At 39.5% G+C, this 121,896-nt stretch overlaps 2 protein-coding genes and 1 long non-coding RNA gene across 4 annotated transcripts; 2 read left to right on the top strand and 1 right to left on the bottom strand.

Moving 5' to 3' along the window:
- Positions 1-329: 329 nt before the first annotated feature.
- On the bottom strand, positions 330-33,625 carry WDR26 (WD repeat domain 26). Of its 2 annotated transcripts, XM_074817801.1 has the most exons (15): positions 32,792-33,376; positions 31,080-31,179; positions 30,887-30,943; positions 24,169-24,305; positions 23,523-23,620; positions 22,539-22,695; positions 17,638-17,776; positions 13,435-13,575; positions 11,974-12,093; positions 11,100-11,245; positions 10,519-10,597; positions 9,824-9,953; positions 6,880-7,065; positions 5,853-5,925; positions 330-5,363 (listed from the first exon to the last, which is right to left on the bottom strand). In XM_074817801.1, exons 1-14 carry the CDS (start codon positions 33,145-33,147, stop codon positions 5,894-5,896), a joined length of 1,878 nt encoding a protein of 625 aa, XP_074673902.1. In that variant the 5' UTR covers positions 33,148-33,376; the 3' UTR covers positions 330-5,363; positions 5,853-5,893. The 2 variants fall into 2 exon arrangements, with proteins under 2 accessions (XP_074673902.1, XP_074673903.1); XM_074817802.1 differs by lacking the exon at positions 5,853-5,925 and having other exon boundaries at positions 32,792-33,625.
- A 1,102-nt stretch (positions 33,626-34,727) lies between these two features.
- On the top strand, positions 34,728-39,274 carry LOC141920667 (uncharacterized). Its single transcript, XR_012622414.1, has 2 exons — positions 34,728-34,885; positions 36,982-39,274. It is a non-coding gene; the product is annotated as an uncharacterized LOC141920667 (long non-coding RNA).
- Positions 39,275-70,657: 31,383 nt separating this feature from the next.
- CNIH3 (cornichon family AMPA receptor auxiliary protein 3) lies at positions 70,658-121,245 on the top strand. Its single transcript, XM_074820623.1, has 6 exons — positions 70,658-71,098; positions 97,081-97,149; positions 100,056-100,103; positions 116,319-116,431; positions 118,948-119,091; positions 121,118-121,245. Exons 1-6 carry the CDS (start codon positions 71,018-71,020, stop codon positions 121,143-121,145), a joined length of 483 nt encoding a protein of 160 aa, XP_074676724.1. The 5' UTR covers positions 70,658-71,017; the 3' UTR covers positions 121,146-121,245.
- Positions 121,246-121,896: the final 651 nt, after the last annotated feature.

The following is a 121,896-nucleotide window of genomic DNA, read 5'->3' as shown; positions in this document are numbered from 1 at the left end:
CTGGTATTTAAGCAAGCTCCAGCATTAAGGAGTCAAGGTTTTCATGGAGCCTCAACAGGTCAGATAAGCACAGAATGGGACACAGGCAAGTTGACTGCTAAATTACAGTGAACACACAAGTGTGAGGTAGATTAGAGCCAAACAGCAACAATGGGAAAGCCTGCACTCAACACCGAGTGAATCCATCTTCAGATAAACTGCCACAAATTAATTTTCCTAGTGAGAAAGTGAAATACTACAAATATGGAAGAAATCTATAATTAATGATCAAGAAATTAACATCCAAGTCAGTCATATAAAGTGAAGTTAGGGAAACTAAGAACTATTCATTCCAGTTATTTATTCTGTTTATTGAATTGAAAGAAAGGGAATACAAACATTTCTGTTAAGTGCTGTGCACCAACATGGAAAAAGTGTATTTTTTTTTTAAAAATCCTAATAAAAACAAATCAGAAGTTAATGTAGTTCCAATTGAACAATTTTTAAAGATATGTTTAAAATACTACACATTTATAAAATAAAAAAGTTAAAACGGTGTTCTGTAAATAATTAGTAAAACAAGTGAAAATAAATACGAGACCCAAAGTTCTTATGTTTTTAATGTAATATAGCAAAGAAATTTTTAACTACTTAATATAATCCAAGGAGAGTAACAAAAAAATCCAGAAAGTTTAAGAACGCAATCCTTTGAAACATTTAATATCAGTCCATAGCAAATAGTCATTACATACCAAAAGCTCTAAGTGTTAACTAGTTCCACCACAACTCCATATAAATCTTGACAATTTAGAAATCTTGAGATCAACAATAAAGTTCTTTTCTTGATCTCTACAGCTTGGTTTGTAAGTACATACATGCTTTGAGGATCCATTTTGTCCCATAAGTTTTCAAGGAGCCAATAACTTTTTCCATCTGTGCCTAAAAATGTTAAAGATCCAAATCTAGCACATATACCCTAACAATGAAAAATGTTTAAGAAAAAAGATGGGGCACAATGAATTTCAAATTTATAAAAATATACTGATATTAACCAAAACCTTCTGGTCAAAGGACACTTCACATACACACGACTTAAAGTATGCAATAAAACATGACAAGTACCTAGAACGTTTGGTTCTCTGTCTGATCATGGAACACATGCACACACACATTCATACCAGATGGGAGGAACACTCTCACAGACGTTTTGCTGAATCCAGATTATCTGGATTAATAGACAGAAAACTTGTCTACAGTTTATTTCAACAACTAGAGGCAGCTACTGCAGCAGTAGTTCAACACTGCACACTTCAATTAAGTCCACCCTGTTTAAAAAAAGTGTCAGAGTTAATGTTTTTTTTCTTTCTAAACATTGTTAAAAGTAGCAGTTTTCAAAATAATACGGCAGCTGAAAATGGACTCAAGCCAATGCGGAAAAGACAGGAGGAGGTCGAAAGGAGGATTAGCCATTTATAGGATGGGTGTTCCTCTTAATAGTTGTCTCAAAAAAAATTAGATACAAGTGTATTTTGTAACTAAAAATACGGACAAACTATTGAAAGTGCATTTTTCCTCCTCCCCAATGAGTTACAGTAGTTTGTCTGTTGGTCAGTAAGTCCTGCTTCTTATGTCCATTCTTCTGTCTCTACCTCCCTCCCCATTCGGGTCTACATCTCCCCTCAAAACTACAGCTAATTGAATGAGTCCTGGCTTCCTGCTAAGGAAGCCTTCAAAATTGATTTTGGGTGGGAGTATCACTTAGCAGTGTAAAAGTATACAACTAGACACAAACTCCCAACAACATATTGAGCTTTATTAAACATTACCTGTTTGAAGCCAAGTTGAGAAGTAACTGGCAAGATCTGGATAGATTTCTAGCTTGCATCTTTGCTCTAATCATAAAAAGAAGTTAACTTTAAAGTTGGAGAACTTTAGAAAAGACAGAGGGAATTTAAAACAAATGTATCATTTTCCCCCACTACCCTCCCCTCCGAAACAAGGGCAGATCTAGCATTTTCCCTTTTGTGCTCCATTGTGCCTTGAAAATTACTTACCTGAACAGCTAAAGAACATTAAGATAACAAAATGCTTCAGCATAACTTTTTAAACAATCTGCCTTGACAATAACCTGGGGCTACTGTGAATATTTTAAGCCAACAGCCGACCAGGGACAGTTACAAAAGGAGTACACACTTACAGTATTTTCTTCTCTAAAACCATAGGTCTGTTGACTAGAAATACAGTAATTTATTGCAGGTGTGTACTTGTTCCAGCCTTAAGACTCCAGCCTATGAACATTTTTAAGCACATGGAAATCAACATGTTGCAAATGAGCAAACTTATTTGTTTCCCCCTCCCCATAGTCTCATTTTATAGTCTGTGTACAAAAAGTATTGGTACTTTTCAATTCACATCTTGTGAATACGTGACATGTTAGAAATAGTTTAGGTTCCTCTAACCTGCAGGTTGGAAGGGTAGTCATTGCCGCTAGATCTATAATGTCAGTTTACTGAGGGACCAAGTAGTGTGGTGAAATGAAGATTACTCTCACCTTTCTCTCATCTCTGCTCGTCACCTGCAAGAAGCAGACAGCTACGCAATACGCTGTTAGTGAGACGCCCTGGAAACAGTGCCATCTGCACGGAGCTTGCCTTTACGCTGCATGGGCGCACCACAACACTAAAATGGAGATGTCAGAACATGTGCTTCTCCCTAGTTCTGCTTCTAGATACCTGAAGTGTAGTTTGGAGGTACAAACCAAGTCCAGAAGAGAAACCTCAGAATGAAGGGGCAGTCTTTTGGTAAAAGTATGAAGTTTAAATTTCTAATTATAATGCATTGCAGTGCAAAGCAGGCATGGGCCCATACACACCCCCACACAGCTTGTACCAGGTAAGGAGTCTCACTTTTGTTTAAATATGGCCACCACATTAAAAATGCCTGTTGAAGTGCATAGGAGACTTTAAATTTAAACTTGGGATTTGATCCAGCCTTCACCACCTGCCTAAAACTCCCACTGAAGTCCCATGAGTAGGAGGTAAGCAAGTAGTGCCAGACCATTGTATGAGACATTGTTAAGAGACATCAAAACCAGGATTATTCTCCTTACTCTCCCTAAATGTTTTGTTTGAAAATAAGTTCCAGAGTAAGACAATACTAGGGTAACTTCCAAAGATTCACCTATTGGCATTGCTTATGAATTAGGCTGTGTTTTGAACATACAAAACACTGTTTTTACAGTTTAGATATTCAATTTTTATTTAAAACCCAAAGGTTTAGCTTACTCAGATTTGACCTCAGGAAGTTGTCAGTTTCCCTGCAACACTGATGCCAGAGGAATAAGACTGACTAACCTTACGCTATCTGAACTAGGAAGAGAAACAAACAGCTTCCTCTAGAACTAGCTAATGGAAGAAGGAACTGATTTGTAGTCTTAAGTTTACACATGTATTCCCAGTACTGTGGAACAGTAATTGCTATCAAAGAAATTCACCTTAAGATAAGTGTACTAGATTGAAGATGAGAACGTTAAGTTCCTACTTCATTTTGGAGATACTAAGAGAGGAGTATGTCAGATTCAGGGCTGGTCTCAACCAAAGTATCAGAGTCTTAAATCATGCTTAAGTTTACACACAAGGCAAGAAAAAACCCCACCATCTGATGGCTGGAATCTTAAAAAAAAAAAATATCTAACTGACAAGCTTCTCTGTTTTTCTGGGAAAGAAAAAAGGGCCTGTTTATGTTAAACTCCACATTCCCATTCATCAAAAGTGGCTACACTTCTCTTCCCAGGAACTCTGGCAAACCTTCCCCCACCCTTCTTCCATACATGACTAATAAGGACACTAGATTATTTTCTCATTAAAGGATGAAGTCCACACTTCTGTGCACAACAATTCCTAGTGGCATGCCTTTCCCTGCTCCCTCTTTACTTCACAGCAGTACCAACACTACCTTTCCACCCAAGGTGGCAAAAGGGAATCCAATGCCATCCCATAATGAATTTGTGTAGTGCAGAAGCACAGAGATGCCAGGCCATCTGTTTATGTCAAAAAAAATAAATACTTAAGCTATAAATGTCTTTCTCTTTTCTTAACACGGATTATTAGTGGAACTATTCCTGGATGTGTCAAGATGTTCACAGCACCAGCTTGCAACAAGGTCTGGGAGAGGCATTTAAATCTGCAAACTTAAAAGTATATTCTCAAAAAGAAAATCTATACACCTTTATCAAATAAAGAAAAATTTCCATTGGAATACAAGTGTTTAATTTTGATTTTATGTTAATTACTTTTACAAAACGTTGACTCGGTGAAGAAAGGACTCTCTCAACACATTCTTCCCTCGAGGTGTAGTCTACCTTTTACACCAGCATTGTTGCATATATTTATGTAATTAGAAAAAAAAAAAGACCTTGTCTTGTTTAACTCTTAGTCTGGTGGTGCACTCTGAACACTTTTTCTTCCTCTAAATAATACAGTTTATCTGTTAAGATAGACAGTGAGTTCCTCCTCCTAAAGCAAGCTTCACTGCCCACGTAAAGCTCCTTCCAGCCACTGCTTTTGATTGGGTCTCAAGACACTCCAGAAAAGCATCAGTGATACCATGTTTCACGACACTTCTTGCATTGTTTTAATTCCAAATGTATACAAATGAAGTCATTTTAATCCTATAAATAATTTATTTTAAAAAAATTGTGCTGTTAACCCCTTTGCAGGGCAACGAGCTATGTGAAAAGTACAAAACTTTTTGTCAAATGCGATACTGAGAGTGCTTTCGACATAGTTCATTGGTTTATCATCTCAATTTATATATACTGCGCAACGGGCAAGGCTAGAATCCATGAACCAAGCTGCAAAGATCTCAAGCTAAGTAAGGCGGAGAGAGACTTGAGAAACAAGAGAAGGAAATACTTTCCTATCCAATGTATACTCTTCAGACTAAAGCACTCTTTCTATCAAGCCTTCTAAACTGTTAAATAAAGTGTTCCAAACAAGCATTTAAACTTCATTACACAGAAGAGCAACAAGAACAGTAGCCTGCCAGACAAAAAGGCAGGAGGGAAAAATATATATACTGAGTTCAATGGTTAGCCTGAATGTAGCACAGTTCTCCACAACCGATGGGGGGGTAATTTCAACACGGTGTCCAACAACGTTCTAACGACGTGCTTCATCTCGACTGGTTACTATGAAGCAAGGTGGTAAATGTTTGGCCCCGACCGGGCTTCAGAAATGGTTCTTTTTCATGACGAGCATGTCTGTCCAGCTATCAATCATGTTTGTTTGCACCAAATCCCAAGCCATTTAAAATACGACTAATTAAGTTAAACTGAAGTCGTCTGCTCCAAATTCGCCATCAACTATCCATGCTACTGCATTCCTCTGAGCAAAAACAAAAACATAAGAGAAAGAAATCACATCTTGAAGATCGTATCAATAGTTAATCTTTCTATTTTAAGGTCATTAATACAGTGTATTTACATAAGTTTTACTGAACATGCATTAGTTAATGGATCTTCTACTGTAGCTAAATCCCATGTTAAAAATTACTTATTTTAGGTATCATTATTCATTTTAATTTAGAAATTAATTTAGCATGTTAGGTGTTGGTACACAAAAAGCATCTCTTTCAAAAAGTAACACACATTTACATTCAAGTTCCAGGGGAGTGTGCTAATTACAAAGCTGTCTGTCATCCATTTAAGACTCCTAAGCCTTACACCTACACCTCTTGTGAAAGCACTGCTGTGAGAAATCCATTTTCTATTATTTTGATTTTTATGGCATTTACTGGCTTATTTTCTGGAGGAACTAAGAAAGCGTGAGCAAGCAGCTAGAGAAAACAAACAAAAAACCATGAGTAAAACCAACTGGAGGAGAGGCTCTGAGTCCTTACGGGTACATTCAAGGCGTTACAAACAGAAGATTGGCCAGGCTGGTCCACCTAGTCCAAGACCAGAAGCAGATGTGTCAGAAAGCACAGGAGCAGGGAGAGAAGGTGGTAATTCCTCCTAATATCCTTCCAACTTCCATCCATTTTTACCTAATGGACATTCTGAACTAGAGGTGTTCACTTATCTAGTAGCACTCAATGGATTTCTCTTTGATCACACTGTCCAGGTTCCCCTTGAACTCATGTCCACACCGAGTATCCACGAGGTCCTGTGGCAGTGGGATATACTGTATTTCATTTTAATGTCTACTGTAAATTTTTACCACAAGGTTGAATGTGTAATGATAGAAGCCTATAAACTGCAGAACAATCCCACAGTGGTTATCTTGTTAACAACTGGGGGGGGGCAGGTGTTGGGAACAAGTGTGCATTTTGTCAGCAAAAAAAATTGCACTGTGCCTCTCTCCTGGACACAGATTGCTGCTGGTTAGTAAAGAATCAGTTGTGTACAGATTTTATGGTGGGAAACTTCACTCTCTCCAGACTTTGGAGATTCCTTTTGTAAGCACTGTAATACCATTATTCAATTTGCAGTGTGGTCAGAATGCATTATTTAAATTTTAATAACATTGTGTGTTATTAAACCTCAAAGCATCGGAGACAAGATTTTTAAGAAGTCTATAAATAAGTTAATAGAATCCTGAGGGTCTTAGTGACACTACAGTTTTCTATAGGGCCATGTCACAAATTTTAGTATAATTTTGGAAATACCAGTTGTTTCCTTTTGATTCTAAAAACATAAAACTTAGACAAAAATCAAATGCCATATATTTAAAAAAACATCACTAACTTCTTGTTTTAGTAAAAGTAATGACTAACCCAAGAGTTAAAGGCATTTTTTCTATCCTATTTATGGTAAAGAAAATCCACTGAACCAGCTGCCTTTGATGTAAACTTTTAGTGATTAGAGAACACACACACACACACACACACACTGATTTTTACCTTCAATATCCTGGTTGTCTACGAAAGGTGCTGGTCCCCATATTCTAACAGTGCCGTCATCAGAGGCGCTGGCCATCATGGATGGAATCTGCGGGTTCCAGCTCACACAATTAACAGTACGTGTGTGCCCTGTCAGCTCCGCAATTGGCAGCTCACTACGCTTGTGCCAAATATATACTTTGTGATCTAAATAAAATATGCATTAAAAAAACATAATGAGAAACACTGTTCTGCACAGACCGATTTGTCATATCAAACAGCAATTCCACAGAAGCTCTCAGCACCTAAAAAACCCATTAATATTGCAAAACCCATGTCAGTTGAATATGCAATAGCACTTAAGTTTTTCTTCTACAAGTGATCAAAAGAATATGGGTAGAGCTCTTCCACTAAAAGACACATTCCCTTTTAAGGCTTGCAAATCTACTATGCTTGGCATTTGAAGAAAAACATTTTTGACTACAATGCAAATAATCCAATACATGGCTAAAGAGAGAAACCAAGCTGCTCTTTAATTAAGATATGGAATGGTAATCTTATTCAAAAGGAAGTCTTGCAGATTTTTTTTTTTCTTAAATAAGCATATTTAGATTCGTACATGCACTATAAAGTCATAAGCACTAAGGCAGAATATTTACAGCTACCACCTGTTGATGGGTGCTAGATAAGATCACAGCTCTAGTTTATGAAATACACCTTGATGCTAAAGACCTAAAATATTCCAGTGAAAGTGCAAACAGAACAAGTGAGGGAGAGCAAAGCAGCTTAACATCTCAAATTGTGAGCTATTACCATCTTCGACAATGATTAATTTTTGTGTGGTATTTAAAGATATGAGTTTGTATGTATTAAAGTAGATGCAATAAACAACCTACAGATCTTACTTTGTGATAGGAAGCTTTTAATTACTTCTAGCAACATGCTAGAAATAGAATAGTGAACCAGTCAGACACTCCACAGCAGTTTTTAGAGCAGTGTTACTACTTTATAACCAACTATATTTAAGAAAAAATGACTAAAGGTGTTTTGGTTTGTTTTTTTTTTTCCCCCCGCAACTGTAGACTAGTGGCCTTTAACAAGCCTGTGGGTTGACCTCTCTAGGAACATTTTTGGAATATTCCAAACAGAGCAATACAAACTGAGCAAGTATGTATTACTAGTATTATACAAAAGCCTAGTATTTAGGTCTAGCATACCAAATGAAACTATTTTAATGTATTTGAAAGGTTTTAATGTAGATGTCATTCTGAAGGTTTAGCAATCCAACCAATCTTCCTCTATTCCTCCTCTCAACCCCTTACAAAACAGACTTGCTCTCTACTTGCTAGAATAGCATCATGGAACCATGTGATAACTCAATTGTCTTCTGCTGAATCAGCTCATTTGAGGACACCACCTTTAGATATACTTGTATCGATGCAAATGTTCTGGTTGTGTTTACATTCCACTTACGATTTCAAGAGACTACATATCCACGCTACTCAAAGCACACAATTCACTCTCTGCTTAAACACTGGACATGCAAGCCTCTGCTGTCTGGGAGAACGAAAGCCTAAACACAAACCAGTGTTTCAGTGCTTGTCAGAATGCCTGTATTCTGCTTCAGAAAAAACAAGTTAGCTAGATTAAGGCAGCAGTCAATTTCCCTCTCAGGAAGAGAGCTCCATTTTCTTCCTACTGGTGCAAATGTTAGAAAAAAGCCTACCTAGCTGACAACATACCTTAAGTTTAAGAGGTTATAACAATGTAATCAGTCTATTACTTTTTTAAATAAGGCTACGACAATGCAATCTGTTATTTTTGTTTGCTTGTTTTTTAAAATATAGACTTTCTCAGTAGCCACATTTGAAACGATTCAGGGCAAAGAGACAACAGCTTCAGACAGTCCATAACTAAGTAGAGTGCCATCAGTTTCAATTACTGAACAGTAGTTTTTAGACAACAAAGATAAATAAATAGGGGAAAACAAGGACTAGTGCCCCATAACATCTACACCTACACATGCACATCAGTATGGCTCAACACAACTCCTGAACTTTCGGATACTCGGGTCTCAAAACAAGAACCTTGTTCAACCGTGAAAAGAGGTTCAGACTGGACTGGAGCACTGAAGGTGCTGTCCTTCAGTCATTATATTCCACTGGGTCTGGTCAGAGGGTGAAATCTGGTTTTATTTTAGAGATCCTTGGTATTTTCCAGAAGAGGATAGTAGTAAATGTCTTGGCCAACCCTATTTCCTAACAGCTGTGAGTTACATATTACTAACAATGATTGCATACATATTCCAAGTGTAATTCTTAGTCCTGCATAGGCTTGACTCTTAAGTGACCTCCATGGGAGGTGATGGCACTACATCAGTGACAGAACTGAACCAATTCAAGATATAAACCATTAACTAATTTCTATTCTTGCCACAGACAGTTGAATAAGAACACACCACAAAGCCTTTGATCACCAAGAAGCCCTACCAGACTATGTCAACAACTGCTTAATTTGAGACTACTCTGTTCATAATTAAGATGATGACTCTTCCAAAATTAAAATAACCTCACCACACCTGTATCTTCAACAGGCAAATGAAGCTGTTACTCCCCAGAAGTATTTTTGATTCAAACCATAAGCCTAAGTACCATACCACACAAAGAAAAAGCCTCAGAACACCCCACCCACTTCTAATTAAAACTGTGCAGATGCTTTTGCTTTAGAGGAGCAACACAAAAGAGTCATTAATTCTTCCTACTACTACCATCCTCTCTCAAAAGATTCTTTCTGCTAGCACACAATTATTTCTTGAAGTATGCCACAATCTCAGTGCTCCTCAAACTTATTTAATGAGCCAGATGCTTGCCTTTATAGATGACAGTTGCTAACAACATCATTATATAAGTAAGGTATAGGAAGGATACAATGTTCCAGTTTTCTGCACAAAGGGGAACGATGTTACCTTCGCTGCCACTCGCAATGAAGTCTTCGTTATGACCTCCAAAACATGAGTGAATTGTGTAAAATCCTTGTGTAACACCTTGATACTTTCTCACTAAAACTCTGTCTTGTAAGTCCCATAAGTGAACTCCCTGGGAATAAGTATAAGAATGTTATTTCATCATTAAACATTATTCATTACATTCTTTTGAAACACTAAAAAAATGAAACATGATGAAAGTACATTACTTCAGCCAATTTCAGTACCGCTAGTAGTAAGCGGTAGTCAAGAGAATAAAGATATACCAAAGTACTAGGTTAAACTTTCAGTCTATGGTCCCTTCCATTCTGAAAGCTCCTGTTCCTACCCAAGGTTCCAAAAGTAGAAATAAATAAATACAACCTAATTCTCAGTGCCCCCAGACTTGTCAGCCTGCCACCATTTGTGCTATGCCTCGCTTCTCAATGCAATAGCCAGATAATAACATTTAATAGTATATATTTCATAGCACAAAAAACTCTTGACTATACATCAAAAAAAAAAAATCACTCTCAAGAATGAGATCGCCATGCTATATCTATGAATATTAAGGCCTCCATATTACATGAAATACAACTGGTTAATATTAAACACTCCAATTCACATCAAAATAGTTAAAAACAGTTAGCAGTTGCAAGTAGATTTATTTGCATTTCCATTTATCATCACCAACTCACCTGAGTTGCTACATTTAACAAAGCTAAACGGCCATTTTTTGAAATAGTAAACGACATAATAGGATGATCTTCTTGTACTCTGAAATGATAAGACAGTGTTAAGAGTACACTTAACCAAACAATGATGCAACACCAAGGCAAAAGGCATGTCCTGTCTCTGCAATATTATCAGGAAAGACAGTTCTGAATTTGAAATTAGGTATGTGTCTATACATCACTACAAGCGAGGTCTACAATAGCTTGCTTATATTTATGACAAATCCCAAGACCAAAAGGGTCTTCAGACGTCAAATCCAACTCCTAACTTCAAGGCAGGATCTACTAAAATATGCCAGGAAGTGGGAAGACACCTCTTGATGACAGGAATGTCAAAACATCCACCAGAAACTTACTCCAGTGCCTAGGAATTATTTCTTGCTGCAATTGGAACTCACTAAATTCTCGTCCCATGTTGTTCTCCTCTTCTTCTAACACTGAGAGCATTTTAAAAGCTTATTTCCCATCCTGCCCCACAAACCCTTCCTCAATCTTCTTCTGGCACGAAGAATCAGAAATTCAAAACCAAAGAAAGAGGTAGTTACATGTTCCTGTCTGTAAGATCCTCAAAGTTATAACCCCGAATTCGCTGGTGTGTGTCCGATGCTAGAACAGTTTTCCCATCACTCAAGCACCAAAGGCATTGTACTCTCACCCCTTCCCAGGAGTCAAGGAGATTACCATCTAAATCCTGATCAGAAAAGAAAAAGAAAATTGAACTGTTAGTCTCGGATTTCTCAGTTGTGACAAATATTTTTCACCTTCTGTTACACAACTGCTACAGAAAGCAATCTTACCCTGTAAAAGAGAGGGCTTAACGAATTAGGACTTGGTTGTCTTAGCCAAGGGCTTTTGTAGAATCCCTTTTGTTACTTTTCTCATGTGTGACACATGCAATCTACGTCATGTCACGGAGCGCACCTTTGCAGTGAGTGAGGTTTGCATACTACACTATTATTCTGGGACATTTGTCAGATGACAAATAATCAAGAGTAGGGTGAGACTGTAGACCATGACCCAAAAATTAACACCGGTCAGGTAAAGAGGGTTTCAAATTTCTGTTTACACTAAGTAAAGATAGCATGCAAAAACTAAGAAAGACACAGTCAAAATTTTGTGGAATAAAAAACATCTGTGGACAAAGGCACTTCTTTTTATTAGTGTATTTTCTAGAGCAGCTAAGAAAAAAATTCCCAGCCCACAAATCCTCCTTTAGGCAGACAAAAGATGCTTGAACCCTTCTAACTGCTACATACAGAAGGGCGGTTGAAATACTAGCATTAATGTATTGCTGCTTTGAATTACAAAGGACCAGAATTTTTAGTGTACACACACAAGAAAACATGAACCTCAGATATGATCATAACAAAACTTTCATTTCTTGCTTTGTTTTCAATGGGACAGATGCAGAGAACTTACACACTGATAGAACTGTCCACGTTGACCTCCTGTTACAAAACGCTTCCCATCAGGATTCCAGGCCACACTTGTTAAACTGTCTTCATGAGACTGGCTCATCTTTGTCCTTAGCTCCCCAGTCTGGAAAATAAACAAAGGCAGCAAGGCCTTATACCAGAACCCTTTCCCAAAAAAGCATTGATAATTATATCTGACATGCACAGTGTTTGGAAATGCATATATTTCAACATGTTTATTAAAAAGCAACAGAAACGTATGAATAATGCAATAAAAGGGCAGAACTACTTCAGCATCTCCAGTGACCCTGGACTTGATTTGGGACAATTTCTGTTGTCCCTCAAATCAAGAGAGATGGACTAGTTGGTGTGTCAGACAAGTGGAGGATTATGAGTAAGGAGAGGAATTAAAAGAAGTTGGAAGAACATGTAAGAGGCAATATGAAATAAAAAACCAAACATGGAAATCAAGGAGACAGGAGAAAACGACAAGAAAATAGGAAATAACAAAACGTATTTTAGTAAAAAGTTGGGAGTATCAGTATTTAAAACTTTTTCCTTCCTGAGCTGGAGCTTTCCACGCCAAAATTTAGCTTTCATCCCCAGCTTATAATGCTACTGTTTCACAAGACAGAGTGCCAACGAGTGGCTTACCACTGTCAAAACAGTAAGGGCTTCTCTCTATTCCCTTGTGCCAGCTCTAGTGCTCTTCACTAAGCCAATTTAGTCAATTGAACAGAAGAAAAGTATTCCAAGGATGAAAAAAGGGAACATTTTTGGTTTAGGAAACTAAATTAGTTCAGAGTCCAAGGCAGTGCAAGAAAGACTATACAGCCCACAACTGAGGCAGGGGAAGCTTTTATATCAATGCAAGTGCCCATAAAAATCAACATCAGAAAAGGATTTTCAAATTCATGGAGGAAGTGGCAAAATGCCCTACTGTCTGACTGAAAGAGGAAGTTCTGAAATCACCAATTTAAGCCTCTCTGGATCTTCCACTAACATCACTGAGAGGGTTACAAAAAGTAGAAACAGACTGTATCTTTTACTTTTGCTACTTGTTAAAATCTTCAGTGAGCAATTGCTCCCTTTAGATGATAATTCTGCCCTCTGTTTCTCTTGATTAATTTATGGTTCTTCTCTTCAGTAGCGCTCTCCGGTCCTATGGATTTATGCCATTCCTTCTCAGAAATGATCAGTAACTGGATACACTAGAATTGCTGCACAGTCCCAGGCACTTAAGATTTGAACTCTAATTTCAGTTCTGTACAAACCAAGCACAGAATCTGTACACTGCCATAGTAATTTTTTCCAATTAGCGGGGGGCAGGGAGATGAGTGCCTCTTCTTTATACACTTTCGCACAAGTTTGTAGAAATTACTTGTTTCATGCTTAACATCTAGATATTGAAACAAGCAGTAGGCTGACCACAAAGTTTTACTCTTTACTCTTAGTCACCACTTACTTGTACATTCCAGAGCCAAAGCTCAGAACAATCATCTGGGCCACAGGCAACAAGATAGTTGTCATCTGGACTCCAAGCAATATAAGAGACACCGTACGCGTGACCTTCTAACGTCTTAAGTAGTTTTAGCTGGTGAGAATCCTGAAAGAAGAGAGAATCTGTTGAGACAATGCAAATTAACACCTACTAGATTTCACATATACAGTGTGTCCAAGTACAGTGTGGCAAGTTTGCTTTGTGCAACTTGGCACCTACATTTTACAAGATATGAACAGGTTCTTACTGGAAAAGCAGTTGCCAGTTTACAGAGTAGGACCATAAAATGAAAGCTTCTAAGTTTCAATGTGCAAAACAAGAACACTTGAAGGTATTTTTGTTCTAATTTTTCATGGTTCTGAATGCGGAACTCACAAAACACCATTGCGTATAGAGTTGTATCTTACATTACACTCGCTTTAGTATAGAAGATTTCTGTACTGTCAAGTCTCTCTACATCTACTGGAATGGAAAAGTACTATTATCCATATTTTACAGAATTAAGTTACTTTTTTAAGAGTAAAGACATGCTGGAAGACTGTTATGGTTAAACAGAGAACCAAACCCTTTATGTACACTGCGAAGAGAAAACCTCCAAGTGCCAATGTTTTTATAAACTTGAGTGTATCTTGTGTGTGTTGCTCAAGAAAGAAGTTTAACAGAAAGATATTTTTAAAAGCTTCCTTGAGAGGTATTCTTATTTCACAAGTGTTGCCTACAGCAAGCTGTTGCATCTTTTCTGCCAGATTTAGTGAATGAAGCATACTTCGCTCACGCAAAGTATCTCGTATCACCTTTATGCTACAACTGTTCTGCTGCTGTCTTGTCAAAGGAACTTGACTTTCAAGCATTTTATCAAACTAGATACAGCTAGATACTATGAAACAATCATGCACTGGCTTCCTAAATACAGAAACATGCTTCAATACAGTATTAGCACTGACTCTTGACAACAACTTGCATATACAGAAGGTAGAACCGAGCTTGTTAAACTGTTGACAATTTTTGTGAAGCCTCTTGGAAAAGGGCAGATGGACTTTCCTCCACATACTCCTTTTTTTTTCCTGCATGGGAGATGTTTATACCTATTTATCTTTAAAAAAAAAAAAGTGACTCATTTGAAAATCTTGCTTGATTTCTCAAATTGTCCCTTCTCTTTCTTTCGTTTTAGTATTAATCAGCAGAGTACATCTTGATTCTAAAGAGAAAGAACGTGGTCAACAGAGGAACAGAGTGACATGAAGGACTGTTTCCTGGGATCAGCTGCGAGGGATATGGTGACTCTCGGCCAGCCTACAGCTTTGATGGTTCTGCTAGGAACCACGCTAGGAAAAGAAAATTCCTCAAAAGAAAGTGGGCTAAGAATAATCTTCAAAGCACAAACAGGGGCAAACAAATGGACCTCCTCAAGGCTCCTTTTCCATTCATGGTCTGCATTAGACACTGCTGTGTCTGTAGCTAAACTGATCTGCAAGGAAACAGAGTCATGTTTGACATCTCACATTCCGGAGCTTGCCTGCAACTGGCATATTTCATTTTACATCAGGATTAAAGTAGCCTGTCACTTCTGCATCACATTCGAGACTCATGAGGAGCAAGATACATAGGATATTCGTCTTCTAATGATAGGATTTTGTGGCTGTTACTATCTCTCATCCTGCTCTCCTACTTCTCTCCAAACACAGCAAAACTGCTATACCATGTTTTGCTCTAAAACAACAGTCTATGGTATTTCAGGAAAGCTTCACCAAATTTAGTCAATCTGCTTCCCACCCACCACCAAAAGAAATCTCAGCCCTTCTATCCCTTACATATAGCTTCTCAGATTTTTGTTATGTAGAAGAAACAACTATTCAGGTATCAGCTTAAGTATGCAACAGTTGAGCTCCTTGGCTGAAAAGCCAAAAAACCTGTCAACAGTTAGAAAGTGCAGAAAAAAAGGAAGGTTTCTGTAAGAAACAAGTTAAAGGAGAGCTCTATCAAAGAAGATGCATGCCAGACAAGGTGATGCATCTACTGTGCTTATCCTTTGTGCTCTAGAGATTCTGCCACACTTCATAACAGTCAAATAATGCATTCCCCACACAAACCTAGTTCACTCAAGACATTATTTAATGCTGCTGAGTCTGCATAAGAACTCTGAAATGAATAAATGAAAATGAAAACAGAAGCATAGGTTAAGACAGCTTAGACATGTAGCTGGGTTTTAGAAAAGAAGTAAGAAATTCATGGTATGAAATGAAGAAAACACATGGAAGGAGCGTCATTACACTTTTCTTCATCACCTCTCTTGAAGAAAGGGAGAAACGAAGGATTCTCACACACATGAAGTGTGTAGAAAAAGAAATACTGTTAATTTAAAACAGTGTTCTCCCATCACTTGCCCAGACAGAGCTAGACGGATGTTTCCCTGTAGTTTATCTATACAGATTAGAGTAATTCTAAATACCTAAAGCCTTGAAAACTTGATTAAACTTACAGTTCAAAAGACATTGTCAACTGCTACAGGAAACATGAGAAGCATGCTTTGGCAAACATAAAAATGAACCATTTGAGTTATCTGGCCTAATGTTATTTGACATCCACCGCCCTGAAAGGGTTTCAAATTTATTTTTTTTTTAAGCATACTCAAATACAGAAGATGAAACTCTACAAAGCTGCTTTCCCACTATTTATTAAAGATTTTGTTCCTTTAGCAACCCTTGGCCAAAATGGTTAGTCTAAAACACTCACAGAACATTTATTTGGTTTGATTTATAAAATGCACTAATCAAGACATTGGGTATTAAAACCCATCAATATAAAAGGAAGATATGCTTCTACAATCAAGTGACAAGTCAGCACCAAAAACATTTGATCCTTAATTTACTTAGAACTACTCTGTTAGAAAAAAAAAAACAACAACAAAAAATACAGATAATTTCCTAACTAAATAACAAAGTCAGCTTATGCTGCTATGTATCTCTTGTTACTGGAGCCAGGGTGCTCTGGGCCGAACAAACCACAACAGTTCTATGCCTGAAAAATCCACAGCACTTGCTGTTAGTTCAGGGGCTATATAGCAACTATGCATATGGAACAGGGTTTTAAAGTTTTCTCCTCTTCTTAACAGCAAAAAGGACTCAAATTATATGGCTACCTAACCTGTAGTGGAAGAAAAAGATTAAGTTCAGCTCTCAAATCCTACTGAAAGCCAGTACGGAACTGTAAAAACCTTCCATCTTCCACTTAGCACACCAGTTTGCAGTTGTGTGGTTAAAAAAAACTGTAAGAATCTTATTTCTGATAGTGTTTTACAAGCATTAACAACTTCAAGTACTGTGTGCATATGTTCAAGCTTATTCACAGTTTTCAACTGTTATGAAATATATGGACATACTTTCATATCACTTCTACAAGTAAATTAAAAGAGTCTTAGATTCACTGCTCAATCTTTTTATTTACATAAGAATAGATATGGGTAGGAAAGATAAATCTTGTAGCTGTAGAATATTTCTTACTTATTAGTATCAAAACCTAAAACCGCAGTCTGTAAGAAAATGGATGGGTATACTTCCATGTGTCAGTGGATTCTGACAAGTGTTTAAATCTTCACCTCAAGCCAAGGCACATCTTACAACAGCAACTAGCACGAGGTGGTATTCTGACACTACTGCAGTTTAGCACATATCATTTCATTACTCAGAAATAAAGTAATGAATGGTGAAGTGGATAGAGTATTTAAATCCAAGTATACTAGTAGTAACAAGATAACAGAAAGGGGTTAGTCACATACATAGATCAGAAGAACTCTTAGTGATTTAGAAGAAAGGTTCCTCACCGACATACTCCTTTCACTCTCACTCGATGCTTCTTAAGGCCTTCAAGCTGTGAAGCTCCCCTGGAAGGTACCAGCAGGCTCTACCCCATGGTATGGTTAGGAGCACACAAAGTTCCTGCCCCAAAGGAGCCAACAGTTCAAGCCTCACACTCAGGCATCAGGTTTTCCTCTCTCACTAACTTGTACTGACCATGACCTTCAGTCTTTTACATCCCAGAGAAATACCCTGGTCAGTGAGCTACAGTACTACAGACTGTCCTACAAAAAAATCAAGCCATCCTAGCAAGAGAAAGCAGAGAGGGAAGGGAAAGGCAAGCCATACACATTTTAACATGTTGCACACTTACTGGATCAACCTGCCATATAATAACAGTTGTGTCCTTAGATCCTGTTGCTAGTTTAGTGCCGTCATTGGAGAATTTACAGAACCACACTTCATTACAGTGCTCCGTTAGTATCTGCTGTGTATAGCATGGGAACTGTTTCCTGGGAAAAGAAAGGGATGTATTTGCAGATTAATATGAAAGCAGTAAAGAGTTGTTTTTTTTTTTTAAATCAAGCTAGTAAAAACTAAAACAAAAACTTATTTAAATGCAAAACCAGACAACTTAGAAGATTCCTCTATTAACAGCTACTTCAAATAAGCACAGAATGAAGTGTCTAATCTGGTAAAAAAAGCTCACAACCACCAAGTGATTGTAACTAATCATAAGAATATAGAACTATTCTTATTCCACTTGCATAATCTGTTATGCTTTCATATAACTTGGAATAAAACTGACCTCCTTCGAGTGTAACAGCTTATTACTATACACTTCTATAGAAAATATTATATATAATATAGTAAATAATATAGAAAATACTATATATAATACAGTATAGAAAATACTGGAGTCCAAACCTCTTTGAATCCTGCGTGCAGTGTTTTATTTACATGTGAGGTTTTTGTAAGTATCTAACTCAGCTATATCTTGCCAAGTCTTTAGAAGTGATTCTTACATAAAAATTGAGTAAAAGAATAGTCTTACTTCTATTTCTTGAATGTGATCTTGCGATAAGTTTGATGTTTCTTTGCCTTCATTTTGTGCCATTTTTCATTTTCTTTGCAGGGTACCACATACAATATCTAAGCATAACTAACATGATACCATTATGAGCTTTCAACTTGAACTGTTTTCCCTCACAAAGTCTACATTGTTTTGTAAAAGGTTAAGTGTTTATCAAATAAAATATTATATGATAAACTACTGAAGAAGAGTCAAAGATTCCTCTAGGGCTAATATTTAATATTCGAGTTACACACTGAGGAAAAGCTAACAGTCAAAATATTAAGTTATGTAAAAATTGGAGACAAGGTTTATTTTATTTACAGCTTGCCAACTGTATAAGAATTTGAGAGCTAAGATAAAATAAATGTAGGCTTTTACAGCAGATGACTGCTTTTATAGATAATACCGCAGTAACTACAAGTTCCTTGTTCAGATGCACTAAAAGGTAGTCTCTAACCACAGACATTTTTTTCTTAACTGCAGGGATCCTGAAGTGGTTTAGTCTTACGCTGAGTTTTTATGGTGCCCAGTGCAACAGGGCAACACAACAGTACTAATGTAATGACAGTCTCTGTGAGTGTACTGTTGTACTCATCACTCGAGATAAACTGACCTAGAAAAAACCCCAACAACTTACTTCCTTTGCATTTGTGTTTAAAAATACAGTTTGGTGGTAGCCAGGCTGACAGATACCTGAAAAACTACTTCTTACCAGAAGGCAGAAAAAGTTCTGCTTAATACAGTGTCTATACCTTCTCAGTACATCATCTTTTACTAGAAGATGCTTCCTAGTCCATGCTTAAAGACTCTCGAGCAGCACTAAACAACCATACAGTCCCTCATTTCCTGTCTTATGGTAGAGGAGGATAAACAAAAGTACATATACATATCTGTAGTAGGCTTCCTTAGGTATATCTACTTACTTGTTTATAGAGAAAGACAAGTCTGTTCTGCTCCTGCTTTAAGCTGCCCAGGAGCTGTCTACTGGCCACTAGAACAACACTGAGCCCAAGGTGAAAAGCCCCACCCATGAAAGACGACTTTGTTTTCCTTGAAGTCTAGAAGGAAGTAGGCAAGCCCTTACACAGATATGTGCACCTACAGGAAGAGTGTTTCATTATTATTTAGCCATATTGTAATAAGTTAATGTTTTTCCTCAGAGCAGCAATTCACTGTAAAAGGTGAAAGAGTCTTTATGCATAAGTCATATGAAGTACAAGGGGCACACTGAGTCCCAGGAAAGCCTTTTCAGCATATTTCATTTAAAAAAATAACCTATAGAACAATAGCTGTTGTATTTTAAACCTTAAGAAAAGCAGCCAAGGTTTTGCAGACATGAAAAGTAAGCAGTGTTATGCTGGAGTACACAATTTTCATAGTAAGGTGGCCTTTAGGTTCCTAAAAAGGGTAACAGGCACAGTTGATACAGCTGCTTGCAGACATGTCCCACTATTGAATTATGCTATTCACAATCCAGTCAGATCAGAGCACTCTCGCAAAAAGTTCTCTTAACTAATGAAACACACAATCCAGCAAGTTTGACTTCACAGATAGCAAAGCATACATTAACCCTTCTGCAGAAGGAAATAGCAGCAGTCTTGAAACAAGAAACCAAAACCAGTTGTCTAAGTTTCTAGTTTTGGTAATTAGTTATTATTGTAGCTTAAAGGTTTTTCTTTTTTGAAGTGTTTCATTACAAATTGTTTTGTTCAGCACAACACACTTGAATCATGTTGTTCACATACTGAAATAAAGCATCTAAAAGTTGTCTGTTGTTGTATTTACAGAAGTTCAAAATTCTAAATAAAACACCAAACAGCTACTTTTTTACTCCCTGTACGTACAATCGAAGATTTATTCCTCAGCTTCTATAATGGTTCTTTTTCAGAAATGCTACACTAAGCTAGTACCTAGAAAGCAGCAGCATTGACCTCTCATTTGGGCTTTGCTGTTTGTTTGTAAACTCAGACTAAAGTTTATTTACATGAAAGCAAGACAAAAGAATTCGGGGCGGGGGGGGGGGGTGGCGCGGACAGGACACAGAGGACAACAACAGACAGGACAACATACAAAACACCCAACTAGGCTGAAGGCTCTCAAAAGCAAAAATGACCACCCCCAAGAGCATCAATTCTCTATTATCAAAATCTCAGGCACAATAACATGGAATCCCTCACCTTCGCTCCCAGCAGTTTCTCCCTCTTAACTCCCACTCTTATGAAGTGATTAACTTTTAGTTAAACATTTTACCTATTAGTGCACTTCAAGCATGCTTGATCAAAATATTGCCAGAAGTCCAAAACAGATTAGTTCCAACTAAAAAAGGGAAAGTTGTCAGTGTTCTATCATTCAAGTAGTACAGAACTTAAATTGTCTAAGCTATTAGACTACTGTTACTTCTGTCAGTTTAACAAAAATTTGGCTTCCACTGTCTTTAACTCACCTCATTATGCCCAAGCATGGCAGCACGTACAGCGCACCACATACTGATCTCAGACCCCTGCAATAGGTAGGTACAATAAGTTGAGTTGAGGACAGAATGGAAGCCTTTATTCTGAAGTGAGTTGTTGTCTGTTGTTTTTTTTTTTTTTTTAATTAAAGTAGTTGTCAGTATCTATGTATGTATACATACCAAATATGCAAGCTTAGGAAGTACCACATTAGGTAAAAAAAACCCCAAGACAAACTATGGCCACACTTTTATGTTAGCAAATAGATTCAGACTGGGTGAAGTCCAGATTTGTTGCATATAGTATCTTATATCTAGCTCTACCTAGTGTGACTTCAGTAAACCATGCTCTTTACAATTGGCTTGAAGGCTCTTTGGGGTTTGATTAATCACATCAAACCCCCTATAGAGCATCCAGTGTTATTTATGGACTTGCATAAAGACTAAAATTAATCTGTTAGTCTGATTTTAAGACTCACTTATGAAGTAGGTAAGTCACAATTCCAGTATCTGATCATTTCCAATACTCTTAAAATGGGGAACAGTCAAATGTCCACGCACACACACAGAGAACTGCTGAAACAATGTGATGTAGCAAAATTGCAAGCTAGACAATAGCCTAAAAAAGTTACTTGAATACATGAAGTGCCAAACATACTAATTTTAAATCCTTAAGATGGCTACAGTGAAGTACCATGGAAGTCTGCATCTTTAAAAACAGATTCTAAGTAACCCAAGAATATAAGTCAAAGCAGCTGAGTTCAAAAAGCAAGTTTATCAGTATTTAATTACTTCCCCAGATGAGCTAACCTTAACATGAAAAGAATTCCCCTGTAAGTCCAAGTGTTAGCCTGTTACATGAACAAACATAAGGGTATCATATACAGCCCTTATTTTCTAAGTGTCTTAGCCCTCATTCCTTTATTACACCATGCACAGCAGTTTTCCATAAAAGCTACACTGAGTTTTTAGGTCCTTAACAGTTTTGCTGGATGAGGAAAAAACACTCAAATCAGCCAGTTGTTAAAAACAAACATCTTCCTGCTTCATGTCTACTAGAGTACAGCATTTTCAAGATTCAGAAGCAGCATCAGCTTTGTTAAAAAGAAGTTATTCATATAGTCTTAAGAGCCAATATATAGGTAAGAGGCATTCTGTTCTTACTACCTTACAAATCTGAGAAACTAGTTCTTTAAATCATTCATATTATATATATATTGTGTAAGACAGAAACGTCTATTGCACATTTCTACTCTGTTGTGTCTAAGAGCACCTCACTGTCCACTATTAAAAGTTAAAGCTGAAAGCTGACTTAATGATGCTTCGGTAGGCTTTCTACATTCCAGTAAGCTTGAAGACAGAGTCTGGATAAGTGACATACCAGGGATTCTCCAGTGAAAACACACAACATGTTGATGAATAAAGAGACTGGCTCTCCAAAATCACAAGAAACCAGTGGCTAAGGATTAGCATAGTAATATATTCTATTCATACTCATCTGATTAAAATTTTAAAGCTTCAGTCTTACCCCATCACCCCCTATCCAGCTACTGAAGTCTCTTATACACACCTTCTCTACTTCCCCACCCCGCCGCACTACTCAATGAGACCTGTCTTTTCCCAGTCAACTCCTGTTAAATCAACTCAGAATAGTTCTCATGTTCCTTTTAACAGTAGGTACAATTAGATTATCATAAAAGACAAAGAAAAGATATTGTTGCCCATCTTAAGAGTCGCAAAGGTTTCTTACCTACTACAAACATGATCTATTAGCAGCGAGACAGAATCTAGATTACTATCTAGTTTCGTATTATGATATAGGCACCGGTCCCGTTGTAGTTCCACAGCCTGACGTAGAAGGTTCTGTAAACGCCTTGGAGGAAGCATCACAGATGGGGGTAGGTATGCTTTAAAAGAGTTATTAAGAAAAAACAAAAAAAAGATATATCAAAACCAAGTTACAGGACAGACCATATTTTGATTTGAGTGTTTTTGGAAGAGACCTTAGTACATAAAGCTTAAAAGCTACAGGAAAAGAATGCCCACAGCTTGTCAAATTTACAGCTATACATCCGGAATTAGAAGCATGAATTTCTGGAAAGCAGAGCTGTATGCAAGGTATTCGTAGTTATAGTCTATGTTGTCCTGGCCAACAAGCACCATTTACACAAGCTAACTCAAACCCCAGTATTTAACAGATCTATAGAATTATAAAAACAACAGTATCAGCTGTATTAAGGAATTCTCTACTAACACTACAAAAATAAAGAATACCACGGTTTTACAACTCTGATACATAGTATTACACCAGCCACAAGAAAAAGAGAGAAGACACAGTAATTCATAGCAAAATCTGAGGCCACTATCAACCAGTTCTAGTGGTTATAGGCCACACTTAGTTTCAATCTCTCAGTATAGCTGGCATTTACAAAACACTCCCTGCCACCACCCCCCCCCCCGAATCACACATTTAATCACCAAGTTATACTATTACTGCATGCAGCAGAGCTAAGAAATAAGAGCTCCTATTACAAATAGTTTATCAGAGACAGCAAAAGGTTAGATACAGAACACCAAAGGGTAAAGGCACCTAAAGGCATCCCCATTAACCAAGAAATACAAAAACAACAACCAGCAAATGCAGTTAAAAGTCAATTCCCTGGGATATCCCATTATGTAAGATGTACTGGATCTACAGAGGTGGGAATAAATTCTAAACACTAGAACATCTTACTCTGGAGTTTGTCCAATAGTTTAGATCTGGAAGCTGTTCCTTTCCCTTCCCACTCTGCTTTTGCACGCAAGTCTTCTGCATGGCTACACATCAGATACCTGTTTAAAAAAGCGCACACACACCAACAGACCAAGTCTTTCTGGAATCATTCTTTTCACTTTTAAGCATGATATATATCATAACATTCTTAATGAACTGGAAACAGGTGACTTAAGCTTGAGACTGATAGGAAAAAAGGCAGAGAACTATTTCACACAAACATACATCATCTTCAGAACAAATGTCTACAAATTGGCAATAGAACAAAACCAAACAGATTTTAGGGAAGGTAGATGAAAATAAGACATTTCTAAGAACAAACCAGACTATATTCACCTACTTATTCAATTATAAGATAACAGGCTAATAATTCTCAAGATCAGATGACCATACGTATGTATTAATTCAGGTTCCAGTACTATAGAAGTCTTAATCAGGCTGTTTTCAAGTCATCTTTACTCACCATTTTAGCATATCTCACTACAACTTACTAATTACCAGTATAATAGCTTTAATACAGTTTGAGTTTTTACAACGTCAGCTATCAAAAGCTATAGAATTCCTTCGACAATTCCACTGAAAGCACACTCAAAGACCAAACACTTACCCACTGAGGACATGAATGCGTTCTGTATTATATTTCAGAGGCGTCAGTTCACAGCGTAGAACTTGAAGTGCCTCCAGGACCTTGCCATCCTCCAGGTATTCCAGGTACTTCTGCTGCAGCAGCAAAAACTTCATCCTCTGACATGACAGAAAGCAGCAGTCAGGGGAAAAAGGTTGACTGAAGTTTCAGAAAACGTTTGAGCCTAAACAGAACAGTAGAAACCATTCTACTATGCCCTTCAGAAATACAGCTACATGTAATGTTTCATTACTCAATTTCTTTTTGCTGGGTTTCCAACAACATTGCAGCAATTAAGTTATCCATGAATTTCCTTCCTGCCTTATGGGGGTCCAAGCATCTTTCTACCTCATTTTTCAGATCTTCCCTTCAACCTGTCTCATTTTCATACTCACTCCCTTTTCAGCCACCATTCTTCAAACCCTGAATTAGCCAGACTTCCCAATCTTACATTCTAGCAAGAAAAGCACCCAAAAGCAGCTAATCACATATTTAAGACTGCATGACAGCACAGAACACAACAGGCCAACTCAACAAGTTTTCATACTGCTTACATAGGAACTGACATGGATTGTTTGCATAGCTGCATAACATAGAGCAATAACAAATCCACACTGCCTGAGGTTTTGTTTTGTAGTTCCATGTTAAGTTGTTTTCCTTGGGCGTAGTATCATTTTTCAGGATTACAGAAAAAAACAGTATCCTATATTTAGGAATCACTTCTCAGAATTAATCACTGCTATTTCATAGTGTTCCTTTCATCTTGTATGGGTTCTGGTTGTTTTCTTTTAAAAAAATAATCAAGCCTGCTATTCTAACAACAAATGTCTATGGATAAAAAAGAAAATCAGGCATTCATTTACTATATTAAAAAACCTGAAGTCCTAGAAATTTCTAATACCAATTTAGTAGAAATACAGTTTGGTTGTTTCTGGATGAAACCAACCATTCTGTGTTTGCTGCTTTAGCTTCTTTACTACTTGCAGTTATCAGAGAGAAAAGACATTTCTGGCCCACAAGACTCACTGGGTTAGAGGAAAATGTACATTCTTAGACATATCAGTGGGAAACAGAATGAAGATTAAGCGTAGCAAATTACATTTGCTCTTCTAACAAATACACCACCAGTTCAATCACCAGTTTGCTCTGTCAGAACTCGGGCACCTCACTATTACCGTGCTCATATTTGGTCAATGTTTACTTAGTTTCAAACACACTGCTAGCCTCCTTAAGTAGAGGGATAACCGGGAAGTTTAAGATGCTCCTGTCCTAGTAAAGTTTACATGAAAATTTATAGCTTACTATACGTAAAATCCAAAGTTAAAACATAAGGCAGTTTTAGCTTCCAGAGATATTCAGTTCTTCAAAATAATAGTTTCCACATACAGTACTATTACTTACCACACAGCTTTGTGAAGCATACAACATTACATAGTAAAGATGATTTATGTTCAAACATGTCTGTAGTACCCTATTGTCCTGTGCATGACAAACAAACCCACATTATATTCCCTATCCAGCTCTTTATTTGAATTTGGAATTGTTAGCGCATCACTGTACAGTTCTTCCTGATTAAACAACATTTTTTGGTGTTCTGACATGTAGAAAACCAAAAGAAAGATATCCTAATTATTTACAACCTCAGTGGTTGGTTCCATGCAGCAGGCCAGCAGACCTCACGCTGTTTGCTTACATCCTAGCAGCGGGAGGGATAAGAGCTTCCTCTCCCAGCTATGCACGTGCTCACAGGATGCATGGAGGTGCTCAGGTACAAGTCACATACCATATTTCACTATTCTTGGTCACCTCACACTTACAATCACCAGATAAAAAAAACAGTCTGGTATTTCCAGTGTGTAGTAAAAACTATAATCCCTCCCAACTCTTCTTTCTCCATTCACTGTATATAACATTTATTAAATTTATATCATCTTTCCCTTAGATGTGATAACTGTATCTGTATCCAATTACTATTTCTCCCTCCCTACTTTCAGGACTCGGCATGTTAATTTAATTTCTTTAGGGGAAAAAGTAAAAAGAGCAAAAAACCCTAACAAACAGTTTTTGTAATGCCAGTCCCAACAATTCTATAGAAGCATTACAGGAACACTACCATGCAGAATGCTGTTGCCAAGTTATCCAAAGAGGTATAACTTCTGTTGTGGGTTAGAAAGTATAATTTCAAAAAAAAAAGTAATCAGTGCCATGTGTGACTTTGGCACACTAGGAATTATAAAAGCCTCCAGAACACAGTACTGTACACTTCATGCAGCAGTCCACTGCTAACATAATGGAGAATTAAAGATAAGCAGTTTTAAATCACAACTTATCTATAGCAAAAGGCAAGAATTAAAGTGTCGATAGGGAAATTAAATCGATTTTCTAAGCTATTTTGATAACTGCTCCAAAGCTTGCCCTACAGCATATCAAACAATGGCACAAATACAGCCTCCTTAAGGCAAAAGTCACAGTCCAGCAACATCACATTTCAAGTAATTTTTTACATCAGGACACTCAGACTCCTACTTATTTTTGTGCAACTATTGACTTCACTGACAAATAGATTTCATTGGACAACTGAACTTTGTCTTCACTTTCTCTCAACTACTTACATGCCCTACTAATAGTACTGCTAATTACTTCCAATACCATTGTCTCATGATAGACATGACCATTTTGTGTACATCTCTTCTAGAGCCCAATCAACCTCTTCTAGAAGGAAAGGGAACTGTTTATTATACTGGCAACTGTAAAGTAAAAGCACAAACCCCACTATAAGTAGAATAGAACAAGTATAATACCAATCTGATGCAACGCACCCACAAGAGCAGCTTACTCATTCTCCATATTCTTCAGCTGTCTTCCAAAGAAGGGATATAAAGATTATCAGAATCCAAATTATACCATGTACAACATAATAGAAGTGCCTAGGATTTGCTGTGTTTGTAATGGAAATTCAACATCAGTGCACTCTTTACTGTTGAACAATTTAAATCCAGACACCACCATCACTGAGCTTATAGCAAAGATTCTTCACCCTGTATGACCCATGGAACAGTCCAACACAACAGCTTCAGCACTGCAGTCTGGCTGGCTTTGTTCAGTTACCACTACTTCATCCTGTCTTACAACTCCATAGAGAGGATAAGGTGCATTACTTTGTTGTTTCTAGAAGCTATTATTTAAGTGCAAGTTGAACCTCTGATCACCCTGGAGCAAAACTAACACAGATTTAATAGATTTACAGGGGGTTTTGTTTCTTTTAATGTACATACTATCAGTATTTTGCTTTCTTCAAACAGCCTTTGATTACCAACATGAATGTTTAGTACTTTACTCCTTCTCTGTCCTAATTGTTAGTAGGAAAGCCCCTTGCAGAACCTTAAATTCTAGGAAGTTTTGCAACACAACTGTGAAAAATAATAGGACAAGCATCCTACCACGGTCAAGAAATTGGGCCATTTTGATCACTGGTTACAGTAGCAAATCTTCAGAAGTTTCAAGAGTAAAATGTATAACAATCTAATTTTAGGATTAGATTTATGGTGTTATTTTTGACCTGCATACCTTAACAAGCTCTACAACAGTTTTATTACTGTACTAAGAGTTTAAAATAAATAAGTAAACACTGTTGAAACAACTCCTTTTTGAAATGAGGGTAACTAAAAGACATGCTGAAATTATCAGCTGTTTCAAGACAAACTCAGTGCAGTAGCTATCTGCTTATACCCCACAGAAATAAGACCCCAATTTTCATTATTTTGTAGTCTTTATTGCTTTGATAGTCTTGTAAAACACTGATAAGAACATTTTAAAACCATCCAAAACTTAAGCATAAGATTTGATATGTAAAGGGCAGAAAATATTCCAGCCTATAGAATTTAGCAAGGCTTCAACCATACCAAATGCTGTCACTTAAAAAAGTAATTCATTTCAATAACGAACTGCCCTTAATGGGTAGCAAGAGGGACACCATACAGGCAGGTGGAGCACTTTGCTCAAACAACAAGATATATAAATCGCTTTTTTTGTTGTATTGCCTGCTGCGGGCTGTGTATCTCCAGAACTGAGGAAAGCCTCATTTAAGTAAATTAAAATAAAAAGTAAAGAGGACAAATTGAAAGTATATTCTGATGACTACAGAGAAATAGTCTCCAGATATCTTCCTAGGTTCAACTAGTCACCCAAGAGAGACGCCCTAATATGCCTGAGGTAGCCCTGAAGTTAGTGAAACACCTTGGGCGGTCCTCAAGCTGGTATTTTCTAAGCATTACTCAAGGAAGAATAACATGCTTGAATCAACTATATTCCTACAGATTGTCTCAAGACAGCTGTATCTTATATGCTGGAAAAGTAAACAGAACTAATCACACACTATATAACGCTCAGTTGTACTGACACAAATAGAAATAGCAGACTGTCCTTGTTGTCCCCCCCAATGTATCAACACACAGCATCAAACGTTTATAAAATGAGATCAGCTACCTCATGTTTAGTGTTTTCATCTGTAGAACTTACAGCACTTTGCAGAAATAAGAAAATTAAAACAGGCAGAATTTTCAAAATACGTACATATCCCCTTCACTGACCAGACATTTCAAAAGCAGCTATGTATCCTGGTTATTTCACCTAGGTCATATAACTATAAGGAAGAAAAAATAAACAAACCACAAACCAAAAACAAATCAAACACACACACACACACCCTACTTTGTTAAATACTCTGTGTCATCTAAACTTTTAGGTACCCATTCTTCTTGTATGCACACATTTTTGAAACATCTAGTCATACAGTATGAGTCACAAGTCAGGAGCCAGGAAACCCAAAATCTAATTTTCTGTTTTTAAAGAGTTACCTGCAACAGCATCTTGTTTGGACTTTCCCTAATCAAGACATTTATCACCTTTGTTAGCTCCGACTTTGTTGCAGCTGGATTACCTACAAAGCATAAAGCATCCCTCCTTACCTGTAATGATCTTTCACTAGTATTCCAGGTGCTGACTGTACTAATACCCACCCATAATCTCAACCATGTACAAAAAAGCCCGGCAGGGAGGGAGGTGGAAACAGTGCGCACGCGATGGAGCACACACAAGCTCAACTTATCCTTGCAAATCAGTATTGCTTTACTAACACACACACACAAGACATTTAATTCTGTTGTCTGTTTTAAATTATATGAAGTTTATATAAAGGAGAACAACTTTAAAAAGAAAACAGTTAATATTTGGTTCAGGTAAAGTTCCATCTCAACCAAGTATTTCTATTGCACCGAGTTTTATTCAAGCAGATAGACATCAAGATTAAAGAATAGCATGCCTTCAGAACCCTCCGAAACAATAGAAGGAAAAGGTCCCCTTTTTCCTCAAATTAAGTTCTCCAAAAATTACAATGCTGATGCTCAGTTAAACCTCTTGACTCCGACATACAAAACACTTTAACACTACAGAGAAACCCGATAACTTCAGAAGTTAGAAACATGAGAAAATCTGCTTCAGACGACCATTCATATTCACACATACTGGTTTCATACTTTCAGCCTCCACAAACTATTGAAAGCTGTATGCAATATTCTGAAGTATTTGAACAGTAAATCTTACGTTTGTCAAGTCTTTGAGAAAAGAGAAAGTGAACTACTGGTCTAATTAAGAGGTGCCAAGCTTTGACCAAATTAATAGAACAGAATGTAAACTTCTCTTAAGTACCCTCTGATGTTTTGTTAAACATTTGTTTTCCCTACTTCACTTCCTGTTCTCTCTTTCTCTCCCTCCCCCACCAGACAGGAAATTGTCTTGACAACAAATGAATCAGCTAGAAGTGGAGCTAAGCAGCCATCAGCTGATTCTTCATTGTTTACAGTCATAGACACTTCAAAAAACCTTGCTACTGTTTTCTTCCTAAGTGATCATAGTTGTTGTAACTTCATTTGTTACATAAACGTTTAAATACAACAGAACAAGCCGTTTGAAAAGCTAAGTAATGATTTTCATCTCGAGACAGAAAAAAAAAAAAAATCAAACCAAGAAACACTTCCCTCAAAGTCACTGAAATCATAACAACACATATTGTAATTGTCAAGTCACGGGATCTACCAACCTTTTATTTCTAGGTTCATCTTTCAAAAAAAGCCAGCCAAAGAGAAAAAGCTCTAAATAAAATCCCAAACAGCAATACAAACACATTTGCTCTTTAGAAGCCATCTGGAAAAGCAACAGTATTGTTCATGGTCTATAGCAGCCTCTATATTCTTGTAATGTGCTATTACAATGCCAACTCCACATTAGTATTAATGCATTTTATTTCTAAACTTCTCTTCCCTCAAGAAAACCTAACTCCCATAAACACAGAGATTGTAAGATGTATTTCAAGTTTGAAATCAGTATTCAACATATGCAGTTTCTACAGAAACTGACCTATTTCAGGACTGTTTCAGGATTTATATTTTATCAGTTAAGTATGTTTAACAAAGTTTAAACATTCAGTACATCAAATATTAGCCTCAAAACTTTTGGGTTTCCTATCTCACATTCTAAAAAAGAATAAAGTTCAGATTAGTATGACGTTTGAGATAGCATGCAAGCTGCTTAAAGTAAACAAAAAAGAAAACAAAAACTATGGACAACCAACCATAGTGAAAGATTACACCACTACAATTAGTCCAACTATACAGCTCTGAAAGAGTTCAAGTGTGCCTCTTACCACAATTGCATGCGGAGAATGCACTAAGGCCTTAAGTTCATTCAGGTCGTTCTCAGCCTGCAGAAATCAGCATAAGAAAAAAAAAAAAAAAAAACAAAAAACAGAAGCATATAAGGAGGGTGGATTTTGAATTCTCTCACAGATACTATAAATTTAAACAGTGGTTAATACAGTCCTATAAGCCCTACGTTACCTTATCCCATTCTCCTTCCATGACATGATTGCGGAATTTGGTAGCAGAAGGATGTTCTAAACGACATCCTGACTCTTGCATGAGAAGATCAACAGTCTGGCTGCAGGAGAGATACAGTGTAAAAAAACCCGACCAGTTTTACCCTCATAAATATACCGCCTGCTATGATAACAGTTAACCATATTTAAAAGTAACTTTAATAAAGTAAGAATACTATGACCAGATTCAGATGCTTGTCCAAAAAGACTTATCTCGGTTGCCTGAGACACGTAAACAGCTATCTATATCTAAAGCAAGTTGTCAATGAGCTTGAAAGCTTTGCTGAAGTACCATAAAGTATGTGACTTACCAGCCACCACAAACAGCCATCCCTGCACAGAAGATAAACTTCATGAAGGAATACACAGACTAAAAAGCTGTTAGCTATTGGCTATCATCCCCTGCCCCCTCCCTCCCTCCCTCCCCCCCCCCAAAAAAAAAGAACAGAGAGCTACTACATCTGCAATAGGCCTAACTTTTTCTTCTTCATCACATATTAAAAGGCTGGCTCCTTAAAATAAAATAAACAAACTCATGAACCTGTAGCCCTCCCCCTTTTACACTAAAAATAGCTTATTTACTGTGGTGTCGTCTATGAACAGTCACGAGTTGCCTGTTGCTGTAAACTTGCCTCTTGTGTCAGAGGCAATTTATTTTATGTGCTAAGTTCTTTATAATAGACCCATTCCACAGCGTTTTGAAGACTTCTTTTGTGGTCGCTAGATGAAGACTTTACAGGACTTCTCTAGCCTCCTTTCAAAATTATGATGTGTTGGCTTTAGCTTTACTCACAAAGTGAGCGTTGTGACTAAATTCTTAAGACTTCCCCTACTCCACTGGGAAATTATTTTCCCTATTCCGATTTTAAGAAAGAGCCAACATACTCGTTTCAAGTCCACAGATAAGATTACTATTAAAAACATGTGTCCAGCACAAATCTGCAGAGGCCTTCACCATTTACAGGGACGAAGGTTTTCAGAGTGAAACCAAACAGCCTATTTAAGTGGCAGTTTAGTTTGTGCTCGCTTCCTCCGAGCTGACAAGCCAAATCTTGGAGCTCATCTGCAAAAAGCCGCCCCCCCACGCCCAGCTGCGGGCTCCATTATGTTTACCAGATAACTTCTCCTCCACTAACACATTTGTATTGATCTACCCTTATCGGTGTGCAACTCGACTTCCATATTGCCATCCCTGGCAGAGGAAGCTCCTGGCCTGTCCCCTCGCAGACACCGAGCTGACCGGCACAGCCTTGGAAAACACGTCTCCGGCTCCATTTTTTTTGCCAGCGGGCCTGCCCCACCGCTCTGCCTCGCACCCGGGCTCTGGTCGCTCCTCCCTGGGGACCACCGGGCTGCGACAGGGCAGCTTTTACCACCAACAGCCCCCACACACACACTCCGAAGGTTCCCCAGCCCCCCGCTTCGGGCTGCCCATGCTCCGCAGGGACCACCGGCCTCCTGCGACCCCGTGCCGGGCCTGGCCGCCCTCTCCCCGCAGAGAGAGAGGAGGACGGCGGGGCGTGCGTGCGGGGCGTCCCCCGGCCCCACGGAGGCCCCTTCGGTCGGGGCGCCCCGACCGGCGGGGGGTGGGAAGGAGCCCCCCCCGCCCCCCTCCCAGCTGCGCTCCCCCTCGCCCACCGCGGCCTCCCCGCCTCCGCGGCCGCGGCCACTTACTTGAGGCCCAGGCCGTGGAGGTGCTGCCCGATCAGCCGGATCACGTCCTCGTCGGACTGCGAGAGCCGCTTCTTCTTCTTCAGGGCGCTGCCGCCGCCGCCCCCCAGCTCCGCGGCGGCCGGGCCGGGGCCCCCAGCGGCGGGCACCCCGTTATTGACGCTGAGGCCGCCGGGGCTGCCGCCGCCGCTGTTAGCCGAGGGCAGCAGCCCGTTGGCGTGGGCCAGCTGGTCGCCGGCGGCCGTGCCCGCCGAGGCCTCGCCGTTCTGGGCGCCGAGGCAGCCCAGCTCCGGGCCCGCCGGCCCCTGCGGCGGCTGCTGCTGCTGCTGCTGGCCCCCTCCTGCCCCGTTGGCCTGCATGGCGCTGCCGACGCCGCTGCTGCTGCTGCCTCTGAGCGGGGCGGCGGCGGGGGCGAGCCCGGCGGGGAGCGAGGGGGACTGGGACGAGGTGAGGCCTGCTCTGCCCGCGGAAGCCCCGGGCTCTCCTGCTCCCTCCACCGCCGCCGCCGGGGAGGCCCGGGCTTTCTTCCGCGGGGGCGGGGAGGCTCCGCCGGTGTCCGAGTCGGAGGAGGAGGAAGCGGAGGCCAGAGTTTCCTCGCCGAGAGCGGCCGTGGTGGGAAGCCGGGGGGGCGAGGAGGGGGAGGCGGGGGGGAGGGGGGGGGGCGGCGGGGGTGAGGGGAGGCGGAGCGGGGCTCTGTGCCCCCCGGGGGTCCCGGAGGCAGCGCCGCCGCCCGCTCGGGGCTCCCTCTGGCGATGGCGGCCGCCGCTGCCCTGAGCCCCCGCCCGGCAGCCCCAGGCGCCCGGCCCGCTCCGCTCGCTGCCCGCTGGGTTTGTCTCCTCTCAGCCCAGCTGCAGCCTAATGGAGTCCGGGCCGGGACGTCACAGGAAATTCCTATACTGCCCCCTACACACACTTCCGCCGCCCGGGGCGGGGGGTGGGGTATGGGCCCTATAGGGGCCGGGGGGCGGCGGCGGGGCAGGCCCCGGGGTCGCCGCCGACGCCCCGACGGGGCCTTCTCGGGTCGCCGTCGGCCGCGCCCGCCCGGCCTCCGGGGCAGGGGTCCACCGGCGCCTGTGGGGCCGTAGGCGCCCTGCCCTGGGGGGGTCCCGGCGAGGTTCCGGGGGCGCTGGGCGGGTGCCCGGCCTGTGCCCCCGCCCGCCAGCCCCGGGGCGAGAGCTCCGAGGTGGAGACGTGTGAAGGCGCGTGCGGTGGGCACGGGCGGCATGTGGCCAGCGCCCGCCGCCCCGGCACGTCTCGGTGAGACGGGCCCTCCCCGCAGTGCGGCGGAGGTGCCTGGGCGGAGAAGGGTTACGGTAATTTCCTGAAGCAAGCTGGTTTGGGGTTTTTTTTTTTAAAAAAAAGGATAAATGCTCAATGAAGTCGCATCCTGTCGTTGCCCAGGTTGGTTATTGGAAGGGTTCAGACCCGCCGTTGGTCTTGTCTTTTGTAGTCGCTGAGTGCGTTGGCACAGGAGTGGGGGGAGGATGGTGGTTTTGCCAGAGATCTTCCAGGAGAAGAAACTTGGGGAACGTTTGTCAGGACAGGCTCTCAGAAGACACTGGGCATTTTGGGGATCCCAGTCTCTGCCCCGAGGTGTCTACCTCCTGTCCCTTTCTGTGCGATGGAGGGGAAACTCAAATCCTCAGCCAAGTCTCTGGTCAAAAGTCATGAGATGAATGAAATCTTGGTCTTTAAAAATAGTCTCTTGAAATAATAACGTTGTGTATTATTTGGTTTGGAGCCTAGAATTTTCTTCTTTGGTATTCTCAAGCTTTTCTCCAAAACCCAAAGGGAAGTAACAAAACTTTTTTTTTTTGTAAGGAAAGCTGAGGTCAACATCTAATCATCCTCCCCTTCAGAAGCTGAGGTTTTAGGGGCACTGAACGTTAACTGACTTACAGTAAAATAGTAAGTTTGGACAATAGTGCTTTCTTTCAAGTGGAACTTTGAAGAAGTCTGATTGAGGGAAACCATGGGCCCAAGAGCAGTGGAGAAGTCTGTGAAGAGACAAAATCCGTGAAAGGAATGAAACCAGGGAAGGAGACCGCATGAAGGCCTGGCCATTTGAAGTAGATACCTGTTTAGAGGTCTCAGAAGGTATTTGCCTGATAACAGCTGAAGCACTCTTACACTGGAGGGAGAGGTTGGGAAGAGCTCTGACCACTGTCCAGGTGGTGGCTGTAGGGTTAAATTCAATATTGGTCTTCCAGAGAGAGGAGTGTGTTGATATTGTATTCTCCAGCTCGCCAGCCATTGCTGGAGAACACCGTGCTTGTGGTTTAGCCACTTCACCACTGCTGTATCTCCTCTCATCTCGATCGCTCTGTCTTTTCAGCGTTCTTGAGTTCTTGTTCCTCAGTCCTTCCCAGGTGCCATCACTGAACCTATAATTCAAAGATTTGGCTAAGGATGACAGGAGCATTAGAGAGAGCAGTGTAGACCCCATGAAGGCACCTGAAAGTGAACACTAAAGAGCAAGACTGGGTTTTCAGGAAGGTAGAGTTACCCATCGTTCTTTCCTGCCCTATGCCTCAGTGTCCAGGATTGGGGTCAAAACCCCTTCCCATCATACCAGTTTGTGCCACTATCCCTCCAGCTGCTTGCCCTGCTGTGCTGCTGTTGCACTGCCTGGAGAGCCTGGCATTCCCTAGTCAGTCACTCTTTTTGTTACCTGTCTGTAGCCTGCTGTTCCCACACACCAGCTCCTGTCTTGATGACTCTATGAAGAGCCTATCTGTGATAAAAGAAATGCAGAATCTCTTTCCTGTAGCTGGACGATACCATATGGGCAAGTGGCTCTATATACCCATCTGTGGTAGAAAAGGGTCTCACAGGGTTGTAGTTTCCCCCATTCATTGCAATCAAATACTCAGGGAGTAAGAGCAGTGTTTGGAGCTGAAAAAAAACCTAAAAGATAACCTTTAAGAGGTACATATGCTGCATTAATTGCAGCGAAAGTTCTTGCCCCCCTTCCCTCCCATCTCCTTCCCTGGGTGAGGAGATATACCAGCAGAAACACAAAGAGCCAGAGGAAGAAGCTCAGTGTTGCTGGGATGGTACAGGCCCTGGCTCCCATGCCAGGGGAAGCTTGGATGAGACATCTGAAAGTTTCTCAGGATCCCAGCTGACATGAAGGTGTAGAAGGGGAATGATTCAGAGCCACAGGTGTGAAGAGCATGCCTCAGCCAGATCCTAGCCCACATGTGGAAAGCTCCTGGAGCAGTTCCTGCTCCTTTCCTCCTTTGTCACCTGTGGCTCTCCTAGTCATAGGGAAGGTTTTTCCTTCACCTAGGCTTGTCCTAGTCGCCAGGAGACAGGTCTGTGGCTTGAGAGACAGGTCTGTGGCTATCAGACCTTCCTCCCTATGCTCCAGCAAGGAAAAAGAATTGGGAAAGGGGCAGTGGCACCATGCTTTGGCAGTCTTGCATCAGCTGAGCCCCGATTTGGATCCTAATTCTATTCCACACCCTTATGAGAAAGAGCAGATTTAATGACGTTCCAAATAAGCATGCAGCTTTTTGAGCAATTAGGCGAATCAACTGGTAAATATAAAACACATCTCACTTGAGAGAGAGGACTTTACTGTAATAGCAGAAGTATGTATTCATCATATTCAGCCATCTTCAAAGATTCCCAAAAGTAGAGAATAAGTGCAACAGTTCAGCAATAAAAATCGACAAACTTATAAACACCAAGATGAGGAATTTTAAAGACAAATTTTGGCAACTTTAAATACAGTTGTCATAATATCAACCATGTTACTGAAATAGACAGGCATACTGAACTATGCAGAAAGCATACAATTCTGATGATATTGTAATTCAAATAACTTCCTATTGTAGAGACCCATATCTTTAACAGAAAAATGTTGCACAAACACATCTTAGTTATTGTGAAAGTCTAGAAGACTGAAGAGACCAATCACTCCATATCAAAAACAACCAATGAAATGACAGTGTAGAATATGTTGAACAAGTGGTATCTTTATGTGTAAGAAAACTATCTTGGGACATTCTAGACTAAATACAAATGTTTGAAAAGCAAGAAACATTTCCCTTTTCTAGGGCTAGAAAGTTAAAAAAGAAAAAAACACCCCTGAATTTATCATTTATGGGCTGACTAGAAGTAATAACACTTTGACTAAATTCTCTCTTCTTTTTTGCCTTTTTTTTTTTTTTTCCATTTTGCTTTAGAGGAGGATGGAACAGGAAGTCCAGATCTGAATAACAGGAAGGAACTCTTTCATTAAGGGGCTGGGTTTTTTGATGATAACCATGTGAGACTGCTTCAGCAGAGCTGAAATATTACAAAATATTAGAGAAAATCCTAGAGAGATGGATTAGCAGTCAAAGTTACGTGATGAAGGTAATGAATCATTTGATTCCTTCCTATCAGGTGTATGTGTATGTATACTTTTCCTTCTGCACCAAGTTTGAGGTTACTGGAAACAAACCAACTAACAACAAAGAACAAAGGAAGAAAGAATAATTCAGAACAATGGCATTTTCCACAGTACCAGCTAAAGAAATGCTTGAACAGGCACCTGCATATGCTTGCAATTTTCAAAAGATGAGATACGGGTGAAAAACAACCACCTTCCTTAAATAGCATTTCTGGAAAGCATTCACAGATAGAGGATTTGTAAGCAAATTACACTGGGCTGCGATTCCATCATTTCCTGCAGAGGATGGTTGGTATTTTAGTAAAGGATTGGAATATGGAAAGCCAAAGCTTGACTGAAGTTGCAACTGAAAGAGAACATGAAGGGCAACAAAAAGGGCTTCTACAGGTGCATCAACAGCAAAAGGCAGACAAGGGAAAATGTGGGCCTGCTGCAGAACTGGGTGACTGACCTGGTGATCAAGGTCAAGGAAAACGCAGAGATACTCAAGGCCTCCTTCACCTTGGCCTTTACTGGAAAAAAACCCTTCTACACCTCCCAAGCTTCTTTGGCTGGTAGCAGAGTTTGGAGGGAGCAGGGGACTACCCACAGTAGAGTAGGATAAAGTTAAAGTCCACTGAATCAAACTGGGCATATACAAGCCCACGGGACCAGATGGCGTGCATTTGAGTGTTGAGGGAGCTGGCCAGTGTTACTGTGTGCTCACTCCCTATGACATGTGAAAGACTGTGGCATTCAGAAGACTGCTGATGACTGAAAAAAGGCAAATGTTACACATTTAAGTTCAGTTATGTCTGACACAATGTTGCTGACTTAGTGAGCAAGGCGAAAGCAAAGTATGCCATTTAAGCTTGACTTTGTTAGGGCTTTTGATAGGGTCTTCCTCAGTAACCTCGTAACTGGGCAGATGTGGATGTGGTGGGCAGACTAAGTATGTGAAAAACTGGCTGTACCACCAAGCTTGAAGGATAGCATCTCATTGGTTTGAAGTCTGACTGATGCCCAATTAAGAGGGATCAGGGATCAATACTGGAGCATGTCCTGTTTGATATGTTCATCTGTGACTGAAGGGGTGGGACAGAATGCACTCTCAGCAAGTTTTCAGCTGATCTCCACGCCAGACTGGGGAGATCAGTTGACATACTGGAGGCCACGGCTGCCATTCAGAGTAGCCTTGGCAAGCTGCAGGAATGGGCCAGTGAGAAACTTGTGATGGTCAACAGAGACAAGTGCAAAGTCCTGAATGTGGGACAGACTATCCTCATACAATGCTACAGGCTGAGAGCCAACTGGCTTGGGAGTAGCCCTGCAGAAAAGGTCCTGACCATGCTGTTGGACAAAAGAAGTTTGTCATGGGAGTTCAACACCTACAGGGCTGCATTATCAACATACCCAGCAGGTACGTGCTCTCTGTGCAGCACTGGTAAGGTCACATTAGATAGCTGCTGTCCAGTTTTGGGTCCTCTAGAAACAGCCAGTGCAGTGGAGGCTGCTAAGTGGTAGTGGCTGGAGCATGTGATGCACAAGGAGAAGCTGAGGAAGTGGGTTTGGCTGCACCAGGGTCTAATTACAGTGTTCACCTTCCCGGCGGGGGAATTCCAGAGAAGATGGCACAAGGCTTCTCTCTGAGATGTTCAACAACAGGACAAGAGACAAAAGTGAGAAGTTGCACCCAGAGAAATTCCAACAGTGTATAAGAAAACAAAAGTTCAAAGTGAGAGTGGTCAAGTAGTGTAACACGTTCCCAGAGTGGCTGTGGACTTTCCATCCATGGAGATACAACTAGACTGGACAAGGCCTTGAGAAACCTAGTTTAGCTTTAAAGATACCCCTGGAGCTGTGACCTCCAAAGGATATCGCCCAACTTTAATTTTGCTGTGATTTTAACACACTGCCTAGAAGAACCCCTGTGGTATGGGGGAAACGATATTGGTGACTCAATAATTGTCATGTCTCAGGGATTACTGATACTATGTCCCAAAGCTTCAGCAGGGACATCATGTTGCCTTGTAGATGAGCTCATGCGGCAAGGATAAAGGCATTAGTGCTGTTGTTGTAACCTAATTAAATATTAGGTAATCATACCGTGTCTTCTGTCCGCCAAATTCATGTACATACACTAATGTTGACCTCTGCACTCTCCTGGGCAATCACAGCATGGTGTGGTAATAAAAATAAATGTCAGAAAGTGCTGAGGATCCCATATGGCATGGAAGATCTTGTTTCATACAGGGTGTGTCATATGGCCAATACAATTTCTTATGGGAAGAACATACATAGCATGGCTTTCCCTGTATTTCTGTTGCCATAGGTGTCTTTCTGGATGTGCAAGATGCCATGAATTGGGAGAAGTCAGACTTCTCTGTATGGCCAGATAAAACATGCATGTGCAAGAGGTCTGATGCCAGACTGGTGTTTACTGCGCAACTTCTGAACATGTACAGCAAGACAATATTGCATATGCTGTGAATCTGACATGTCAGACTTGCTTTGCATGCATGATTTATCTCTCTGGGACTATCCTAGATACCAGTCTGCAAAATCTGGCTCTGTATACTGTGGTAGATCAGACATTTTCAGATACATTAGGAAGTTATGTGTAGCCAGGATTTGGAAAGATGGTAGGCCACCATGTCAGTGCTTCAAAGAGATGTTTCCACACTTGCAACGGGCAGAATAACAGTGTGCTTGGGCTTTTTTTTTTTTTTTTTCTCCACGTGTTGATAGGCATAAATGTTCACTCTAACACTTAGTAAATCCCCTTCTGACCATTGTGTGCAGCAGAAACTGGCAGATATTCCACAGAAAAGCCCAGCACTGGTTTTGTCCTATGGGGCCCATTGTTTAGAGTGTCTCCTGTAGTCTGTGTTCCTTAATATTAGTGTGTCGATTTCATGTCCAAGTCTCAGATGGGTTATTGGTGTTTTTATGTGAGATTAGATTTATTCTTTTATTGTTGCACTTATTTTACTTTGCTACTGGAGGGCCGCTCCCCTGCCTTTTACTTCTTGCTGGCTGTCAAGGCAATTGTTATTTCAGGCTTGTTAATTGTATCTGCCAACTCCCACATAGCTCCTACAGCCTAACTCTGAGTGGGGTAACTCACCACTTTCTATTGCCTATCCATTGAATTAGGACCTCCTCCTCCCAGAATGACATGTACACTAGTTCTTTCTCTCTGCTTTTTGTGTTTTCTCTAGAGAGTTATATTGCAATGAGCTCTTACACCTGGAACTAAACATTCAAGACTGGGCATGTAGACTGTAGTATCTCATATCCACTCTGGAATGGGCAGAGAGGGGAAATTATTACATAATCACCAGCAGATTACATCTTAACATTAAGCTTGTGAATAGCTCCTTGGAGCCCTGGGATTACTTAGTAATTTTTTTTTCCTTCTTAATCAGGAATATATGGTCTTCCCAAATTTGTGTTTAAAAAAGCAAGTGAACTGCCAGACCCTCCTTACTTGCTTTGGACAAGAATGTCATCACACTACTATTTAAGTGCCCCTTATTTTAAGGGAAATCACTATTTTTTTGTTGTAACTGTATCTTTGCTTAAAATACAACTTTCTGTACAAGCTTCTCCATCCTTGATGGTGCATAGCACCACATCAGAAATAGAGAGACACAAGATTAGAGAAAAGATTCCTTCATGTGGCTCCATGCGTTTACATAGTAAAAGATCTTCACCACTTCATCTAATTTGTAACTGTTTTCCAGTATATCAGCTCTGGCACTTATTCTCATACTTAAAACCTCATAAAGTTTCAAATAGCTACTGTAATAAAGAACACAAGACACCACCAATAACCCAGCAGAAAAATACTTCTTCTGCATGGTTGAAAAGGAGTCTTGTTCCAGAACTGTACTGGCCTGAGATGCAGGAGGGGGAAACAGAGTCATAGCACAAGAGCATTGCACAGTATTGAAGGCTGATCACTCAAGCTCTCAGAAGGACACTCATGCAAGACAGAAGTTCCTTCTGTAGCTAACAGGAAGCAGTAAGATGTTAAACCCATGTGATCTTATGACCTTTAAACATTACATTATGGTTTCTGGAAGAGTTTATTCAGATCCTTTTCCAAAGGTTCCTAGCTTGTAGTTTATTTTGTCTTTGACTAATATATTTCGGTACTAAACCAACCTGATTTCTCAAATAGAAAATGTATTGTTCCCCAAATTTTCTATAATACTCATTTTTTTTGAAGAGGGTACAATCTGTGGAATATAGGCAGAGATAGTTTTTACTGACACTTGTTTGGGGTGACTATTATATCTTATTTGAATCTTTGCCTCACAAATAATGTAGTCATTTCAAATACATGCAGATTAAACCTTTATGCTTTTGTGGCTTCTTTCTTAAAAAAGAGTGCCAAGAAGGTTTCTGAAGCATGGTGTGGTAGGTAGGCTTTACTGACATTCATTTGGCTGCATTACTCATTACCAGTTTGACTAATGGGAAGAACACCCTATATATTGTCATTCCTATTTTTATCCATCAGCACAAGATGATACAATATACTCAATTGCATCTGTAGAATTTTCAATTTAACTCCTAGTTTTCTATAAATACTAACACCTTCTTTGTAAGCATCTCTTATGTAACAGCACTTCTTCAGAACACCACATCTGAGAGAGGAGTGTGCCCTGCTGGATACGCTCACAGCTGGGAGACACAGTGGGAAGTAGTTCCAAATGGAAGGAGGAAAGGGGAGTTTTGTAAAATTAATATTTTAAATATTTCAGTGCATGTGAAGATATACTTCCACAGCTAGTACTATTTGCTGCATTTTCACAGTTGGAACCTGGCATTATGAATTATAACAGATCCATCACCTCAGAGTAGCTAACTATATTGCACACTGTGGCCACTCAAAACCTCACAGTGCATTCGTGAAACGAGCTCAGGCTTTCTCTCCTAAAAACAAAGGCTTCTGTCCCTGAAGCTAAAAGAATCCCCATGTGTTGTTAGAAGTCCACTGCCAAAGACGTGTAGTGCCAAAGACAGAGCTGAACAGAACAATTTCCATTTTGCCAGGAGCACTGACACAAATGCAAGTAAGTAGCTTGATAAATCTGCTTTGCTGTTATTGTTTTAACAATGGTATTATCAGAAAAGCCTTGGTAGAACTTTGTTTTTAAAAAACATAGTTCAAGATATTCAGCTAGCCTAACTTTATACACCTCTAAGTTAAGGATTTAGCCCAAGCTATTTTTCTAGGCTTCCTCTGGAGATGGAGGCACCTACGAAGGCGATTCATCCCAGATACTTATCTTAGGATGGGATGAATCACTTTCTGGTGTCTTTCTGCATTGACATTAGGGGGAGCCTAGAACAACTACATTAGACTATGTCACTAACTTGTAGGTGAGTAGAGTTAAAAGAGGTAGATTCTGGCCTAAATTCTACCACTGTAATGGTAGATTTGAAAATGGAAACAGTGTCATCATGGCTGAAAGATGCCAGCATGCCATTGACAGTCACAGCAAGTTGTGACAGTTGAACACTACTCCTATATTACTGGGAGGTGAACCTGTGGCTCATGATTTGCATGCAGCTCAGAGAAGCCAAGTTGGAGCCATTCTGTCACATCACTTTTTGGTGATCTGTCATCATCGGTCTTCAAGGTCATAATGGTTCCTAATACTCAGCTGTGGGAGAACATAGCTAGGAAGGGACGCTGAGGCCAATATTGGCAGATCACCTGAAGAAGCAGCAGGTCTCTAAGAACATCCTCAGGAAAGATCCTAGGATGACCTTCAGGGATCTCTGAGGATCTAAACCTACTACTTTTTGCCATTGAAGCGGCTCCCAAAGTTTACCATCCTCTCGATTCTTCAGGCTATTTATCTTGTGACTCTTGGGCCTAGCTAGAGTCTAATATATGCAGTTCATTAGATAGTAAGGTGTGGTCACTACTGTTCAATTAGTTTTGTTGCTTTAAAAATATGCATATTATTAAACTTATTATAGAAGTATTATGATACTTGCAGAGGAACAAAAAACAAGATGAAAGCTTAATAACCTTTACTGATTAAATGCAGTAAGCATTCTGAATATACAAAACTGCCAGCAGTTTCTCATTATTCCCACAATCGCTTTTCCTTGGTAAGAACGAGAAAAATTACAGGTATCACATATCCCATCTTGGAAATAAAGCTTTCTCAATGAAACTCTAAAGTATACCCTTTTGTTCACTAAGCCCATTCACTTTTCATATTAATTTTTAAATTTTATAAGGTCACTTACGCCCTAACAGATACTTGTAACACCTTCTTCAGCAATATATTTGTAGCATTATTTCAACATTGAGGAGAGACTTAGGATCATCTGCTTAATTGTTATAAAAGTTTGACCATGCAGATACCTTAAAATGTCTGGTATGAACACATGACTTCATTGAAGTCTTATGAGATATTTGATGCTAAAACATCCTTAATCTGTCTTCTACACAGAACTAACATATTACTGTACAATTGACTTTTATCACTGATTAAATTTTAATATTTTCGATCAATATTGTTAACAAAATATTAATTAATAATGTTAACAAAATATATGGCCACTATTCTGTGAAAAATAAGACTATGCTACTTTACATATGTTCTAAAGTTTGTCATAGGAATAACAGTTTTAGCTATGCCTTTCAACAGCTTTCCTGGGTTTTATCATTGTTGCTTACATAACATGTATACCTATAAACATTAATTTAAATTGTAAATAATTTAATGTATGTAACAAACCCTATGGATATTCGGCCTGAATTTTTTCAGTGACAGATATTCTGAATACAGTAAACTGAGGCAGATGCAGGTCATCACCAGAACTGCTTCCATGACTTTGCTTTTGAAACAAGTCTTCTTGAATAATATTGCATAGTTATTGCACTATCAGGCATTTTCCAAACATAATTAAGATATTTAATTTTTTAATGAAGCCTTCTAGAAGGCTCAACTTGCTGAATTTTACATTAGGCCTTTGTAATCCTTAGGGAACGGCACTACTCCATGTTTCAAAAGGGAGCATTTTCAGTGGCAATGCAATATAAAGCCTCTGAGATGGGGAAGTTTTGCTGCTTGGATAAACATAATCAAAATAAGGTGTAGAAATCATGCCTTCGGTGGTATTCAACCTGTGCTGATTTATGCTTTTCTTTTCTTGATCAGTGGACATATATCAGTCTTCTAATTTCTAAAGACGTTTTCATTGAGGGTTGTCAAGTTCGACTATCGTTTTTACTTGTCATTACACTGGATTTCTGTCTGTACAGATCAGGCTGCAAATTTTTTCTTTCAGTTTTTTTTAGAGGTTTACATAGGTGGGAAAGAGTATTGTATTGTTCTGAGTGACACTGACATGCAAATAAATAACACTGAAACTTGGAAGAGTGTTAATTAGAAATTATTATAACTTGACTGACCTGACTTGGCATTATGGTATCTCGCCAAACTGGCTTTTTATTCTTACACGTGTCTGATTTGTGTTTGTGGCAGGAAGCTAATGATTTAATGGAATTGTTTGGCTTAATCCTGCTTTCTTTACACTGCAGAAGTTTTATTTGAGGAAGAATAAGTAATATTAGAATGAAGTTCACTGGGTATGACCCATGGTAATTGCCCCAAATAATATTTAGTATAGATTTCTATACTAAAGTAAGTTCAGGTAGATGATATATTGGGCCTGTTATTTGTTTACTTAAATGAGATTTACATTGGTTTAAGACTGCCTTACACCTGTGTAATTCTACTGGCATCAGTGCAGTTTTTTTGTCATTCTTATTGGTGTGAGGTCACAGTAGGGTCCACTGAAGCAAATTAGCATTTATTGAATGACATAAATGATCAACAACAACGTAAGACCCAACTTGTAACTTGGGATCACATTGCCATCCTTGTAGCACTGCAGAAGAAGAGCAATTTAGGTGGCTGTGAACAAGAAGGACTGCTGTGTCTAGCTGGACCGGAATCTCACTTAAAGAGGTCCCTCAGTTAAAAGAGAAGCAGATCTTATCTTTACATCCGTATGTTCTACATAGACATCAAAAGGCTATTTCTTAAAGTCTTTGAGATGAGATGGGTCTAACATTTGGCCTACTCCTCATTCCAGTTCCTGCAGGAACACTGGACTGTGGGCTGGGCTGTGGAAGTCGCAGGTCTCCCGCCTTAGCCTGCCTTCCGAGCTGCTTGCCGTGCTAATTAACCGGGGTGGTGTGCCCTGATGACACACCTATACAGCATCTTGTTTTGGAGTTAGTTGGTAGGAGCGCTGCGTTGAGCTGTGCAGTCATATCCTACATTTAACTATAGGTTTATATGAGTAATAAGTCAGGTAGCTAAACCAAAGTTATTCAGAATATGTAGCACAGGTGGTGTGAATACCAAACAAACACTGTGGGACCCTGCTCCGTGGCCAGTGCTGTATTCAGTAATTGTCAGTGTGGTTTGACATGTGGGGTTGTGTTCAGCACAGAAGCATTCTCAGTGTGATGTATCATACTGTCCTTTTTACATCTCCTGGTTTTCATAATTTTTTGTAATATTTCAGGAAGAATTCCTGGAGGTTCTCTTTTCTCTTTCCTTAGGAGGGTACGTGGTAGTAGCCACAATCCAACAATACATTAAATTTGCATTACTTACAGTACATAGACCAATATTTTTAACATCCATGTACCAGTAATCCCTATAGGCCCAGTCAAAGTTAATCCTATTTTTGTAGATATTTAGTACAAGCATAAAATGAATGTCTGTCTGTGCCCCAGTAAGCTTACAGTTTAGAAAGAGAAGACAAAATTGGAAGGTAACGTAAACAGAACAGTTTAAATAGGGAGGATTCCACTGTAGGTTTTTTCTTAATGTTGGCATCAGTCTTTCAAACTATTGGAAAGGAAGTTATTACTGAGAAGTAATGGGAAGGGGAAAGGGAAGCCAAATAGTGACACAGTAGTGTGAAGGGATAGGGCAGAAAGAATAAATTTGAATCAGAGAAGCTTTTGGTAACTGACTTCACAGAAATAGCAAGGGGAGAAAAAGTCCATGATCGAATCACATGAGGAGTCAGTTCAAAATTTCCAAATAGGTTACTGATGCTTGCTGGCAGCTTTTAACTTCAGCTGGAAGAAAAGAGCCTCTTTTCTCCACAAACCAGAATTAATCTGTAACGCTTTTCTCCTCCAACTCAAGTGACTTGTGTTAAGGGAGCAGCTTTCAGACAAGGATCCTGGACCAAGTCCTGTTTGGGTACAGTGGAAGATTTCCAGCTGTATTTTAAAGCACCATTCACCTCTTGTGTCTGCACTGTTAATTTGCAGTGGGGTCACTCCCAACTTACTCTACTGCTAGGACATTAATGGTCTAAATAACTGCACCTGCTATGCTAATGAAAGTGTTCATAATAGCTCCAGTAATTTAGAAAATTAGGTATTGTGTTGGGGTGGGGAGGAGGAGACAAGGGTATAAGGGGTGAGAACTTGGTCAAAAGAAATACAGATTTCAGATCACTTGCTGTATTATTGCTACAGTGTTATCAGTGCTGCTAGTATAATGCTTTCAGTATTTTACCGGCTGTATTTAGCTTTGCAGTTGAATGTGTTGAAGAGTGGGAGGGCATTCTGAATAAGGAGAGAGGGAATTGGAATAATTTTAATTAAAAAAATAATCTTTCCCATTTTTTTGCTGGCAGTGTTTTAAGATTGTGAGATTTAAGACCGATCCCTAGCAGAAGATAGGCCATTAGACATGCTTGAATCATAAAATCACAGGAAAACAGGACTGGAAGGGACTTTGAGCAATCCATTCCTTGCTCCAGTCTGCGAACATGTATACCAGTATGATTCCTGATAAATGTTTGTCTAACCTGTTTTTGAAATCCTTCACAGCCGCCTCAAGCAGTCTATTCCAGTCCTTAACTATGCCTACTGTTAAAAAGCCATTTCTAATGTCTAATCTAAACCTCCCACCTGCAGTTTACACCCATTACTTCTTATCGTGCCATGCTGGGCATGAAGAACAGCTTAATTCTCTTCCTCTCTGCATCCATCTTTTATGTATTAGATAATGCTTACATTCTTCTGAGTGTGCCTTTTTGTGTACATCTGGACTTGGATGAAAATAGGTTAAAGGAAAAAATAAGGAAAAAAAATTTCTGGCTGAGACAGTCATTTTAGCCAATCAGGCAGCAGGTGTCTGAAATGGAGGTGTTGGAAAATGCTGGGCAGGGCAGGGTGATTTGCTTAAGGCGATCTGGAGCCCTAAACATAGTGCATAAGAGAGAGGCTGGTGCCTGCCATGTGTTACACATCTCCTATGACAGTGCCTGTTTGGCATTTCTGTCTCACCTGTCCATGTCTCAGCCTGTATCTCTCACCTGTCACCTGAACTGTGGCCAGGAACCATAGGTGCATATGTCAAGCCTGATTTTCAGGGATTAAGTTAGTTCTCTGTTTCCATTTTTAGTTCTCTCCATTTCTGAAGTCAGAGATGGGTAAGAAAAAGTTGGGAATGAGAAAACTTGAAATGTGACAGCAGCTACAAGTTGCCCAGCTGGTGGGACAGAGTTAGAATTAAGCCCACACTCCTTCATTCAGTCCTCAAATGTCAAACTCGAATATATGCCAGGAAATACCTTTCTCCTTCCTTCTTCACATCTTACAGGTCCTGGCAAAGATCCCAAAAACTCTGTTGTCCAGAATGATGCCAAATATGAGGCCCTGACTGAGCTCAGCACCTGCCCCCGATCAGTATCCCTTAGCACACATAGTACAGAGGCTTCTCAAGCATCCTGCAAATGTTGTGGTGGCCTCAGGCACTTAGGAGCACCAGCCTACTTGTCATGATACACTTTGACTGTCCACTGTATCCTCTCCCAGATGTCCACAGCCATGCCAGCCCTTCCTGATGGTGTTCGTTCAGAGTGTATAGAGTCTAAACTGAAGCTTTATGGTTACACAGTGTAAATTATGTAGTATGGGAGCCTGTATAATTGCAAATAATTTGCTTGGTGCTGCCTATGCTTTGGACACATGAAGTAGCTCTCCAGGACTCCAGGTGTAAGGTATACACATGGGTGGGTGAAACCAGCTGACCAGATACACTCCTCATCTCATTGTGCGGTTAACGCTGTCTTGTCCCTTTGGAGCTGACCACAGAACAAAGACACGAAGCAGTTCACATGATTTAGAGCTGTTGAATGCAAACTTGGATAGGCACTGGTTATACTGGGGTCACATTTTCTGTTCTGTGATGAAGACCACAAACTTACATTTAAATTAAAAAATATGGAAACTCACGTTCTTCTGCTAGTTGTGTGATTCTGAGAGCTGGAACGTGAAGTGTAAGGCTATAGTGTTATGTATACTGCCAAAATGTTTAGATTTCCTTTGAGTGAATGGGTTTCTTAAAAAATGGAGAGGAAATAATTGGTTCTCCTGTTGCATAATTTTTGAAAGAGAAAGCCTATGGAAACTACTCCTCAAGTCCATGAAGTATAGAATTGCCTCATTCCACTCTCAGTGAAAATACTTCACAAATGTGTAGTATGACAGAATCTTGTCTGTAGACTAAATTTGAAAGACAGATCTCCGTTTTTCTATAGTTTCTAAAAGAACACAGTTTGTGTTAACTGTGACTGATTTTGATTTTGATTTTGATTTTGGAAACCATTTCCTCATCTTGGAATGGGGATGGCTATTAATATTATGGGTATAGGAATTGGTATTATCTCTGATATGAATTTGTTTTGAAACAAACCTGGAAAAGTCCTCCGAGCACAGAATCTGCTGTAGATAACTGTGACACCCAGTGGTCATTTAAAGAATCATAAAAATATGGTACAGAATGACTGCAGTGAACCTAAAGGCTACACAAAATACTGAGGTTTGCACTATAAATGTGTGCTTTTAAGAGTAGTACTCTTTTCCTCGGTAATGTGTACAGAGAGCAAAAAGACTTTCATCCACTTAGTTTATGTTTTACCATATTTAACAAATATATATGTATTTGTATTTACCTCTACAAAGCTTTTTAATATTTTGTGAGGCTGAGGTTACAACTCCGATAAAACACACTGGATAGCAGCTGACAGGAAGTTGCTTTATTGCTATGAAGTATGAAGTGGCTTTTAATTCTTGTTGGCGAGAAGCTGGCTCAGAAGTCTGGGAGATAAAGGGACTTTGTTTCCCCTCCTTTGTTTGCCACTGACTCATTGTGTGGCTTAGAGCAAATTGCTTGTGTGCATGGCTGATAAGTACTTCAGTCAGTATGTTCATAAAGGTACAAGGTCGTGGTGGGTTGATCTTGGCTGGATGCCGGGTGCCCACCAAAGCCACTCTATCACTCCTCCTCCTCAACTGGACAGGGGAGAGAGAATATAACGAAAGGCTCATGGGTCAAGATAAGGACAGGGAGAGATCACTCACCAATTACTGTCATGGGCAAAACAGACTCGACTTGGGGAAAGTAACTTACTTTATTGCCACTCAAATCAGAGTAGGGTAATGAGAAATAAATCTTAAAACACCTTCCCCCCACCCCTCCTTCTTCCTGGGCTTAACTTTACTCCCAATTTTTCTACTTCCTCCCTGCAGTGGTGCAGGGGGACGGGGAGTGGGGGTTGCGGTCAGTTCATCACACATTGTTTCTGTCGTTCCTTCCTCCTCAGGGGAGGACTCCTCACACTCCTACGCTGCTCCAGCGTGGGGTCCCTCCCACGAGAGACAGTTCTCCACAGACTTCTCCAATGTGAGTCCTTCCCAGGGGCTGCAGCTCTTCACAAACTGCTCCAGTGTGGGTCCTTTCCACAGGGTCACAATTCCTGCCAGCAAACCTGCTCCAGCATGGGCTCCTCTCTCCACAGGTCCTGCCAGGAGCCTGCTCCAGCGTGGGCTTCCCACGGGGTCACAGCCTCCTTCAGGCATCCACCTGCTCTGGTGTGGGGTCCTCCACAGGCTGCAGGTGGAGATCTGCTCCACCGTGAACCTCCATGGGCTGCAGGGGCATAGCCTGCCTCAGCATGGTCTTCACCATGGGCTGCAGGGGATTCTCTGCTCTGGTGCCTGGAGCACCTCCTCCCCCTCCTTCATCACTGACCTTGGTGTCTGCAGGGTTGTTTCTCTCACATATTCTCACTCCTCTCTCTGGCTGCAATTGCTCTCCCACAGTTTTTTTTTTTAAATATGTTATCACAGAGTGCTACCACTGTTGCTGATGGGCTTGGCTGTGGCCAGCAGTGGGTCCATCTTGGAGTCAGCTGGCATTGGCTCTGTCAGGCATGCGGGAAGCTTCTCGCAGCTTCTCACAGAAGCACCCCTGTAGCCCTCCTGCTACCAAAACCTTGCCACACAAACCCAATACAAAAGTGTAATTATTATTAGTCTAGGTGGCATTCACCTCCCACCATTTATGGCATAGTCAAGAATTATTAAATTATATGGTGTGTATAATGTGTCATATTTATATTCCAAAGCATATTACTTATGAGCTGTGTTTTATTACAGACCACCGGATACAGATTTAGTCCCATATACCTGGTAAATGAGAAATTAAATTGTTTATGTATCACTGACCATAAGATATTTACTCTTGGTGATATGTTTTAAATAAAGGAATACCATCAAAATTCATCATATCTAATTGCAGCACATACCTGTTATATGTATTTTTATATCTATTGTTTGGGAATGTCTCATGGAACTACTAAAGCTTTTTCTTACAGGTAAGAAGAATTACACAGCAAAAGGAACAACGTCAGAAGGCATCCAGTTATAAACCTGGAGATTAGACAGAGCTGCAAAGTCAGTTATTGCCCAAGGCCCTCTTCTTGGCAGCTATACCGTGTGCCTCAGGAGTGATCTTCAGCTCCCTGAGTGCATGTGCCCTGTCTACATCTGTCTACATCCAGAATTGGGATGACGTCTGAATTCCCACCATTTATTCATCTCTATGCTACCCAGTTTCCACGCAGGGAAACTGCAGCCAGAAAGGGAGTAATGAGACATTCTGGCAAGTTCACTCCTATCAGGGTGAGGAGAGAACCAAGACAAACAGACAGACAGACAGATACACACACACACAAGCTGAAAGGTTGTGTTACAGCATTGCTTTCCAAGAACATAAATTTTTCACACTTTAAAAAAATTTTTATGACCATCAATGTTTCATATTTAATAGGATCACATGAAAAATTTGTCATAACCAAAATCCTTAAATGCTGAATCCAAGATAAAAATACCTTAAAACAACTGCACATATTAGAGATAAATTGTTTTATAATGAAAAATACAGAGTTTTTGTATTACATTACTTGGTTTCCTGTAACATTTAGTAGTCCTGGTTTCACACCCTGCTGTCCTGAAAGATCAGGACACAAAGAAAAAGTTAGTTCTTACTCTCAAAATCTTACAGTCTAAAGATACCACAGGTAACAATAGATGGAAACAGATAGAAGAGTGCACCCAAAGAAAATTAAATAATGCTTCATAAAATGCATTGTTTACTATGTAGACTAATAGATTGTCACCTGGTGTTCTTAACTGCAGGATGAAGAGTGTTTTTGTCTTCCAGCTTCTGATAAGAGCAAAAGGATGTGATGTAATGTTGTTCTAACATAAGAATATATACTGGTGCTTACTGATACACTAACATATATATATGCTTGGTACAATTCTAGCTTAGTCTCTGGAAGGATACTGTGAATGGATCTTTTGCACTTTAGATTAACCCTGAAATATGGGTATTTGCTACAGAAATTTGTTTTTACTTAGTGTCCCTCCACTGTTTATTCTATATTCAAATGACTTGAATTCTGGCTCTGGGTCATAGATGCCTGCTTTGTTGGGTTTTTTTTGTTATATTACATGTAGCTCATTTCAATCCTCCCACTAGGTTTTTGTTGTTGTTGCTGCTGTTTAGCCTTAAAAAGTTTGATTTTAGTCCTCACAGACTGGACAAATCATGTTAGAAACCAGTTTGTCTTCTACTTTGTTTATAGCATTTTTTGCTAGCCAGCATAAACAAAGCCTTGGGCAATTTGCCATCCTATTCTAGACAGGATGTCTGACAAGTGTAATAAGTGCAAGATCTTTTGTTTACATTGTGAACTGAGTTTGGGGTTTTTGCTGCCCAGTCCTGTAGTCTTTATTCTAAAAGTGTTTTCTTATCCTATGAGGAGAAATTTACAACTCACAATGTGCAAATCTGCATTTTTACATAAAAGAAGATCCAGGTAAGTGCTAGCTGAAAGAAATGTGTTCCAGTAGTTGAATTCTAGAAAAAAGAGTATGCTGAGAGAAGAAAGAAGTCTGACTTGTATGTTGATATTTACCTTAGTTTATGTGTTGGGAAGAGCATGCTTGGAAGAGCAGGAGCAGTGATGTATTTTATCTCTTCCTGCACACTGGGGCCTGGCATGCACTGGCAGGGAATCTCCTGGTAATTGTTATTAATTGCTGTGATGTAGCACTCCAGTGGCTCATGAAGTGTCTCTGATGTCTCACCAAAACCAAATGTTTCAGATACAGACATAAATGTAAAATATACTTTTACCAATAAAGCTACACCCTACTGATTAGCCAGTGCCCTGAGGTCTAGCACTAATAAGACCTTCTAACCTAAACCTCCGCACTCATCCCTCTTCACACACCACCCTCCTGTGAGAAACCAGCTCTTCCAGCGCTCAAGTTCATTTCTATAGTTAAAAATTAGCTCCTCACTCTCAAGAGCATTGAGGCCTGGTTCTTTGTGAGTGGTGGCTGCTAGATATGCACATTAATTGATGAATTTCAGGGGAAAAAAAAAAAAAAAAGGAGAAAGAAGAGAGCTTAGGACTGGAAAAAGAGCAAGAAGATGACTGCAGGAGAAGCCCCAGAGCTTGGAAACAGCATGAGCCACAGTGCCCTGTCAGATTATCAAAACAAGTGGATCCACCCTCATAATCTTCTTCTTGCACAACCCCTGACATGGCCGTGTATGGATGTGTTTCACCCCAAAAAGGTGAAAAGAGGACAGACCACTGACTTACACAATGGACAGAGGAGATAGAAGTGAATTTTTAGACTCAGCCCCTGCAGCCAGTACACTGAATAAAATAACAAGTATAAAGGATGTCGTAAGCAAGTTGATTTTGTATTAGGGTGCAACATTTAATAATTACCAGGCCAAACTCCTGCCTTGAGGTGTTCTGAATGCTAAGGCATAAAACTAAAACATGTGAAATACAAAATAGGATTGCTGGATGGTGGGAGTGAGCAAGATTTTATAAAGGATGTTTGTTTAAATACCGCTACAGCAGATGTAATACAGATCATACCATCTTACTAAGTCACAGGAGTTCAAGAGTTGAAAATGGCCTTTTAGAACTTGTGTGTATAAATAAGTGTCAGAGAAGCTGGATAAATTTTTTTCTCTTGAGGTTGAAAAACCTTCTCAGACTGTACAAATGACAGAAATTTCATCTTGTTCACCAGAAAGCCTTTCCAGAGCAGTTGGTGACTTGTAGTGTCAACATTGGTCATAAAAGCCTTCCAACACGAGGAGAATATGTAATGATGAAGCATCCTTTGCCACTGTTTGAAGTCTGTTTGGGTGAGTCTCATTTTAAGTGGGTACATCTACTTTAGCATGTGGTGTGGCCCAGGAAGATTTGCTCTGTAGAGAGAAACAGGTTGTGCTGTCATCCCAACAGCCGTGCTGCGTGCGTTGGAGGGGTTTTACTTTGGGTTAGCTTCTAGGCTTGTCCCACGCAGGAGCTTGGTGTATTGGGTACGCTCCTGGAGCAAGTCTTCCAGTTCAGTTGATATGAAAGCTTATGTAGATGCACCTGGGGGTACCACTGGTACTAAAATTTTTTGAGACCTCTAGATGCTACCATAATATGAAAGTATTTAGAGTCTATTTAAACTCTCTGTTTGGGGGTAAGAGGCAGGAATGTAGCAGACCCAGAATTGAGCCAGGAAAGAGACACCACAAGGATTTCATGGGGTCTTATCCCCACAAAAGACTGAGTCTTTTCTGTGGTCCTGCTTTCAAGCAGTGGAGGTGTGCCAAGGCTGAAGCTTGGGTTTCCATGCAGTTCCTGTTGGTGTTGGTGTACTTGATGCTTTTCCCCTGTTTGTCATCATTACTCAACCAACACACAGATCTGCTTTTCTCAGATCCTGGATGCTTCACCAAAACAGTCTGTGGACTCACACTCTAGTTTAAATGTGCCTTTTCGAGTAGGGTCCTTAATTTGCCCTTTGGGGGTGTTTTGTGCCGTTCAGTGCATTTAGCACTAATATTTTTCATCGGTCACTGGTAGTAAAAGAAAAGACAGCAGGGGGCACCAAATCTGCATAATTCTGTTAAAATGACAACATCCACTGCCATGCTCATAACATTGAAGTTACTATGCATACTTTCAGTTTAACACCTGGAATTTCTTTCCAGCACTGATATTTTCTAAGATACCTCTTTGCTTCTGAGGAGCTACAGTGGTGAAAGTGGGGTTCAAATTTCCACAAATATGGAAATCTGGGCCAGTATCAGACCTTTTTCCTGTCAGTTGTTATCTCACTCCCTTCCCTACTTGGTGCTGTAGGCTCTAGAGCTCATGACCAGAAAGATGCTCTGTCTCATACTAAATTCAGGAAGGTGTTTGTATTGGCAGAATTAGATTAAGTGAAGACTTTCCCTTTCAGTTCCGAAGTATGCTGGTATTGGCATTGTGAAAAGATGTCATGCTGAAATCAGTGTTGGACTTTCTAAAGAACTTAACTTGTCAATGGCCAGGCAAACTGTTTTCAAGCCTAGAATAAGTGATGTAGGTCAACTCTGCTTCTGTTCTTCTGCAGAAGCTGGAACTCATCTTTCTCACAACTTCCTTTTTAGTAAAAAAATCCTCTGCAAAATAAAAATGAAACACAAAATATATTCTCTCATGGTTCTTTGAATATTGATTTAAATGTAGTCTGTGAAGTATGGATCCAATTCAAAAGCCTTCTTCATGTGAGTGGTTCACACTCATGGAACATCTGTGGGTACACTCAGAAAAGTAAGACCTATTATTTGTATATGTAATACGTATGCATTAATTGTATTTTGGAAGTGTGTCAGTATTGGATCCTCATTTGATAACATACAAAGACAAGTAACATTGCAGTTTGCTGACACTTTGAGCAATCCATTAATCGGGAACTACTAATAGTGTATTTCTATTACAGCCAAGGACCAGGAAGATGAAAAAACTTATTAAAACCTTGCTGAGATGTTCACTACATTACTTTTTTTTTGCCCTGTGTGCCCAGTCTTGGATTTCTATTCTCAGTTTAAGGTCACTTTATGTGAAAAATCAGGTCATAGGGATAACGAGGCAGAAAAGATAGCCATGCGACTCAGATGAGAGCCTAGGACTGAGACATGACTGCTTATTCTGTGGCTTTTGGTAAGTCATTTTAGGGTCAGATTCATAAAATCATTTAGTTATTTGAATTGTAAGTTCAGCTGGTTAGGTGCACACCTAAGTAAGCAGTGCTTCCAGGCTTATTTATCTACTTTAAATATAATCACTTATTGGATAAAATAGTTAAACAACATACCTGCTAAGTCTTCTAGAACAGCATGTTCTTGCAGGTGTTCTTGCTATTGTTCCAGACAGCAGGAAAATAATATCTTCTTGTCAGATGACCAAAACTCGGATGGTAGCAGCTGCACATGTGCATATTAACAGCTCAGTAACTGTCTAACGCCTGTCATGCTCTGTGTTGAACTGATGGTACCTGTTCAGCTCATCTGTGCATGTATGGTCAGTCCAATATATTTGGATTCAGTGATATTGGCAGATCTGAAATGTTAAAAGCAGGACCTAGAAATCATGTATGATTTCCTCCAAGGAGATATCTCATCACTGGATTACTCTTCATGATTGGTTTACTGAGTCTTATCACAGCATTTTGTCTCTGGGTTCATGAATCTTACATTTTTGACTGTGCAGTTTCACAGATTCACTGATCTTACAGCATTATTGTGAAGAGAAGTATGTTAAATATTGGAAAGAGTACTGATACTGCTGGGAATTGCATAAATACCTATATTTAAATAGATCACATGTAAATAGACTCTACACTCCCATTGATTTCTTTAGAAAAAGTTTACAGCCCGGAACTTTTAGCTTCATTTGTCCTACTCACAATAGCAGGCTAAAATAATGATTTCAAGACTGTATTTTACAGTCACCTGGCAAGAACTGTGTAAGACTCTTGATAACAGATCTGGGTTGTTAATCATCTGCACGGTTGCTGTTTTTCTTCTGTCTCTGTAGCTTTTAAACCTTATCAGCTTGAAGTTCAAGAAACTGGGGCCTTTCTCACTCGTGATCTACTTTGTTGATTTCTGTGGCATGACTCCTAAGTAAAGTTAGGAAACCTGCAAAACAAACTGAGTGCTCCCCGTGCTCAGTAGCAGTGGATCACAGAATCACAGAGTCACAGAATGGTTGAGGTTGGAAGGGACATCTGGAGATCATCTGGTCCAACCTCTTGCTCAAGAAGGGTCACCTAAAGCAGCTTGCCCAGAACCATGTCCTTGAGTATCTCCAAGGATGGAGACTCCGCAACCTCTCTGTGCCAGTGCTCAGTCACCCTCACAGCAAAGAAAGTATTTTTGATGTTCAGAGGGAACCTCCCCTGGTTCAGTTTGTGCCCATTGCCTCTTGTCCTGTGTTCAGACACCTCTGAAAAGAGCCTGGTTCCATCTTCTTTGCACCCTCCCTTCAGATATTTATACACATTGATATGATCCCCTTGAGCCTGCTCTTATCTAGGCTCAATAGACTCAGCTATCTCAGCCTTTCCTCATATGAGAGATGCTCCAGTCCCTTAATCATCTTCATGGACCTTTACTGGACTCTCTCCAGTATGCTCATGTCTCTCTTGTACTGAGGACACAAAATGCAAATCGTAGGATAACTGGACTCTCCCTTTTTTAATCATTTGAGACATTTCTTTTTTCCCCATATTTCCATGGCAACCTGCCTTCTGGGGACTAAGTCACTTGTCCTACATGGCCATAACAAGTCTAATTTTCACAACCAGGTCATTCTTTGCTGGGGTTTTCCCCTCATAGAAAAAAAATGGTGGTTGGTGGGTGTAGATCTGTCAAAACTTCAAGCAGACATGGACAAGAAATCTGAGGGTTTCTTTAGGCACTTCTTCACCGTACAGGTCAGTACCTTGCACTGCTTATAGTGCTGAAAGGTCAGTCCCTGTTCTAATCCTCTCCTATCCCAGTCATATTTCATCTCTTGTCTTTCCCACATCTCTCCCACTTCTGTCTCTCTAGTCCATTCATAATATAATACTAGCAATCAAAAAATAGCAGAATAAAAAATGACAGAATAAAAAAATGACAGAGCAGAGTTGGAGCCAGACTGCTCTGAACAGGATGGCTGTATCCAGGCTTTTGTTTCAGACTTATATAAAGACATAATGTACATTGAGTAAGTCCTCAAAGGTTTACAGTTCTATCCATTTTCAATTATTTTTTGCCATGAAAGTCTCCTATACCTAGAATGCAACCTAAAGATAAATAACAGAAGTCACTCAACTGAGCTGATACTCTCAGTAAGCAAAGAACCAACATAGTTTGTGAGCTCTGAAGTACCAGAACCACTCAATTACTTCTAAAGGTGCTTGTGCAGTTCAGCTCCCTGCTGTAATGTTAAATTTTAAGGCTGTACTTTCCCCTGCTGTTTGTTTACCTCACTGCCTTTCCCTGCTCCTGTAGAACACTTATCAACTGCAGAGAAATTAGCACTCCTCCTTCTGCTTGTGCCAGTAAAGTATGATCCTTCACACAAACTCACCCAAAAGGTTCTGGCTGGGAGTGGGGTTTAATCTTCTATCTGAAATTTAGCCATCCCATCTGTCAGATACAATACCAGAAGCAGCAGGCTTTAAAAAACTAGGTTTTCTCTTTTTTGAGTAAGTAGAAATTTTTTAAATGGATTTCAGATATTGTACTTGCCTAAATCTCAAGAAACCTTTAGAAGAGACTTGAATAAAAGGTAAGAGATCATCTGGCCACAAAAATGATCAGGTGATCAGAGGGATAGAAAACCTCTTCTATGAAGAAAGGCTGAGAGAGTTGGGGTTGTTCAGCCTGGAGAAGAGAAGGCTCCAGGGAGACCTTATTGTGGCCTGTAGAAAGACAGACTTTTTACTAAGGCCTGTAGTGACAGGACAAGGGGCAATGGTTTTAAACTGAAAGAGGGTAGACTTAGATTGGATGTAAGGAAGACATTTTTTATGACAAGGTTGGTGAGACACTGGCACAGGTTGCCCAGAGCAGTGGTGGCTGCCCCCTCCCTGGCAGTGTTCAAGGCCAGGTTGGACGGGGCTTTGAGCAGCCTGGTCTAGTGGAAGGTGTCCCTGCCCATGGCAGGGGGTTGGACTAGATGATCTTTAAAGGCCCCTTCCAATCTAAACCTTTCTATCATTCTATGATTTAGAGTGTGTTAGGTAAGGTAATGAGTCTCTGGTCTGTAATTTATAACCAAAATCTAGCTAACCATCCAGTCTTAGACGTTAGATGTAGCGTGCATGACATTTTCAAACGTAGGTTAAAGACACATGGTTTGGTTGACATTTTTACATGACTATTAACATCATGTTGGGAACATGCAAGTTTAGTAACATATTCTCACTTTCATGTCTTAGAAAAGTCTAATTTCTAATTTAAATAACTTTCTGTAATTTAAGACCATTATATTTTATTCTATCTGTAGTGGGCAAAGAATATTCTATTCTATTTCTCACTGCCCCTTTACATATTTGAAGAATATTTTCATGCATGTCTTCAGAGTTTTCTTTAGGTGAAATGAGCTCAATTCTTTCTGCTTTATCTCAGAGGCCGTGTGTTTTCCATCTCTCAAATCTCCTGAATTATCTCCAACTGGTGCACGTAGTTTTCACAAGTGTAATGTCCCAAAATGTCATTCCGTCACATCTTCAGTGCTACATTTTGGTTTATGTATCCCGATACAATGTTTTCTGTTTTCATTCCAGATTGATGCTATTGGCTCATGTTCAGTTTGTGATGAAACATGCAGCTATTTTTCTGACTGCTGCATCGTGTGAGGAAAATGCAGCTGGTTTTGCTATTCATGATTCGCTGTCAAGGTGAAAAGATTCTGCACATGGGATTGTGTAGGATTCTACCTCAGGTCTAGCACTAGTCAAAACTTCCATTAATATTTTGGATAATGCAGTAGAGAGGATTATTAAATACCATTCAGTCATCGGCTGCAGAGGATCCCTTAACTGCGTGTGAAAGGGTAGAATGCAGATTAAGAATCATCACAAGTTGAAAAATCAGTGTGAAAAGTATATGCAACTCAACAAAGAAAAATGGGAAGTACTGCATTTATGTAGGAATAATTAAATACACATTATTAAGAGAGGGAACAATCAGACAGCACAATCAGAAAGCACTGTGAAACAGTGTCAAAACCACAGAGTTAGGATATATGGCTTTAATTGTTTGTTCCTTTTCCCAAGACCTGTTACTTTGTTATAGAAAGAATTTTGTTCCATTTCATACAATTTTACCCTGAGTAATCACAGCCTATTCCCTTTTCTGAAGATGATTTTTATCTTTACGAGTCTTCTGGAACCTCATCTGTCTTTCAGGATTTCTCAAATATGTAGTCGGTCTGAGATTATAGCAACTTTTAAAATATAAACCACACTGGAAACGTGTGCAAGTCTCCTTAGGTAAACTGGCTTTCCTGTAGGGACATTTCATGCATATCTCAAACTGTCTCATAATGTTCTGTAGTATTTAATAAACACTTTTATTGCTGTCAAAGATAGTAAAATATTAGTTATTACTGTGAAAAAGCACATTTTCACAATGCATATAGGTACCATAAAACTTGCATATTGAAGCAGAATCTCATTTGGCAAGTTGTATAGACAGAAGGGTGAATATCTGGTGTTGGCCCCTATGAATCTGACAGATATTCAGATATGAAGTCCTGTGGTGATCTACTTCCACAATGACAGTAAACTCAGATGCCTCAGACTTGAGGCCCAAAATTGCAGGAGTTGGAGTTCACATCTGATCTTCAGAGACAGAAGACACTAAATAAGTTAACAAAAGAGACTGTGCATAAAATGACTTTATATGACTATGGTTGGTGTGGCTTTGGACCAAAATGCAGTCAGACATTTGCTCTTAGTCTATCTGGAGACTCCCTCCAGTTCGATTTCACACCTTGCCTCGGAGTTCAAATAAACTGAATATATCTTTGCCTTGCAGTACAGTTAAATTAATGTTCCCATGACTTAAGCTTCTAAGTTGAAAGTTGTCTTCTTAAAGAAGACCCTGACTGTGTAGTGGGAAAAATGGAAGATGTCATGCAGTTTTCATGCACTTTTGTAGCTAACAGAGGCAATATTTTTGTTTTTGCTTCCTACAAGTCAGCAAGTCAATTTCATTCATTTCAACTCACTCTGTTTTCTAAGAAATGAAAGTGAAAATATGTTGCTAAACATGTAAGTGATTGTACTCAGCTTAAAGCAACACTCAGCCCTCTGTGATTTTAGAGAACACTGTTAAATTACATCTTAAGAAAACACGGTACTACCCTTTGGACAGATGGTCAGTGTTTTATGAGCATTTTTTTTTCGGAGTTCAATGAAAGTCCCACACCTGTTAACACAGAATATTGATAAATACCATCAAAGGATTGGAAACTGTGTAATGTGTTTGGGTTTAATTCAGACCTGGCAGCCCTGCAGGATGAAATAATCCACATAGGATAATTTTTGAATGGGTAAAGGCACACACATTCCCCAGTACAGTTTCTGGATATTAGTGTGGAGGTACCATTTGTTGGAGCAGAAGAGTAATTAAGTCTTTGTTCCTCTTCACTTGCACTGAGATGATTAGCAGGGGAATCTCGTTGTGCTTAGTGTACTTCTGAGTTTTGCAAGGCAGACACTTTTCTCATAAGAGTTGGATTTACCTATTTCAGACAGTCCAGTGAACAACCATCAGAGGACAACTTCTCTCGGCTGCTGTGTCAGGCTCCATGCGGTGTGTGCACACCTTGCCACACTCAGCTACCCTAGTTGCTCAGATGAGTAGTTAGTTGTTAGGCAGATCAAGCTGTTTATTCAGCTACTCAGCTCTTTTGCAGTAATTCTACCTTCTTCCTTGGGATGCACTAGTCCCTCCTTTTCAAGGTGAAAATGAACTCAATAATGCCATTTGTGGACAGAGATCATCTTAATTCATTTTCCCAGTGACTTTTGTGATAGACTTTTTCCTTTCTGGGCATCTATTAGCCTGCTAGTCAGCTCCAAGACACCCCGCCTATTTATGGGCATTTTAACAGAAGGGAATTAATAGGAATCCACATCGGATGTGAATTTACAATTCACTAATTCACACTATTCTTGCTGGAGACACTTCAGTGCTAAAGGCAAAATAGCTTACTGTACTTTCAAAGCAAGATTACTTTCTCCTAGCAAGACAAAGTGGCCTTAGTGGGAATTAGGGCAGCTAAGCTGCAGTGCTTGGAAATTTACACCCTAATTATCACAAATTAGCTTCTGCATCTGGGCCAGAACAAATATATGAAGAATACTCAGGGAGTTGTCCAGTGTGTTACCGTTTCTGGCAGTATGATCTCCACTGAGATTTGTCTGGTCATATTCAGATCATCACACTGGAAAACTCTTCTGCAGTTCAAATCAGCAAAAATGCTTTTTGATTTTCAGTTATTTGGATGTTTAAACTACCTCTCAAAAGGCAGCATACATATATACATGTTAGTGACAACAGTAACTGAGAGATGATTAATACGAATTGTAAATGCCAGTACTGCTAAGATGTCATCCTTGCTTCCATTTCAAGCCTGAGTCTGCTAACTTGATCAGCTTTGCTTAACTGAATAGTTTTGTTGATGTTAATCGTTTCAATGGGTATGAATTATTGTCACTAAAATGAATGCTGCAGAAGCCAAAATAACACCTCCACCTGAATACTTGCTGAAAAATACTTTTCTTGTAGATAACCATGTCCACAAAGAAAACCTGCCTGGAGTCAGTTTGATTTTGAGAGTTGCTTAAATTGCAATCCAAAGAAAAATCTTACGATATCTGTTAGGGAAAAAAAAAGTTCATTCTTATTATGTGCTGTTTCACATCAGTTTATAGATCAACAATTTATGTAACCCAGTCAGCAAGAAACGTGTATATAGCATCTAGCCTCTGAATCAATTACCTGGCTGATGTCAAGGCAATTACATTAATATAACGCTGTTGCAGGTTCAAGGAGAAAAGAACTTAGTTTCTCTATAGAAGAACTAAATGCTTTAAACTGAGAAACATTTTGTGTGTGTGTGTGTGTGCACAGTGCTTGTGAGTCATGATAGTTTCTTAAAGGCTGTTTAACTTTCTGAAGTTGACATGAGTCATTGTTCTCTTCCCAGGTAATGACTAGTTAAGATCACATTTAGCTCTTCCATTTCTCTAGTACTCTCTGAGACTTGTATTTCATTGATCTTCCAGTGAACAACTGCTTCAGAGCTCTGAGTGACAAGTAAAGGATTTAAGAAATAACACAAGATAGCTCCGTTTGGAGAGCATGGATGACTAGAGCTGGCAGGTCCAGAAATGAAAGTGACAACTGGTTTAACAAAAGAAAGCATACCTTGTCCTTACTAATTAATGTAGGTACAAAACATATAGGACTTCGAAAAAGGCAACTCTGAATGACATAGATTTTATATTAACTTCCAAAAATAAGCCCAACAAGTGCAGAATTTTTACTCACTACATCACAATCACTGTTCCTCCTAGCTATTCCTAGAGTTAAATTGAGTATTTCAGATGCCATTCTGAATATTTACTAAAGATCTAGACCCAGACTTTCATTATTTGACCCTTGTGGTTTAGGCAAATTTATTTAGATGTTTCAAGATAACAGAAAGAAGAAGAAGACAGAACACAAATTAAGACAGTATATTTGTGGTATAAAATGCACTGGAATCTCCAACCAGGATTTCAAACATTTCCTGTTTTCTTCTTCATAAGAGATGGGTAAATCGCAGAGAATCACCTTGTCTTGCTGGATATGCTTCAGGCTGGAAATATTTTGTATGATGTTAAAACCAGGATGGCTAATGTATTAAAGGTTTATATTTAGAATAGGAATGATCTTTCAGCACAGCATTCTCATGAGACTTCTTGCTAAAAATGTTCCCACTCCTCCATTGCCACCTCCAACCTTTTCTTCTGGTATTTTTCCAATTTACAATATGAATTCTTCAGTTCTTGTTGTCAAATGCTGAAATAGTTTTTATAACGGACTTTAACTGAACTGACTAGAAATTCTAAGAGATAACAGAGTGCTACAATCATTAGTTTAACTCCTACATTTAAAAATATCCCTATTTGTGGGGCTCTCATTTTCTCTCTGGTATAATATGAGGAATGTGTTTCAAAGTTACAAAAGCTTAGGGGATCAGTTTGAACAATCTTTAATTAAATTCAGCATTTGATAAAGAGTTCTGTTATTGACATGCTAATAATAATAATACAACTTGTGGGTTTTGGGCAATTGATGTTTTTTTCCTTTAAATGGAGGTCAGTAAAACCTGATACTAATTTAGCAGAGGACAGGGAGGCAGGGTTATAAGGGTCCTGAGCTGATGGCAACCAGTCTGTTTGTGCTGTCACTGCAGTGCATGCTGTTGTACATCTGCATAGCCTCCCCTTCCTTTCACGTCACAGATGTACCCACCTCGCATAAAACTGCATCAAATGGGAAAACACTTTTTCTGAATAAGTACAGTCATAATTTAATGTTTATGTATTCATTAGTCAACGGTGTTATTTATGCAGACCATATTGTAACTATTCATTTATGCGTGCAAGTTAAAAATGACTAAGACCATTAATTCAGTTAGAACACATATGTTGGTTTGGTGAAATACTGAATTTTTTCTAAACTATAGCAAAGACACCAGGCCTTGGTTTACTGCACCAGATTGTTGTTTGCTGGACAGCAGGGATAAGCATTCAGTAGCAGTCTCAGTATAAAGTGATAAAGAGCATTTGGTTTAATATGAGAGAATTTAATCTTCCTCTGAGAAGGAGAACCGTTGAAGGCCATCACATATTTGACTTTGTTCTGGCTTCTCTGTTCAGAATGATGGAGCCATGAGGTGTGAACTGATACAACCTGCAATGGGTGGGAGCAACCAGCAGGGTTTGTAGATTAGCAGAATATTTCAGCCTCTGGGATGGGAAAAAATGAAACACCATTAGAACAGAGGAATTTGGCCCAGAATGTTATTTCAGTGTTTGGACAAATGCATATCTTATGCGTATTGTCTAATTAGCATAGCTAGCTCTTCAGGATCTTTGGTGACTGTTGAAGGATTTCTCATAGGTTACTTATTCAGAAAATTTGTTATTCCATTTTCATTCCTTTGATGGAATTCAGTTATTCAGGATTGATAAAGCTGGAGCCCACTCTTTCCCCAGCTCAGACCCAAATTAAATTCCTTCTTAGCAGGATTAAGCAATGAAGTAGAACAGATAATGTCAAAGACTGTTAAGACTGTTTTAGATATTCCATGTTAAGATCTTATTCCTCCATGGGCTCCCATTTTTATGTTGGGCTTCCTCCCCAGACTTGAACAGTTCAGAAAAATGTTCATAGAAAAAAAAGTAGACATGTTGCCAATGCTGAAAATCTTATTACTAATTTATGGAGGGCTCCTGCCTTCTCCATGTATTGGAAGGACTTCACATCTAGAAGGAGGTAACTTTTGGAAGATGGTAATGACTTCTGTTGTTGACATGAGTAATTATGGGGTTTGGCTAATTCTAATCCTTCTGAAAATTTCACACATAGTTATTAGAAATCTGTTGAAATTAAGCAAATTCTTTCCCCATTCCATTTTACTGGTTGTGCTTTAAAGCAGGACCTCCCCTGCAACTGCTATTTCCACTTGCTTTTGCTACTCTGTCCTAGAACCAAGAGCAGAGATCCTGTCTTTCTGGAGAGCTTAGTATCCTGTCAGATAGCTCATCACTGGCGAGGAAGCAGTCTTAACGAAATCCCAGGAAACAAAAGCTGAATTTGGAGAAGGTGAAGAAGTGTGAGGCAGTGGATGGACCAGGCTGGAACTATGAACTAGCAAGAAGGTAAGGGAAAGACAGGCTAATGGGAAAGAACCGAGCTGGTAGAGGGGAGAGGAGGCTGGAGAAATAGGGCAGAAAAGAATAGCTTAGGCCTTAAGAGATGCAGTGAGATCCATGCTCACAGAATCACTCTGCTAACCCTGCAGATAATGGAAAAAGTCCCAGATTCCCTGTTGTCAAACACTCTTCTATTTGCTAGAAAATCATCAGTGATATCGAGTCAAAATGTGTATCATACCTCTGTGGTGCTGGTTATCAAAGCATGGGACAGAACAGTTACTGAGATCAGTTAGTTCAGGTGAGTATCTAAGTTGCAAATCTGAAGGCCCAATTTTGCCAGTGGCCATTGTGAGCGTGTTGCAATAGTATACAATTCTGATATTGGCTGGCAAGTGAATAAATAGTGGAAGCAAAGCAGTATAGTGTCATGCTCTGAACAGTCTTATTTTGCTATTTAGGAACATTTCTGTATTGCATATTAATATATGCTTTTAAAAATGGGTTTTGGTATTTAAAGATGGAGATCATTGACTGAGAGGAACCTTGTGAAATTCAACAAGGACAAATATAAAGTTGTGTACTAGGGAAGGAATGGGCCCTGGCAATGATACAGGCTGGGAACTGACAAGTCTTCTGAAGATGATCTGAGACAGGCAGTGGAACAGGTTGCCCAGAAGAGGTTGGGCCATCTTTGTCCTTGGAGGTTGTCAAGACTTGACCAGATGAAGCCCTGAGCAACTAGTCAGACCTTGCATTCGGCCCTGCTTTGAGCAGGAGGCTGGACTAGAGACCTCTGGGGCTCCAATGTAAACTTCCCAATGATCTTATGATAATGTAGTTAAAATTTATCAGCCGGTACCTACAGAAGAAGGTGGGAACAGTATTCTTGCTAACAGCTGGTGGAATAGCATATTTATTCACCTGACAGTAAAATGAGATTATTGTCAGTTGGTTTGTGAACTACCATATTCCTGGTGTCTGAAAATAAGGCTTCATTAACGAAATGTCACTTGCCTTTATTATTGCAAAGGTAACCTTTTGAAAATGAACTGACCATGAAGTAATACAGTCGTTTCATCTGGAATATGCAGATAATCTCAAATAATAATGCATAAGAGTATGAAATGCTTCTATTAATCTCTATGGGATATTAGCTGTAAAGCCCAATGATGGCAATTTTTATATAAGCATTGTTAATAATTTAGTATTACTTAAGGTTCACAAAAGAGAGAGTCAGATGTATTATTAAAATATACTGTCTAATGAATGACAGTTCTCTACTATAATTAATATAATGGCTTTCACTCTAACAGGCACCCAGTAGTATGTTACACTTAAAACTATACATTGTAACAATAATATATGAATCTGAAAACTATGAACAACCTTGGCTGAGGGTATATCACCTTGTTGGTGGATTTATGGTGATTTTAGCCTCTCACTTCAGTGTCTACTGGTCTTATAAAGACTTGTCCTTTAGGTTTATACAGCTGTGGTACTTATTGGGGAGTTAAAAGGACTCGTTAGCAGTCCCTTCTCATCTCTGATGCTGCTCTATAAATTAGCCACTGGAAATTTCTTTCAGTACCTTCAAATTCTTTCATTATCTAGCATGAAGTGTCATTTCATATAAAATCAAGTACTCCAAGACCTGCTAGTGTAAGGACATCCTGAACTCATAAATCTATTAAATCTGTTTTCACAATGTATATAGGAACATTGGATGTCATTTGGTTTTGAGGGTCGTCTGTTGCTCACCAGATGTACTTCTTTGTTATTATTTATCTAGTGACTGAATTTTTATGGTTCCTTCATAGAGGTCCTCACGAAGTAAAAAGCCATCGTTAAGTTAAAAATCCCAAATCCTCTCTGTTTGTGCTTTGACCTACGATAATATTTGCAGAGTGATAGCCTTGAAAATCAGCATCTCAGTACTGGTTGTACAAAAGCAGCACCACCATCTATTGTGATGACTCGGTATGAAATTGGGATCAGTCTGTTCTGCAAAAAAAGGTCTGCTTGATTCTCAAATTCCTTTGGGAACCTGCAATCATATTTTCCAATAAATACACACGGTAAAAAATACTTTCTGTTTACAAACACCAAACACGAACCACAGAACATGCTTCAGTGATAGCCATAGCATTCCAAAATTTAATCTGCTTAAGCAAAGCAAGGACCCTTATTGTCTTTTGTAAGAACCCTTTCTCTGAAGATTTTACAAACACACAGTCATGACCAGTTTGTGTGTATTGTGGGATACAGCCTACAAAAGCAGTTCATGTAAAAACCTGTGCTAGGAAGCATTGTTAAGCTTGAAGTACCTTGTGTGACCCATCAGCAAATACATTTAAAAGAAACAGCCTCTGGTTAAAGATGAGAGAAGAGAATACAAACCATTTTTTTATCAATCTGAACATGAATATACTTTCCATTTCTTATTGACTTTCTACTTGGTATGAAATTAATCTCCATGCTTCAGCTTTCTGCTGCATGCCCAGGTTACAGGTGTGTGCCGCAGGTTGAGAGCAGCAGTCCTTTCTGGGGACAGCCGGGAGTACATGACCTGGAGCACGACCTGGACACAAGCATTTGTGAAATTTTGAAGACAGCAAAATGAAAGATGAGGTGCTAAATCCGAGGCTGTGGCTGCTAAAACCAGCCACTGAACACCAGAGAGCAAGGATTACTGCATTTCCTAATGGACTGCTGCAGAACCTCTGGGCCTTTTATTTCTAATAATGGAAAAGAAACCCAGGTGTGTCTCAACGTGTGGATGTCATTTTGTTTATTTTGGGAAAAGAAGTGTTAAAATAGCAGTTTTGAAGGCCACAGGGTTTTTTTCTAGAGGTGGTTATACTCTGTATTTGTCTGGTGTGCCTATTCCAGACCCCTTCAGCATTATCAACTCAGCTCCCATACCCTCCGCTCTGGCCTCCGTGAGAGGCATTATTTCAAAGGAGCTCAGCTGGGTGCTGGACTGTAATTTCTCATGCAGTTAGGATCAGATCCATCAGTTTATTTGAAGGTTAGGACCAAGGCCTTAGAAGTGGATGGGGAGCTAATGGACAGACTGATGTTCCTGCTGTGTTCACAGAGGCTTAAACCAGTAAGAAAGGGGTCAGGCACATCCATATTATTTTCACCTTTTGCCTCAGATGCCGTGGTCTGCAGTAGTCTCATTCAGAAATGACAAAGGCTCCCTGCTGTGAGGTCCTCATGCCACAGAGAGCTGTAACTAGTCTGTAACGAGGTGAGATAAGGAAGACTTTTGAGTGATTACCCAGACAAATCTCAGAGATTACTGAGTGAAGGGTAAATCTTTCCACCACTCTCCATCACTTAAATATCTCAGAGTTCTTAAGGTATCCTCATGGTATAATGTAAGAAGTCAGTAGGACAAAAATGTCCTAAACGCATCTTGGTAGATTTTCCTTTCACTGTATATCAGAAACTTTTGTAATTAGTCAGCCACTAGCAATGATTAACGACTAGAAATATGGCTAATGGGCAATATATGTTTCAAAATCAACATGAGGAAAGACTGCGTGATCTTGGAAGTGTTGAGCTGTGGAACCGTCTCCTTGCAAAATGAGAAACAAATATTTTGCCTGAGTATTCATTGAAAAGTTCCAAATACATAGCTGGAATGTAAATGAAGATGAGAGACAGTGAAAAACAGGAGAATATTTACCTTGGGGTGTAGTCCTAAACTGAGATTTAATGGTTGTTTCCACTTCTGTCTTTATGATACCTAGAGTATATTTATATTTTTATAGATACGCATATATATATGTGTGTGTGTATACTCATAAGTGCTCCAGAAATAAACGTTTAGGTTTTCTTGGAAGCATCAGTTTTTCTGTGTTGAATCTTAACATAGGTAATATATATCCAGATATGAAAGTAACTGTGGCAAAATAAAAGAAAATAAATCAATCCAAGGATGACTTCTGTACCTCATTTATAGCTCTTTTCAAAATGTGTGGTTATGAATAAATCATTTGCTTTCGCAAGCATATGCTCTGCAGGATTTCAGATACAAAAGAATTAAAAGGTCAGAGAATTACAACGCGTTTACTGCATCCCTGTATGACAGAAAAGCTCATTACTATTTGCCGTCTTCTGTCCTTCTTAATTAAAGCATCAAATCACAGGTACAGTCTGGAGCGGCTCAATTATAAAAAGTTACATCCATCAGTTTATTCCTGATTGGTTTGTTAATTACTGGCCTTGACTCTTTTTTTCAAATCAGCACTCTTTCCTCAGGGTAAAAGTGAATAGTATATTAAAAATAATATACCATAGCTTTAAACAAAAATATATTGTAAACTTTAAAAAAGAAAGCTTGTACTGAACTTGGCTTTGATGGAATTACTATCTCTTGTACCATGAATTCTGACTTTTCACAGGTGACCACTGGCAAATTTCTAAATAGTTTTGTTACCGAACCCCCTTCCATCCATAAAAGGATAGAAAAAATGCTGCGAACTGGAATTATTTTTAAGTTTTGTAAGGATATTTCAAATATATAACTTTCATGCATCGTTTTTAGAGTATTTCTAAATGGGACTCCCGCTGGTTTTGTGGTATTTCCTCCTGAAAACTTTTTGCTTACCAACCTGCTATATTGTGTCAGCTGATGGGCTCCGAAGAGGTGGAAGAACTTTTGATGGTAAATCTAAAACAGATCTACAGAAATGTCTAAGTCATGTCTGGAGACATGGTTAAAGACAAGGTAAGACAGCACAGGGGCTTCCTCTTCCTTCTTCTAAATATGTGCTTCAGCAATTCGGATATTGCGTATACCTGAAAGTCATCGAGGGCACTCTCCCAATTTCTGGCATTTAAGAGAGGTTTGTCTGTCTTTAACGGTAAATACCTTCATCTAGTAGGAAAGGTCGAGCTGATCCCACTTTGCCGAGCTACTCCGTTCGGGTTCATCAGCTCCTGGGCTCGGTTTCTTGCCCTCTCCCGCCCTCCGCCTGAGGTGGCCCCGCCGCCGCTGGCCTCCCCCCGCCGCCCGGGTGACGCCCGGGCCGCCGCCCCGGCCTCCGCCGGCCGCGCTCCCCTCCTCGGCCGGGCCCAGGCGCCCGGGCACGCCTCACCCCATTCACCTGATCCTAAAGGGAAAAATAATTAAAAAAGAAAAAAAAATCCCAAACAACCCAAACCACTTCAAGTTTAGGCATATAACTATCTTCTCAGGATTCGGCCTAAACTGATGCCAGCCTCCGCTCGTTCGCGGCACCGAGCCCCCGCCGAGGGGGCCCCCGCCGAGGGGACCCGCCCCTTGGGGGCGCCCTGGCGGCGGGGCCGCCCACCGCCGCGCCCCACCGGGGAGGGGAGGGGAGAGCAGAGCGGCGGCGGCGGGGCCGGGCCGGGGCGGGCAGCCCAGAGGCTGCCGGCGCTGCGGGGGTCGGGGCGGGCTCGGCTGTGAGGGGCGCGGCGCGGCGGCCGCCCGTCCCCGCTCCCTGCCCGTCCCGGCTCTGCCTGTGACAGTCCCCTTCGCCCTGAGGGCGCCCGCTCACCCCGCCGCTCTCCGCGCTGGGATTTCGGGGGTCGCTGTTCTCCCGGTCGTCCGCCGGGACCCCCCCGCGGGCGGCGGCGGGCAGCGCGGAGGGCTCTCCCCGCTATGGCCTTCACCTTCGCCGCCTTCTGCTACATGCTGTCGCTGGTCCTCTGCGCCGCCCTCATCTTCTTCGCCATCTGGCATGTGAGTACCCCGGCCCCTCCGCCGCCCGCGGAGACCATTAAAAACGGCTCCAGCCCCGGGGGGAACACACGGGCCGTTGAGGGGGGTCGTGCCGTGCGGGGAGAGGGTCGGCGGGGCCGGGGCCGGGGCTGGGGCTGGGGCTGGGGCGGGCAGCCCGCCCGGCGCCCGGGGAGCCGAGGCGAAGCCCCCCGCGGCCGAACGGACCGCGCCGTGAAACCTCCGCGTGCGTTATTGTATTTATGAAGTTTTTACCAGCGTAAAGACCACCGGCAGTGCTTCGGCCAAAGCTTCTAAAACCGTAGCCGGCCGCCCGCGGCTCTGGGAAGCGCTTGCAGCCCGGTGGCTGCCCCGGCGCTGTCCGTGTGGGGCCGGGACCCCCTGCGCGGCTGGTTCGGGCACGAGTTCGTGCTCGCGCCTGTGGCAGGGGCTGTGCGAAAGCGCGAGCTCTGCGAGGCGAGAACAGCCGCCTGCCTTGCCTGAGGAGAGAGCGGTGTGAGGGAGAAACCTCCCCACAGCCGATGAAGCAGTTAGGTTGTTTCCCCTTCAGTAATTACTACGTTAAGAACTTTTAAAAAAGTCGGATTGGAATCTGACGCTTCCCCGTCCTTCCAGCGCATGAACTGGGTGTTGGAGTCCACCGTCACTAATTTCACTCCCAAGTGGTGGTGGCTCGTTCCTCCCTGCACGCTGGGTGACTGGGGTACATGTAAGCATGTAGCTTGGAAGGTGTTCATTTCCGCAGGAGTGAAATTATTCTGATGCATAACTTGCAATCCTTTTAAACGGTTACACATTTTGGAATTATTTACACTACGTGTGTGCTACACAAATAACTTCATGCCATTAAACATTCAGGATGGAATAGGTTAAGTTGAAAAATAGAGCAAGTCTCATGAATGCCTCTACAGATAAGATTAAAAAAAAACCTCTTTTGACTAACATACAAGGGAGGTACAGAATTTATTTTTACTGAAATGAGAGTAAAGCTGCTAGCTCAGTTGTATGCAAGCATATTAAAAGTATGAAACAGATCACTCTGTTGTGAGAATTCTTTGAAAACCAATTATTTTGAACTCTTAATCGTGCAGTTAAAAGTTTTTTCTTATTCATGAATCCATGAAAGTGTGATGGTAGTGCCAAGTACTGTAGTGATGTCAAGTACTGCAAGGCTGAAAAACGTCTCTAGCAGTCAACCGCTGCACTCTTGTTTTCTGAAAAAAAGGAGTAGTAAAATTTAGATGATTCCTCATGTTTTCTCCCCTCCACTTCCCCAAACCTTTAGGTCCCCGAAAGTGAGAATTCTACAGCTTCTTCAAAGGATTTAGAGTTAAAAGTATTCTACTCTGAATCTCTTGCTACAAATTAAAAAGTTATTTTCTTCATTACTATCCCATTTTTAATAATTTTTTTATATCTTTGAAGTCTGTTATTGTGTTGTCTTTTTCCTGGACTGTAGTTGTTGTTGTCTGAAGACATATAGTACTTCTAGCAAATATGGCAAATTATTCATCCATAAATCAGTGTAGTTACTGCAAATTTATTCTTAGTGAAACATTTTTTAACTTTCAGTCTGTAAACTCATGGAGAGCAATCCATTAGTTCTAGAGTTCCGTAAGAGGCAACTAGGAAAGGAAAGCTTTTGTCAATAGGCTTCTGTTTATGGTGCATGTTTCTTACATCTGTTGAAAAATTGTTGAGGGATTGAAATTTAAAATGGCTGGAAATGCTGTTCTGTTGTAATAGAGCAAGAATTGGTACTGTCTTTTCTTATAAATAAATAATAGTTCTATTAAAATACATGGTTTGTGAAGGCCATAGAATAACAGATTTAACACCCTGCCAGAATAAACTTTTAAGCATATGTTACCCACATGTACAAAACACAAGGATTTTTATTATCCTTTCTATAAGAATGGTTATACTTTGGTTTCTTATTTCTTCTGAAATGTAGTCTAACATGTAGCTTCTGTATTGAGTCATAGGAGTTTCTTTTACCTTAAACATCTTGTGAAAATCTTCACAAGAAACAAAACTCCCACTCCTTCCCTGTGACCTGATTTTTTTTCACTGTAATATACTGTAAGGGACAGTAGGTACATTTTAAATAGGGTCTCATAAGGGCAGTGGAGTATTTTAATAATGATATTTTCCTGTTAAAAGGCATTTTAAAGTGTTTTTTTTTAAAAAAAACCACATTTGGTTACTAAGAATAAATTGTTGATTAATCTGAGAGTCCCATCACTTTGAAAGATTTCTGAGGTTCTAAGACTGAATGAAAATTATATTTTGTAAATTATTTTAAAGGGCAAGAAAAAACTGTAGCATTTGGACTTGATATTGTTCTAACCTGAAGCTGGCTGAGGGCAGTTATCTGGAATGAATTAACAGTGGATCAAATAAATTCTCATTTTCTTCCTGCTGGGAAGTCAGATGAATTATATTTTTCATTAATATTGATGTAATAGGTTCAATAAAAACTGTGAAACCAAAATGAAGAGGGTAATATGAGGATTTTTATTTTTGGAAACTGCTTTTCTGATGCCTTTCCTCTAAGAAGTTAAAGGGTCTCTATACATTCCTGTGCTCTGTACTCTATGGGGCAGACAGAAGCTGGTCAGAATATTTTAAAGGAATTGTGAATAAAATACAGAAACTCCTTCAAACATCTGGAACATGTAATTTTTTTTTTTCCTACCTCTGAGTGAACTTCTTATATAGGTTAGCAGTGGTGTCAGTCATGATAAAAAACCCCAAAAATCCATATTAGATACTGTCAGAAACATTTGCTTAAACTATGCACAATATTTACCTTAATGTGGTATTGCTGGAATTTCACTCATATGTATTAAATGAAAGAAAACAGATGAAAAATTGAATTCTCCATGTACTACATAGTACCAATACCACTCTCTGTGGTATGGGAATTTTTTAAGCATTTAGGTTCAATGACCACATTACCTCTACCTGTAATAACACAGTATTAGAGACATCATGTAGAAGTGGACGTTTTCATGCCACTGTTGTGGAAAAGTACTAGAGAATTTAGTAGAGGATGGTGACCTTTATTCTTAGTTTCTTCTAACTGGCCTCTAGAATTTAATAAAACCTTACATTCCTATTATAGAATTATATAGACTGTTTTAAACAACTCTTTTGTTGTTCAGAGTAAACTTTATCTAACACTATGAATTAGTCCTTTCAAAATTCAGGAAAACTTTTCCATGTGTGGCCTAAAACTTTTCCTTGAGTTTGAATTCTCGTAAGTATACAGTTTGGTAAAGTTGGCTGTATTTGCAGCCATGTTAGCTGAATGTGTATCAGCTAAAAGAGACTGTCTTCAGATGAAGCTAGCGAGCATCAAAATCTGAGCGAACTTTAGTGAGTGAATATCTTGTGGGGGGGAAAAAGGAATACACAGAGATACCTCAGTACAGTTGATTTGAGTGTATACTGCATGTGACTCTTGTTGCAGAAATGCAGTTACAATAGTGCTCTGCTTGCTTTACTAGCTGAGGTATCATTTAAATGTGTTTTGGCCAAGGTGTCCTCTCATTTGGACTAATGCAGCTGAGCATATTTTGGTGCGCTTGCATGATACAACTAACAGTAGAATTTGGTCTACTAATTTTATATCCTCACCTGATCATGTTGTAAACTCAAGAACAGAGTGCACGGTCTTCTTACTAACGATCACAGACACTTTGTTTTGCTGTCCTCAGCTCTTGTTCTTCTTTATAAACAGCTTTTTACTAATCAATTTTACATTTCTAAATTATCTTAATAATAAAATCATCATTTCTAAACTATCTTAAACTAAGATTCAGCTTCCTGTTAACATTTAACTGAGCTAAGTCTGTCTGAACTCCCAACAAGATTTGGCATGCCACATTCATTTCTGGTGTAGCTCCACTGAGTTGGGTCTGAAGTGAAGTTGACTGAAGTTGACCAAATTGTGGTTTATTTTTCATCACTTAAAATGTGACATGCTTGTGTGAAGTCCCATTCTCTTCAAATACACTGGTTTTGGGTAATCTGGGTCCTTCCCTCTTTTAAGATGAAATGATCTGCTTTGAGATTTGTTATTTTAAGGAAAGCTTTAAGAAAGACCTTTTCAAAGTGTTCCATTTTATAATACAGTAAAACGGTTCATAAATACCATGAACATCACTGTTTAAAAGAAAGCATTTCTGGGGTGGGCCATCTCTTTTTGAACTCGTACCAGCATATCTTTGAATGTGTGCAACTGCTTCATAACCAGTAGTACTTCTGGATTGCCGGAAAGTATTAGGAGTATCATGCCAGTGAAAAAATTGATGGTGCCAGCCTGAGAAGTTGTACCAAACTGAATGCTTTTTGGAGTAGTCTGATATGATTGTGGATGCAAATGAATCTGGGAACAGCTCTCTGGCATGACAAGAATTGTGTGCACGGAAATTGGTGACAGTTACTTGAACCAAGCATAATAAGAATGAAGCAGCAGAACATGGAATTTTTTTGCTTTTTCATTTTAGGCTTTTTTCCCCCTCCTTATTTTTCTTTTGAAGTGTAAGGATAGTATTAATCCTGATAAACTACCTTAGTATGACTTTGGCTTGACTTAACAGTTAGAGGTTTACAGGTATACTTAAAAACAGTGGGAGGCAGGGATTGAACAGAGTAATACAGGCTAAGATTGGCTTTCAGTTTTAAATTAAAGCATCCTGTTTTTTTTTTTTTTTGCAAACACCAGGGAAAGAAACCCTTGGAATCTGTATTCACTGCTGTTTCTGCTGTTGGTTTTGTGTGTTATGTTTAGCAGACAGCTTGAATTATCTGTGCCTTGTTTTCTCATTTACTAAGTGTGGGTAATAAAACTAAACTCAAAGTACTGCATGTCATTTTATTTAACATCTATTCCTAAAATGCCTTTGCTTTCTGACAGAAGGTGCTATGGACATATAAGATGTTGCCACTTCCGTTATTTGTCACTGTACTGTCCTGGTGATGTGGACAGTATTTTATTAGTACTTAAGGTGCAGTAGCTTAGGTAAAAAATTCAAAAGCTCTCCAAGAGTTAGGTATGTGGAATTTGGTGAATATTCAGTATCTGCTCACTTACGCTTCCTCATAAAATTCCTAGCCTAATTTCTGATAAGTTGTACAACCTTAATTTTAAAGATACATAAAAAGTACACAAGAGAATCGTTTAAAGCTTGGGCTGATAGCAAATTCTGTTGAGCAAAGCACTTCAGCTGCAAACTAGGTGCTAGTCTATCTATGGTCTCTGTGTATCAGTGTCTTATTGTTTCTGTAACTTTGGTTTGGAGGATAGCTATCTGTCTTACCTGAAACCAGTAAAGAGATCCGTAAGCAAGCTTGAACCTTTGCTTCTCTTTAGCAAAGGCTGCCCGTCATCTCAATTTAACCACTTTACAATGCTTTAGAGCCTGTCTTGAAAAGAAAGTAATTTCCTTACAGACTTGTGGTCAAGCTTGAATTTTCTTCCAGATATTGAAGTTCAGTGCTGTCCTTTAATGAGTCATTAATTCAGTTCTCTGAGAATATTGGATAATTATGTGATTTTAAAAAAATCAGATTAAGGTTTGAACAGGAGCACAAATGCTGTTGCTGTATGTTATACATATTTCTTGAAAACATTTTTTCTTTTCTAAGTGGCTAAGCGCTTTGTATTTGAAGGTTTCATAATCATGACAGTTTAAGGAATGGGTCTAATATTTCCACTCTTTTTAAAGACAAGAGCACAACCAGACTGGTCTGGCTATAACAGAGCTTTGTCAGTTCCCTTAAAACTTTTCTTTCAGAAGTTTGTCACATTAATGCTGACACACAGTTATTAGGCCAGGCAGCACAGGCTGTGGAGCAAACTATATTTTATATTTTGGAAAATATGTGTATTACTGTTTAGTTACCTTGTCGTGATTAAATAATTTAAAAAATCATAGAAGTCTTTGGGCTCTGCCACAGACTTAAATGCTGTGGAAAGATTAAATTGGATCTCTGTGTATTCTTGAACTGTCATGATGAGATTTATTTGGAGAAAGGTTTTAAATTGTGAGTGGTTGCCACTGGCTGTTATTCCAGATGCTTCACAAGTCACAGTGACTCCATTATCTGTGTAAAATAAATTATTCTGTGGAGTTTTGTGCCTCCACAAAAATGTGCAGAGAACTATTTAAATGTTATTTGGTTGTCATATATCCAATATTTTTTTCATTTTAAGATTAGTTGGAAAGTCTGTTTCCTGAAGGGATTTTATATCCAAATTGGTAAATAATGTATTTCTAGTGCTTTTTTAAAACTGCTATGCTTGTTAATAAGCGAGGCAATGTAGCTGTCATATTTTATTAGACCATGAGTACAACTCTCAGACTGAGTCTGAGGCATGAGATTATAGCTCTTGCTACATATATTTGTTTATTCAGCCACCACATCCTACATTAAATCACACTTAAAACATTGAATTCAGTGCCTGGACCTCTGGCTTAGTAGATTCCCCCACCCCAATATAAATATCCTTTTTATCAAAATATTTTTCAGAAAGAGGAAGAAGCTCAGCAGAGAATAAGAATCTTCTCCTTGCAGATACTAGACCTTTCTTTGACCTGTTTCTCTTCCTCAGTGCCTCGGACATGCAGTTCACTTAGAGAATCACAGAATCATCTAAGTCAGAAAAGACCTTGAAGATCATCCAGTCCAACCATTAACCTAACACTGCCAATTCCCAACTACACCATATCCCTAAGCGCTATGTGAACTTGACTCTTAAACACCTCCAGGGATGGGGACTCCACCACCTCCCTGGGCAGCCCATTCCAACGCCTAACAACCCGTTCTGTAAAGAAATGCTTCCTAATATCCAGTCTAAACCTTCCCTGGCACACCTTGAGGCCATTCCCTCTTGTTCTATCGCTTGTTACTTCATTAAAGAGACTCATCCCCAGCTCTCTGCAACCTCCTTTCAGGTAGTTGTAGAGGGCGATGAGGTCTCCCCTCAGCCTCCTCTTCTCCAGACTAAACACCCCCATTTCCCTCAGCTGCTCCTCATACGACCTGTGCTCCAGACCCTGCACCAGCTTCGTTGCCCTTCTCTGAACACACTCGAGTAATTCAATGTCCTTTTTGTAGTGAGGGGCCCAAAACTGAACACAGTCATCGAGGTGCGGCCTCACCAGTGCCGAGTACAGGGGTAAGATCACTTCCCTGTGCCAAAAATCAGTGTTGCTGCTGACAGTCGGAGATGACTCTACCAGTCAATGAAACTAAGTCTCACTTAAGTCATAAGATGGGGTTACTGAGAGACTGACTCTCTGGAGGTTGGTGGTGTGTTGGGGTTTTTGGTAGTGGGGGAGGGGGCTACAGTGATGGCCTCTGTGAGAAGCTTCTTGGAGCTCCCCCAGCTCCAAGTTGGACCCATCTCTGGCCAAGGCTGAGCCTGTTAGCAATGGTGGCTGTGCCTCTGTGATAAGATATTTAAGAAGGAGAACCTGGGAGGAAGAGTTGGAGTTGTGTGGTGGCAGTTGTGAGAGAAATACCTATGCGAACACTGAGGTCAGTGGAAGAAAGGAGGAGGAGGCAGGGAGGTGTGCTGGAGCAGAGACCCCACTGCAGCCCATGGTGAGATGGCAGGGCCACCCCCCTGCCACCCATGGAGGTCACTGGAGGAGCAGAGGACCACCTGCAGCCCGTGGAGGACCCCACGCCAGAGCAGGTGACTGCACCTGAAGAAGGTCAGGACTCTGTGGAAAGCCCCCGCTGTTGTAGTTCATCACTGGGAGGACTGCAACACACGGCGGGGACCCACATCAGAGCAACACAGGAAGAGCTGCAGCCTGTGAGAGGGGCCCACGCTGGAGCAGTTCAGGAAGAGCTGCAGCCTGTGGGAAGGACTCATGTTGGAGAAAGTTTGTGGAGGACTGTCTCCTGTGAGAGGGACCCCACGCTGGAGCAGGTGAAGAATGCGAGGAGTCCTCCCCTTGAGGCGGAAGGAGCAGTGAGACTGACTGCAACCCCCATCCCCTGCCCCCTGTGCCACTGGTGGGGAGGAGGTAGAGAAATTGGGAGCAAAGCTGAGCCTGGAAAGAAGGGAGGGGTGGGGAGAAGGTGTTTTTAAGATATGGTTATACTTCTCACTGTCCTACTTTAAGTGTTGTTGGTGGTGTTTGAATTAGTGATGTTCTTTTTCTTCCCTAACGAGTCTGTCTTTTGCCTGTGAGTGTAATGAGCGAGTCATCCTTCACTGTCGTTGTCTTGATTCCTGAGCCTTTTGCTTTATTTTATCTTTCCCATTCCTGGGAGGGGGAAGGAGTGAGCAAGCGACTTCTTGGTGCTCAGTTTCCCTCTGGGCTCAAACCATGACCGGTGGTTTGGAAAAGACTTCCACTTTCTGTGGAAACAAAGTATCTCTCCCACATGAAAGATATAAGAATTATTATTAATTCCACTCTGCAAAGAGATAGCCACTTGAAGTGGACAGAGTCAGCTAATGAGGTAAAGGTGAAAGAATGTCAAATACTACTTGGTTTACTGGATCAACTTCCAGTGTTTCACAGTTGGCAACTCCCATGAAAAAGATTCAATATGTGACCATGATGCTGTGCAGAGAGCAAGATGCAATTTTATTGATAGAATAGTTCCTATGTTCCTTAATAATGATTACAACTTCAGAAAGATCCAGTTCTTGTTAAAAGAAATAATAAAAAGTTCATAGAATAATTTTGATTGGAAGGGACTTAGGAAATCATCTAGTCAAATCTCTTCTTCAAGGTGGACCTAATTTCAAAGTTAGACCAGTCTGCTCAGGGCCTGTCCGGATGACTTATGAACTCTCCATGGGTGGAGAGTTCACAGCCTCTCTGGGAACCTGTTCCAGTACCTCACTCCTCTCACTGTGCACATTCATTTCTTATGCACAGCTGCAATTTCTGTGGGTGCAACTTCCAGCTTTTGTCTCTTGTTCTCTTGGTGCATGCCCCTAAGAAAAGCTTTGTGCTGACTGCTGTCTAACCTGCCCCAGGAAACTGAATGCAGTAATAAGATCCTGCCAGAGCCAAACCCACTTCCCTCAGTCTCTCCTTGTATGTCATGTGCTCTAAACTTCTTTTGTCCACCAGAATGACCAGGTCCTTTTCTGCTGGGTTGCTCCCAGTCTGTGGTGTTGCATGTGGATAGTCTATCCCAGATGCAGGACTTTGCCCTTTGTCTTGGTTGACCATCATGAGGCTCTCAGTGGCCGATTCCTCCAGCTTGTCAAGGCTGCTCTGAATGGCAGCCATGCCTTCCAGTATGTCAGCTGATCTCCCCAATCTGGTGTCATCTGCAAACTTGCCTCATGTGTCTCATCTTCCAAGTCATTGATGAAGATGTCAGACAAGACTTGCTCCAGTGTTGATACCCACGGAACACCACTCCGAACTGGGCATCAGTCAGACTTCAAAACAGTGACCGTTACCTGTACCACCATTCTGATAGTACAGCCAACTTTTCACCTTGTAGTCTGTCCATTCTGTCTCCCCAGTTTGAGTACAAAACTTTTCTGCTGGGACACAGCATCTTCCTCTTGCTTAGCGTTTCATTGTGTGCCCAGGAAAATTCAGAGGAGCGTCAATGCACTTTGTGAAGGCAGGACAGAAGTCTTTATGTTTTTCTCCAGTTCTCAGTGAAAAAGTATTACTATATAAAGCAAGGATTTATTTTAGGAATGTCATTGTGAAAAGTTACGTTAGAAGGCACTGAAAAAAATCACAAAACGTTTACAATGGAAGTAGGTTTTCTCAGCACGATACTGCAGGAGTGCTGAACATACAGCTCCAGTTTTGATAGTATGAGCACATGAAGCAGAACATAAGGGAGATGAAAAAATAGTGCCTTCATTGAGTTGTCCCATAGTACACTGCTTGCAACTCCTCACCAATGCAACAGGTCATGAAAAACCTTTGGGTTGGTTTTGGGTCCTTTTGTATTTCTATGCATTTGTGGGTCATGTCATATTCTAGCTATAAGAGATAGATTTTTTTTTTTTTTTAAATGCGGCTGGAAGTCTAAGCTAAGCACATTGCTGGAGGAACCAAAGTTTAAAAAATTGAGGAGATCTACCCTGAAATGGTGAGAATTAGTAAGTTATAGTCCTTACATCCTCTGATAACAGATATTGTGCAAGTGTCAGGCATTGCTGATACAAGCGCCATTTTTTTAATAGAACGACATTTGATTTTTGAATGCATTTAAATGCCAGCCATCTTCATGCTGTGAGTCACTGTTTCAAGTGTTTGATTGTTTAGTCAATCTTCTGTTGCATTATTATTTTATTGCGTTATGAGTTCTGGCTAAATAGTTCACATTGTATCACCATCTAAGTATAAACTGCCTTGTACATTCACAGAATGGGCATTTATAAGCAAGTATAATGAAGGCTCCCCTGAGATCAATTTGATTGAGTGTGCTTCAGAGTTGTTCTTCCCTCAGTATTATATAAACACTATTAGCAGATCCTTTAGAAAATTGACTTGCTGATCATTTAAGTGGCAGGCCTGTTTGGAGCTATGCTGAAATGTATCCTTAGCCTTAATCATGCTGCTGTAATTAAACTAATGAGTTTCATAAGAACATAGGGGGACAGATGAGGATACTTTTTGGGCTGCTGTTATTTTATTCTCAACATTTGATCATTTTTACCGGTTGCTGTATCCCTTCCCCTTGCCCTATTTCTGCAACCACAGCTGCATTGCTGCTGTATTGCTTCACCTTGCCTTTTCCCTGCAAACACAGCTGTGTGGCTGATGGCTGTTTTGTGTACCTGTGTGTGTCTTGGCCTTGGATTTATTTCCTCCAAGATCTGGCCGGCCTCTTTCTGGGAAAGAAAGAAAACTTGGGAAGATCTTGAACATGGTCATCCCTGCCTGATGCCGCCTGCATTAGAAGAGCCCCTGTTTTCTTGTCCTGTCTCTTGCTGGTCTGGCTGGACTCCTGCTGTGATGCTGGGAGGCAGGAAGCACAGATCTGGCAGCATTTCTGCCTGCTGCCCCACAGCAGGCTCCTTTCTGACACAGCATTGGTAGGCCCCCATTGATGAGTGAATAATGGGGAATAAAAACTGTGTGGGAAGGGGGGAAATGGGACTGGGGGAGGGAGGAGTTCAGGGAGAAAGATGTGAAGAAAAGACCAAATGAGAGGATATGTATGAGTAAGGGACTAACAAGAGGGAGGGTTGAGAACACAGAATTCTTGTTTGGGAGACAATTATTTGAGAAGAGGCGGCTGCCTGAATCCAGAAGGTATGGTTCAATTCAGGTGGTGGACATTTTTGGACAGCCAGTGTAATGAGTCTTCTGTGTGGGTATGGTGTAATATGTGACATGCCCGAACAGATTTTTTTTTAGCAACAGAACCCAGATGCCCTTATGTGTTTCCTGGATTTTGGTAGTAGAAATGGAGAACACGAGAGAGGGGAAAAGAAGTAACAGCAGCAATGTGAAACCGGTGAGGAAATGGAAGAGAACTCAACGTAAGGAGCGTGTGGAGGAAAAGAAGGTAATAATTCTCCCAAGCATATATCAGTGTAGCAGAAATTAAGAATGTCAAAATAATAACTTGTGGGAATATGTGGGAATCTTTGAAAGCTCAGGAATAGAATAAATTGTGGTGTGATGATAAGATTGGAAACTTGCTTAGAGACAGCACTAGCCAACTGGTCAATCTCTCATCCATGACTTATCTTACTGATACTAAAAAAAATCTTCTCTTTTGATCTCATTCTCTTACCTCCTTCTTTGGAGCAAATATTTTTTCTGGTTATATCTATTTTGGTACATTTTCCCATCTGTTTACTACCCTTTCCCTGAATTTATTCTGCAGAAATATCCTGTTTATTCCTAGCTTTGGGATTATCAGCTTTGTGCTGTTAACTAATAGAAGAAGTGCTTCAATTCATTTTGAGAATAATTTATGAAGATGGAGCTTTGTGGCTTTAATGTGTCTGTGTCTTTCTCCTCATATCCCCCATACTGTGGGTTTGATGAGAAGAAAAAGACAAGTAGAAACAAGGTGGGATAAATTAGAAATGATTTGTAAGTTTGAGGAAAAATAAGGACAGAAGAATACACCCTCTCACATCTATAGGTAGCCACTTATATTGCCTCCAGCCAGAATTAACCTGCTATTGGTCCAGTGTGACCAGACTATCACCTTCCACATATGGCTAGCCTTTTGTATTAGATGTTTTACCAACTCACATCTAGCCTGTCCCCAGTTTGGTATGGAAAAAGATGGGTTGTGAAGAGTTTCGCCTATGCCAGCAGAAGATGTACAAATCTGTAGCAATGAATCTGTGATACAGAGGTAGTGAGAAATACATCTTAGCTGTTTCATTTCTTACTGTGCTTTCTTAGTTGGTATGGAGTTTAGTATAAAGAGAAGCAAGGGCAAAGCAGCACTCTCTGCTGAAATCAAAGTTCCTCAGCCTCTCCTGGGCGAAGATAGAATATAATACTGTTTTCTTCTCGCCCTGGTTGGTTGAGAGGTCTGCAAACCAGTTCATCTGCACTAGCCATTACCTGAATCAGAGCCACAGATCTGTAGAGCTTGAATCCAAACTCCCATAATTTGCTCTTGGTCCATTGAAGAGATCAAGTCTAGGCGTGAAGCTTTGGTTGAACTTTATACATCTGCTTGTTCAGTTTATCTGCAGATACAGTCTTTCTTTGCATCCTTTCCAGGACAGAAGCAAAAGCTGGTGCAAGGGTCTGTATGACCTTTGCTAGGATGTCCTTTCTTAGCTTGATGATTGTGTGACTGTGGTCTGGGAATCCACACTGTAACAGATTGTTTGTTTGCTTTTCAAGACAGTCCTGACTATCAGATCAAGTTAATACATAACTAACAAGCGACAGCTTTCCTGATACGACATGTCAATTTGTTGGCACTGGTGCTCTGTGAGTAACTGATCTTGGGGTTTTGGTGCTGAACTGAAGAAATCAGAAGCAGTTAGATACTGAAATGTTGAAAAGGTTTTAATCTTGTTATCTAAATGGAAAAAACTGTTTGTTTTAGAAAGAATCCACATAACATACTCCATTGCATGTAGGAGGAGGAGACCATATGCAGGACAGAATATTGGCGGCATGCTTGTGTCAAAAGTACAGGGAGTGTGGGAGATTCCCTATTGCTGCAGAGATTCAACCTGTATTTCCCATAGCCTACAAAGGTGCATAGATTTTGGGCCTTTTGGGCTGGTGGGAAACATTGTCAAATCCTCTACAAGATTTTATTCGTAGAAGAAGAGCATGCATACAACCGTTTGGGAGTGCCAACTTCATATCTGCTGCCTTTGATTCAGACCCTGACATCAGCTTCACCACTGATCTATTGAGTCTCCAGACACAGGTATCCTGCTAAGTGGAATGGTCTCACATTGTATTATATTCTTATACAGAAAAATGAGAGTAGGTCTCTTGTCTCTGTAGTCCCTTCAGTGAAATGTATATTTATGCACGGTAGCACGATACCAGCAGTGGAACTGACACTGTTATCCATGTTTCAAAAAAATGAGTAGCCTGATGGCTCTCTTGTGAGAGATAGAAGACATGATTTTTTGAGTCAGCTGAGGCAGAAGAATTGTTTCTGCTACACTGAATGTAATTAAACTTAAGTAATGCATCTCCATGTATATGCAAGCTATTTTCTGTTCAGAACAATGTGATGTCTTCATCAGTTTTGGTAACAACTGTTTGTGTCCCTTTAAAAAAAAGTTGAGGGGTAGCAGAATACTGCTACTTTCTGAACTGTTTCCCTGTACTTAATGCAGTAATGCAAGGGTTGTTTTTTTTAATAAAAAAGAATTATGACAAAAAAATTATGAAATCCTTTGGGGTGGGAAGGAATCATGGCAGTCTGAACTTACCTTAAAAAATCCTCCCCCGCTTGAGGTCTGTTTTGAAATGTGTTCTAGCTGCAGGGAGCAAACTATTAGCCTATTTAGAAGCAGGGTCTGTACAGCTGTATTAGCAGCATCCCTCCTGCACAGCTTGCTTGCTTGTCTTCCTTCTCTTAATGAACTGCAGTTTATATGTGCACAGCTGATTTTCACCTGGCTGGGTTTCAGCTGGTCTAGACTGGAAGACAGTGAGTGGGTATAAAGTTGTGGTACAAGCACAGGTAATCTCTGAACTCTGTGTTTGGGGAACATTTGTCTCTCTCCCAAAGGAGAGGGTTGACATCTCTCAGTTTCAGGATAACTGGAGAACATATTTCATGTCTGTGGTGAGCAAGTGAAATCTGTGTCCAGAATCCTGTTGTTAGCCAGTAAAACTGTTTCTCCTTGCAGTTGAATGAAATTATTTTAAAATGCCTGTTTCATAGCAGTTGTAGAAATCTGTCAATAGATGCTTGTTAAATCATCCTTCTGGGAACATTGTGTTTGCAACAGAATTTTGCAGCTGCTGAGGTTTTTTTTAGTGGTTTTGTCAAAAGTAATAACAAGTGAATTCTTTACATTCAGAAATCAGGTTGCTTTTTCAAATTATTGTCTGCAGTAATAACCAGTAGCTCATGGAGATGGTAACTTTCCATCACTCAAAGCTCTGTACAGTATGGTTGTATTCCAGAAGATAAATTTCTGTCTTTTTCACAATGTGGATGGAGTTTTTCATTCTTGTGCTAATACTGTGGACTGTTTCAGGTGACTGCCAAATAATTATTCTTAGTGGTTTCTCTTGCACCTCTCTGCAGACTTGAAAATCTGATTTGGTGTAACTGAAGCAATAATACTACTTTTGTCTAGCTGTAGAGTTTCTGTTTTTTCTTTTTTTTTTTTTCTGTTTGTATAGTTTTTATTTATGCAGGGGAATACAGTGGTGTAACTATACCAATGCAGACTGGTATGTTTGTGCACGTGTGCTCTCAGCAAGAGATTCCTCCTCTATGGATTTTCATCAATATATAATTAGAGTAGTATAATTACACCTCTATATTTCCATAGGTAGATAGGAAATCCTTTTGAATCATGTTTGCAGTATGGAGATTATGCATTCTTAATTTTGCATATTGATGTTTCTATTGAAAAAGACTTAGGATCTGGCTTAAATACTTCAGAAATTGCAGTAAGATTTTCATGACTGTTAAGTTAGCTCAAGCTTCCAGTTAGAGCCTAAAAAGTTTAAATGATGTTGGCCTAAATGTAACATCCTTGTACAGACAAAAGAACTTCAATAAAAAGATAAAGATGCTCAGGTGTATGTTTGGGCATCCCTGGATAGAGCCACAGGAGCTCGCTTTGCATTAGCAATGTGTTCGGATTTCTGTGAGGAGATTTCTGTGCTGTTTAATAGTGGCAGCATATGAAATTCAAGTTAAGTAGAGCAAGGAAATGCCATACAATTGTTAGTGTGAAATCTGACAAATAGAACAATTTTCTACCCTTGAGTGATTTAAAACCATTTGCAATCTTAATCCAAAGGCACTGCTTAAAGCAATGCTCTGCTCTAGAGATGAACAACAGTACAATAATGAGACAGAAATGCATAGTTTCACTTCTCATATGTTATTAGTCTACTGACAGTATTCTTTGTTTCCCCTACATTTTACATGGTGCAGCAATCCGGAGGCTTTGGTTCTGCCACTGATTCTGTAAATCATTTAATTTCTCTGAGCTTCGTTTTTCCCCTTGTATAAAAAATGGAAACGATATTTTCCTTGAATTTGTTAAGACCTTAATTGCCTTGAAGGGAGATTTATAACTGCAAAGCATTGCTCGTTATTATTGTTTACTTTTATTAATATGTGGTGAATTAATAAGTGCAATATTTAGAGAAGTAAATACATTGGAGAGTGATAAGAGAAGAAAGGAATACCTTTCTTCCCAATTTCGTCTGTGCTTTATTTGGCTGTAGTGTTAAGGTTCTCATCAAAACCAGCATTTCAGATGCACTGGTCTGGGAAGCTACCGAGTTACATGGGCAGGTATGATGAAAACCAAGATTTGAGCCTTTTTTTCTTTTTTAATAGGAGACGTTTAACAAAAAGATACAGACAAGGAATAAAATACTATAAAAAGGATAACATTTTCTGGCTTTTGGGGCAGGTTGCCCATCCATTCGTGCCATTCTGAATAATCTTTCTAAGCAACTGCTGTCTATCACTCTCTAATAGAGGAGAGAAGACCTCTTCATACTAACAGAAAGTCAGGAGGGGTGATTTCCACTAGAATTATACTTGACAGTGCAAAGATCACTCCAAATTATTTTGCTTTATGTCCTGTCCTTTCTTCATTGATCATGTAACTGCAACTTCCAGAGGGATTTAAGCCTCACTTTAAATATAATCAGGATGCAAATGTGCCCCAATATGGCAACTTGAAATACCAGGCAGGTTTGTAGCTGAGATCATATGGAGAAAGGCATGGAACTAAATATGAGATAACATTGAGATGCTGACTGATACACCCATCTGGCTAATGGGGAAGTGCTGTTACATATATCAGAGCACTTGCTGGGTTTCAGAGATAAGCAGTTGCAAACAGTCTAATAAAGGGGTGAGGGAAGGAACATTGTCGAGGATAGGCAAGGATTAAAGGTTTATTCTTTGATACTAACATGCAACATGGAGTTGCATATTTCACCTGTTAGTATAATATATCCATGTAAAATTACATTAGGCTGAACGATGGTTTTTCTTTTTTGACTTTATCTAATGCTTTTTCAGGGCATGTATGTTTAAACTAGCACATGTTTTGCAGTACTCTGCCTGCTACAAAGAAACAGAGGTAATGCATCGTTTGTGCATGTCATTGGGAGCTAAGACTGTATTCTGAAAGCTTGTGATGTGAACCAGGCAGGCAATATTTATTAATTCTGTTAATAGTTTCCTTATCTGAAGTACAAACCCACACAAATATTGTAGGTGTTTGGCCTGCAGGGCTTTCTAACTCCATTCTCCTGAATCTGAGTCTAAAGAAGCAGATTTTAGGGCATCTTTGGGTTATCTTTTCAGATAAGGTATATTGAAGTCCATAAATAGCAGTGGTGATATTTACCACTATAAAACTCTTAAATTTCTAGATGATGTACTGAATTCCATTACTAATTTGGAAGGTCCTGACTATTGAGACAGTTCCTACACCTGCCATATATAAATTCCTGCAGTGTGGCTTTGATGCAGGGGTGGGGAGTAGAGCTGTGTCAGGCCTCTCTGCTCAAACAGCTCCTAATCAAACTGAAGCTGTTAAGATGCACTCATGTGGGTAGCGTGCAAGCAGCTTATCTTTGGCCACAGCTTGGCTGGATAGATTTCCCTGCCTTCTGAGTTGTCTTCATAGGAAATTCCTGCTGCACTTCCTTGTCAGGGACACCTCGTCCCTTGGGATGCAGGAGCAGGCACAGAGTTCTCTTTGGACTTGGTCCCTGTTTAGGTCGGCAAGGGGAGAGTGTGGTGTCCCCTCAGCCACAGAGAGCTGAGCCTGCTGGATAGCCAAGTAAAGCCCAAAACAGGAACTTTATTTCACCATTTTTTATTTCTCTGCCACTCATTATTGTGCTATCACATTATCTGTGGCCCTTTTCTCATGTTCATAAGGATCTTCCTTCTCCCTGCTGTTAGAAGTGAGGAGTTAATAATGCAGGGATAATTTGATACGTGTAACTTATGTATAAAGGCTTGCAAAGAAATTTGGCAAGAAAAAGGTTTTGATTTTTTTCAAAAAAGGGATTGGTTAGATCTAGTTTCTGTTGGCAGGTGTCAGTGTAAAAAAGCTCCAGACACCCAAGAGTTAATCCACTGTTTTAGGAAAAAAAATTAAGTAGAGAATTAGTGCCAGCATCATTTAGCTCTGTTATTAATTCACATCAAGGGCTGTAATGCATAAGATTTGTGTGTGTATATGTGGGTTTGTATGAATGTCAGTTAGTATGAGCTGGGATGGAATTTCTGCTGAATTGAAGACAAATGGATTTGGAGTTGTGCCAATTTTGATGCAAGTTCCCACAAAATAAAACTTTCTCATTTTACTAAGTAGCTGTTGTAATGAAGCAGTCTTGGCAATGTAATACATGGTTTGTGTTATCTCTGAACAAATTTAAAAGTTAGGAGAAGGCTCCCGAACGAAACTCCCAGGTTTGTGCTGTGTTCCAAATGGAGTAGTGAAAAGGGAAATCATATGCCTCCTCCCTGTTTTAAAAATAAGCTTGGTGTATTTACCACTGATGTGGTGTCTGCAGAAATTGGGGGCAGAAGCTGACAGCCCAGGAAGTCCCCTCCAGTTCTCTTTCCTGGATTCTGTTTTGACAAAAGTGACAATAAATTAATAACATTTACTGGCATTACTGTTTAATTATAGGACAAACGAGATACTTTGATCTAGAAAGTAAGAGGAAATGTTTCAATCTCTACTAAGAAGTCTGTTTTCTTTAAAATAAATACAATGAAATATTGAACTATGTCATATAATCTGATTTGCCTAAAACCAAAATAAATTCCAAAGCAAAATGTAGTGTTGGAACAAAATTTTGCTTTTTGTCTTAAATCTGGAAATTGTTTCGGAATCAGTTATTGGAAATGTTGGAAATACTTGTTCTTCTGACTTAAAGAAAATACATTACTTCGAAAACTCTGATATGTGCACCTAATCCTCCTCTTACTGCAAATGAGGATCTGATTGCTTGTGGTAGTTACAAAATGCTAGTGTGCAGGGTCATTGGGAGGGAGGCTAAAATAGACTTAAAACGCTTCCTTGAAAGTTTGTATGTTTTCTGACTTCCATGTGTTGTTCAAACTGTACCTTTTTAACTTTCTGCTTCCTTAAATCCTCCAGTACTGCAGTTTCAATATGTATTTCTTCATTTCCCTCTCTGAACTGTTTACATAGTACTGATACTAATGATTACAGAGCAGTTGTACGCCCCCCAGGCCCCTGAGCAAGTCAATGTTAGTGAATCTGTACTATAACACATTTTGGATTCCCAGTAAATTGAAGTAGTTTGTTTTATGAAGAACTATTATTTTATTGGAGATCTTTTTACACCCAAATAGATAGTCATTGGGGCATGAGTGAGAACAGCTTTGTAAAGTTGTAATATTGCACAGCTCCAGCATTTTAAAGTCAACACACCTTAGTGTCTAGCTCGTTGAAACACTGAATTTACTATAGTTACAATTGGAACCTTAATGAATAATTTTGTGCTCTTTCAGTGGGTCATAAATTGAATGTGTGAACCTGAACATGAAGCAGCTCTGGGGCTTGCCAGAAAACCTCATGAGCTGTGTTAAGTATAGATCTAAAACTGGGTACAGACCGCTAGTGTTAAGAGCATGAGTGAGTAGCGCCATAAATACTCATTAAGTACAAAGTAAAAATATAAAAATTCCCTCTTTAGGAAGTGAAAAGCAGAGAGTTATACTGATCTGGAGATTTTCTGAAGGGTTTGAAAGTTAACCCCAAGACCTAGAGCAGAGATTGTATTTCAGCTTTCTGTCAGCATATACATGATGCATACAGCATGATGCTGTGTAGCATTGGCCTCTGTGTTTAGCTTATTTAATTTCTCCCAAATCGACTCAAGCAGTAATAGTCTGCTTTGTCCCCTGGTCTGAAGGCAGAAAGTGACTTGTGAAGGGATTCTGGGAACTATTCTTTTACTGCATGTCTACCCAGTTCCAGGTGTTTTAAGAATCAGCTGATAACTCCTCTGTTACAAAGAAATGCAGGTATAGTCTAAAGGCTTTGTGCATATTCTTAACTGTGAGCCTGTATCCTTTCCATGAAGTTAATTTTCTATTTAAGTAATAATTATAGAAAGTTTATAAACATTCTGGATGTTTTCCTGTCACTGTACCTTCATGTTTGATGCCCTTTTTTGAGGGGCTGCAGGTAGATGATTGAGTGCAACAGCAGGCTGGGTTTTTTGCAGTAGAAGTTAGGTTCTGTCTTTTCTGCCTTCAGAGGCTGTGCAAGTTGTGCTGTGCAGCTCAGTGGCAATCAAGATGTTGTAGGAAGACATTGATTTATTACAACACGATATGAAATGAGAGCTGAACACAGTTTCCTCTGAGCAGCCAGCTCTTGGTTTCAGGGGCTTAAAAACCCCAGCCCATCAGACATTTAGTAACATTTAGTAAAAACAAGTCATGAACAATACACTCAAGCACTGGCAAGTTAAAAAATATATGTATATGTATTTTTTTTTTTCCAGTCATAGCACAACCTGCATTCCATCCTTTTCCTGTGCTGATGAACCAAAGTAGGCCAAATTGCTCTTATGTAGTTTGGTATCGTATAACAGGATTTGTTAGTATCACAGGCAGAATTTTTTCCCAGTAATTTGATCTAATTTTCTTCTTCTAGCCTAATGTCAGCACTTTATGGTGTTCTTAAAAGAAGATTGTCGGGTTGATTCAGACCTGGTTTCAGTCATCTGTGATGCTGTGAGTGCTGAATTTAACAAAAAGTGGTCCTGGTGAGGGGGAGGAAGACAGTACTTAAAAAGCAGTTTAAATCTCACTGCTACATTACTTGATGTGTCATGTATGGTCTCTGGGCCATATCAGAGACTGTAACAGTAATAAAATTATTTTATATTTAACACTTCTTATTAATTATAGGGTATTACAAGAATATTGAAGGTATTATGACCAACAGTCACTTAAGCTGAAATGACTGCTCTCATTGGAGATCGCAGTGGAGGTGTCAACTCAGAGGAAGCGTTACAGAGGGGGAAGGGTTTTCCTTGCTGTGTTTATGTTGTTTGGTAGCATGAACCAGGTCAGGTCAACCAGAAGAGAAATAGGGAAGAGAAACAACCACCTTGAATAAATGTTCATCCACCACATAGCTAAATTTCTTGTTCAGATTCATTTCATATCATGATAAAAATTGGGTAACAAAATTGTTCTCTCAGTCTGTCAATTTGTCGATGTCACCATTCTCTGCATCTCCTCTATGGGCTTCCCTTACTCCATCGTGTCAAGGCAGTGACTTATCTTCCATTTCAGGTCCTTTTGCATTCTTACCTGACTGTGTCTCATCCGTTTTGTCAGCTGCTGTTTCTGCTCAACAAAATCCAACAAAGTAACTCATCCAGCTTGCATCAACATGGTTCAAACATAATAACTGTTCAGCACTATTTCCCAAACATAGTAAATATGTCTATACAGCTGTTAACGGCCAGGCATGAAGTTTAGGAGCATACTGTGCTCCTAAACCTGTCCACCTTCTGTCCATGTGCTGACTTGCAGACAGCCTATGAACTACAGGTATGGGTGCTGTGAAAATTGTGTATGAGAGTGGAGGGCCAGAAAAAAATGTTTAAATGAACGGTTAAATAAAGTTTCTTCAAGATGGGATTGTGGTACATTGACAGGGTGGTGGCAAGGAAACATATGTTAAGTGTTACTGTTCTGTGGTTAGTGTGGTTGTCATCAAGTTCTGTTTTATCTTAACTTTCCTGAGATGCCAATAAGCAATAATATCCAACTTCTTTGCTGTCACTGAATTCACACCCACACCAACTCCACTGCCACCCTGAAACATCACATTCTCAATTAAAATATATTTCTGTAAGAGCTCAGAGATTAAAAAAAAATAGTATCTTCCCTAAAAATGATAAATCATAATTCATTCCTACAATTAATACGTGAAATTTTCAGTTTGGGTGCATAAGCATAGGAAGAAAACAAAATTCAGGTTTGATCTTATGTGAATATTTCATTATTCAAAGCTGTTCTTGTCTGGAGAGATGAGCACAGAGAGTGCGGTAATAAAAACAAATTTTATAAATATAATTGCAGTTGTAGCTGTACTGAAACATACGTTGTCATCACAATCTCATCTGTTCAATATGTGTTTAAACTGGGGCAAACTCCTTGCTGACTTACACTTGGAGTTTTGAGATTTGCAGATGGTGTGAATCACCAGAGAATGCAACCAGTATTTTTATAAACCTTTAGTTTTATTAGGTGGATAACACCCACAAGTACATTTCTATCAACAGAAAAAAGCACGGCTAGGGCAGTGGCAGAACAAACTTCCTGCAGTGTTTTGCAATGTGGAATCACAGGGAAAATTCCCCAAGTCAGAACATAGTTCAGTATCCATTTTCCATTCAATCCCTGGCCATTTTCTGCGGTAATGATAAAAATTATTGCTAAACATGATGCTCTTATTTTCCAGATACAGCTTTGCAAATAAACAGATAACTTGTTTTTTTCTTGAAGTTCCTGAATAAATATCAAATGGTCTTTATTCTCTTTATGTGAAGCTGTATACGACATTAATATTTACTAATAGAAGTAAATTTCTTCTCTGTGTAAGATCAGTCCCTGGCACACATTTCCAAAATACTATCTGCTCAGCTACCTTTCTAGCTTTGTGACTAGAGGCTAGTCATTTTTCTTTGGAACAGTCTGTTTCTTGTGTGGCCTTTGGAGAGATGGGGTTGCTGATGTCCACATGCATGTATGTCTTGTCATCTTAATTTCCACCCTGGATCAAATTAGATTGGTTAACTAAAAGATATTGTATGGTTTATAAAATACATTCATTCATAAAGGTGAAATTATGGCAATTCATATGGTGAAGTGCCCTGACCAGGATCTATTACATTGTTTGCCTCCAAACGAACTACTGCCAAGATGCTGGTAAGTGTGGCAATTACGGAGGTGAAACAGACCTTGAGCATACCCAGATGCTGTCCCAGAGCATTCAGCAACTCTGATCTGCTGATGTATGAGAAGCAGGTAGCTGTACTGCATCCAGCTGAAATGTAAATGGGTAGAAGATTGTTTCTCTAGAGTATGGCCAGAACACTGCACCTCCTGTGAAAGCATTGTGAAATACTTAATGGAGGCAAGTAGTTATTTGGTTTTTGTAGGGAAAGAGGGCAACTCTGGCCACACAATGCCCCAGGTTATTAAACTGCTACAGAAGGCTAATTATAATTGAAATAGGAAGACATTTCCTAATTAATTATGTAAACCATGCTGCAGCATAACCCAGCCTTATTTTCAATAATACAATATAATTTGTTGCACAGTTACATAGTGTTTTGTGAGCAACTGCCAATCTTCAGAAGCTAGAGCTTTGTTTCCATCATTTCTCAATTGCCGTTTTAGAATTAGGGCACACAATATTGTGAGATTAAAAAAAAAATAAACACAAAAAACCATACCCCCAAAAGGCTTTGGGAGTTTCTTTATATTCCATCTAATTGTGAGCCTGCTTAATGTTATGCTTGCAAGCTTTTCACTGTGACTGAGAAATAGGAATGTTATTTTTCATAAATTAAAATAGATTTCTTCATGTCATCACTGGATTTCTATTCCTGGAGATTTAACAAAATAAACTACTATGGAACTTTTTTGAAATAAAATAATAAGAATTGAGGAGGATTTATTTCTGTCAGCCTCCTTCCAGAGACACACTGAAACTTTTAATGAAGAAACTTTCCTCCAATCCTGTGTGCTTGATACAAGACCTCAGTCTTAACATTGTCATAATATGCATCCCAAAAGGTTTGTCTGTGAGGCTATTGTGTTTACACTCACTGGTTCCATGAAAATGATGTGCTTAATACTGTCAGATTTGTTTCAGTGCACTTAGATATAATGCATAAAACATAACATAAATGATGTGCCAGCAAATAAAGAGTAGGTTCTTGATATGCTGACAACAGAGTTGGGAATGCTGGTAAAAAAAAAAAAAAAGGCAAAAAATGAGGAAATCTCAATGTGTAGTATACATTGAGGCTAATCTCTTTTCCAAACTGTCATTTAGGATTTCTTCAAGACTTAGCTCCATTAGTTAAGGCTAGCTCAACAGAGCCCTGCCTTAATGGTTCTGTCTCAGATCAACCTAGTTCTTCATCTAAACATGCTGCAGGGTTGTCATCCTATCTCTGTGTTCAGTGAACATTTAGAGGTTTTCCTGGACTTCCTTGAAGGTGCTCCATGTCATGATTCCAGTATTCAGGTTCCCCATGTTGTTGTCTCAGACCAGTCTTTCCTCACAGCATGAGCTGGATCTTGTACTGGCTGTCATTTCATGATGATCTCAAACTCCTGGTTGCTGTTACTGACTACCAAAAGGAAAAGCACAGCACATTCACTTTTTTTTTTTCCCCCCAAGGAAATTTCAGCTCATTTACAACAGAAAAAAAGCTGTTACCACTGTACATTATTAAAAATAGTTGTCACTCAAAGCTCATAACAGTTTTCTATCTTAAAGCTATGTCTGTAAGTACCAGTGCAGTGAAGCAAAGGGAGATGCACAGGATCCCAAGGTAAATCAGTGGCGCAGCTGTGAACAGAGGCAGCTCTCTTACCTGTTATAGGGCTGTCCTTCCCCGCTTCTGTCAGTGCTGTCAGTGCCGATCTCAATACCCAATTACAAACAGAAATGTGTGCATCTCACTCACATGCTTGTTACCCTCTTATCAGTTGGCCCAGCTTGAGACCTGTTCAAGAAGTATTAAATACAGAGGTGTCATGAGCCTTATTCTTCACAATTGTACTCCGACCCAAATAACAGTTTCTGTTATTTGCTCTTTTACCTTAGTCTAAACATCGTTGCAGATCTAATTTCTAACTTGTAGAGGTAGTGCATCCATGGGGAGAAATGCTTCACTTATAATCATGTTTTATAGTTCCCTTTGTGGTTTATTCTGGCACTTTGACTTGTCATAGTTGAATAAATTGAATTCTGTAGAGTGCTCTTGTAAAATGCCACACTTTTGATTTTAAATGTGCTTCAGTGTGATGAATGCAGCATTAGAGTGGGATGAGGAGTAGTGCTTAGATTTGTGGATTGTAGCTCTAGGTTTTATTCTCAAGCCTCTCACCAGATTATTATATGAATCACAGATAGACCATTTTCAGGATTTCTGCTCCTGCATTCCATATATGTAAAATGAATGTGTTTTACCTCTACAACAGGTCTGTGCTGACACCCAGTTGGTTATTTTTTGAACAGCTAGGCAACAGGCATGCTGTAACATGTCATAAAATGGTTGTTGCACTCATATACTAATTACCCAACTGCTATCTTGTACTTCCATCCCCTTTTTATTGAGAACAAATACTTTCCTGGGTTGTAAGTTGTCTAAAAAGGAATAATTGTTTTAACATCTATTTATGTGGTGCCTGTCATAGTGAGCTTTCATTCCTTGGGTGAAGCAAGCAGAATTACTAGAATACAAACATAAAATAAAGTTAAGAACATGCTTTGAGATCTTTGAATGAAATATGCTGAGAGTTATTATGGCTATTTTCTTTCCAAGTAAACATTATCAAGCATTATTATTTTTATGGGCACTTCTATCTGCAGTATTTAAAAGCAGGCAGTAATTATCAGTGTGTCTCAATCCATTGGTTAATGGAGGAAACTAAAAGCCATGAGCAAAAGACATCCCTCCATTAATGAGCTCTGAACTAAGGTTCTAAAACCTGCTGGAATTCAGGAAGGGCTCTAGAGTGGTTTACCTTTTGAGGAGTTTGCTTGGTAATGAATAGTGGCTTAATAATAATTAAGCTGATACTAATTCAGAATTAATATCTGAAGTAGGTTTAACAACTACTAAAAAGGGGTGGTTGTGAATGTATTAAACCTGGAATAGCGTACCTGATGCATCTGTGTGTTTTAGGCAGCTAATGACTTTTTCCATCAAGCCTGGAGATGTATTTGTGAAATAGTTTTATGTCATCTGGAAGTTTGAGAAAAGAATTCTAGCTCATATGAGGGTAAAAAATCTGGAAAGCAACAGTGCTGAAAAGGCTGTAGGTATGATTTTACAGAGTGACAGATGAATGGCTTCTAGGTATCATATGTAGCAGTATCCCATGTTTTGTTTTAACTAGTTAGTTCTGAAAGGAGCATGTCAGGGAAACTAGTTTCCCATCTTTTGTCTGGAAAGGGAGGAAGGGAGGTGATGCATCTAACTAGTCCCTAAAGGAAAAGTAAGTGTTCAAATGAGTATTCATTACAATATTTGAAAAAAATTGTTTTTCAGATAATCGCCTTTGATGAACTTCGGACAGACTTCAAAAGCCCAATAGATCAGTGCAACCCAGTCCACGCAGTAAGTACGAGTGGCTCACTAAGCAGCAGCTCCTAAAGAAAGGGAGATTCACAGAGCTGTCTGTGAAAATATGGGTGTGGAAATGAATGTAGAGTCTGTTGTGAAGTCAACTGTAGTTTAGAAAATTGATTTATTGGGCCAGTCTTAGGAAGCCAGATGTTGACTATTTATGCTAATAGCTTTCCTTTCTGCTGAAGGAGACAGGAAAATATTTTGGAAGTTCAAAACTGAAGGATATACATAATGTGATGATAATGCTCTCTTTTTATCTTTTCATTCTGTGGCACAAGTTTTCCTTTTTGAAATCATTTGCTTTCTCTGTGTTCAAGTATGGGATGACCACCTTCTCTCTTACTGTCTGTATCAATGAGTCAAAAGCTTGAAGGGATTTGATAAGACGTGCATTCCTAGACCTCTCTGTCCTATGGCAGGGCTCCAATTTCTGTTGTACTTTAAGAGTAAATAACACATTCTGCTGCATCTGCTATGGAAAAGGTTAAATATCACCCTGGGACTGTAAACTCAGTTTTACCTAATGAACCAAAATGCAACCCAGATTTAAGCATGTGAATATTCCTCTGTTAATTAAAGCTGTAATCTAGGGTGATTTAGCTGACTACAGCTAAACATGCCTCAGATTTATACCACCAGAACTGAGAGCAGAACTTGGCTCCCTGTCATCTCACTGGGAATTACGATTATGATGGGTGCTGAATTTGATCTCTACAGAGTATCAAGTTATTGAATTGCTTACAAATGATAACCCAATTCAGTAGCTAGTATTTTGCCATTTAACCTTGTTTCATAACTCAGCAGAGGATTTGCGGTACTGCTTGGACCACTGACATTTTTAAGCATGATCTTGTTGACTTGTTTACTGTTCACTAACACATAAGCAAAGAATGAGAACAAAAGAAATAAACTATATGAAGAAATCCTATAGAGGACTTCAGTGGAAGTAATCGGGTTTTGAATTCACTTTATCTGTTTTTACTTCCCATCTTGAGAACTACGCACAAGAAATGTGTATTTATATGTACCAAATTCCACTAATTTTTTCTCTTCCTAAAACTTGTAAGATGCTCCATGGAGATAATTTCCTTTTACTTTAAAATGGTAATGGAATTGGTCTCCAGGATAAAAATGTTAATAGGTCCCTGTTTCAGTCATATTAGTGGTGGAATCAAAAAGTTAATCGTAGAGTTTCCAGTAAAACACAGCAAAGTATTCTGTGATCAGTTGACATATCTGACTCTCTTCTATGAAACTTTCTGTGATAACTCAAGCAATAATCTCAGATTGCTTTTTTCTGCATGGTATACATGTTGATGCCTTTTGTATTGACATAAAAGGAAGATTTTTAGCAGGTATTCCTTATTTCTAGTATCTTTGATCAAGTGTATTTTCCTTTTTCCATATGCATAGTTGTTCATCGTGCTCATCTTCCATTTATTTGGTGGAATAGTTTTCTTTATTGCAGTATAAGAATGTCTGACTTTTACTCGTGTATCTTCCACAACGTTTTCATGATATAGAGCCTTTTTGACAAGAGAAGGCTGAATTAAGGAGGCATCGGAGGCAAAAACAGTGGCAGTACTGAGAATTTAATTCAAATTTCCTGGGTTACACTCTGTTACCTACAGTTCAAAGGTAGACTTCCTACTTCTCCAAGGCCAGCTGTAGGCATCTGTCTTCTAAACAGACTTGAGAGGATTATCTTTCCCTCTCCACTTACCTCCTACTAAAGGCAAGAAAGCTTTCTGCAGCTTCACAGGCACATCCACACACATCCTTTCTCATGTTTTCAACTGTGAGTCTAAAATTTCTGAATCCCTTTTAGGTCATGGATACCAGATAGATGCACAATATTTGTCTGGTGCCTATCAAGCTGCCACTGTCTCATTGTCTTTCCAAAAGGATACTTTTTTAAAAAATGGCTTAAACTTGGGGACAGGAAAGGAAAAGAGACATTACTTTGGAAAATAGAAATAAAACTCAAACTTGGAGCAAATTTAAGACATTTGAAAAGAAAAAAGCTTAGGGAGAGTTAGCTTCTCACATTGGTATATTATATTACCTGTTTAAAAGGTCATTATTCAGAATATTTTTTCCCGTGTCTAAATGAAAATATTACCAGATAAGTCTTCTGAGGACAACAAAACCACTGGGCCTTGTGCAGTGTAGCCAACAGTAGAATCTTTCTCAGTAACTCCAGTGATGGGGTTATACAGAGTGAAATCTAATTTTACTAGTGAATTTCTCATTATGAGCCATTTAAAAGAAGACCTGTCTTTGACTTGTTGTCTTTCTGTGAATTGAACTTAAAGCATCTTTTTAGTCACAGTGCTTAATTACAGAGACTTTCAGTATTTATGAATGCATCTGTTGTTTAAAGTGGCATTTCTAGGACGTTTCAGATATTCTTAACTAATGGGTTAAATTCTAATATGTTGCTCAGACACCCTCTTAATGATCGATGGAGGGCTGCCATACCAACTTTGTAGTTGTTTTTTCCATTCAGAATTATCTTGAAGCCAGAGGTTGGGAACCTGCAAATGCAAGACTGAGTATCTGTGGTATAGATTGGCACCATTGGATAGAGGTCACAAATGCTGATTTAAAAGAAGTTGCAGCCTCTAGCTCAAGGCTAACACAGATTTGAATTCCCAGTTTCTATTGTGGCACCCAGTAACAGGTGAAAAAATAACTTACTGGGACTTTGAAATGGGTAAATAATTTGGCTTGCAAGCATTAGGTAAGAAGTGAATACTCATGTTTCAGATTAATAATGTGTGGCTTCCCTGCTGCCATTAATTATGATCTTGACCCATTGTAATTGTAGTACACTGTCTTTAATTCATAGCACCAGCTAATCTCCTACCTTTTTTATTACTTTTTCTTGACAGAGAGAGCGGCTGAGAAATATTGAGCGTATTTGTTTCCTCCTGCGAAAGGTGAGCATAAACTAGCCTAGGATTTGTGAAGTTTATGAGAATTAAAGCCATCCAGTGGCGATGTGCATTCATTTTCTCTTTGAATGATCCTCACACTCCATTCATGCAAGGCTGGTTTCTACTGCAGAAGTGGAAGTCATGATGACCTTGAAAGGACAGAGTAAGACAAATTATAAAAGTTTAACATAATAGAGGACTTATGGATAGGAACTGAAACTTCAGAACATCAGCCATCATTTTAGAACTTGGTTTTCAAAGGTGGTGACTCATTTTGCAGTTGCAGCTTGAGGTGCTTTTATAGCCCTATCAGCAGATGATATTGTTGTAGTACGGGTTTTAGAAATACTCTTTTTTTGAACAGTGGCTTACTATTTGATAAACTAAACATTTTATTAGCTACATATTTAATGTTTAAGTTTTTTAATTGGCTGAATAGAAAAGTTAATACGGTTGTTATAACTTGAAACAAGAGAGATGCTGAATGCCTGAGTTCCTGAGGGATTTGAAGGAACATTTAAGTTGTAGGATTGATACATTCATGGGGTTTACTCATCTGTAGCTTGAAGAGGGTTTTCATAAACACTCATGTTCTCCTGACTCTGTCTCATTAAAGTCAAAATAATCATAGTTCCAAACTATTTCATTATATGTGTGTAAGTCTGTATAAATTGCCTTCCACAGCATAGTAATGGAGCCATCCAAATGGCTCTGCATTTTTGCTTAAAAAGGTCACTACTGAAGTGTGGACTGCTGACTGCATCCTAAGAACTAAATTGAGATATGGTTTTAAGAAACTGGTGGCCTCATCCTTAGAGGTTTTGGGAAAGCCTAGGGGATTATTGGTTTGGGGTGATGCAAAGACGTAACTGTGACTCCGTGCAGAATCTATGAAGTGTCATTCTCTGATCAGTCAGAACCTGAGCCATATCTGTTTGGCACCATTATGAGCATGTGACTCTTTGGAGCCACATTTAAGTACTTACTTAGCCTGTTTGTGACACTAGGGGTATGAAAATAAGAGAAAATACTTGTCACCAGTAGATTTCCATTTTATCAAATAGGCAGCCAGCCAATTTCAAGCTGTGTCCCAGTTTCTTTGACATAAAGCAACTGGTGAGTAGTAATGTATTAATATATGTGAGCCCCATGGGAATGCCTTGCCTGCATCAGTGTTTAATTTTTATTGAGCCTCAGCCTCACTGTGAACAGAAAATGGAGCATTTTAGCTAATTACAGACTCTGTATTCTTAAGGGATTGGCTTGCTTCTGGTTCACTTAAACAGTTTGTTAATTCAGCCTCTTCTTCAAAGTTCTCTGGGGACACATTATTTTTAATTGAGAGATTGTATGCAAGAAGAGGAAGATGCAATAACTACAGAGATTTGTAGTTTTCAAATCTGACAATCACTAAAAATAGTTTTAGTTTATGTAGTGTAAAGGATTCAGGGTTGGGGAAGATTCTGGAAAAACAGTAAAAAATTGAGTGCCAGCTATATAGATACGGGAAAATAGCAGTTAAGATGCTTTCAGCAAGCACTAAATGTGTCCCTCATTATAACATTGTGTGGCTTTAGGTCTGTTTCTATGAAAGAGCTACATATCTGTTTTCCTATGTCTTGAAGTCAGATAATTACTTTATAGGGCTTTGAAAACAGTGATATCTTGCTATTTATGACATTAGAACTTAATGCTTAAGATATGCTGGAAATCTGTTTTTTAAAGAGGTTATAGGTGGGCTATAAAAATATGTTCAGTTTCATTATATCCTGGTTTTGGAAGGGGTTCTTGAGAATTATTAAATGGGCATACAATATGTCATATAAATCTGATCCTAGTGGGCAAAGAGTTTCTTAAGGATGGATTTTTGGTTTTATCTCCGAAATACTTGGAGAAGACTATTAACAAACTGTGACCAGGTACGTGATACGTCACGAGATATTATAGAACTTATTTACATTTTCCAAAACAGAATGGAGGATGGAATTGTTCCACAGCCAGGCATTTTCTGACATTTGTTTTGGGGAAAATGTTTCTATATCATTAAAACAAGTAGGGATCATGTGAAGTACATATATATGGTGTTGACGTGTGTACATGCATGTACACATGGGTCCATGTTTTTATGGTGCTATAGAATGAGAATTAGATCAGCCTAAGTTTTCTGCTTACTGAGAGATGATTGATTGTGTATAAAGAAGCTATGAACTTTATATAGCCGTGGTCAAATCTGTTCTGTCCTGAAGTAAATGAGAGGAAGGACTTATTTTCTGAAGCTAGCACAAAGCGAGGTTCTCTCAGGATACAGGTATCTCATTTCATTCAGTGGTGTGTTTTGGGGCCTTATAGTATATATATGGGTTCATGTGTGTGCTCATTAAACTGTTGAATGTTCACCAGTGTCCATTGTGTGGACATTGGTGTGTCATACAAGTGTTACATGATTCACATAGGACATACACTAGTTTTGGTGAATGCTGTGGAGTCTGTGCTCTTTTGCTAAACTGCCTTTGTTTCTCTAAGGATACGTTTACATGACACACTACAATGCTCTACAGAGAAACACAAGCTAGTTGTGAATGAGCTGCTTTGAGCTAGTGGAAACAGTACAGGATACAGCAGTACAGGCTTCTTGGGCTCATTAGCCCTGCTGAGGAGTGAGATCGGTGAGGTGTGCCATATAAGTCTACCATGATTTTTATGATTAAATATTTTGGTGGGGTTATTAAAATATATTCAGTTAATGGTGACCACAATATTATATAATTGCAGTCGTATTTCAAGAAATCTACCTACCTGATTGATTCCTGTTGGATATACTTATTTTAGTACTAAGGACAATTAGGAATTTCCTAGATTAAAACATGGCCTATTTCATTAATCAACCACTGTAATATTATTACTTTACCTTTGAGGAAATTTAAATTAAGTTGTGATTAGGTTATGCATTGTAATTTCTGAATTAGCCTGATAAATCCTTACTAAGGAGGAGAGTTGATTGAACTTGCTTCCTGCTCAGTGAGCGTATTTAAGACTTCAGTCTGCTCATGCCAAGCACTGCTGAACAATATAAGTGACCTTTCTCAAATTATCAGCAAATATTTGTTTTTAAACCCCGTTAAGCTAAAGTAAGAGTGATTTACAAACAGCAGAACTGGAACTTACCTGGGAGGGAATTGAGTAGACAAAAGATAGACTTTTACTCATTTTCCTACTGTAGTGGTGCATTTTAGTTAAGTTATGCATAAAATTTGTGAAACTGCGAGTGTAAGAAAATATTGTACCAGAGTTTGATCCCTTTTCTTGATTTTATTTGGGGTTTTTTGGGGCTTTTTTTACAAGTCCTGAAGGGATGATTGGAAGAGAGCGAATTCAGCAAGAAATTTAACCACAGGCAAGGTGACATTAATCTCAAAGATATTCCCGATGAACTTGAACTGTCTTGAAAAATACAAATACCAGACAAAAAACCCTACAGGGACAACTTTTGAATAACCAAACTTAGCTGGTTCAGCACTCCAGTACTAGCAGTACCAACAACAACAAAATCAGGAGTGGGGATGTTTTAAAAATGAAAAAAAACCAAGCCACAAAACATCTTCAGATAATCTTTTTTGAAGCAAGTTTTAACATTTTAGTTAGGAGTTTGGGGATTGCCAATGCTTGATCCGTTCTAGTACTTCTGTCACTCTGGTTTCCAGTGGAGCTGAATCTGCAGTAGTAGTGGTGGAAATTTGTTCTGGTATTTACCAGATTCAATTCTAGTTTTTACTACTCTGCAAAAATAAAATAAATCTATCATCTTTTAAGTTTATATTCTGTAGTATATACCCTAATACACATCACAGTTAAGTTTTACTATATTTACAAGTTTTCGTAAATAACCAAAACCAATGTTAGCTTAAAGAGCAGTTATAGAAGACATTTCATTCAAACTGAGATACTGTAATAAAATGTAAAACCTAATGACCATAATATATAATTCCAGTCATCTGAGTGCCTGCATACAGTTTTGTTTTGGTATGTTTCCATATTTAAATACTCTGTAAAAAAAGTCAAAATTACTTACATGTGTGAAAGCAACAGCAATTCAGAGGCATGAGTAATCAGAAGCTTGAAGGGTTGCGGGTTAACACCACAGGTTCAACTGTAGATGGAGCATTCCAAGGAAGAAGATGAGGCTTGATCCTGTGTCTGTGTCATGCCTGTTTGTCACTGTTGAATGCTCACTCAAAGCTTGAAAAAATCCCCATGATATGTTCTGAAACATTACTGAGCCTGTTGGATCAGCTAACAGGGAACAAGTTAGCTTTTTAGCTTTTCTTAATAGCAGATGAAAACAGTATTTTCGGAGTATGGAGGTGTTTCTACTTTACATGTAGGTAAATATTATGGGAAATCAGATTTTAACAAAATAACCCTATCTTTCCTTGTTTATCCTTATTCAGCTGACCTTTTTTATCCTGCATATTTTGGATGAAGGAGGCCGACCAATGTGCACTAGAGTAATTGCCATATGAAATAATATTTGTACTTGGACCTTCTTAGGTTCCAGACCTTCACCTACCAGTAGCTCCTACCATTGTCTGCATGCAGCACCTACAGTCAGCATACCCCTTTGGAGAGTGTCATGTGTCACAGTAGCTGATTTCTATTGACTGATCATGTTCTTTTCTTCTTGATAAATTTGCTGGTTATTACAATGATCATTCTTTCTGTTGTTCTGCCTCACAGTCACTGACAAGCCTGAAATAATGTGATGGATTTTAAGTGTGTGTTTCTGGATATGTCAGTTGATTGCTTCAGCATGGATTTAGGGATTTATAGATGTGTGACATTCTTTTAGCCAGTCTGCAGGCTGATAGTCATTAGCAGAGTACTTCTGTAAGCCTATAGATTAATGTAAGGTTATATAAACAAGTTTAGCAAATGTGATATATAATCACAAAAAAAATTCAAAGTGGTGTGTATCCATCCATATGTAAAAAAGAATCATACTTCCTTCCTGGGACTGAAAAATCTCATAGGCAGAAACTACAGCAATAAGACAATTAGTTCATTGCAGAACTGGGAATAGCAGCAATAGTTTTACTTTTTGTAGCACTATAAATTTTTTACAACCTCAGTAAAGATGTTTTAATTCCTCATTTAGTTACACTTGACAGAAAAAGAAAATGCTGCAGCATAGCCACATTAGAGGGGTAAGTCTGCAGAGTAAATACATACCAGGTTTGTAGTGTGCATTATATTCAGCACCTCCTAACGGTAGTCAACATTTAGTCTTTGAAGTTTAGACGCTTGTGTTATCTGAGAGTAAACCAGAATTTTTAGTCTAATCATCAGGTATTTTTGGACTGTGGAAATAGCAGTGGAATTCTGCCTCGCAGGACAAAGAGGCTGATGTTTCCAGAGTCCTGATAAGCTGCTGCTATAACAAAGATCACAAAGGGAACAAAAAATGGCACCATGTGACATTTTTTCCTGTTAATAGTGATTGTTACAATGATGGAGCACATGAACTTCGTTCACTCTCATTAGAGACCAAAGAGTTCATCATTGTTACTGATTTCTCAGTACATGTTGTATTTCTTGATGTATCTAATTCTCTCTCTTTTCACACTTCATCAATATGATGAAATGCTGAGTTTTGACTAATCAGCTGGGCAGCAGGAAAACTGTCAGGAGACCCTTCCTACTGAGTGACTGGGAGTGTAAACCCTAATCAAGAGACATTGAGGATAACTTCTGAAGAATGAATATAGAATTATGTGTATAGAAAACATACTGTGGGTACCCAGGTTATTATTCAGTGTCTCTCTGTGACTCAGTGCAATACAGAAGCTTGTACCCAAGCAGGCATTGCTGTGTATAAAACAATTTAATTAAATAGTGTGTATTTTTAAAATAATTTTAATCATCTCAAATGCGCCTTCTTTTTTTTTCCCCAATCTTTGCACTGAAATTCAGTTGTTCAAAATGAAGTTGGTTTATATCAAAAAGCTTTCTGAACGTCCCTGGATTTAGGAAGGGTTTGACATTCAAGCTTATCGTTCATCTCTAAGATCGAACAAGAACAAAAGCGGCTGTGCTAGCCCTCTGTGGGCCCTCTGTCTCTCCTTGATGTCGACAGCTTGGAGCAATCTCTGTTTATTGCTCTGGGATGAGAAACGTGTTGATATTCAAGCATAAACCCATGTGGAATAGGCCTGGACTTAGATTTGGATTTGAAGTTCTTATAATTTAGACACCATTTAGATAAAAACATCATTGTTGGTGGTTATCACCAAATATGTCTGACTTTGTGTAGAAATTCCCAGTGGAACTCAGGAGAAACCACAAAGGTCAAACTCTGAGTAGAATGAGGGGAAGAAGTACAAGTTTTAGATTAGACAATTCAGCACTTGCCTTTGTAGCACTTCATTTGAGCTAGTAATGCTTTACTCCTTGCAAAATCATCGTTTTCTTCACTTTGGGTTTGGCCATTACTGGGAGAGAACTGTGTCATGAGGGAAGGTGGCTGGTACATATTTCCAAGAAGTCGGGGTGCCTTTTGATCAGATGGCATCATATAGTTTTGTCAAGATCTGAACTTTCTATTAACTGGCCTGATAAACAATGTGAATATGAAACAGTTGTTCAGTGATGCTATTTTTAGAGGTTTAAACATATAATCTGTTGTGGGGACTACAGTGATGTTCTGAATTAACATTATCATATGAAAACTTGCATTTTAAAGGTGTCTCAGTAAATTCAAAAGAGTGGTTTCAGGCTGTTCTATTTGTCTTCTTTCTGGAAGAAAATATAATACAGGAGCAAATCTGCTTTTGTTGCCTTTAGGTGGATATTCTGCTGTCTTACGTTTTGCTGCTCTACATTTTGCATTCTTTTTTTATTTCCTTAGTTGGATACTTTGATCTTTAAAGGCCCTGTTGTGCTTCAGCCAAACATTCCTTTCAGCAAGACTTGTCTCTCCTTTTCTGTTATGTTTTCGTTAGTGTTTGTGTTACAGCAATGCTTCCAGGCTCAGGTAAAGAATAAGGCCTTATTGTGCCAGGTGCTACAAAAACCACATGGTAATAAATACGAAGAGCATTTGTTTACACTCATAAGACATGTACACAACAGGAAGGGAAAGGTTGCGCAGCTGATCTGATGACAGAAATCTTGTTTTCAGAGAGGTACTTAGTTTTCTTGTTAGCAGGCAGTTTGAATCTTTTATTTTTAATTGAAGCTAAGTTTTGTTCACTGTTTCTGAGGGCTGTGATGGTTCATTGAGTTAATAATTGCATGTAGTCTTTAATCTCTACAGCAGCTGTTCAAATCCAGCCCAGTCTGGAGTCAGACTCAAACTACTGTAGTCCGATTGATGACTGTTGGGAGTAAAATTATCTTGTGTCATATGCTTGTGTGATGCTTGGTTTACAGAAATACTAATAAACATAGACAATATAATGAGATAGATCTCTGTCAACATTATAGTGAGTATGAGCTACATCCTCCAGCTTTACATATGCACATGTAATTAGCTCCTAAGGCGCCTCAGAAGAAATTCTAGAGTTGCATGCAGGCACTGGAATAAAGGATATTGCTGTTTCTAAAGCATTAATTAGATCTGCAGATTTTGTAGGATGTAAGCTTGCCACGCTGTATGCATTCTTTCAGTTAGGACTTGGACTGTAATTACAACATCTTTCATAAAACTAAATTAATTTAAGTTCTCTGTTGTTTGAAGTGACCTAGGATGTTTTTAGGTACATTATTAGACTGAGCATGTGTGAGAGACATAAAACTGGTGAGTGTGTATTTCAATATTCAGTACTTATGTGAGAGATACTGCTAAACTGCTATTAGATGATAAAACCAACTTTCTTCTGGCCTTCAGAGCAACTCTGACAAGGTATTTTTATATTAGGAAGGGGTAACTTTACACTCTAAGGATAAAATTTGAAGTTAGCTAAAAATGTATTAGTACACAATATTTAGTTTATGGAAATCGTAACTTATGGATGAGTCCCTTTTAGACAATTTTGGTACAGCATCTCTTGTTAGTCAAAAAAGGCATGAGATAAATTTTAAATCTGCTTTTCACATAAACAGTGGGGCTGTCCTTAGGTTGTACAAGTGAAAGAAAGAAGAATGTAGCTTGACAGGGGAAGTGGGGATACAGGAAAAGCAAATAAAATGTTTTTAACTAAGTATTATACACTTTCACTAGCTCTGTGTTGGTTTAATTATTTTCTGCAGCTTGCCTAAAAGAGGACAGAGTTAACATACTGATAGTGATTCAAACTTGGTAGAGATTTTATTTGCATCTGGAAATGTGAGGGACATGATTTTCCCTGAATCTTGCAATACATTTGCAGTATAGACAAAATGTAGGCCTTCAATACCTTTGTTGCTGAGCTGCCATTTCCTCTTTTGCGCTCTGATAGGAAATTCACTACAGATCATCTAAAAGCTTCTCTCCTTTCCTCTCTTAAGTCTTTTCTGCCTACTCTTTTGTTACATTTATTATCTATGAAGAATGAAATGGGATAAAGTGGAGGTGTGCCCTATACGATTAGTCTCTTGGGTACCAACATAGTTTTAATTTCATCAGAAAGAGTAGAACTTGGCACAGTAGCTATTTTGCAGGAGTGACAGTAGAATTGGGACCAAAGAGCTGGCAGTATTTATGCTGTCTGCATGAATAATTCCATGAATATTCTCGATTAGAGATAGTGCCTCTCTTCTTCACACTTTTTATTTTATTGTAAATGTTATGTTCATAGTTACAAGAAAGTTATTACTATTGCAGTAAAAATACTGAACATAATCCCTTTCATCCTTTCCTTGTATACAGTACCATATCAGGAAAGAAAGTCCTTAATATAGGACTTGAGAATTTAGAGGAAGTATAGTGGTTTTGGCAGGCAATTCATTCACTACTGACACTCATTTATTATGTGCATTGTGCCAACACTATTTTTAGTCAAATTTACAAGTTCCTGAATTCAGCACTTCTCAAAACTTAGAACATTTTTAGCAATCATTACCTAAGGATGTCTGCGTGCTTACAGATTCCTGCTGTGCCTGCACAGGTGTTCAAAGCAGCGGTAGATCCTAAGGGGAAGAGTTACAAAACTATTGCAAGAGAGAAGAGTTCAAACTTGTGGCAGTCACAGTTTGGTCCTTATCCCCCTTTTACTCCAAGGAGGAAGTAATATTTGCCAGTGCAATGCCTGGTGGAAATGGAAATATCCTTTGAAGGCAGATACATATGGTTATTCATAATATTGTTACTCATTAAAATATTTATGTATAAAACTGTTTCAGGTTAACTGACTGTATTTTGCTGTTAATCTCATCTTTTAAATGTTTATTCAATAATCAAAGTGGCAAGCAAAGTATCACCCTGTAATAGATGACCTCTTGCTTTACAATTCAGCTTCTTCCCGTACTGTTCTGGAGGATATGTAAACATATGTCCTTACAGTATCAGAACATCACAAGTAACAGCAGAATAAGGCTGAAGATGCAGCAAAAATGTGCATGAGTAACTGTTGCCTGTAATGTACCCCTGAGAGCAGTGTACTTCTCAGCTGCTTGGAGTAATGTAATTTATGCATCTGTTCCTCAGAGCTGTGTTGAAGATATTGGCAAAATTTGACTTGCTAATGGACTGTATGTGCTCTAATTTGGTATGCAATAAAGTAAATATTTGCATTTTAATAAAACTAAAGAAATTGGGGTTAAATCAAATGTCACTGTTATGTTTAGCAGAATGTTCCTTGTGGATTTAAGTCAGGATCAGACCCTATAAAGCCACTATGCAATTACAAAAAGCAATATCGTACCTAAAAATAGAGTGCAATGATTTTACATCATACCTGTTATACGGATGAAAATTGTTTCTGCTGGGAGTTAAATGTCCTACCTTGCATTTAGATGCTGATGTTTTCAATAAAGCTGTTAGAATAGCAGGGTGGGGATTGTCTTTACCGTGTCTGCACTGTGCCAAATCTGCTTCCTCAGACTGACAGTCTTTACACTCCAGATACTGAAACAGCCCTTTAGTGAACACTTAGTTTTCAGCATTTATGAAACCGTCAATCTTAGGGAGACCCCTGGGAGAAGGCCTGAGGGCCCTTCCTGTGCCATGCAGATGGCTGAACTTCATTTTAATGATTGCTGAGATTTCTGCATTCATAGACCTGCCTCTGAAATGAGAGGCTGGTTTTTGAGACCCTAGCAAGCAGCTGTCATTTTCACCAGTTTGGGGAGAGCAGGCAAAGATGACATGAGCTCTTGGAATAACCCAGCTGTGGGGCGTCCTGGTTGGTTGTGTCTGAAACACAATATGAGGTAGGGCAAGAAAGTGTTTGTTACCCTATTTCGTGTCAGCGTTGTGAAAATTAAAGTAGTTCACACTACATGGTTGGTAACCCAGCTTCTGTTCCTGGTTCTGGATTAAGGTTAAAAAAAGAAAGGTTGTGAAGATACCTCCCTGATCCCTGCTGAGTGGAAAAGAACAGTTAGCAGAGGAGAGATACACTTGTAAGATCACAGCACATCTGCCTTAATGATGTGTCTTCCAAGGACGGGGCACTTTTTGAATTGTGCTGGTGCCCTGCAGGCTTTATAGTGAAGAAGTCTTTTTTTAAATCTGTTTTATAACCTCTTTACCTGTTGGCTGTTATGACCTTCCATAGGCTCTGCAGTACAGAAATATTTATAGATATTCTTGGTGAATGTCCCATGAAGGCCTGATCTTCTGCTGTCACTCTTGTTAAAGTTATTATTTGTATTGTGACAAAGCTTAAATATTCGAGTCATAAACTAGCTCCAGTGGAATCTATAGATTTTAAACATAATTATCCCTATGTTGCAGAAGGCAAAAATGAGACAATGAGAAGTGAAATGATAGGCCTAAATATAGGTGTGTTTAGTAGGTGAGATGGAAAGAGCATCCAGAAATCCTTTATTATAATATTAGATCTGGTACTGTGTTACAGATAGATATAGAGTGCTTTGTGAGAATGATAATTAGGTTCTTTGTGTTACTCATTTCATTGGCTGGTATTTGTGCTGTGGAGTAACTTATGCTCACATCCACTTAATACTGTTTAAAAAAATTTCCAGTAGTGCATTAGAATGATGAAATTTCCTTTACAAAACATTGGCTTTTTGCTGATTCACTTCATTGTAATCCAGAAAGGTGGAGGGGTGAAAACACAGGTTATATCCTTTCTTTTATTTATGCTCTGCATTTGGTAACATTGTGTCTTGCATGTGTGCACCACTGCTTTCCTGCAGATAAAATGTAAACCCGTATATGTGAACTTGGTAGGTTCAGCTGCAGGTTGTTGTTTTGATGATCTGGAATCCGTTTTCCAGACATTTTCTCTTCAGCTAGTTGCATATATCTATGTAACAAACTGTTAAATACTTCTAGAGGTTTGCATAACATGGTTTTGAATTACTTAAAATGCTGTGGTTATAGGTTTGTGCTATAACAATTTTAACTATGCCACTGAATTTCTAAGTGATTGCTATAAGCAACTAGAGAACAGAGCTTGCAGAGACACAAGCAAGTGTGGATTTTAACAGGAGAATGGAAAGAAATTGAATTTGAAAATTTGGACTGAAAACCTTAGTATATTTACTGTGACAGCATGGTATTGGGCTCTAGGGCAGCCTTTCAGAGGAGGTTTTGGAAGTCAAATAACTCAAATAATTTAAAGTAGATTAGAAAGATACACTAGAAAGTGTAAGTGGGAAGCCTTCCTGTATTTCGACAGTAAATTTAATGTGTTTCATACAGTGAAGTGCAAGCAGTATGTTTAAAACTGTTGTAAATGTTAAGATGTATGGTCTGTGTATTTAAGTTATACACAGTTGACCCTGCTTCTTTGGTTTGTGGAACAGCAGAAGCAAACAGATATGATTTGTTTGTTTCAACGTGTGTACATTCCACATATGTGCCTGGTCTGGGCTAATGCACATGCTGCTACTATTTTCCTGTGTGTTTCTGCTTCTCCCCCCCCCCCCCCCCCATTTGCTTGCACTACATTTCTGACTTTTGGTCTGTGTTGTTCAATGAGCAGAATTTCAGTCATGTGAATAATTGTCTCCCTTTGGTCTCACAATGTCTTTAATTCAGCAGCTTATACTCCACAGTAACCCAGGTTAGCTCTGGCAGGCTCTGTTAGGATGGGCTATAGAGTGTAATTAAAATAACTCTTGTGTGCATGTCCATCCCCTCTTTCCCTGCTATCTATGAGGAAGAATTCTACATGTCACCTTTAGCAAGGGATATGATGGAAAAAAGCAGCAAAGTGAGCACCGCAGAGGCAAGCTGCAGCCATCCTTTAGTGGAAGTAGGTGCAGCAGCATTAGCCACAGCAGTAAAGCAGCATGCACTTAGATCAGGCTTGATTTGGGGCTCTGGAGTGATTCAGTGCATGCATAGTGTTTTCTGTTTCTTGTTGCTTTTAGGTGGATGGAAAAGGGCTTGTGTGTTTGTAAGGTGAACAACTTGTTTTCCACTTGGGTAATCACCAGAGCTCTTACATTAGGTGAAGGAGATTCAACCTGCACTTCTCTTCCATTTTTTTCCTGCCGTCTGTGGGGTGGGAAGGTAGGCATTCAGAAGGGAAGTTGTCTCGGCCTTTAACAGCGTAATGAAGACTCTCAGAAACCCTGGGAAGGGTAGAGTGTCTAATGGGTGGCAATTTCTGGGTATGCTGTAAAATCTGTGATTACAGTATGGAGGCTGGCACGCACAGATGGAGACTGATGTAGACTCAGAGTCTTTTGGGGGAAGAAACAGCAGTTCTGTGAGAATTACTGTTATTGTGTAGCACTTGGAAGTATTGGTCCTAAGCAAAGTGCTGGAAAGAAACATGAGGGCTTGACATTTCAGTGGCTTAACAGTGACTGAGAAAACAGTTTGATTCATTTGTTGCAGTTGATTTGCTAAGCGTCAGAATTTAATAGCACTGATGAAAGGAGATTACTATTCCTTCTATAATATCTTCCCAGTTTTGGTTTCTGCGAGGTATTTTATGTGTCCTGTTCACTGGCAAGACAAACTATAAGAGTCATTCCATGTAAAAATGACACAATGTTCTGTAAAAGCAAAATTTCCTTTGAGAAGGAGGTATCCATATGTAATAAACAGAATAAGGAGGAGAAGTACTGACAGAAAAAGATGGATTTATCTTTTGTATAAGAACAACAGAATATATTTAGGAAATAAGAAACTGAATAAAATTATTTAGGACTGAGCTTCCCACGAGATGCCCTTTTGCAGTTGCTATCTACAGAGATCTTTGTATTCCTATAAACACAAAGAATCTGCTGACAGGTGCTTAGCTTCAGTGCTTGCTTACCCATGCTTTAGCCAACCTAGATGTCTATACATAGCAAAGACTGCCTTATTTTCTTTGGAATTAGAGGGGAAGAATCTATCTACCTGTGCATGTATGTGTGCACTACTTTGAATGTGGATGTATTGAATATTTATGGTGAGATGGTAATGGTATGAGTATGATATCTACTTAAGATTTTACATTTTAAATGCAAATGATGGATTGTGAATAAGGATTTTGAATATTTACTGGTATGCATGTTTACTTAACTATACATATCAGAGCAAAACTTAGAAAGGTATAGTAGTTTCTTTCCCTTGCTTATGTTATAGCAAAAGATGTTTCTGATTAGCAGCATTTTGGTCTAGAAGCTGGCTTCCTTTTCAGTCTTTCCTGTGGTTTTCCACAGGTAAATGTCAGCCAGCAGAATTTCTGGTGATAAATTTGTAATGCCATTAGCTTGGGACTCAAAGTGATCAAGTTGCAGCCCTTAAGAATTGTGCTGCTTTGCCAGTTTTTCTTTCAACTCCGTGTTCCATAACCATCTCAAGATGGTTAGAAAGCAGAGGTTGTTTTCTGAATCAGGGTGTTCCTGGTTCAAAATAGAAGTATACTGTTTATATCCCAAAATGTTTACCATCTGACAGCTTCATATGCTCCCCCAGGAATGAATTAAAAAGCTTAGTTTAATTCCTATTGCACAGCTATCTGTATCACAGTGGTTACTACTGTAGTTGACTGCCTCAGCAGGAACAACAAGGATTGAGTGTTGCTTATTTCTCAGCCAGCTTTCTTCTCTCCAGGAGCCAAATCCCGTGTTTGCTAAAGTTGATTGAAAGTTTCCATTGGTTTCGGAGGACGTCGTGTCACCTGCAGGATGATTCTTACAGCCAAGAACTGAGGCAGTGTTATTTTTCAGTTATTTAGTTACTCAGTTTACTTTTCCTCACAAGCCTTGCTATTAGTGGCTTTCTACACTTTATGCTTTCAATTCTCTCACCTCCTTTTAGATTTGGACTCTTAGGTAAATCACCTGAATATAAGCTGTAATTGGCCTTGTAGGCTGGGCTTTGTTTTCTTCTTTGCATGAATTGTCTTCAGAAACTGCGATCAGCACTGATCCTTTATTTATTTATGTCCACAGCAAAATATCACTCTAAGAAAAGGGTGAAGAGACATAAATGACCCATTTGTTGTTCTGTCAAAAGCATAGGTAGATTTAATTTACACCAGAAACTGTGGCTGGAAAGTGAGTCTGTTTCTGAGAGTTCACTGCTTCCTTTGTTTCCTTTCTAGCTCTACAGCAGATTTCTTCTTTTGTTTTGCTTTTTAAGCTCTGCATAATTTTCACCATGGGTTTCCTTCCCTGTTATTACCAGCCAGGCATGATCAGGCACCAGGGTTGTGTTCTTGCTAAGTTTATGGTCTGTGTTGAAATCAGAAATCAAATACGTGATAATGAATGTAATATGCTTTTAAGTGTTGTGATGTTTAGTGGGTAGATGTACATCATGAAGACCTTTCTTGTCTGCAATTTGTGATGAAGATGAATCATTCTTTAGGGAAAGGTTATAGTCATGTTGTAAATCACATTCTAAAAATGAAAAAAAAAAATCCAGCAGTGATAAATAACTACCATCTGGACTCCAAACTATGTAATTGTATTATGATTTGTCATCCACATAAGATAAACTTTTGAGAATGTTTAAGTTGAAGGCGTAGACACAGAGATAACCAAATGTGTTAACTACTTCAAGTACTGAAGTTAAATGAAAGCCAAAAAAATATGTTCCATGTGAGGTGGAAATACTCCTAGAACCAAGAAGATGAAATTCATTGCAACACAGCTGTATGGGAGTAGGTAGGCATTGGAGTAGCTGTATAGTAGTAGCTTTTACATTGTTTTAAAAAACAAGTGTCACTTAAATTATTTGACAGATGAAAATGAATTTACATCAGAGGAAGCCCCTCAAATGCTTTTTGTGATTTAACTTTGGTTGATGTAGCTCCAGTATGCAGCAAGAGATGCAGATGAACTGTGTATGGGATTGTCTAGCTTTGAGAAATATGTACTGCTGGAAATTAATCTCTTCTATGACTTGAAGTAAAGAAATAGAGATTTCTGAGAAAAGGCATTGGAAGAAAACAAGAGAAGAAAGCCAGCTAAGAAATAAGAAAGCAGTGAAAAAAGAAAAATGCCTTTAGAAATAACTACTCTGAATCAACATCACAAATTTCTGCTTCTGCCAGCTGCCCACTCACTTTCTCTTTTAATAGAAACAATCATCTTGGGTCTGAAACAAGGAGTGTGAGGAGACATGGATTTACTGAGGAAATGAGTTTCCTGTCTTAGTGGGTTTTAGCTTGCAACACTGACTTAGTAATGGATTTGATCTCTTTAGGGTGTATATAACATATCAAAATGGTAGAAGCAGCCTTTTATTTTTCCAAGGACACTCCTGCAATATAGAAGTGAAGCTTTCTGAATGCATCAATAATGAAACTTGGTTCTTCAAGAACTCTTTTACAGACCCTCATTTAGTCTCACAATGTTTCTGTGAGGGAGGCAGTAATGTAATCTCCATTTTATAGACAGAAATCTGGAGCACCAGCTAAGACAGTAAGTGATTTGTCCCAAGCCTCTCAACAAGCCCCTGGAGTACAGCCATGGTTAGGACCTGAACAAACCTTACACTACGTCTTGTACTCATTGCTCATAGCCAAGCCGCCTGTCAACTGAGGTATGGCTGGGGACAGACACAGGGAAGACTTGCAGAGATGGTTTGTTTTCTGAAAAACTGCTTAAGTGGCTAAAATTGAAGAGGTGTTTTACTGACATCTGTTATTTCCATTCCTTTCTTTTTAGCTGGTGTTGCCGGAGTACTCTATCCATAGTCTTTTCTGCATAATGTTTTTGTGCGCTCAAGAGTGGCTGACACTGGGGTTAAATGTTCCTTTGCTTTTTTATCACTTCTGGAGGTAAGCCCATCTTTTATATGCTGACTGTTTGTTAGCCTTATTTGCCAGCTCGGCACACACGCAGATTGTATGAATTATAAAGTGCAGTGATAGGAGTATGGCTGAATATCTTTGCCTAGAAGCAGCTGAAACTTATGAAAAGTAAAATATTTTTCATGAACATTTGGGATGGGTAAAAAAACCACATAATAATATAAACATGACTTTCAGTTACTAACTTAGATAAATATTCTGAAGAGTGTCAGGGTGCACTCATCACAACTGAACAAAAACTTGGAAATTAAGTAGGCTGGAATCTGAAAGTGGAACTTGGTGAGGCTCTAAATACTTCATAGATAGGGAGTTGTAAGGCAGTTCATATCTGAAAGGTCTTGGACCTATTCATTCAGCCTTAGCAAGAAAACCTTTCTATTGGAGTTGTGAAATAGAGACTGGACAGGTTGACGGAATTTTGCTTCTCATCTTCGTTGGCAGCTGTATGCTTTCTTTTTGAATATAAAATAAGTTGTTTCTTGCTGTACAGTAGAGAGTTTCTGTTCTGCAAGAGAAGTCGCTCTTAGAGACTCTTGGAGTAGGGATTGCGGTAGGTGAAGAGCTGTTGTCTTCACCCTGCCCACATGAAAAAGTGGGGAGTGTTTCCACTCTGGATCTCTGCTATGTGTTTATATTCGCCTCTGCTATGTGTTTATATTCACTGAGGAGCTTTCAGACTTGATCACGTAAGACCTGCTGTTGAGCAGCTTTAATGTTTTTTGGAGAGGCAGTGCAGGTGCTGCTGCTGCATCTTCCTCTGCATTCTAGTGGAGGGTCAGCCTTCTGTTGCCTCTGAAGATAACCAAGAAAGAGACATCAGTTTTTGTGGCTGTCAGTCTGGAGTCTTCACTAGTTTTGCATTTCCACAATGTTTGTAAAAGCACAGGTTATTTTTGGCTGTCAGGTTCTCTTTGTGTTACAAAGATACATGTGGTAGCATATATCTCCTGTTGTGAAATAGCTTGAAGAATAGTTCTGTAAAGAAGGCAAAACCATTATCTCAACAAGGAAGTAAAAAATAGTAGCTTTTTTGCACTGTTTTCTGCAAAAGTTTGGTAGCAATAGGGAGGCATATGATAAAGTGTATTATTCAGAAGTTAGAGTACCAGTATAGTCCTCAGAAAGCTAAATTATGTGAAGCTATGAGTGCTGTTCTCCCTATTGGTTGGGTGCAATAAAAATAATAATGTTTTATGGTGCTGTTTCACTAAGGGCTAACATTGTCATGTTGTATGACAATAATACTGGTTTTAAAAGTTTTTATAAACAAATTAAAAAAAAATTATGTCCAAGGTGAAAATTGTCAGACTCTAAATAATGGTATCAACCTTTGGTGAGAACTTTTGCTTGTCTTTGTTTCCATGATTCTCCATATGCTTTGCTATAATTACTCCATAGTCGCTACTGGTTTAACTACAGGTGGGTTTTGGTTCATTGTGTGAAGTCCTGCACAAAACCATGGAGAGATACTGTGTAATATCTTCATTGCAGTGAAGGTCATTAAGCAAGGTCTTACCTGTGGTCTCTGTAAAAGAATTTGTAATGTCATTAGAGATTGTAAGTGGATGTGACTAATATTGGAAGGGAGGAAGGCAAAGTTGTATGAGAACATTTACTTACCAAGTTTGCTGGTGGTCACTTGTTTGGGGGTTTTATATCTATCTGGCTGTCTGTTTATCTATCTATAAGCAATCCCAGCAATCTTCAGTGTTCACATTAGTATTTCAAAGGAACAGAAATAACAATATTTCATCTGATTCATGCTGATCTTAAAGCAGTTCATTAACTTTGTTGAGGACTTCTTTTTGGTTTGCTTTTGCTTTTTACTGCAAAGAAACTGAGACAAAAGCTCCTTTGCCAAAAAAAAAGTTCTTTCATCAGGATTTTCTCAAACATCCAGTCATTGCTGAGAATAATCAGAAATTTCTCCTATGTAAGAAGAAAAACATTTTCCAATTAAAATTATTTGGATGAAAAATTTTTGAGCGGTGCTATGTGTAGAAAACATTAGTCAGCCAGCTCTTATATTACTCCTTATTGACTTTTTTCCATTTCAGAGTTGGAGGAACTGAGCTATCAGTTGGTTGAGACTGTCGCCTTTCATCATGTCTGAAATCAGTTGTGTAGATGCAGTTAAAGCCCAGTAATCCTTCCTCCATGCTGTGATCACAAGCTGCCACATATTGTCACTCACAATATGTTAGTTGTTAGTGAGTGAGCCAGAAATAACTATATAGGAAGGGGGTATGTTTCAATCTAAAGAATTAATAGAACACAGAAAGTCCACATTCATGAGTTGCTCGGTTTTATAAGAACAGTCTTTTAACAATATCTGGAAATAGAGGTTTGAAAAAGAGAGGAAAATTCCTCCTATAGCATAGAGGATGTTTCCTCTGGGCTGGTGATCAGTAGGGTGTATATCTGCACATATTTAATACAGAATATTACAGAGTCATTCCATATGTCTTCTCCTGCTCTTTCAGGTATTTTCGTTGCCCAGCAGATAGTTCAGAGCTAGCATATGATCCACCTGCAGTCATGAATGCAGATACCTTGAGTTACTGTCAAAAAGAGGCCTGGTGTAAGCTAGCTTTCTATCTCCTTTCCTTCTTCTACTATCTGTACTGGTAAGTCTGGTCATCTCACTGAGGAAATAGTAGCTGCTTTTCAGTTGGCATGTGAAATTGTATTTAGGAATGACTGGAACCAAATGGCCCATTTCCTTAGTCTTATAAAACTTGCTTCTGATCTTGATTCAGGGAAGCATGCTTACTTACAGCAGCATGTGCTTACATCTGCTGAAACCTCAGTACAGAATATTAACTGTTTATCTAAGACCTGAGCCAGGCTCCAGGGACAACCCAAGGAAAAAATTTTTGCTCCTCTGCATAGTCTCTTAGGATGGGTGAAATAGCAAATATTATGATAATGACATTACGTCAAATGAAAATGATAATGTTCTTATGAGTCAAGAGAATTATAAGAAAAATACTACATCTGCTGGTGTAGTGATGCTCAACATGGTAAGTAAATGGGTAGGTAGATGGTGGGTAGGAACATGGGGTGCACCATGCCTGTAGTCATTCCCACACACTCCCTTTGATGACAGGGTAAGCCCGTGCGTGGTCCAAACCCCTAATTTAAGTACATTCTTGAAGATAGACACCCCAGTCGTGTGTTGGCCCCCCTGCCCCTTTCAGCTGTCAGATGTCCTTAGTGCACAGTCAGAAATGCCCAGTGCAAGAATATGTGAGGATCGTGTTTAAGGTAAGGCCTTGGCAGAATCCGTGTGCTTTTAGTCACCCTTGTAATCACACCATAAAACTACTTGACAACAAAGGTTAGCCCACTTTAAATGGAGGTGTTGTTTTATGATGCCTTTCTTCTACTCCTTCCATAATGCATTTGCGTAGAGTGCCTCTTCAAGCCAGTCTTGCATGCAGTAATCCCTCTGTAAGGCAGGTTTATACACTGGTGGAAGAAGATAAATGTTATTTCTCCTTTGATTACCAGTTCGTTATCTGTTCTGTTGTTCCCCGTATCCTGAGGAGTCATTGCTGCAGGTTTTTGTTTCTCAATATTACTTTTAAATGCTATTGAGAACAAAGTTTTCTGTCCACGTGTGCATGTGTATGTGCTTGTGTCTGCATACATGAGAGGGAGAAAGAAAGTAGAAGGACCCAGACTTACAGAAGCTGGTAGGTGTCTAACTCACACTAAGATGGATGGGGCATGAGAATCTGAGCAGAAGTTTAGCATCCGATAGCTTTGTGGGTTTGGGCTGTGCACCTTTGCCTGCCAGTCCTCTTCATGGGACCGAGAATGGAAAGCATGGCAGTTATGCTAGACAAGCTCTGTTGGTGGTGCAAGGAGAGATGGCAAGGCATGGCTTGAGAGAGAAGCATTTTTAACCCCACTTTTTTGTGATGACTAAAAGACCCTGTCAAAGTCGGCTATGCAGTGTGGTCTGGCATTTCTGCTGGGACTCTCCTGTTGTGCAGCTTCCTCTGAGCCCTGCTTTCTTCATTCTATAGTGTGGCCATAATCCAAAATCCACTGCTTGGTGCTAAATAAAATAGTATTAATTACATTCAATTTTGCTGTGCTTTCCTGGGTATTGTCAGAATTAGAATTGCAGTAAAATGGAGCCGTGGCAATATACTCTGATTTCTTCACTTTTCAGAGTTGCATTTAATATGTATGGATTCACTCCAGCTGGTGTCTGCATTTTATGTTTCTTCTACTGCAAGGGTTTTTTTCCAAAGGAAACAAAATAATGCAGTTTCATGGGAAACCTTGCCTGCCCTGCTGAGAGTTGCTGGTTGAAGTTTTAAAGATCAAACATGCTAAAGCAAAATGATTTTGTTTCTTCACTGTTCAAATTCAGACATCAGACTGCACTTTAATAAGCTCAAACACAGCTTGTGGTGCAGTAGGATGTCGATAATGAATTTGTTATTTCTTGAGTGCTTTTTGATACCCATCTTGAATACACCATAATTAAGATGCTTTAGAGAGATAGAAAGAATGCAAAGGAAAGCACAGGCCATTACAGTCAGACCTGAGGAACAGACAGTAAAGGGTTATAAAAATCAAAGTGCTCTGTATGCTTCAAAAGGATACTTTCATATTGTGTCTTTCTTTTACATTCAGCATGATCTACACTTTGGTGAGCTCTTAACTGAAAGATCATCATTAAAGACTGAAAACAACAAAGGCTGGAGGTGCAAGAATGAGTGAGCCAAGGGATGCATGATTTAAAAAAAAAAAAAAAAAACAAAGAGAGGAAGACTTTGAACCCAAGAAGTAAATAGAGTGCATGAAACAGACACCCAGCAAGAAGAAGCAGAATAACATGGGAGAATGGCTGAGTTAACTGTGTTTGTCTCCTGTTTCTCAATGTGTTGCAGTAGATGACTTTCAAAACCCAAACAAAAAAAAAAAGCAGCAAGGTGGGCTAAGTTACACAACTATTTACCTTTCCAGGGTTAATGCTGCTTGTTTTAGTGGATTCATTATAAACTATAGTCCCTACTATATTCCAGGGAGGAAAGTTTCTTTTCTTAATGGCTGTTCTGGACTGAGGAAGCGGAGGGCAAGATCATCGTACACAGAATGAACAGCTGTACAACATGTTCTGAAAATGAGCACCGACTGGAGTTCAGATAAGATGTGTGACTGTTCTGCAGGGATGTTCACATGACACTAATCAAACAGGGATGTCGGATCTTGTGGAATGGCTTCAGTGTTATTTTTTTAACACCCATAACAACAATAACAAAAGAATTGACAGTTGCAGTATTCTGTTTTCTAATGATATGCTATTCCTGTAGGTGAACATCCAATGTATTTCTGTACTTCATTTGTGATGCACCAGTAACATACAGTGATATGTATAAATACATGGGATTTGACTTAATCATGCCAAGCAC

Source organism: Strix aluco, chromosome 3, assembly GCF_031877795.1.
Source record: "Strix aluco isolate bStrAlu1 chromosome 3, bStrAlu1.hap1, whole genome shotgun sequence".
NCBI lineage: Eukaryota > Metazoa > Chordata > Aves > Strigiformes > Strigidae > Strix > Strix aluco.
The sequence above is the reverse complement of the archived record's forward strand: the minus strand, read 5'-3'. Positions and strand labels throughout refer to the sequence as shown.

Coding starts and splice junctions, on each gene's coding strand:
- WDR26 (XM_074817801.1), bottom strand. CDS start 33,147: ATGCAGGCCAACGGGGCAGGAGGGGGCCAGCAGCAGCAGCAGCAGCCG. Junction 23,621..24,168: donor CGCATTCATGTCCTCAGTGG/GTAAGTGTTTGG, acceptor TTTTTTAAACAG/GTATCTGATGTGTAGCCATG. Junction 17,777..22,538: donor ATAGATCATGTTTGTAGTAG/GTAAGAAACCTT, acceptor TTCTTTTCCCAG/GAAACAGTTCCCATGCTATA.
- CNIH3 (XM_074820623.1), top strand. CDS start 71,018: ATGGCCTTCACCTTCGCCGCCTTCTGCTACATGCTGTCGCTGGTCCTC. Junction 100,104..116,318: donor TTTGTTTCCTCCTGCGAAAG/GTGAGCATAAAC, acceptor CTTTCTTTTTAG/CTGGTGTTGCCGGAGTACTC. Junction 119,092..121,117: donor TTCTTCTACTATCTGTACTG/GTAAGTCTGGTC, acceptor TTTTACATTCAG/CATGATCTACACTTTGGTGA.